General features: G+C 51.0%; 6 protein-coding genes across 13 annotated transcripts; 3 read left to right on the forward strand and 3 right to left on the reverse strand.

Moving 5' to 3' along the window:
• Positions 1 to 26123: 26123 nt before the first annotated feature.
• On the forward strand, positions 26124 to 27674 carry LOC131397849 (interferon lambda-1-like). The gene is made up of 5 exons (XM_058530957.1): positions 26124 to 26294; positions 26498 to 26569; positions 27150 to 27293; positions 27395 to 27478; positions 27576 to 27674. Exons 1-5 carry the CDS (start codon positions 26124 to 26126, stop codon positions 27672 to 27674), a joined length of 570 nt encoding a protein of 189 aa, XP_058386940.1.
• Positions 27675 to 34370: 6696 nt separating this feature from the next.
• LRFN1 (leucine rich repeat and fibronectin type III domain containing 1) lies at positions 34371 to 48769 on the reverse strand. Of its 5 annotated transcripts, none has more exons than XM_058529298.1 (5): positions 48604 to 48769; positions 43697 to 43729; positions 41424 to 41478; positions 39589 to 41031; positions 34371 to 35997 (listed from the first exon to the last, which is right to left on the reverse strand). In XM_058529298.1, the coding sequence occupies exons 4-5, from the start codon at positions 40992 to 40994 to the stop codon at positions 35088 to 35090; spliced, it is 2316 nt and encodes a 771-aa protein (XP_058385281.1). In that variant the 5' UTR covers positions 40995 to 41031; positions 41424 to 41478; positions 43697 to 43729; positions 48604 to 48769; the 3' UTR covers positions 34371 to 35087. The 5 variants fall into 5 exon arrangements, with proteins under 5 accessions (XP_058385281.1, XP_058385278.1, XP_058385279.1 ...); XM_058529295.1 differs by lacking the exon at positions 48604 to 48769 and adding an exon at positions 46205 to 46244; XM_058529296.1 differs by lacking the exon at positions 48604 to 48769 and adding an exon at positions 44167 to 45549.
• Positions 48770 to 51910: 3141 nt separating this feature from the next.
• Positions 51911 to 56360, reverse strand: GMFG (glia maturation factor gamma). Its single transcript, XM_058529307.1, has 7 exons — positions 56274 to 56360; positions 55766 to 55862; positions 55610 to 55659; positions 54745 to 54794; positions 53010 to 53092; positions 52425 to 52498; positions 51911 to 52097 (listed from the first exon to the last, which is right to left on the reverse strand). The coding sequence occupies exons 1-7, from the start codon at positions 56274 to 56276 to the stop codon at positions 52026 to 52028; spliced, it is 429 nt and encodes a 142-aa protein (XP_058385290.1). The 5' UTR covers positions 56277 to 56360; the 3' UTR covers positions 51911 to 52025.
• Positions 56361 to 60828: 4468 nt separating this feature from the next.
• On the forward strand, positions 60829 to 98156 carry SAMD4B (sterile alpha motif domain containing 4B). Of its 4 annotated transcripts, none has more exons than XM_058529303.1 (14): positions 60829 to 60893; positions 71754 to 71814; positions 74370 to 74773; positions 84015 to 84485; positions 88988 to 89227; positions 89780 to 89889; positions 90049 to 90135; positions 90862 to 91204; positions 91931 to 92016; positions 92545 to 92663; positions 93224 to 93422; positions 93612 to 93735; positions 95633 to 95716; positions 96134 to 98156. In XM_058529303.1, exons 3-14 carry the CDS (start codon positions 74578 to 74580, stop codon positions 96154 to 96156), a joined length of 2082 nt encoding a protein of 693 aa, XP_058385286.1. In that variant the 5' UTR covers positions 60829 to 60893; positions 71754 to 71814; positions 74370 to 74577; the 3' UTR covers positions 96157 to 98156. The 4 variants fall into 4 exon arrangements, with proteins under 4 accessions (XP_058385286.1, XP_058385283.1, XP_058385284.1 ...); XM_058529300.1 differs by having other exon boundaries at positions 60830 to 60893; positions 95925 to 98156; XM_058529301.1 differs by lacking the exon at positions 60829 to 60893 and adding an exon at positions 64524 to 66689 and having other exon boundaries at positions 95925 to 98156.
• Positions 98157 to 98263: 107 nt separating this feature from the next.
• Positions 98264 to 103263, reverse strand: PAF1 (PAF1 homolog, Paf1/RNA polymerase II complex component). The gene is made up of 14 exons (XM_058529304.1): positions 102977 to 103263; positions 102364 to 102393; positions 102184 to 102276; positions 101739 to 101860; positions 101579 to 101645; positions 101398 to 101499; positions 101210 to 101315; positions 101051 to 101119; positions 100863 to 100966; positions 100660 to 100776; positions 100432 to 100560; positions 99099 to 99204; positions 98898 to 98988; positions 98264 to 98818 (listed from the first exon to the last, which is right to left on the reverse strand). The coding sequence occupies exons 1-14, from the start codon at positions 103021 to 103023 to the stop codon at positions 98409 to 98411; spliced, it is 1593 nt and encodes a 530-aa protein (XP_058385287.1). The 5' UTR covers positions 103024 to 103263; the 3' UTR covers positions 98264 to 98408.
• Positions 103264 to 103404: 141 nt separating this feature from the next.
• On the forward strand, positions 103405 to 106405 carry MED29 (mediator complex subunit 29). Its single transcript, XM_058529306.1, has 4 exons — positions 103405 to 103776; positions 104284 to 104342; positions 104645 to 104729; positions 106081 to 106405. Exons 1-4 carry the CDS (start codon positions 103561 to 103563, stop codon positions 106321 to 106323), a joined length of 603 nt encoding a protein of 200 aa, XP_058385289.1. The 5' UTR covers positions 103405 to 103560; the 3' UTR covers positions 106324 to 106405.
• Positions 106406 to 110911: the final 4506 nt, after the last annotated feature.

The following is a 110911-nucleotide window of genomic DNA, read 5'->3' on the forward strand; positions in this document are numbered from 1 at the left end:
CTTGGCACTTTTTGTGAAAATCAATTGACGGTATCTGTGTGAGTCTGTTTCTGGACTCTATGGTGGTCCACTGATCTGTACATCTATCTTTTGCCAATGCTACACAATTGTCTTGATATCTCTAGCTTTATCGTAAGTTTCGAAATCAAATGGTGTGGGTCTTCCAATTTTTCTCTTGTTCAAAATTGTTTTTATTGCTTTTCCATATAAATTTAGGTATCTGCTTATCAGTTTCTTAAATTGAAAAAAATCTCCTGTGATTTTGATTGGGATTTCATTGAATCTATAAGTTGATTTAGTAAGAATTTATACTTAACAATTTTGAGTCTTCGAATCCATGAAAATGGTCTCTCTCTATATTTTTCAGGTCTTTGATTTCCTTATTAATATTTCTTAGTTTTCAGCGTACAAATTCTACACATATTTTGTTCAACTTATTTCAAGTATTTCATATTTTTGATGCTATTGTTTGTAGGACTTTAAATTTTCAATGTTTAATTGTTCATTGGTAGCATATAGAAATACAGTTGATTTTTAAACAATGACCTTGTTTCCTGTGACATTGATCACCAGTGCTAAAGTTTGGGGAGCCTTTTATTTGATGAGATAAGGACGGATAATCAGTGAAATGGCACCTTTCCAAGCTCCTTCTACTGTGTCATCCTGAACTGCAGAAGCTGGAATACTATGGACGTTTCCCCAACTCCTTTTCAGTTAAGTTCTGGATGCAAATTAGGTTCTGCCAACCAAGTACATTCATAGAGATTTCAGAGAGAGAAGCAAAATGTAGACCTTCCTCCTGCTGTTTTGATTTTGTTCTCCAGCAGCATTCCAGATTTCAAGGGTCACAGGTGTCAAGAATGGGGGAGACAACTTTATAGTCACTGAGTCTCAACTCCAGGGTGTGTTCCTGATGTCAGTTCCAGTGATAAACTCCTGATCCCCCGTCTTCTCTTCATTGTGGCAGAGGTGTACTCAGGGTCCAGTCAGGAAACGGAAGCACCCGAGGTATTTCAAGCAACAGGGTTTTAATTCAGAGATTTGGTCGCACTGGTGTTTGGAAGGCTGAGTGAGCACAAAAGGGGATATCAGAGTAACCCGAAGATTTGTAATGGAATAAATCACCTCTAGGATGAAGGAACAAAAGACAACAGGTGGTATTCCCAGAATCCAGGAACTTAGAGATGAGGCTTCACTTGTGGGTTCTCAGACTACCAAGAGCTGGTGCTGGAACCTCCAAGGAGGCACCACGGGAGTTTATGTTCCGACCTCTGATGGGAGTTCCCAGCAGCGGCTGCCCAGGCTCCAAGTGGAGAACCGTGAGGCTGATTCTCTGATCACCAAAGGCAGGTTCCCTGCAGCTAGTTCTCTGACCATCCAGGGTGCATGACATACTGGCCTCCTGGTGTATTTTAGGGGGTACACAGCAGCTAGTACTGGGAATAATGCAGTGTTCCAGCTGGAGCCAGAGCCATCCATTGTGTGGTGGATGCTGCAATAAATGACCCAGATCCCCAATCAGGATGGAGAACTGGCTTCTCCAAGTGCTGGGGGTGCTTAGCTGTCAGCTCTCTTTGGGATTTGCCTGAGCTGATGAAAACTTCTTTGCCTAAATTCACACCTCCCTCCAGGTCAGCCTGCATCCAATGACTGATAAACGTGGGGGTATAAAGACCCAGATCCCTCACCCCAACTCAAGGCAATTCTGAAGGGCCATCCAGAGCTCCCACAGGGTCCGGAGAGGTCTTTATTGGGAATATATCACAGCTCAACCTCCCTCTGCCCAATCCTACTTCATTTAATTGCCTTCCACAGGTGTTGATCCCAAGAGCCCTCCCTCATCTTCTCTCTGGAAACCCCAGCTCTGACACACTGCTACTGGAAGGATGCCCATCTGAGCTGGAAGCAGAAAGAAAGTTCCTACCCCCTTCTTCTCTCATTGGCAGAACTTAACCAGAAGATGGCACAGGAGTCTAGGAATATGTGGTTTGTAGGCTTTCAGCCCTATAATCCAGAGAAGAGTACAGATAAATGAGCCTGGGGCTGAGACTATAGACAATCAGTCTTCCCGATTTGCTCTTGAATTCAACAGTCCCACAAGAGTCTCCTGAGTTCCCATCTCCTTGTTGTGGCAGAAATAGCAGCTCTTGTGGGAAAGTTCTGCAGCATTGTTTGAGAGTCATTTCTGGAGGCCATGCCTACAGCTTTCTCCTCTGAGCCTTTAAATGACTTTATAAGTGTATTAGTCAGGGTTCTCCAGAGAAAGAGAACCAATAAGAGATCTATAGAGATAGAGATAGAGGTATCAGTGCGTGTGTGTGTGTGTGTGTGTGTGTTTGTGTGTGAGAGAGAGAGAGAGAGACAGAGAGAGACAGACAGACAGACAGAGATTGATTTTAAGGAATGATTATGGAAGCTGGCAAGTCCAAAATCTGCCAAGTGGACTGGGAAGCTGGATGCCCTGGGAAGAGGCAATGTTACAGTTCAAGTCCAAAGACTATCTTCTGGCAGAATTTCTTCTTGCTCAGGAGAAGTCAGTCTTTTGTTCTATTCAGGCCTTCAACTGATTAGATGAGGCTCACCCACATCATGGAGGACCATATGCTTTACTCAAAGTCCACTGATTTAAATGTTAATCTCATCCAAAAACACCCTCACAGAAGTATCCAGAATAATGTTTGACCAAATATCTGGGCACCATGGCCCAGCCAAGTTGACACATAAAATTAACCACCACTGTGAGAACATAATGCCTGCTATTAAACCCCTTTCTGTTTAGAATAGCTGGAGTGGTTTATTTCTCCTACAAATGAACCCTGACTGATATAAACAGCAGTATTTTTACTAGACATCTGTTAGCCACTTCAAAGTCTTCCTCTTTGCAAAGCCTCTTTGCTAAAGTTGAGGGGAATCAGACTGATAACCCGGGATGAGATCCCTGGGTTCAGGCCCAGATCTGCCACTCACTAGGTATGTGACTTTGACCAAATCATCTAACCTCTCTGTACCTCATTTTCCTCTGAAATAAGGCTAAAAATAGCACCTAGCTCATAAGGTTATTGAAAATATAGTTATTTAATACGTATAAATTACTTAGGATAATTCTTGGCACATCATCAGTGCTCAATAAATGTTAGCTATATCATCAGCATTATTATCATCAGCACCACAATCAGAATCATCAGCATCAGCATCATCACCTATCTGTGGTTCCGAAGCTTCATCGCCCGCTTGAGTTTAACGATTGCTCCAAACATTAGGATACAGGACTCTTGGCCAGTATTTCCAAGGCATTTTGAACCAGGAGAGAGAAAAGCCAATAGGAATAAGGAAGGGAACAGGCAGACAGACAAATAGATTCAGGCTGTGGAGGAATCTAGCTACAAAAAGATTTCAAGAAAAAAGCAAGAGAAAGTTATTTCTACATTGTAGGCAAAGAACACCAGAGTGCTGAAAATTTTGCTATCTGAATGGAAAGCCTGGGCTGTTTACATTAAAATCATAATTGATATTTCAAAATCTTCAAAACATTCTGTAACCATCAACGGAATCATTGATTCAGATAAGGATTATCAATCCTTATCTGATGCTAAAATCTTTGGATGAAAAGTTATTGGGGAACAGAATACTCACAGTCTCCAGTATCATCCCACAGATGACTTATTAACTAGAAGAAAAGAAAGAAATCTTCAGAATGGAGGACTCTGACAGACGCCACCTTAACCCAATCATAAGGGAGATAAACTCACACCATGTTCCTCGTGATGTGATGCACCGAGCACAAAACATCATCTCTGAATTACTCTTGGCAAAATCATTTGACCAGAATTTAAATCATGAATAAAGAATCAGACAAATCCAAGCCAAAATATTCTACAGAACAACGAGCTTGTACTCTTCAAAAATGTCAGTGTCATGAAAGAATAAAACAAAAAAATCCCCAATTTCAAACTATATTACAAAGCTATTGTAATCAAACCAGTATGGTATTGCCGTAAAAACAGACACATAGATCAATGGAACAGAATAGACAGCCCAGAAATCAACCCACGCATATACGGTCAATTAATTTATGACAAAGGAGCCAAGAATATACCATGGGGAAAGGATGGTCTGTTCAACAAAAGTGTTTGGAAAATTGGACAGCCACATGCAAAAGAATGAAACTGGACCGCTCTCTTACACCATACACAAAAATCAACTCATAACGGATTAAAGACTGAATGTAAGATCTGAAACCGTAAAACTTACAGAAGAAAACATAGATGGAAATCTCCTTGACATTGGTCTTGGCGGTGAATTTTTGGATTTGACACCAAAAGCAAAGGCAACAAAAGCAAAAATAAACAAGCGAGACTACATCAAACTAAAAACTTCTGCACAGCAAAGGAAACCATCAACAAAATGGAAAGGGAACCTACTGAATGGGAGAAAATATTTGCAAGTCATATATCTGATAAGGAGTTAATATCCAAAATATATAAACAACACATACAACTCAATTGCCAAAAGACAAACAATCCAGTTAAAAAATGGGCAGAGGGTCTGAATAGACATTTTTCCAAAGAAGACACACACATGGCCAACGCGTCTGTGAAAAGATGTTCAACATCACTAATCATCAGGGAAATGCAAATCAAAACCACAATGAGATATCATCTCACACCTATTAGAATGGCTATTATCAAAAAGAAAAGGGCCGGCCCCGTGGCTTAGCGGTTAAGCGTGCACGCTCCGCTGCTGGCGGCCCGGGTTCGGATCCCGGGCGCGCACCGATGCACCGCATCTCCGGCCATGCTGGGGCCGCGTCCCGCATACAGCAACTAGAAGGATGTGCAGCTATGACATACAACTATCTACTGGGGCTTTGGGGGGAAAATAAACAAATAAATAAAATCTTTTAAAAAAAAAGAAAAGAAATAACAAGTGTTGGCGAGGCTGTGGAGAAAAGGGAACACTTATGCACTGTTGGTGAGAATGCAAATTGGTGCAAACACTGTGGAGAACAGTATGGAGGTTCCTCAGAAAATTCAAAACAGAAATACCATATGATCCAGCAATTTCATTTCTGGGTATTTATCGGAAGAAAACAAAAATACTAACTTGAAAAGATATCTGTACTCCTATGTTTATTGCAGCGTTATTTACAACAGCTAAGATATGGAAACAACCTAAGTGTCCATCAACAGATGAATGGATAAAGAAAATATGGTATATATAGATAGATAGATATACAATGGAATACTATTCAGCCGTAGAAAGAATACAATCCTGCCATTTGTGACAACACGAATGGACCTTGAGAACATTATGCTGAGTGAAATGTCAGACAGAGAAAGACAAATACTGTATGACCTCCCTTACATGCAGAATCTGAAAAACAAAACCAAAAACAGATACAAAACCAAGCTCATAGATACAGAGAACAGACTGGCGGTTGCCAGAGGTGGGGGGGGTGGTGAAATGCGTGGAGGGAGTCAAAGGGTACAAACTTCCAGTTATAAGGTAAATAAGTCCTGGGGATGTAATGTACAGCATGGCAACTACAGTTAATACTGTATTGCATATTTGCAAGTCGCTAAGATAGTAATACTATTTTAAAAGTTCTCATCACAAGAAAAAGCGTTCTGTAACTATACATGGTGACCAATGTCAAGTAGACTTATGGCGGTGATCATCTTGCAATATACACAAATATTGAATCATTATGTTGTATACCTGAGACTAACATAACGTTATACAAAACAAAAAGGCTGAGGAACTGCTCCAGATCAAAGGACAGAGAGAGACAAGACATTGACATCTAAATGCAATGCACAGTCCTTGCTTGGATTGGAGCCTGGATTTGTATTTCTAAAGAACAAAGCTATTATTGCTATAACTGGATAAATTTTAATATGGAGTGCATATTAGATAATATAGCTCCTGTTACAATGATGCTAAAATTTTGGAGTACTGTGATTTGTGTAGGAGTATGTCCTTGTTTTTAGGAGATTCACAGGAAGTATTCAGGTGTGAAGTGTTGTCATGTCTGGAACTCACTTTCAAGTGAGAGAGAGAAAGGGAGGCAAAATGTTAACAGGGGTAAATCAGGGTGAAGGGTGTATAGTGTTCATTGTGTGACTATTATAACCTTTCTGGAAGAATGAAAGTTTTCAAAATAAAAAATTGGGGGCAAATCAACAAGTATTTCTTTTGAAAACTTCTACCATGTTCCAAAGAATCATAAAGCTTTTTTCTGCTCCTTGGAGTGTTAGTCAGACGTACATTCATTCCACACTCATTGAGTACCTATTTAGGCGTTGTTCTAGGCGCTGGGTAAGCAGTGGTGAACAAAACACAAAATCCTTGTCCTCATAGAACTGACATTCTAGTGGGAAATACTTCTCAGCCTGACATTTCTGTTATTCTCCACACCGGCACCCTCACTATCTGGCTATAGGTGTGTGGCAAAGACTGCTAGTGGCCTAGGCTATATCCATTCTCCACTTCTGTACTAACAGAATCCTGATTTAATTGCAGGTGGCAATGCACCCAGCTAAAAGATATTTTCCAGCCTCCCTTACAGCTAGGATAAGACAAAAAAAGCTTAAGTCATTGGGTGGGGCTTCCAGAAAAGTTTCTTAAAGGGAATAGGCATCTGGCAGGTGCCCTTTATGCCCTTTACTCCTTCCATGCGATTTCTGCTTTGAATATGGTTTGGGCTCAGCAGCCACAGTGAACCGAGAGATGATCCTGACAATGGAATCCATGTGCGGAGATCGGCAAAGCAGAAGGCTAAAAGGAGCCTGGGTCCCTGGTATACTAGCCCTTCCTGTGGATTTGTTTTATGTGGGAGAGAAATAAGCCTCTGTCTTGCAGCTGGTCTCCGTTCTAACAGTCAAATACAATTCACGACGCACACAAGAGCACTCAGGAACACCAGCAAGCCAGCCAGAGGTGATGGGGAAACGATAATGATGAAATTATTTATTGAGTGCTATCTACAGGCCAGGCTTCAATTTACGTATTTTGCATGCATTAACTTATCTGGTCCTCACAACAACCCTATGAAATAGATGAATATTAACCCATTTTACAGGTGAGGACGCTGAGGCACAGAGCAGTTGAGTCACTTGGCCAAGTCACACAGCTAGGAAGTGGTGGAGCCAGGCTGTGAACCAGGCGATCTGGCTCCTGAGCCTATTCTCTTACAGCAAACTACACTGTCTCACAAACAAGGGGGAAGAAGGGAATCAGAATGCCGGAGGGATCAGACAGTCCCTGCCCTCAAGGAGCCGACATTCTCTGGTGCCTGAAGAACCCTTCCCATGGGAGCTGGTGTAGTTTGGTTACTGGACTTAGGAGCCTGCAGATGTGGGTTTGGATCTGGGCGTCACCAACTGCCTAGCTGTGTGACCTTTGGCCAGTTATTTCATTTCACTGTGTGTTATCCGTTCATCCACAAACGCCTGTCACGAAGCCTAGAAAATGCAGACTGATCTGTAATGGCAGAAAGTACATCTCTTGACACCTGGAGAAGGGAATATACAGGTGTGTACAGACGTCAGCACTCATCAATGGAACATTTTAAATGTGCGCAGTTTTGTTTTTACATTTTTATTTATTTATTTTTCCCCCAAAGCCCCAGTAGATAGCTGTATGTCATAGCTGCACATCCTTCTAGTTGCTGTATGTGGGACGCGGCCTCAGCATGGCCGGAGAAGCAGTGTGTTGGTGCGCGCCCGGGATCTGAACCCAGGCCGCCAGCATCGGAGAGCGCGCACTTAACCGCTAAGCCACGGGGCCAGCCCAGTGCGCAGTTTGTTGTATGTAACTTATACCTGGATGTGATGGTTGTTTTTATGTGTCAACTTGGCTAGACTACCGTTCCCAGTTATTCAGTTAAACCCTGATCAAGGTGTTTCTGTGAACGCATTTAGTAGATGTGGTTAAAGTCTACAATCAGTTGATTTAGGAAATTATCCTTGATAATCTGGGTGAGCCTCATCTGATCAGTTGAAAGGCCTTAAGAGCCAAACTAAGGCCGAAGACATTCTTCTCTGAGGGAAAAGAAATTCTGCCTATGGACTGCAGCCTCACCGCCTGCATAAGCCAATGACTTGTAATACATCCCTGTGTGTGTGTGTGTGTGTGTGTGTGTATACAAATATAGATATATATCCTACTTATTATATATATAGAGATTTTATATATAGAGAGAGATTTTATTTATAGAGAGATTTTTTTAAGTATGTTTCCATTTATTTATTTATTTATTTATTTAATTTTTATTTATTTATTTATTTTTCCCCAAAGCCCCAGTAGATAGTTGTATGTCGTAGCTGCACATCCTTCTAGTTGCTGTATGTGGGACGCGGCCTCAGCATGGCCAGAGAAGTGGTGTGTCAGTGCGCGCCCAGGATCCGAACCCAGGCCGCCAGCAGTGGAGCTCACGCACTTAACTGCTAAGCCATGGGGCCGGCCCTATAGAGAGATTTTATATAGAGAGATTTTATATATACATTGATTTTATATATATTATATATATATATTATTTATATATATATCCTGTTGATTCAGTTTTTCTGGTAGAACCCTGCCTGACACACTTGATAAAGTTGTAAGAAAAAGTTTTAAAAATCTACATGACAGTATGAAAAAATAGCTACTAGTCTCTGTTGACATAAAATTTGGCATTATGAACAAAAAAACTTCTTAAGCAATTACTATATGCCAGGTACGGTTTTAGGTCCTGGGGATTCCACACAGACCAAGACGAACAGAGTCTCTACCTTCACAGAGCTCACAGGCTCACAGGCGGGGGTATAAATAGACATACAAATACATACATAATGTCCAGTAGTGCATACTGCCACACAGAAAACATGAAGCGGGGAAAAGGGACAGAATGGGGGAGGCACTAGGCTAGACAGGGTGACATTTGAGCAGAGGATGAAGTGAGGAAGCAAGTCATGCAAACCTCCGGGGAAGGAGCATTTCAGGTAGCAGGAATTGCAAGTGCAAAGGCCCTGAGGTGGCACAGAGGACTTGTGTCCTCTGTGTCTGCCCAAGCTGTATTGATTGCTGCGTCAGTCTGGGTCCAAACAGCAGATGGAGACCAGACAGTAAGCTAAGCAGGGGAAGTTGAATATAAAGAATTATTGAGCAATGGTAGGAGAGTAACTATACAGATGGGAAGGGAACTCTGAAAGGTACCCTCAGGCTGAGGAGGAGGACCCCAGGGAGCACAAACTTGGAAAGGGGGCTCAGACCCCCACCACTGGATGGCAGGGAAGTTCTCTGGGTCGCCAGGGCCAGAGCTGGTCAACAACCGTCAGGTGAGCAGAAACAACACTTGGTGCAGGCATGCCAAGGCTGATGGGCGGGACACAGAGGGAGTCGGGGGGCTGTGAGGGTGCTGATGGAACTGGAGCTAAAGAGGACGTCCTCTTAGGGGTCTAGTATACTTCTGTGTGCAGCTGGGCCAAGGCAGCTCCAGGCCAGGTGTATGGGATGAGGACTGGGTCACTGGCTCACTGGAAGCCAGCCCCACGTCCCCCACCCCATCAACTCCACTCCCCAGCATGCACCTGCTTGGGGCTGAGGAGAGGGTGTGAAAGCAGCGACCCGTCAGGGCACAGCCCACGCTGCCTGATGCTCCCGGACACCCTACTGCCACCCAAGTCAGGAGAGAAAGCTGTCCCTGCAGTCACATGGCCCCTGCGGTGGAGAGAAAAGGAACCCGACAAGCCACACCAGAACCGGGAAGGAGAGCCCCCTTCTCCTCCAGTGTCCCTCCAGCTCCCTCTACTGGCCAGGCGGAACACCGTCCTGGCCGGCCAAGGAGAAATACTCACGAGGCCTAGCTCCATCATAAAGGAGCGGGCAAAAAGAGTGAACCTGGAGCCAAGAATCAATAAATTCCAAAACCTGTGCAAATGCCCTCCCCCACGTTACCACATTATGAGACCCAGCCTTCCTCAGGTAGAAGCCAAAACACTCACATTCCCAGACTCCCTTTCTCCTAGGAAGTATTTCTGTATCATGTGACCTGGCCTCCACCAATCAGATGTATCCACATAAGCTTGGGTTCAAAAGTGAGCCACAATACCCAAGAGAAAGAAAGACATGTCCACATAAAAACTTGTACACCAATGTTCATAGCAGCATTATCACAATAGCCAAAGAGTGGAAACAACTCAAATGCCCACCAACTGATAAATGGATAAATGAAATGTGGTATATCCATACAATGGAACATTATTCAGCCGTAAAAAGGAATGAAGTACTGACCCATGCTACCACATGGATGAACCTTGAAAACATTATGCTCAGTGAAATAAGCCAGACACAAAAGACCACATACTGTATGATCCAATTTGTGTGAAATGTCTAGAATAGGCAAATCCATAGAGATAGAAAGTAAATTAGTGGTTGCCTTGGGCTGGGTGGGGGGAGGGGGTTGAGAAGAAATGAGAAATGATGGCTAAAGCATATGGATTTCTTTTTGGGGTGATGAAAATGTTCTGAAATTGATTGTGGTGGAGGTGGCTTCGCAACGCTGTGACTATATTAAATCCATTGAATTGTACACTTTCAATGGGTGAATTATATGTCATGTGAATTATACCTCGATAAAGCTGTTATCGAAAAACACGTACTATAATATCAGGTAAGGATAAGGAGAATGAAATACAAAAGACAGAGTGGCGCGTGAAGCCTGGCTTTGCCACTTACAAATCATTTGACCTTGAGTAGGTTGCTTTGCCTTGTTGATCCTCAGTTTTCTTATCTATAAAATTGGGATAAAAATACTACCTACTTCATGGAGTGGCAGTGAGAATTAAATGAAGTGAATAACCGTAGCTGGGAGATAATAAGTTCTCAATAAATATTGGGTTTTGTTGTTAAAAAAAATTAATAAGTGAGCCACGAGAGGGGATGGCCACAAAAGTAGTGAGCATTCGTCTGGTGGCCTCTGCTACAGAAGACTGTGGTTCTTTGGGGAGGCTGTGAAGGAGGCTTCTGGAGTCCAGTCCCGACCATCAGAGGTTCTGGGCAGCTGGTACAGGGTTTTTCCCCCCAGAGAGGCCCTTGTGGTGTTGTTGGGGGTTATTCCAGATTATTAGCTTCGTAATCTGCCTCTCTGTCCTCTCTGATAATCTCTGAGCTTCCCAATGTCTTTAACTGGATGTCTTTACTGCTCAAACTGGATTCTGTTGTCTGCAACTAAGAGCCCTGATGGACACAGGCAGGAAGGGGCATGCAACGAAGCCATGCGGAGGGGGAGTGAAGAGAGAGACAAGGTTAGAAGGCTAGAGGGTCAAGCCCTCAAAGAGCTTTGCAAGGCATGGCAAGGAGTTTGGATTTTATTCTGAGTCAAACAGGAGCCACGAGAGGGATTTGAATAGAGGAGGGACAATCTCTGACTGTCTGTGGGAAACAGACTGCAGAGAGTGTGTGTGAGAGAGACAGACAGACAGAAGAAGACAGAGAGAGAGGGAGAAAGAGAGAGAGAGGGGTCAAGGATGACTTGATGGTTACAATGAAGCCTCAATTTCATCAACAGGCAAAGGAGAACAGTATTTCTGGCACAGGGTCCTCATGGGGAGTCTGCATAATCTTGGGTATAAAGCACGTAGCACACTTCCTGTGCCACTGTCATCATTGTTTATTACAGGGTGTGTTTGAATCACTCATCCAACCCTGTCGTCTTTGTTCTGGCACCCGCAAAACCTTACTTGTCCCCTAAGATTCCTAGAAAGGCCTCCACCATGCCCAATTTCTTCAAAAACATCTGCCCCCTAGTTTGTGCCCCTCACAAGGAAAATAGGGGTGACTCAAGGCAACTTCCTCCCCTCCCACCACTCAACGGGTTCTAAGGATTTGCCAGTCCAGAGGTCTCTTTCCAGTAGAATTCCAGGATCCCTGCTCTAGCCTTCTTTCTGTTTCTCTTTCATGTTCCATCTCCCATTTCTTGGCCATCACCCACCTGGGCTTCCCCAGGCCTGCCCAAACCCTGACGGCAAATTCCAAATTCAGGTGGTGTACTTGCTTTGCTGACACAAACTGGGATTGTCCCTCCAGCCAATCCAGTGGTTCACGGCCTTTGCTTGCTTTGCAATCACCTGGCAAACTCTAGAGATATCAGTGTCTGCGCTGCAGTCCCAGAGATTTGATTGGTCTTAATTATTACACTCTATCCGTGGTTCTCAAACTTTAATGTGCATCAGAATCAGCTGGAGGTCTTGCTAAAACACAGATTGCTGGATCCCATACCCAGAATTTCTGATTCGGTAGCTCAGAGAATTGGCATTTCTAACAAGTTCCCAGGGGCAGCTGATGCTGCTGGTCCAGGGACCACACATTGAGAACTGCTGCTCTATACCAAGAAGAGGTAACGTGTAATGGTTAAAACTCTTGTTTCCCAAGGTGTGAGCCACAGACCATTGGCATCACCATGGGAGACAGTTAGAAATGCAGAATCTCAGGCCCTACCTCCAAACTACTGAATCAGAAATCTGCATTTTAACAATAACCCCAGGTGATTCGTACCCATGTTAAAGTTTAAGGAGCTCTGGGTTCAATCTCAGTTCTGCCTATTATTAACTGTGGGATTTGGAAGTCTCTTCTTGAGGTCTCAGTTTCCTTATCTGTAAAATGGATGTAATAGTAATACCTACCTCATAAGGTCCCAGTCAGGATTCAATGAGTTAGCATAGATATAACAGTGCCTGGCATAAGAAATGCACCAAATAAATGTTTGCTAATTTGTTGTATTATTATCAGCTCCCCAGGTCTTTCTCACGTGTGGCCAAGGCTGAGAGACACTGAGTAAGGCTAAAACTTGCCCCCTGGAGCCCCAGGAGCCATGAAGATGTCAATAAAAGTGTTGAAACAGATCAAAATGGAGATGCAGACACCAAGACAGAGGCTGGAGCCAGCAAAACAGACAGTGGCAAAGCACCAGAGACTGGGACCCAAGAAGTCTAAAGCTGAACCCAGTCACCCAACAGGGGAGATGGAGACTCCAAGAGAAATGCCCCCACAGAGAAGAAGCATCAACCCTTTCCACAGCCAGAAGTTAGAGGCAGAGCTGGGTGAGGCCAACCTCCCTCCCCTGATCAACATACGTCCATCCATCTGTCCGTCCATCCATCCATCCATCCATCCTTCCATCCTTCCATCCTTCCATCCATCCATCCACGCACCCACCCCAATCTGTGGCCCAGCCCTGACACTCTCTTCTCCCTGCCGTGTCCTTATCCCCTCAGTATGTCCATCCAACAGGTAGGACCACATGTCCAGCCCTGGTCCTGGTGGCACCCTCAGGGATCCACCACCTGAAAGACTCTGCTGCCTTGTGAGTTCTAGTCACCAGGCATCCAAGAGAGCAGAGGCCACCATATTTGTGAGTCTCTCCCATGGGGGTTAAGAAGGCAAGCCCTGGAGTCAGGTAGACCCAGATATGACTCTGACTCCCCCACCTACCAGCTGTGTGGCCCGGGACAGATTACTTTACTTCTCTGTGCCTCAGTTTCCTCATCTGGAAAATGGGAAACAAAAAATATCTGACTTCCTAAGATTACTCTGAGGATTTAGGGGGATCACACAAATGACACACTTAGAACAGTGCCTAGTATAGGGTAAGCATTCAAATGTAGCCTCCGTGGTTTATGGTTTCCCACTTGTCCTTCTGCTAAAGGCTCACCTCCAGCACCCGCACTCCGGGCATGCCTCTCTCTGGTCCTCGTGGACTCACTCTCTCTCTCTTTGGGAGCTAACAGTGGTAGCTCTGACTATTGAGGTCTACCCTCCACCCCTCATGCTGTGGGCTGAGGCCCCCTCCTGCCCTGCCACTGTCCTCAGACCCATTCCACCCTGAGGGACCAAGACAGTAAACACCTGGTCATGGGGCACACAGTGGAGGCTCATTAATATTTGATGCGAGAATGCACTGGGACTTCTTGGGCCGTGGCTCCCGCCCCTCCACAGGAGCTGAAACCTGGGACATGCTGCCACAAGTGAGGGGTTGGAAGGGAGGGGCTTAAAGGATGGGTACATGTGAGGGGCAAAGCTGAGCAGGACACTGGGGTCGGGTGAATGGGGACAGGTATTAGTGAGAAGGAGACCCACAAGGTCAAGTATGTGAGGAGACATACTTGAGTGGCACAGGTGGTGGGCACAGGTGAAGAGCAAGTCAGAGAGAAGGAGAGCCGAATTGGGAGTCCTAACTCTCCTGCCTCACCTGGCCGCCTCACCTGGCCCTTTCATCTGGCCCCCTCATCTGGCTTTCCTCCCCAGCCTCTCTAACCTGTCTCCCATCACCTCTCTCCATCCTCTAACTTCCCCTCAACTCTGTCATCTCCTGTCCCGACACCCCGCCCCCCACATAACCATCTCAATTCTCCTTATCCCTGGTGCCCCCCCTCACCTGCCTTCCTACCTGTCCCCTCCTCAGTCACTCCTCACAGATCCCCCCCTTCATGTCTAATCCTCCACCTCTGTCTTTCTCATCCGTCCCCCTTCACTTATTCTCCCCTGGTCCCCTCTTCCGTATCCTTTTTGCTAGCAGGGGCTTCCTGTTTCCCACCCAGGGCCCCTCAATGGCCCTCAGGGTGAGGAAGGGATGTGGGGGCAGTGGGCTGTCTCAGACCTACATGAGAGGGACAGGTAAGAGATGGGGTGGGGATGCTGCAGAGAAGGCTGCATACGAGATGGGGGTCCCCTGGGGGTGGGAGCTGGGGGTGGGATCCGAGGTTCTGCAGGGCAAGCCCGTGGAGCCAGTCCACCTCCTCTACCCCCAGCTGAGCTGAAGAGCCCCTTTCTGCCCGTCTCCCACCCTCTGCCCTTGAGGATGCGCCCCTGTGTTTGCCCCTAGGATCTCCCCTGCTGCAGTGTGTCGTGAGAGACACACCAGAGAATTCAAGGTGGCCCGGCAGGCACCGTGGGAGGGGTGGGCAGTGGAAGGGGGCTGAGACCCCACTCAGGGTCCCCTGACTAGCTCCTCCCACCCCCACCTGGGAACCTGTGCCCTGTATTCCTTCCCTCAGACCTACCCCGACCCCGAGGACAAGTTCCAGGAGCATTGCAAAGTGAGAAAAGCAAATTGCAGAAAAATGTACTCCGTATAATCGACACGGCTTTTGTAAAACCAACAACAAAAATATGTGCTGTGAATCTGCGTTGGATATAAGTATACAGAGAAGCTGTGAGTTACCAATGGCTGTCTAACGAGATTGGAGTGGAAAGGGAAGGGTGGCGAGGGAGGTAAGAAAGAAAGGGAAAAAAGAGTATAAGCCAAATGGAAAAATACACATGGAATCAGGTTTTTTCTTTTAGTACATTTTTATCAACTTTAACTTAAAAAATTTTTATTTATAATTCGACAGACTTACAAGAAGTTGCAAAAATACTACAGAGGTGTTCCCTGTATCCATCATTACATAACTATAGCACATTCTCAAAACTAGGAAATTGACATTGTCACAATACGATTAACTAGTTTACAGACCTGACTAGGACTTCACCAGCTTTCAGATACACTCATTCTGTTTGTATGTTTTTATGTTTAATTTGGTGACATTTTGTCACATGTATAAATACCACAATCCAGATACAGAATTGTCTCCTCACCACAAAGAAACGCCCAAATGCCACCCCTTTGCAGTCACACCTCCCTCTTCTTCCGTTACCCTTGACAACTACTAATCTGTTCTCCATTTCTATACTTTTGTCACTTCAGGCGTGTTATATAAATGGAATCAGATAGGATGTAACCTTTTGAGACTGGCTTTTTTCATTCAGCACAATGCCCTTAAAATCCACCCAAGTTGTGTGTATCACTAGTTCCTTCCTTTTTATTGCTGAGTACTAGTCCATTGAATGGATGTGCCAACAATGGAATATTTAACCATTCACCTGTTGAAAGACATGTGGATTGTTTCTAGCTTTGGGCTACTATGAACTATTAATATTAAATAGCTTAGTATTAAATAGTTTAATGGGCTATTAAAGCTGCTATGAACATTTGTATCAGATTTTTGTGTGAACGCACATTTTTATTTCTCTAGGATTAATGCCCAGGAGTGTGCTTGCTGAGTCATGGGGTTTAAGTGTACATTTAACTTTAAGAAACTGCCAAATGTTTTCTAGAGTGGCTGCACCAGTGTACATTCCTACCAGCAACGTATGAGAGTTCCTGTTTCTTCGAATCCTTACCAGCATTTGGTCCTATCAGCATTATTACTATTAGCCATGGGAATAGGTGTGTGGTGGTATTTCATCACGATTTTAATTTGCATTTCTCTAATGGCAAGCGATACTGACATCTTTTCTTGTGATCATTTGCCACCTGAATATTCCCTTTGGTGAAATGTCAATGTCTTCTGCCCATTTTCTAATTGGATTTTTGGAATTTTTTTATCAATGAGTTTTGACAGTTTTTAAATATACTCTAGATACTAGTCTTTGTCTGATACGTGGTTTGCAAATATTTTCTTCCAGTCAGTTTCTTTTTTTTTTTATAATTTTATTTATTTATTTTTCCCTCAAAGGCCCAGTAGATATTTGTATGTCATAGCTGCACATCCTTCCAGTTGCTGTATGTGGGACGCGGCCTCAGCATGGCCGGAGAAGCAGTGCGTTGGTGCGCACCCAGGATCCGAACCGGGGCTGCCAGTAGCAGAGCGCGCGCACTTAACCGCTAAGCCATGGGGCCGGCCCTCCAGTCAGTTTCTTATTTTTTCATCCTCTTAACAGAATCTTTCAGAGAGTAAAAGTTTTTAATTTGATGAAGTCCAGTTGATCTTGTTTGTTTTTTTAAAGAGTTGAACTTTTGGTGTCAAGTCTAAGAATTCTGCCTAACCCCAGGTCATATAGATTTTCTCCTATGTTCTCCTCTAAAAGTTTACAGTTTTACATTTTACATGAAGATCTATGTCCCATTTTGAGTTAATTTTTGTTTAAGGTGTGAGGTTTAAGTAAAGGTTCATATATATTTTTTTTTTGGTGAGGAAGATTAGCTCTGAGCTAATATCTGTTGCGAATCTTCCTCTTTTTTTTCTTGAGGAAGATTAGCCCTGTGCTAACATCTGTGCCAATATTCCTCTATTTTGTGTGTGGGTTGCCGCCACAGCACGGCTTGACAAGTGGTGTAGGTCTGCACCTCGGATCTGAACCCACGAATCCAGGCCACCGAAGTGGAGTGCACCAGACTTAACCACCACACCACAGGGCCGGCCCTTGCAGGTTCATATTTTTGCCTGTTGATGTCCAATTGTTCCAGCACCATTTGTTGAAAAGATTACCCTTTCTTTATTGAATTGCTTTCAATCTTTGTCCACATTCATTTGGGCATACTTTTGTGGCTCCATTTTTGGGTTACCTATTCTGTTCCGTCAATTTATGTGTCTGTGCTTCCTCCAATCCCACACTGTCTTGATTACCGTCACCATCCAATAAGCCTTGAAATCAGGTGTGTGATTTTTCTAACATAATTCTTCTTTAATATTATTTTAGCTGTTCTGGTTCATTTTCTTTTCCATGTAAATTTTAAGATAAGCTTATGTATATATACTAAAAAAACCTTGTTTGGATTTTGATAGGAGTTGCATTGAATTATAGATCAGTTTGGGGAGAACTGACATCTTCACTACACTGAGCATTCTGGTCCATTAACACCATGTGTCTCCACCTTTATTTAGAGCTCCTTTGACATCTTTCATCAGGATTTTGTAGTTTTTGACACACAGATCCTATTCAAATTTTGTTAATTTATACCTAAGTGGGGATTGTTTAGCAATTGTAAAGGGTATTGTATTTTTAATTTTGGTTTTCAATCGTTTACTGTTGGTAAAAAGAAATATAATTGATTTTGTGTGTTCACCTTGTATCTTGCGTCCTTGCTAAACTCATTTATTAGTTCTAGGAGTTTTTGTAGTTTCCTGGTGGCTTTGTACATAAACATTCATGCCATCAACAGCAGAGAGTTTTACTTCTTCCCTTCCAATCTTCATGCCTTTTATTTGTTTATTTAGCCTTATTGCACTGCCGAGGAATTCCAGTACTATATTAAGTAAGAGTGGTGAAACCTCACATCCATTAGAATGGCTGCTATTAAAAAAGAAAAGAACATAACAAGTGATGGTGAGAATGTGGAGAAATTGGAACCCTTGTGCACTATTGGGGAGAATGAAAAATGGTGCAGCCACAATGGAAAACAGTATGGGGGGGTCTTCAAAAAATTAAAAATGCCATACAATTCAACAATTCCACTCTGGGTATATACCGAACAGAATTGAAAGCAGGGATTCAAACATATATTTGTACACCCGGGTTCATAATAGCTTTATTCACAGTAGCCAAAAGATGCAAGGAGCCCAAGTGTTCATTGACTGATGAATGGATAAACACAGTGTGATATATACGTGCAATGGAATATTATTCAGCCTTAAAAAGGAAGAAAATTCTGACACATATACAACATGGATGAACCCTGAACATATTATGCTAAGTGAAATAAGCCAGTCACAGAAGGACAAATGCTGTATGATTCCACTTATGTGAGGTACCCAGAGTAGTCAAATTCATAGAGACAGAAAGAATGGTGGCTGCCAGGGGCTGGGAGGAAAGGTGGATGGGGAGTTATGGTTTATTAGATATAGAAGTTTCAGTTTTGCAAGATGAAAAGTGTTCTGTGGGTGGATGGTGGTGATGGTAGTGCAACAAGGTGAATATACTTAATGCTAGTGAGCTATACACTTAAAGTGGTTAAGATAGAAAATTTTATGTTATGGGTACTTTACCACAATAAAAATAACAAGAAGAATAATGAGAGTTGGCATCCTTATTTTGTTCCTGACTTTCGGGTGAAAAGCATTCAGTATTTCACCACTATAAGGTTGGCTGAAGGTTTTTCATAGATTCTCTTTATCAAGTTGAAGATATTTCCTTTTATTTTTAGTTTGCTGAGAGTTTTTAATCAGGAATAGATGTTAGATTTTGTCAAATGCCTTTTCTGCATTGATCGATATAATCACGTGATTTTTCTTCTTTAGCCTTTTAATATGGTGGATTCCACTGATAAATTTTCAAATATTGAACCAGTATTACATTCATGGAATAAATCTCCATTTGGTGATCGTGTATGATTTTTAAAAAAATATAAAACATCTTTATTTGCTTTGGACTACCATTCTTCCAGTAAGGTACCCCTTCCCCCTGAGTTGCAGTAAAATAGAAATAAAGTGAAATTTGCCATTTTAACCATTTTTTAAGTGTACAATTCAGTGGCATTAAGTACATTCACAATACTGTACAACCATCACCACTCAATTTTTCAACATCCCAAACAGTAACTCTGTACACATTAAGCAATAATTCCTCCTTCTCCCATGCTCCCAGCCCTGGGCAACCTCTAATCTACTTTCTGTCTCTATGAACATAGGCATACAAGTATCTTTTTGTGTCCCTGTTTTCAATTCTTCTGGGTATATACTGACTTTTGCTAATATTTTAGGGTTTTTTTTTTGTCTATGTTTATGAGGAATATTCATTGACAGTTTCCTTTTCTTTGTTCTTTTCTTTATTTTTGTTCTGTCTTTGTCTGGTTTTGGAATGAGGGTAATGCTGGCCTCATAAAATGAATTAGAAGTGTTGCCTCCTCTTTTATTTTCTGGAAGAGGTAAAAAATTGGTGTTAATTCTTCCTTAAATTAACGTTTGGTAGAAATCTACAGTGAACCATCTGGACCCGGAGATTTCTTTCTTGGAAGCTTTTTAATTACAGATTAATTTTCTTTAATAATTAATAAGATTATTCATATTATTTATTTCATCTTAGGTGAGATTTGGTAGTTCGTGGTATTTGAAGAATTTGTCCATTTTGTCTATGTTCTTGAATGTATATACATAAAATTGCTTGTAGTATTCCTTATTTCCGTTTCAACGTCTGTGAGGTCTGTAGTGATAGCTCCTCTTTCATTCATGATAGTGGTCATTTGTGTCTTCTCTCTTTTTTAATTCTTCACTCTTGCTAAAAGTTTATCAATTTTATCGATATGTTCAAAGAACCAGCTTTTGATTTTATTAATTTCTTTATTGACTTTCTGGTTGTTTCATTGATTTGTGCTCTTACCTTTCTTATTTCTTTCCTTCTATTTGCTTTGGGTTTATTCTGCTTTTCTTGTACTAGTTTCTTGAGGTGGATGCTTAGATTGTTGATTTGAGAACTTTTTTCTTTTTCAATATAAGCATTCAATGCTACAAATTTCTCTCTAAGCACTGCTTTCCTGTTTCTCACAAATTTTTATATGGTGTATTTTTGTTTTCATTATAGGTCAGTGTATTTTTTATTTGCCTTGAGATTTCTTCTTTGACTCATGGATTGTTCAGGAGTACATTGTTTAATTTCCTAGTGTTTGGAGATTTTCTGGTTGTCTTTCTGTATTGATTTCTAGTTTGGTTCCATTGTGGTCAGAGATATTCTATATTAATTCTTCTAAATTTGTCGAGGTTGGTTTTGTAACCCAGGATATGGTCTATCTTGCTGAATGTTCCATGTGCACTTGAAAAGAATGTATATTCAAGTGTTGTTGGGTGGAATGTTCTGCAAATGTCAATTAGATCCTGTTGGTTGATAGTATTGTTCAGTCTACTATATCCTTGCTGATTTTTTGTCTAGTCATTCTGAAAGAGGGACATTAAAGTACCCAACTAGTACATTTTTCTATTGCTCTTCTCTGTTTTGTTGGGTTTCTCTTAATGTATAGTGAAGCTCTCCTATTTGGTGCATATACTTTTTTTTTTTTTTTTTTTTTTTTTTTTTTTTTGGTGAGGAACATCAGCCCTGAGCTAACACCCATGCCAATCCTCCTCTTTTTGCTGAGGAAGACTGGCTCTGAACTAACATCTATTGCCAATCCTCCTCCTTTTCTTTCCCCCGCTTTTCTCCCCAAAGCCTCAGTAGATAGTTGTACGTCATAGTTGCACATCCCTCTAGTTGCTGTATGTGGGACTCTGCCTCAGCATGGCCAGACAAGCAGTGTGCCGGTGTGCGCCTGGGATCCAAACCCAGGCCGCCAGTAGCAGAGCACCAGCACTTAACCACTAAGCCACGGGGCCGGCCCCTGGTGCATATACATTTAAGATTGTTTTGTCTCCTTGGTACATTGATCTTTTATCCTTATGTAGTGTCCTTGTCTGTCTCTGATAATTTTCTTTAGTAATTTCCTAAAGCCTATTTTATCTAGTATTTGTATAGCCAAATACTCCAACTTTCTGCCAATTGTTATATTGTTTTCCATCCATTTACTTTTTTTTTTTTTTTTGGTGAGGAAGATCAGCCCTGAGTTAACATCCACGGCAATCTTCCTCTTTTTTTTTTTTGCTGAGGAAGACTGGCTCTGGGCTAACATCTGTGCCCATCTTCCTCCACTTCATATGGGACACCACCACAGCATGGCCTGACAAGCAGTGCATCAGTGCATGCCCAGGATCCGAACCAGGGCCACCAGCAGTGGAGCACACAAACTTAACCGCTACACCACAGGGCCAGCCCCATCCATTTACTTTTAACTTACCTATGTCCTTATATTTGAATGAATTTTCTGTAGACAGCATATCATTTTTAAAAACAAATTCTGCCATTCTCTGTCCACATATAGACCATTTACATTTAATGTAATTATTGACATGTTAGCACTTGTCTGCCATCTTTCTTTTTTGTTCCTTTTATTTTTCAGTTTTCCGTTTCCTTTTTCCTGCCTTCCTGTGGATTACCTGAACATTTTTTAGTGCTCTGTTTGCTTTATCTATAGTGTTTTTGAGTAATCTCCTTGTATAGTTGCTCTAGAATTTCAATATATGTATAACTTCTCACAGTGTAATAGTCTTAACATTTTACCACCTCAAATGAAATGTAGGAACATAGTGCTATTTAGATCCCTTTACCCTCTCTGCTTTATAAATACAGAAATATCTTTTTAAATACATTGAGAATAACATCAGACAGTAGTATAATTTGTTTTCAAACATCTAACATTATTTTTAAAACTTGAGGAGGGATTGTCTATTGTATTTACCTACATATTTACTCATTCCATAAGCCTTACTTCATTCCTGCTGTTCTAAGTTTCCTTCAGTTTTCATTTTCTTTCTGTTTGAAGAACTTCAGCAATTCTTTTCATACAGGTCTGCTGGTTACAAATTCTCTTAGTTTTCTTCATTTAAAAGTGTCTTTATTTCACCTTCTTTCCTGAAGACTATTTTCACTTGATAAAGAAGTCTGGTTGACAGTTCTTTTCTTTCAGCACTTGAAAATGTGCCACTTCCTCCTGGCCTCCGTGATTTCTGAAGGGAAATCCACTGTCAATCAAATTATTGTCCCCCTATAAAATGTAACGTGTCATTTCTCTCTGGTTTCTTTCAAGATTCTCTCTTTGTCCTTAGTTTGATCTATGTCTGGACTTTATTGTGTGCCTGAATGTGGATTTATTTGCATTTGTCCTGTTTGGAGTTCACACAGCTTCTTGAATCTGTAAGCTTATATAGTTTGCCAAATATGGGATATTTTCAGCCATTATTTCTTCAAATACTTTTTCAGACCCAGTTTTTTCCTGTTTTTCCTCTAGAACTTCAATGATGTGAACGTTAGATATTTTGTTATTGTCCTAAAGGTTCCTGAGGCTCCTTTTGTCCCAAAAGGTCTCTATTAATTTTTTAAAATCTGCTTCTCTTTTGTTCAAACTTCAATCTATATACCCTCTATTCTTTGGGATGGATAATTTCTGTTGGTCTATTATCAAGATCACTGATTCTTTCCCCTCTCATCTCCTTTCTTTTATTTAGCCATTCCAGTGAGTTTTATTTCAGTTACTGTATTTTCAGTTCTAAAATTTCCATTCAGTTCTTTATGTCTTCTATTTCTTTGCTGAGACTTTCTATTTTTTAATTTGTTTCAAGAGTGTCAATGAGTGCTCCTTAAAGCATTTTTACAATTGTTACTTTAAAATTCTTATCAGATAATTCCAATATCTGTGTCATCTTGGTGTTGGCATCTATTTATTGGCTTTTCCTATTCTATTTAAAATTTTCCTCATTCTGGAGATATCGAGTATAAAGGAATTATTTTCTCTTGTATCCTGGACATTTCGGGTGTTATGAGACTCTTATTCCTTTTTTAAAATGTTACTCCCAGGGCAATATTCAGAGCTCTGTTTACACATTCCCAGTGTTGCTGGAAGGGGCCGCATGGAAAGCATGAGAAGGAATGTGGGCAGCCTCCAGGAGCAAAGGCCACCCCTACCTGACACCCAGGAAGGAGATGGAGACTCCAGTCCTACCACTGTAAGGAGAACTCAGCCAAAAACCTGGACGAACTGAGAGGCGGACTCTTCCCAGAGCCTCCAGTAAGGAAGGCAGCTCTGACAACACCTTGATTTTCACCTTGGGAGACCCTAAGCAGAGGACCCAGTTGAACCCATCCACTTTTCTGCTCTACAGAAACTGCACAATAATAAATTTGTGTTGTTTTAAACTGCTAAATTTGGGGTAATTTGTTAGGGCAGCAATAGAAAACTAATAAAATAAGAGAAAAATAGGCATTTCCCCTGCCCGGTGATCTCCATTTATGTCACCATCAACCTGCAGAGGAAGGATCAGCTCAGCCTGAGTGGTTTCTGGGGCCAGGGTGGGCCAACCTGGGACATGCCCTGGCAGTCTGACCTGACCTCTGTCCCTATTGTTCTGCCTTTTCCAGAATGTTCTATAAATGGAGTCCTACAGTATATGGCCTTTTCCTGGCCTACTTTGGGAGTGGGTTAATAAGCAAGGAAGGGCAGGAGAAAAGAATGACAAAGTAGCATGAGGACGCTTTAGGGGCTGATGGATATGTTTATTATCTTGATTATGCTGATGGTTTACATATGTATTCATATGTCAAAATTGATCCTATTGTAAACTTAAATATGTGCAGTTTATCTTATGTGAATTATACCTCAATACAGCTATGTATAAAAAATAGACAAAGTTAAGACATGAAAGACAAGCCACAGACGGGGAGAAAATATTTACAAAACAATTATCCGATAAAGGCCTTTCCTCCAGAATATATATCTTAAAACTTGCAATTCAATAATAAGACAAAGATCCCAATAAAAATGGGCAAAACTTTTGAACAGACACTTCACCAAAGTGGATAAGTGGATTTCAAATAAGAATGTGAAACCATGCTCATCGTCATTAGTCATCAAGGAAATGCAAATTAAAATCACAGTGAGATACCATGACTCACCCACTTGGATGGCTAGAATTAGAAAGATTAAAACTAGCAAGTACCGGCGCCAGCTCTGATGGCCTAGTGGTTAAAGTTCTGCGCTCTGTGCTTTGGCGGCCCGGGTTCGGTTCCCGGATGTGGATCCACACCACCTGTCTTGTCAGTTGTCATGCTGTGGCAGTAGCTCACAGAAAAGAACTGGAAGGACTTACAACTATGATATACAACTATGTACTGGGGCTTTGGGGAGGGGGAAAACAAAGAGGAAAGATTGGCAACAGATGTGAGCTCAGGGCGAACCTTCCCTGCAAAAAAAAAACAATAAATAACAAGTGCTGGAGATATATATCCTACAGATTATACATAGAGATTTTATATATAGAAAGAGTTTGTATATGGATAGATAGAGTTTATGTATAGATAGGTAGAGTTTACAGATAAATGGAGGTTATGTACGGAGACAGAGTTTACAGGTAGATGGTGTTTATACAAAGATAGAGTTTATGGATAGATGGAGGTATGTACAGAAAGAGAGTTCACAGGTAGATGGAGCTTATGTACAGATAGACGGAGTTCATAGATAGAGTTTATATATAGATAGAGTTTATATATAGATAGAGTTTATATATAGATAGAGTTTATATATAGATAGAGTTTATATAGATAGATTTTATTAGATATATATATCTCCTAGTGATTCTGATTCCCTGGTAGAACCCTGATTCATACAGTTGAGAAAGTTATAAAAAAAAAGTTTTAAAAATCTACATGAAAGTAGAAAAAAATAGCTACTAGTCACTGTTGAACTAAAATTTGAAATTGTAAATAAAAATACTTATTAAGCAATTACTATATGCCCGGCACGGTTTTAGTTCCTGGGGATTCAACATAGACCAAGATGAACTGAGTCTCTGACCTGTTAGTGGGGGTGGAGGGGGGATAAACAGAAAAAAATAAAGGAATGAAATACGAGAAGTGCCTGCTCGTCAGAGCCCTTCCCTACCTGCTGCACAGTTGTTATTACCGTGGGGGGTGATGATGGCAAAGCCGCCAGACTCCGCCTCCTTCTGGAAGCCCTCCTCCAGCCTTCTCCGCAGGCAGCCCCTCCAGTCCCCAGCAGGGCTCTTGCCCCCCAGTGAGCAAGGATTGCCCTACTCTTTCATGCTCCCTAGAGGGAGAGAAAGGAGAGCTGGTGTCTGTCACTCCCAGAGGTCCCTGTCTTCTACTCTGGCTGTATACAGAAGCACATGGGACTCTGTTCAAACCCCAGCTCTGCCGTTAACCAGAGGGACCTTAGCCAAGTCACTTGGGCTTCTGTGCCTCAGTTTCCTCACTGGTAAAATGGGGATGATCAGAAAAATAGCTACTCACGGGAATGTTCAGAGCGTAAAATGAGTGAGTTCATGGAACATGCTTCAATCAATGGAAGAGGCTCCCTCTCTGCCACTCAGGCAGCCTCGCCCACAGCCCTGCCGTGACATCGTCCCATTGCTCTACGGGCCTCGTGACATCGTCCCATCGCTCTACGGGCCTCGTGACATCGTCCGATCGCTCTATGGGCCTCAGCCTCAGTCTGGGGCTTTCCAAAATCGCAAGGGCTCCTATCCTACGCTCTGCGATTCCTCAGGCTCCCTCCTGCGGTTGAATTTCAGTTTCTTTCCTTCTCGGCAGAGCCCTGGGCTCACTTGGCCCCACCCACACCTGTGAGCTCACCTGGCTCAGCGGCGGGCCCCACCCACTCATGCCTTTTGAGTCTGAGTGGAGATTGCAATTTCCACTTGCCTTTTCTGTTGACAAACACAAGATTGCTCATTCAGCCTGCTTCAAAAGCAGAGCCATGCAACCGGGGAAGCAGTCGAGATCTGGCCATGGCTGGAGTACAGATCCTGGTGTTGGTGACCGTAGGCCTGGGCTCGGCCAGAGCAGGACCCGTCCCCACCTCCAAGCCTGCCACAGCCAGGAGGAGCTGCGACATGGGCAGGTTCAAATCTCTGTTGCCAAGCGAGCTGGGGGCCTTCAAGAAGGCCAAAGATGCCTTGGTGAGTCCCTCTTGTTGTGGGCTAAGCTGTACCCCTCCTACTGTAGCCAAGGTGCCGCCCTGCTACTGTGGGCTACCCTCTACCCTCCTGCTATGAGCTAGCCTCTAGCTTTCCCACTATGACTAACCTCTATCCTTTCTCAAACCTTCCTGCTAGACCTTCATCGTTGCTGCTGTGGGCTAACCTCTGCTCTTGCTCTCTAGGAAAATTCACTGAAAAACTGGACCTGCAGCACCCCCGTCTTCCCCAGAGCCCGGGACCTGAGACAGCTGCAGGTGAGTTGGAAATTACGCCCCCCTCACCGGCCCCTCTGTGTGTCTCATTAAGTGGCCCCTCACCTCCTTTATCTCACCTGTCCTTCTCTCTCTCTGGTCTCTCCTCACCTGTCCTGTGCCCCTGTCCCTCCCCTGCATCCCTTTTTATCATCTCCCTGCCTGTCCCCACTTCCCTATCTCCCTCACCTGTCCCTCTCACCTCCAGGCTTACCTAGTTCCTTCTCATTTCTCTCTTCTTTTCCCTCCCGGGTCTGTCCCCTACCCACGCACCTTGCCCTGCCCAGCTTGTCACTGTCTGCTCTCGACACTGGCCCCCTTGTCCCCTCACCACAGACTCTCGCCTCTGTCCCTCATCATCCTCCTCGCACAGATCTTTTCCCAGCATACGCTCCTCCCTCATCGCCGTCCTCACCTGCGCATCCAACTGTCCCCTCTCACCTGCCTGCTAACTTGTTCTCTTCTCCTGGAGCCCCTGTCTCTTCAAACCTCTGTGACCCCCATGATTCACCTTTCACTTGCTCCCTCACCTGTCTCTTCCCTGGTCTTTCCGCTTCACCTGTTCCTTCTCACCTCTCCTCAGGTGTGGGAGCGCCCCGTGGCCTTGGAGGCGGAGCTGGCCCTGACTCTGAAGGTCCTGGGGACCATGGCCGACTTGTCCCTGGGGGACGTCCTGGACCAGCCCCTTCACACGCTGAGCCTCATTCACTCTCAACTCCAGGCCTGTGTGAGTGTTGGGGCGCCCAGGCCGTGTCTGTAGGCTCTGACCACCCACATGTCCCCCCGGTCCCAGGCCCTGCCTCACTCTCCCCCCTCCTCTGCCCACAGGTCCCCGCTCAGCCCACAGCGGGCCCCAGGCCCCGGGGCCGCCTCCACCACTGGCTGCACCGGCTCCACGAGGCCCCGAGGAAGGTGAGTGACCGGGGAGGAGGCTGGATGCCAGGGCCCTGGGTAAGGGAGGAGGCTGATGCCCGAGCAGTGGAGAACCACTTTCTTGTCTGTCTTACAGGAGTCTCAGGCCTGCCTCGAGGCCTCTGTCATGTTCAATCTCTTCCGCCTCCTCACCCGGGACCTGAATTGTGTTGCCGGTGGCGACCTGTGCATCTGAGAACCTGGACCCACCCCCAGCCTGTCTGGGACCCCAGACCTTATTTATGCACTAAGCCCCACCCCCATCGTAAGTTATTTCCTCTCACCCCTTATTTATGGAGCTGCAGTCCTGACTCAGACCCCAAAGAAATGGGTTTTTTTCTACTTTTGTACAATATGCACAAATAAACAGTAAGGAATTGGAACCTTCTATGATAAGTGATTCCTTGAGTGTGTGTGTGACTGCGGGTCTGTGACTGAGTGTGGATGTCTGTATGGTGCAGGCAAATTTGGTGACTGGTTGTGTATATTTGGGTGTGCCTGACTTCTTTGAGTCTGTGTGTATACCTGCCTGAACCTGAGGCTAACTGAAGATGCATCACGGTATATTCATGCCCTCGTGTGTGCAAATGTGTGTGCATTTATGCACATGTTTATATGTCTCTATGTCTCTCCCTGTCTGTGTGAATTCTTTTCCACGTGTTCCTAGGACAGATGGAGGTCTATATTAATCAGGATGACTTATCCTATAACAAGTATCAGAAACCCAACTTAAATGGGTAAAACAAAAATGAGTTTATTATCATACATAACAAAAAGTTGGTTGACAGGGCAGTTCTAGGACTGATTCATTCATTCATTCAGTAATGTCATCGGGGAAACAAATTCTTTCCATTTGTCTTGGCTGAATCTTACTCTGGCTACCTCATGATCTCAAGATGGCAGCCACAGCTCCAGCTATCACACACAAACAGTATCCTCCAAATCAGAACAAGCCACCCCAAACTTAATGGAGTAAAACAACAATAATCTTATTATGCTCTCAGAGTCTGTGGGTCACAAATTTGGACAAGGCCCATTGTGGATAGCTTGCCTCTGCTCCACAATGTCCGGGGCCTTGGTTCTTTTTCCACAGTTCTTAAAAGCAAGGCAAACCTTTCAGAGAAACTCTCTATTGGATGTGCATGCTTGTCTCATTGGCTAGAATTTAGTCAGTCAGTTGCTAGGGAGAAGCCCTTTACCTGGAAACATGCCCCAGGGAGAGCGAATAACTGAACAAACTGAGTCCTACCAGAAGGGAGAAGGTGGGAGATGTACCTCAGTAGCAGCCTTGGATGGTACATGGGGGTTCCAAGGTTGTGAATCTCTTGTAGGACTGATATCCAGTGGGTCCCCGAAGGTAGCACTACTTCTATTATTAAAATATTGCAATACCTTCATACTAGTTGGCACATAGCTATTTCCCCAAGATCCCCCGAAGCAAACCCGCCCCACCCATGCTGTCCCAGCCCTCCTCCTGGACCCCCTAGACCTTCCCACAATTCAGAAACAAAAGAATTAGTACCCGATACAGGGGGAGCGCGTTGTTCCAGGATCTGCCCCAGTGTGTGGCCAGAGTGCATTCTGATTCCAACAACAATGCCAGTTGTTAAATCATTGCTGGCATCGCCAGCTCACACATGGTATATGTTGTGGTTTTTAAAAAATGGTCACTGAGTCAAAATGAATAGACAACCCACCAGCTAGGAGAAAATATTTACAAACCATATATCTGACAAAGGGTTAATTTCCATAATACATAAAGAACTCACACAACTGAACAACAAATAAACAAACAACCCAATTAAAAAATGGGCAGAGGATATGCACAGACACTTCTCCAAAGAAGATATACAGATGGCCAATAGGCACATGAAAAGATGCTCAACATCACTAGTCATCAGGGAAATGCAAATCAAAACCACACTAAGATATCACCTTACACCCGTTAGAATGGCTATAATCAACAAGACAAAAAGCAACAAATGCTGGAGAGGCTGTGGAGAAATGGGAACCCTAATCCACTGCTGGTGGGAATGCAAACTGGTGCAGCCTCTATGGAAAACAGTATGGAGATTCCTCAAAAAATTAAAAATAGAAATACCCCATGATCCAGCTATCCCACTGCTGGGAATCTCTCCAACGAACCTGAAATCAACAATCCAAAGAGGCTTATGCACCCCTGTGTTCATTGCAGCATTATTCACTATAGCCAAGACATGGAAGCAACCCAAGTGTCCCTCGACTGATGATTGGATAAAGAAGATGTGGTATATATATACAATGGAATACTACTCAGCCATAAAGAAAGACAAAATTGCCCCATTTGCAACAACATGGATGGACCTGGAGGGTATTATGTTAAGTGAAATAAGCCAGAGAGAGAAAGACAAACACGGCGTGATCTCACTCATATGTGGAATATAAACTAACACACAGACAGAGAAAACTGTATAGTGGTCACCGGGGGCAAGAGGGTTGGGGGGTGGGCACAAGGGGTAAAGGGCGGCATTTATATGGTGACCAAAAAACAACCATGTACAACCAAAATTTCACAATGTTATAAACTATTAAGATATTAATTTAAAAAATGGTCACTGGGGCCAGCCTGGTGGCATAGTGGTCAAGTTCTGTGCGTTCTGCTTCTGCGGCCTGGATTCAAGGGTTCGGATCCTGGGCGCGGACCTACACCACTCATCAAGCCACACTGTGGCAGCGACCCACATACAAAATAGAGGAAAGATGGGCATGGATGTTAGCTCAGGGCTAATCCTCCTCACCAAAAAAAAAAAAAAAAAAATGGCCACAAATTCTTCAAGGTTCCTCCCGTCGAAGGATGGGGGCAATGTTCCCCTCTCCTTGAACTTGGACTTGTGACTTCTTCCACCAAGAGTGCTGTGGAAGTCAAGCACTATGACTTCCAATGCCAAGTCCTCCTGGCTCTCTCAGAACACACATTCTCAAACTCTCTTTCTTGGAACCCAACTGTCACATCGCAAGAAGCCCAAACCACGTGGAGAGGCCGCACGTACATACTCCAGGTGACAATCCCAGCTGAGCTCAGCTTTGCAGTCCTCCCAACTCAGCATCCAGATGTGTGAGCAAAGGAGTGTCCAGATGATCCAGCTCCCAGCTGGGGCAGAGACAGGCTGTCCCCCATCCCCACTGTGCCATGATCAAATTCCTGAGCCACAGAATCTGGGAGCATAACAAAATAATTTTTGTTTTATGCCACTACGTTTGGTTTCTTAGGAGGCAGTAGATCATTGGAACAGCATGAAAGCCACCAGCCCATCACAATCCATTGTGAGGTACGTCCCAAGAAACAAATCACTGAAGAGGAACCCACCGAAGTTTCTGAATGGTTGAGTTTTTGTCACATTACACACGATCATTCCAGAATCATCCCCATAATCCTATAATGCTCACTCTTTTGCATTCTCCACTGTTTTCTCAATTAGGAGACAAAGGGCTGGAATACAGCCATACACTAGAAATCACACACAACCCCACAGCCACTCCCACTGCATTAAATGGTTTCTGAGTGACAGAACCCGAGTTTGGGTGGGGGCAGCAAGGTGCCCAGCCCAGGGCATGAATTTCTTTCCCCCTTGCCTGACACCTGCTTCCCCAGACTCCCCTACAGTTTGGAGTGGCCATACGACTACAGGGTTTCTTAAATGAAGTAATTTATATAAAGAATTTAAAACAGTTCTTGGCACAGGTTAAGCCCAATATGTATGTTTACTGCTATTTCTCTTATTATTTTATAATTTTTTTCTTCTCTGACACAAAGAAAACTCTTCCATTTGTTGCCTGCCTTCCTGTTTAGTTCATTGGTATGAGGAAGTGAGACCTGGAGCTGTGGCAGCCATTTTGTGACCATGAGGCAACAAGCCTAGACTATGAAGCTATCCTTCTAAGGAAAGTAGAACAAAAGGGTAGGAAACTGGGTCATTGGAGATATCAATAAGCCATTGCACCAAACTCCCAAACCCCCTATCTCTAGACTTTTATCAAATGAGACAATCAAATGTCTCAAGTCATGTTAATTGGGTTTTCTGTTTCTTGCAGCCAAATGTATCCTCACAAAGCCACCTCTGTATGCCCAGCACAGAACCCAGAGAAGGTGGTCAATTAATATTTGATAATAAAACCTTGCATCCTATAGGAAATGTCTGAGCTCAGGCATATGACCCTCTTCAATAGGAGTGCTGTGATGGAAATATGGTTGCAAATCTCTGCTTGGAGACGCCAAGGCTTGATCAAGAATGTCTTGGTGGAGTGGGGTGTGTGTTCTGGTCTCTGAGGTCACGTTCCTTGTGACTTTTCCTTGTCTTCTTTCCAGCTACATGAGCCAGCAAAAGCGAGCTTTTTGTGCCTAGTTAAGCTGGGTTCTGTCACTTGCTACCAAGACTTTGACTAACACGTGTCCCTGAAGCTCTGGGCAGTCAGGCAGCTCCTCTGGCCTCCACAGTCTCCTGTGCTTCTCCCATCACAGCCCTATTGCCATCTGTCTCTCTGAGCTCCAAGAGGGCAGGGGTTGGGTCTGTCCTGGTCACTGCTGGCTACCCAGTGCCTGGCACAGGCCAGGCAGAGAGCAGATGCTCCAACACTCCCCTTGGAAGATACCATGCCGTCTCTCACCCAGTGTGCCTGTTCCTTGGGTTTAACGCTCTCGATTTTGAAAAAGACAAGCATGTCATTGGCATTGATGTATACTTCTCTATTAAATGAAGGACCAGGGGGTTACGGGGGAAAGAGGATGGTGGGTGTCATCCAAACGGCTGACCCAGGGACCATGTGGTCCCCACATATGAGGGGTGGATGCCAAGTTTCGAGATGGCCGTTCCTGATTTTGTTTTGAAGGCACACCCTGTTCCGAAGTTGGGGTCTCCACGGAAATCAGACCATATACCACCCCTTCTGAAAACCCTCCACTGGCTTCCCATTGCTCTGAGAATAAAATCTTGACTCTTGACTACAGTCCACAAGGCTCTGCAGAATCTGCTCCCTGCTTGCCTCTCCCACCTGCTCTCCTCTCACTCTCCCCCTCACTCCAGGCCAGACACACTGCCTCCAACACACCAAGCACACTCCTGTCTCAGGGCCTTTGCACATGCTAGTCTCTTTGCCAGGAATGCTTTTCCCTGGCTCTTCCCACAATGCATTTCTCCAGCTCCAAGCTTCCTTGACCCCCTAATCTAAAGTAGGCCTCGCAGTCATGCCCTGTCCCATCACCCTGTTTTCATTCTTTACATGGCTCATTTGCCACCAGATACTCATTATCTACTTGCTTTTTCAGTGTCTCCCTCTCTAGAATATAAGCTCCACGGGGCAGGGGTTTTTTACTTTGTTTTGTTTATTTGTCTATTCGTTTACTGATGTATTCCTTGCACAGGGCCAGGTACACAGAACATGCTCGGTAAAGCTTTTTCAGGCGAAGCAGAGATGATATAGTCAGATGGTTAGGTGTGCAGGATTTGGAGGCAATAAACTTTCCAATCGTGGCTCTGCCCTTTACTGGCTGTCTGATTTGGGGCTAGCTCCTTAACCTCTCTGAACTTCAGTTTCTTCCTCTAGAAGAGTGGGTGCACACACTACACGTCTGTTGCAGAGTATAAATGGGATCACGCTTACTATCCGAGTAACTCCATCTTGTGAGCATTAGGTGCCAGGCGCTGGGCTGCACGATCTCTACTCACGCATCAGGGAGGGTTGGTGAGCACAGTGCCCGGCATGTGGGAAGCCCTCCATACCCCAGAGTCGTGAGGCCCGAGATGCATACGCGTGGCTGGGCCACCGAGGGAGGAAGCCTCCCGGCCTGCGATTCTCTGGTGCCTCTGTCATTGCGCCTCCCACCCTGTCTGCCCGGATCCATCCCCCTCCCTCCTGCTCTGCTTCTATTTCTGTCTTTCTCTCCTCCTCCCCAGGCCTCAGGGGGCCCCTGGCTGGCAAGAAGCCTCCTTCCTTCTTCCCCAGGATCAGGAAGAAGTGTTCATTGCAGGGCCCCCTCTGCAAAGGGCTGGGGTGCCCCCCGCCACCAACTTCCCTTCCTCAGCCACAGCCCTCAGCCTCACCTGAGAAACTCCCCTCCCCAAATCATCCTCTGCACCGCCCCCCAACTCCTTCCTCACTAGGATCCCTCAGATTCCAGACAGAGGGACCAATGAGCTCTTTCCTCGTTCCCTCCTCCACCAGCCTGCCCTTGGATACCAGTGCCCAGCTAAGTAAGGTCACTGGGGCCACTCCCCAGCCTCCAGACACAAACACTAGGGGCAACATAGTGTAGGGGTGAGGAACCATTCTGAGGTCAAACTGCCAGCTCCCCTAGTCCTTCCCAGGGGGGGCCTTGGGCCAGTGACTTGGCTTCTCCCTGGTTCAGATTCCTGTCTGTAAAATGAGACCCAAGTTGTCCAGCCTCAGAGGTGAGCTGTGCTTAGCACCACCTGTGTGTGGAACCAACATCTGCTAACTGCTCCCCAGTAGAGGTAAGTTCTGTGGTTACGATTACAGACTCAGAAGGCAGGCGGCCTGCCTTTTAAATGCCCATTTTGCCACCTTCTGGTTATGTGATTTTGGGCAAGTGACTTAACTTTTCTGTGTCTCTATTTTCCTCATCTGCAAAACAGGATAAGAGTACTAAGGTCCTAGGGTGGTCGTGAGGATTAAATGACTTATGTGCCTAGCACATAGGAACCACTCACTAGAGGTTAGCTATTATCATTTTATTTGTATTATTCCCCACCTCTAAGTCTCTCCCATAGGAAACTGCAAGTCTTCCTGGGCCCAGTCGGTCACCCGTCTTTCAGTCTCACTTAGTCCTTATGCTGTGATCTGGGTCACCCCCCGCCCCCGAGACACAGGGACACACACAGAGGTCAGCAGAGCGGCCTCAGACACAGAAAAAAGTTTAATTCTGCTGCGGCGGAGGGTCCCGGCTCCGCGAGGGAGGAGGATTTGGTTTTGGATTTTGTTCTTGTGAGGATTTATTTGGGGAAGAGGATGGAATAGGGGAGTCTGGTCCTTCCAGTGGCACCTGCCCGGGAGAATGTGTAGGGGGGAGAGACAGGGAGACTGGACAAAATAGGGGAGGGCAGAGGGAGAGACGACAGGAGAAAGGAGAGACAAATAGGGAAGGACAGACACGGAAGACACGGATGACAGAGTGGGGGACAGAGACAAACGAGAACAGAGAAAGGGGGACCCCAAGCCAGGCCCGACGGGACCTGGTAGGTGAGTGGGGCGGGGCTGGGGGCTTTGGAGGCCGCCGCGGGACAGAACAGGATCTAGTCCAGCCAGATACAAGAAATGGGCCCCTCGCCCCTGCCCCGGGTCCGGGCGGGGGGAGGGGGCTCGTGTCTCAGTGCTGCAGTGTCGGGGGGCCCTGCCCCTCCCCGCGCTTCGCTGTGTAAGGCACCGGCTCCAGCGAGGTCCGCGAGCGCGCGGGGGGAGGGGCAGGAGGGGCGGGGGTCCGCGGGGGAGGGGAGCCGGCGCCCCCATCCCCCGGGCGCGGGGCGCGGCCTCGGGCCGCAGCCGGAGGCAGCCCCGCCCCTCCAGGAGGAGCCGTCCGCCGTCCGGGCGCTGCGCTCTGCCCCTCGTCCGCCCGGCGTCACACGGTGCTCTCCAGCATCCACTCGGTGCTGGTGAAGGCCAGGCGCGCCCTGGCGGAGCCCAGCCCCAGGTCTCCGTCCTCCCCGGCCGCGCCCCCGCCGGCCCCGTCCAGATGCGGCGTGGACCGGTGGCGCTTTGTCCGCCGGGCGCGGCGCGGGTAACTGTGGCTCTGGAAGAGCGCCCCGTAGTCCCCGTCGAACGAATAGCGCTGCTGCGGCCTCGGCCGGGCCGGCGCCCCCCCGGGAACCAGAGCTAGCGTGGGGGGCGCCGAAGCTGGCGGCCCTGCCAGGGCCCCGGATCGGCTCCTCCGAGGGCCCGCCGCGCCCCAAGACTCCTCCCCCGAGGTCTCCTCGGACGGCAGCAGGCACAGCGAGGTGGCCGAGCCGCCCAGCGAGCGTCCCAGGACCGCCTCCGGCTCCGCGGAATCCGTCTCGGCCGCCGCGGCATTGGCCTCGACGGCCGCCGCCGCAGCAGCCGCGGGCGCCGCCTCGCGCAGCGCCTCGTAGCGGTCCTGCGCCGGCGGGGGCGGGGCCTGCGGCGCGCCTGCGCCGTTGGTCTGCGAGCACACGTGGCTGACCCGCGGCGCCGACCGGGAGGTGCCCTTGCCGCGGCGGCCGTCGCCGTCCCCGTAGACCTTGTAGCGGATCATGAGCAGGACGATGAAGACGAGGACCGAGGCGACGATGACGCCCCCGATGGCGATGATCATGGTGCCGCCCAGGAAATGGGCCCTCAGCGGGCGGCAGGGCGCCGGGTCCCCAGCCGTGGTAAACTGCACGCAGCCCACCACCCGCGTGGCCGGCAGCGCCGTGGCCCCGTCGTCGTAGACAGCCAGCACGCACAGGTCGTAGGCGCGGCCCGCCGCCAGATCATTCACCAGGAAGGTCTGGCTGGTGGATGGGATCATCCTGCGGGAGGGGGCGGGGTTAGCTCCACTCTGAACCACGCAGCTTCACTTGCGTATCCCACCCGTGGTGACCAGTGGGGACCACACCATGCCTCCCTACCGGTATCTCATCCACTACTGGGACAACAGCAGCCCTTCAAGCAACAAGTTCCCACTCTCTCGGGAATTGCTACAGGCCACGCCCTTCATCTGCATGCCCCGCCCTCAGGCCCACCTCCAGCCTGTGACAGGATCTGCCATTCATGTTCCTTCATCTATATAGCATGGCCCCGGTATGGGAGGAGTGCACGTTTTTAGGCCCCACCCTCAGAGGACAGGACACGCCCCCTAGCAGTGTCTCACTCCCACTAGGACAACTGCCATTCAAGCTCTCTTATCTACATAGTCCCACCCTTTAAAGGGACCATGCTACAGGCCACGCCCCTTTGCCTGCATGCCCCACCCTCACTCAAGTGGACACTGAGGTCAACTCACACCCCTCCTTACTTCTACTGGGACAATGGATGCTCTTCTAGTTCCTATTTTCTATATATCCCTGCTCTTTAGGGGAAACCATGATACAGGCCACTCCCCCTCATCTTGGTCTCACTTTGGGGTAAACAACCTCCTAGCTGTGTCTACCTTTCCGGACAATTTCCAAGCCCCTCAACTACATATTCCTGCCCACTAAGGGGCCAGGGCTACAGGCCACTCCCCTTCTGATTGACCAGTGGCTTCCAAGCCACACCCCACGATAGCCCTCTGGGGATGGTTCCTCTGCTGTGCCTAGGACCATGTCCACTCTTTGCATGTCCTCCTCCCTCTCCAGATATCAGAGGCAACCACTTTATGTGCATGCGCTACGCTATACCACCAGAAGTCACCAAATCACGCCCCAGGTAAGTTTCACCCATAACTGTGTCAAAGGCAGCCAAGCAGGCATGCCCCTCTCTTGCTGCAGGCCCCTGCCCTCAAATGGGGGGCAGTGTAGAGAAGTGATTAAGCTGACAGAGTCTGGGAGCCAGACTGCCTGGGTGTGAGTTTCTCCTCTGCTGCTTGTTAGCTCTGTGACCTTAGGCAAGTTTCTTAACCTCCCTGTGTCTCATTTCCCCCACATGGGGATATTAAGAATTCCTACATCATAGAGATGGGTTGAAGTATGACTGAGTTAACATACCCAAAGCCTGGCACTTAATTTCATCATTAGCTCGCATCCCCCCAGTGTTGGTCAGTAACCCTTGCTGGGACTCACACTCTACTGCCCGTTGCACCCTTCCCGTCTGTAAGACCATTCCTAGTAGGCCTTGCCCCTCTTCTATGGGGCACATCGCTTCCATGCTGTTGGCCATGTCTAGCCTTGGCTAACCCAGGACTGCCACATCCCCGTGGATTTGCATTTCAAGCTCACAAGCTCTCCTCTCCTGCAAATCTCTTAGTGGGTCACTGGAGACAAGGACCGTCTCCTCATCTGCGGAGGAGCACGCAGCAGGAGCCCCACCTCTTCTGAAGGCCACGCCCCATCTCCACAGGCCTCCTACCTCTCAGACACTCCACCTCCTCTCCAGCCAGGCCACCTTGCAGTCCTGGAGCCCACCTCAGTTTCCCACCTCCAGGAGGTTCCCCCACCACCAAGAGCCACCCTCCAACCAAGAGACTTCAAGTAAGAGCCCCACCCCCTCATCAAGGCCCACCCACTTCTCCAGCTCTCCCCCTGCCTGCCATTTCACAGTCCGCTGCCCCCACCCCATCCAGCCTTGGGTCCCTGGCTGCAAGCCTTCCTCTTCCTCTCATCTCCCCTCTCAGAGCCCCAAAATAACCAGTTGCTAGGGACTCCCCCCTTTTCAAGGACAGAGGCTGGCTCCTTAAGAAAGCTTGAGCCCATGTGTCTCTAATTGGCTGCCAGACCCAAGCAAGCAGCAGAGCAGGCTCCTGGTTGGATGTGGTCTCTGCCCACGGCAGCACTGAGGAAGTTAACTCCTGCAGTGCCATAGCACAGGCGTCTGCAATGGGGGACGGAGGACTGGAGCTGTGGCCCTAAGGGGAAGGGAAGAATACCCAGCTGGGGACAGAAGGCCATCAACATCTGCACACATGCAGGGTCTGGGGGCCTGTGGGCCTCCCCCCACCCCACCATGAAGTGGCCGTGTGTTAGAGAGAGAAGGAAAGGGAGAAAGAGAGAGGTGGAGAGTCACAGAAACCAGAATTATTTCCAGAAAGGTATTATCTAGCTCCCCTCCATCCCTGCCTGGCAAACAGTAGGTGCTCAATAAATGTGTGTTCAACATAAAAAGGGCAGGATTAGGAGTCAGAAGGGTCAGGGCTGGAATCCTGGTTCTGCCACTTTCTGTGTGACCTTGGGCAAGTAACTGCCCCCCGCTGAGCCTCAGTTTTCCTATCTATAAAATGGGAGGGGGGCTCCTCGCTGCCCCACAGCAGAGTTGGGAAGATTGAATGAGGTAGCATCCTTGGAAGTACCTTATAAAGGTTTTGTTTGGTTTGCCTTAATGTTCGTAACATGGGCCAGTGTCTGATGCCCTAATGTTCATAACATGGGCCAGTGTCTGATCCATCTCGGAAGGCCCAGGGCCCAGCATGGAATCTGGCATACAGTAGGCATTTACTCAGTGTTTGGCGACCAGGTTCAAAAAGTCAAACCTGAAGTCAAAAAGCCAAAAGCCTGAAGTCAAACCTAGGCCTAAGCATTCAGCAGGCGCTCTATGAAGTGCACCAGGGAGGCAGAGCCAGGGAGAAGGAACATTGTCCACAGAGCCAGCAATGCCTTCTCAAGTGCCCACTGTGTGCCAGGTCTGTGGCCGTGAGTCATACTCAAAAAACTGCTGAGATGGAGCGACACTGCAAGGCCAAGGCAATAATTCATTGTGTACTATCTGCCTCCCGCTGGGCTGTGAGCTCCCTGAGGGCAGGGACTGGTCTCTTGGTCTCCTTGTGTCCCCAGTGCCCCCCTCAGGGCCTAGCACAGAGCAGGGGCCCAGTGCCTAAGGAGGGCAGGAGGGAGAGAAGGTACAGTCAGGGACACAGGCCAGAGCAAGAGAATAAGAGATGATGGGAGAAAGGAACTCTTTCATGTCTGTCTACACCATACAGGCCTGTCCACACTAGGGCAGTGGTTTCTAACCCAGTGGAGGGTGGAAATAACTTATATATTTTTCTCATAATTTCTGTTTTCTGTTTCTATAATGTACCGAATGTGTTGATACAATAGCACTGGTATATTTATAAAGATAAGTGTAACTGTAAATATATGTTTGTGTATTTCATGTTCCAAAATGTTTATCTGACAAGGTACACGATCTAGCACCTTTGGTGAGCAGTGACGTAGACCCTGAGGCCCCTGGGAGCAGGGATCATGTGGGCACATTCACTGTTGTAACTCCAGTGCCCAGCCCTGGGCTGGGTCAGGTGGGTGCTCAACAAAGATTTGCTAAATGCATGAAAAACAGGAAGCAATAGTGAGACAGAGAGAGAGAGAGAGGACATAGGGTAAATGAGAGCCCAAGAGGACTCTGCATGCCCATCCAGAACTCCAGCTGAGCAAGAAGGCCAAGGGAGTGGGCAGATGGGAGGGAGGAGGGCCTGGGACAGCAGCACCCACCTGTAGACGAGGGAGTCATCGGCGGAGCTGTTGTACTGGACCTGGTACATGCGGATGCCAGGCACGGGCCTCTGGGCTGGCCAGCGGATGAGCACGGAGTTTGAGGTGAGCTCGGCTGCCACGAGCCTCCGCTCAGCGGCCGATTCGTTGGCACCAGGTCGGCCGGGCGTGGCGATGTCGGAGGAGCCAGGCTCGGTGAGAGGCGGCGGGGCGGCCGGCGGGGGCGCCATCAGCGGCAGAGGCACCACGCACACCTCCACGGGTGCCGTGGCTTCCCCGGCGGCATTGGAGGCAATGCAAGTGAACGTGCCGCTGTCCCGCAAGGTGGTGATAGTTACATCCAGCGTCCCATCCCCCCGGACCCGGGTCCGGCTCGAGTTCCCCAGCAGCCGCCCGTCAGGGGCCACCCAATGCACCACCGGCTCGGGGTCACCCACCGCGCGGCACCGCAGGCTGACCGCCTGGCCCTCCACCACCAGCGCCCGGCCCCCCGCCTGCCGCGTGATCAGCGGGGGTTCACACAGGAACTCCTCCTCGGGGATGGACCAGAAGTAGCGATCAGTGAGGTGCTCGGGGGTGGCGCACGTCTCCAGGTCATCTTCTCTGGTCAGCCGCCGCAGCCAGAGCAGCTCGCAGTTGCAATGCAGCGGGTTGCCGCCAAAGCTGACCGTGAGCGGCGTGGGCGGTTTTGGCCCGGTGCCCTGCGACCTCAGGAAGAGCCCATCAGGGGGCAGTTTATGGAGGCGATTGGAGGTCATGTCCAGGCGGACCAGTTTGTGAAGCTGCACGAAGGTCCCTTCGGCGATGTGGTCGATGAGATTGTGGTCCAGCGTGAGGGTGTTGAGGTTCACCATCTGGCCTACGGCCTCCCACGGCAGGGCCTCGAGGTTGTTGTAGGACAGGTCCAGGTCCTCCACCGTGGACAAGAAGGCGTCGAAGGCCGCCGACTCCACCCGGCGGATCTGGTTGTTGCCAAGGATCAGGTGGCGGAGGTTGCCCAAGCCGCGGAGCTGGTCGCCGCGCACTTCGGCCAGGCGGTTGCTGTCCAGGTGCAGTGCGCGCAGGGCGCGGAGGTCGGCGAAGGCGCCGGCTGCCACCTGGCCAATGGTGTTCCGGGAGAGGGTCAGGTGCACCAGGCTGGTCATGTTGGCGAAGTCCCGGCGGCGGACGGCCGCGATGAAGTTGTCGGTGAGGCGCAGCTCCACCACGCGCCGGTCGATGGCCGGCGGCACGAAGAGCAAGCCGGTCTTGGCGCACAGCATGGTCAGCGTGGGCGCCACATTCTGGCAGATGCAGCGGCCGGGGCAGGGCTGGCCATGAGATGTCCCCGCCCAGAGGAGCAGCAGAAAGGGCAGGGCAGCGGGCGGTGGCGAGAGGAGCGCGGAGGAGAAGGGGCCCGGAGCCATGGTGCAGGGGGAAGGCGGGAGTAGGGGGAGGTGAGATCTGCAAGGAAGGAGAAGGGTTACCCAGGCATAGGGCTTGACCGCCAGCCTGGCCGCCCTGGGATGTCCTGCTAGGAGTCTGACCCAGATCCCACTCTTCCTGACAACCAGGTCTTATGGGACAGAGACAGGACTGATCACTAGCTGGCATGCATGTGGTTAATAGATAATATTTCCAAGCTGGTTGGTAAATTACCACTGCCCCACCTCCCAGTGCCCTTCTCTACCTCTGCCCCTCCTCTAGGAGATCCCAGACCAGAGGGGTGACACCTAGCCCAGCCTGGGCCTTCCAGTACCCACTAAATATTTTTAAAAATCACTGCCGACTAGAGTTTAAGGTCATGAATTTCAAAGCCATACTCCCTGGGTTCAAATTCCAGCTCTGACACTTACTAGCTGTGTGACCTCCGGCAAATGTCTGAACCTCTCTGAATCTCGGTTTCTTCATCTGTAAAATGGAGATAAAAACAGGCCTTACCTCTGTGAGGATTCAATGAATTAATGAGCATAGTGTACTTAGAACAGTGCCTGGCACGTAAAATGTGTTCAATACACGTTAGTAATTATCATCATCATTGAGTGTCCACTATGTGCCAGGCATAGAAGTGTACACTGCTATTAAGAGCCAGGGCTTTGAAATCAAACAGACTCAGGTTCAAGTCCTGGGTCCCCCACTTGCTAGCTCCATGACCCCAAACCAATGATTTCCCCTAACAAGGACATAATTTCCTGATTTGTAAACTGGGATGATAATTGTGCCATCTTCACTGGGTTGTTGCAAGGGTTCAGTGAGCTCATTCATGGGGCCACTGAGCACAGGGCCTGGTACACAGTCAATATGCAGTAAACATCACGGGTAACAACCCCCCCCCCTTGGCAGGGGCAGAGGGAGTCTGAAGGTAGGAGGGGCTGGAAAAACACATGAGTCTCCCTGCTCAGCCTTGGGAAGTCCTTCTTGGAGCCTGGTTTCATCCTGGGCTCTGCTGAGCTCCCAAGCAGGGGGCAGACTTTCATGCTCACATTAGTGGGCACACACAAGGCCCCATATATGCCTACACACACACATACTCACACACTCACGCTATGCCTCTGCTCCAGGCAAAACCTTCCAGCAGGGATTCCCCCGAGGCGGCTGCAGCCCACGACATGTCAGCTCCCATCACAACACGGGGTGGGTGGGGGGTGAAGAGGAAACGATGGGAAGGGGGTGCCCTGGAACTGTCTTCACCCCACCCCGCACCCCAGTCCCCGCTGGCCCACCTCCCGGGAATCTGCAGTTTGAGGCTGTGACCTGATGCAGCCCTGATCCTTCAGCACATGGGGAAGGGGGGACACAGAGGAGGGGCCAAGAGAGTCAGAGAGAGAGGTGAAGAGACAGGGAGAGACAAGGGGGAGGGAGAGATGGACTGGCAGAAACAGAGAGACAAATTCAGAGAGAGAGAGACAAAGAGATGAAAAGACAAAGACTGAAAGAAAGGTGAAGAGACAGGGAGCGAGGCTGAAGCAAAGAGAGAAAAACTGAGAACAGAGGGGAGACACAGAAAAGAGATGCTGAGACATAGAGACGGAGAGGGGACGAGCGAGAGGGAGAGACAGGAAGAGAGAACAAGAGTGTTAGAGAGACAAAGACGAGGAAGAAAGAGATCGAGGGAGACAGTGGTTGGGCTGGAGAGAGAAAAAGGCAGAGGCAGGGCGCCCACCCCCTCTGAGCCCCCCCAGCACACACACACACTGATTTGTCCTGCACCCGTTCTGGGACACTGCTCTGTGTGGACAGAACACCCTGGCCTGGAAGGCGGAACTCCTGAGTTAAGAGGCCCAGCTCTGCACCTGCTCAGCTGTGGGGTCTCTAGGGCTCAGCATCTTGATCTATGAAACGGAAGTACAGAGTTTCCCCTGCCACAGCTGGGGTGGGATTCAAGTCGAAAGAATGATAATAGCAATGAAAATAGTTAACATTTATGGATAGGCACTGCAGCACTGCAGGACACAATCTGGACCCGACTGTCCGGGTTCACACTCCAATTCCCTGCTGCATGACTTCCCCTCTTTTTGCCTCAGTGTGCTCATCCATAAAATAGGGATAATGATAGCACTTACTTCATAGGGTCGTTGGGAGGATTAAATGAGATGCTACACTGTTACACGCTTAGAATAGTTCCTGACAGAGCAAAGGCTACATAAATGTTAGCTGCTATTATTATTAATTTATCATTTTCTCTGGCTCTCTCTCATCCAGCAGCAGGTTGGAATATCAGGAGATCTTCCCACATGCAGGCACATACACACACAAAATAACAAACCATGTCCATGCCACTCTCCAAATGCAGGGGTCATGTCATGTCATGTCCTGAAACTCCTGCACCCTTACTGAGATCGTAAGAAAACCCCCACTTCCCTACCATCTTACCCGTCCTGAGAGGGGATGCCTCCTGGCCTGAGACCCCCACCTGCCACCCACGCCCTGGCTGCACCACGAGCCCTTACCCGAACATGATGCTCCTTGACTTTGTCACCACCCCCAGCCTGGGGGGCACCTGGCCCCTCAGGATGCTGCCATACCCTGCACTGAAATTCACATGAGGCAGGGCTCCAGGCCTCCAGCCGGCTCAGAACAAGCCCACTCACTCCACATCTCTCTCCCCAGCCTGAGGGACCCCACTCACCTCTCTGCAGGGAGTCAGGGCCTGGGCCAGTACCTGCAAAGGAACACAACGACCCTGTTAGCATCCTCCTGGCTCCTCTCCTGGGAGACCAGCTCAGCCAAGGAAGTCCCCGGTGTGACCACTCTCTCGGCCCTCCTGCTTCAGGCTCTGCATAGTATCAGATGGACCCAGGATGTCATCTCTGGAAGACGAGGAGTCTGGGCCTCAGGGCTGTTCACTCTCCAAAACCCAAGAGTCCAGGACTTTAGCCCTTTGTCCTCTGGGAGCTCAAGAGGCCAGGGACCCCAGCCTCCTCCTCCTCAAGACCCTAGAGTCTGAGACCCCAGCCTCCTCCTCCCTCAGACTCAAGAGTCCAGCTCTCAGGCCCTTCCTTTCTCAAGACCCAGCCCCCTTCTCCTTCAGTTCTAGGAGTCTAGGCTCCCAGCCTCCTCATTGCCGAGTTCACATCCCAGGTCCCCAACTTCAAACACCTGAGTGGTACTAGGAGCTGGGGAAGAGCCAAGCGGTCCCATCCTCGCCATCACACGATTGTCACACCAACACGTGTGGTCATGCCAAAACCCTTACGGGCCCACGACCCAATCTCTGCATCTGGACTTCCATGGACACGCCAGCAAGATCTGCGTGCCACCCGTCCTCCATGGGCTCTTGGCCTGGGACGTGAACACACTTGTGTCCATGGACCCCAGCACACCACATGTCATGCCACAGGTCTGGGCCTCAATCTCACTGGGCCCAGAAGCGGGGTCAGCCTTGTGCTGGGAACACAGACATGTGTGGGCATATCACCCTGCTCATCTATGTTTGAACATACCCAACCCCACTCCTGAGAGACCAACACTGACACCTAAATGGACTCACAACATGGACAGACACATGCCCTCCAGGTCGACACACCTGCACACAACCACACATGTACAACACTGACTTTCCCTTGCACATTCACACACACAGATGCACACATACAACAGAGAAACCCATGTGCCCCCTTGCAGACAACTAGGGACATGCACCTGTAACAGACATACCCTTGCACACTCACCAACAGAGGGCACACACATATAACAGATACTCACTTGCACAATCAAAGGTACACAGGTGCACACTCTTAAATGCCCAAACACACTCATACAACTTCACATATCCCTGTGATGCACGGTCACAAAGCTGATACATTCCTATACCAACAGATGCTCCAATGCACACACTAGCTGATACACACCTCACACACGTACACAGAACCACAAGCGTACACAGACACTGACAAGGCTGATACATACTCAAACGAGCACACAGGCACAAAAAGATTCACCTTTGCACAGACACTCTAAGATGTTCACTCATAATAGACACATGCTCACACAACAGCCCTAGAAGGGATTTACACACTTACAAATGCACACAAAATATTGACCCATAGTGGCAGAGTCTACAGATAGGCACAGATTCACACACACAGCCGTGGACACACATTCCTCCCAGCCCTGAGGCACCCTCACCCCTCCTACTTCCCAGGCCAAAGAAATGCTAACATCCCCCCCTCCCACCAACCAGGGCAAAAGGCAGTGCCACAGGTCAGAGTTCAGCAGGTCGAATCTCAGAGGGTTGGGGGGCTGAGTCCTACAGCACCAGTCCTAGATCCTCCCACCAGCAGCCCAAAGGTCCCCCAGCCTGGCCATCTGGATGCAGGCAACTCTGGCCCCATCTGCGGAGATCTGGCAGGTAGGGGGGATTGGGGTGGGGTTGGTGGAGAAAGGCCGGGTCTATGTTCCTCCCCTCGGGCCCATCTGTCCATCCCTCGGCCTCTCATCCCTCCATCTGTCCACCTACCGGCGGCCCATCCCCCCCACCCAGCCACCGGGAAGGGGAAGACATGGCCGTCTCCCCCAAGGACCGCTGAGGACCCCTCCAGTTGACATGGACCAAGGGAGCGGCACGTTCCCTCCCCCAAACCCACACAGAGGCCTGGACCCACAAGGCGCCAAGCCCCAGTCCCCGGCCCGGAACCTGAGGCGGACACACAGACACACAACCTCGGAGACATCCAACCCGCGGACACACATACAAATGCACAACCGAGCGGGCACACCCGGCTACACAGACTCTCGGATGGACATCGAACCCAGACACAAACACCCAACGCAGCTGGCCGCGCGCACACACTCGCTGGGGGGGACCCACACCTGGGCACACAACCCACGCACACACACCTGCACACAGCCCTCCGATGGGCGCGCGACAGCCCCCCAGACACACAGCCGGAGGGGCAGCCACTCGGGGGACACGCACGCACGGCCGGACACAGCACCTCGGCTCGACACCCAGCACACACCGATGGCCACACGAGCGGGGCGCCGCACACGCCGGCGCCGGGCACACACAGGGCCGCGGGCGCACGCCGGGCCCGCCGCAGCGCCGCGGACACACACTCACACGCTCGCACGCTCGCACCGCGCTCACACCGGCGCCCCCGCCCGCCGCCTCCCGGGCCGTGCGGGCCGCGCTCACCCAGCCCGGGGGGGCCCCGGGCCCGGCCCCGCCGCCGCCGCCGCCGCCGCCGCGCTGCGCGCCATGGTGGGGGGAGGGCCGGGGGAGGGGGCGCGGTGCCGCGGGGCCGCCTCCCTCCCGCCTCCCGCCCTCCCTCCCTCCCGAGCCGCCGCCGAGCTCCGCCCTCCGCGCCGCCGCCGCCACCGCCGCAAGGGGGGAGGGGGCGCCGGCCGGAGGGGGCGGGCGGGGCGGCTGCACGCCTCCGACCCCCGCCCGGGGGCCGCGACAGACCCCTCTCCACTGCGGAGCTGCCGGCCCGCCCCCGACCTCTCCCCGGCCCCACCTCCAGCCCTGCCGGCTTCCCTCGAGACCCCCCAGACCACGCCCCGACTGGCGTGGGGACCCCGGCTCTCCCAACGCGGACGTCGGATCCTGTCCCCATACCCAGGGGGTCCTCAGACCATGCCTTACCTCCTTTGAGGATCCAGACCATTTTCTACAGCCACCCAGGACCACAAACCATGTCCTACTCTCCTTGGTGACCTCAGACTCTGCCCCACACCCCATCAGGGACCCCAGCCCATGCCCCCAAATCCAGGGGGACCCCATATCAAATTCCAGCATCCAAGAGGATCCAGGGCACCTCCATCCGGGACCCTAAATCATACCCCAACATTCAGGTGGGCCCCAGACCACAACCCATCCCTCAGGGACCCCAGATCATACTCCAACATCCAGAGAAGACCCAGACCACATGTCAACATACAGGGAGACCCCAGAGCATGCCTTACTCCCTTTGGGGACCCAGACCATGTTCTACAGCCACCCAGGACCACAAACCATATCCCACTCCTTCTTAGGGACCCCCCAGCCATGTCCTCTATTCTCTAGGACCTCAACCCATTCCCTGACCCCCAATAGGGACTCCAGACCATGTCTAACTTTTAGAGAGCTCAAATATGTCTCTTGTCCCCATGGGAGACCCTAAACTTTCCCCATTACCCCCATTAGACCCCAGACCATCCTCCCCTCCAAGGCATCCCTTGGTTTCCAGAACCACAGATTTGTCCCAGATTCTTTCCTATCCTCCCCGTCAGTCCTACTCTCACGAGGACCCTGCCTCCTCCTTCCTCCTATTCTCTGTCTTGGACCCTGCAGACCCTGCCCCTCTCCCTGTGACTTTCGTGGAGCGCAGGATTCCTTGCTCCTTCCTTGTTCAGACCCCTTTGCCAACCCCTACCCAATAGCTGACCCCCGGCCCCTCCCCCAAATCCCACTGAGTATTCAGGCCATTCTCCACCTCTTTCTTTTTTTTTTTTTTTTAATAAGTAATGGCATTTTATTTTATTTATTTATTTATTCATTTTGTGAGGAAGATTAGCCCTGAGCTAACATCTGTTGCCAATCTTCCTCTTTTTGCTGAGGAAGATTAGCCCTGGGCTAACATCCGTGCCCATCTTCCTCTACTTTATATGTGGGACGCCGCCACAGCATGGCTTGATGAGCAGTGCATAGGTCCAGGCTCAGCATCTGAACCTGTGAATGTGGGCCGTGGAAGTGGAGCTCGTGAACTTCACCACTGCACCACCGGGCCAGCCCCCTACACCTCTTTCTGAGATGCTCTCCAGGTCCCCAAACCCTGCAAGTCCTCCCCTCCAAATCTGTCTTGTTGCAGTCCCCCAGATCTCTGGAGACCCAAACTCTTCCCATTTTGGATCCCACTGTATCAAGGTCCTCCCCCAGACCCCTTCGCTAAATTCTTCCTTGCCATATCATCACAGGAAGGCTGCCCTGCCCCCCAGATCAAGGGCACCCCTACAGAGCGTCCTCTAGTGAACCTTGACCCCACTCACAACCATTAGATGCCTCCCTGGGGACATTCGCAATCCCTCCAGTCTCTAGATTCCACCGTCACCACCGCCACCCAGGCACCATTCTCCCCTCCCCCCTGGTTCCTGCTGCTCCTTGCCCGGGCGTGGAGGTCCAAGGCCAGGGGGACAGAGATGGCAGAAGGAATACTGATAGCAACAAGCGTGAACACACATCCAGCGCTACTGTGTAGGAGGAATGAATCTAAGGGCTTCTCATTTATGGCTTCCCGCACTCTTCACAGGAGCCAGATGAGCGGTCCCATTACTATCCCCATTTTACAGATGAGGAATATTGAGCCACAATTGAGAGGTTCAGTCACTTGCCTAAGGTCACACAGATAGTAAGCGACAGAACAGGGTGGAGATGAAGGGGAAAAGGGGGAGGGCAGGCCTGGGATGGACAGGAGTGGAAACAGAGAGGGTGAGAAAAAAAATAATAATAAGAGAGACGGAGATACACAGAGATGGGGAAACAAGAGCCTGGGCCCAGGCAGAGGCGGCCTCACTCCCAGAGCGCATCTGGCCCCCAGAGCTCTGGCCCCTGCTGACCTCATGACCTCATCCCCGGCCACTCTTGTCTTCCAGCCTCAGTGATGACTTTTGTATTCCTCCAACACATCAATTCATCCCAGCCCCTGGGCCTTTGCACGCTTCTCCCCGTCCACGGCTGATTCCTTCTTCTCATTCAAGTCTAATTCAAATGCGGTCTCTTCAGAGAGTCCTTCCTTTCCCACCTCCAGTTGCCATGATATCTGCAAATTACTTTGAAATACATAAAAAATAAGATGGAGAGATGGACAGATATGTGATAAAGTAAGCACAGTAAAAGGTTAATGGTAGATCTAGGGGGTGATATACGAGTGTTCACTGGAAAATTACTTCGACTTTGCTGCATGTCTGAAATTTTTCATAATAAACATTGTCAGGGGGGAGCAGGAGGACCCTTCTAGAGACTAAAGAGGGGACAAAAAATTAGCCCCAACAGGTCCACCACTTCTATCTATTACGTCACCTCGTTTTATTTCCCTCAAAGCAGTTATCATTCTTGGCAACGATCTGGTTTGCTGTTGTTTACCTATTTATTGTTATTACTTATTTATTTGTTTATTGCTTGTTGTCCAGTCATTGACATGTAACATCCCGAGGGCCGTGGCATGAGCACCAATTTTCTCCAGGGTCCAGAACAGCGATCGGCGCCCATAGGTGTTCAGGAAGCATGTGCTCCTTGAAGGCCTCTGGGGAGAGGGCCTGAGAGCTGGGTCCCAAGCAGACTCACTGCAGGGGCCACACTCAGGAATAAACATGATCTCCCAGCCTGGGGTCACTGGAAGGGAGGGGTATACCCCGGCGGCCGTGTGTGCCGGATGAGGTCAGGGAAGGTGAGTTGGCCTGAAAAAGAGGGCAACAGGTGGAAGTAGATAGTGTGATGGTTCCCCCCAGGCCCTAATTCCTGCCCCAGATCTGCTAATAGGGCCTCTTCACCCATCTCATTTTTCCACAATTTAGGCCCCGCCCCCAAGCCTAGGCCCCACCCCTCTACCTTAGGACCGCCCCAAAGCACAGTATATAATAGACTTCTTCAGCCTAGGCCCCGCCCCCAAGTCTAAGCCCCACCCCTCAGCCCGAGTCCCACCTCTCCACCTTAGGCTCCACCTCAAAAGCGTCTAGCTTTCAGCCTAAGCGCTGGCCCCTCCTGCCGAGCCTTGGTCCTGCATTCTCAGCTCCGCCCTGAAGTCCATTTTCCGCCTCTCAATATAAATTCTGCTCGCATTCAAGGTTAGCAGGGAGAAGCGCCCCTGAGAAAAACCTAGGACCTGGATTCAAAGATTAGGGAACCTGGATCTGTGGGAGCCTAGAATTGAGGCTTGTGGAAAGAGAGGAGGTGGTCCCCAGTTTGTACCACCCCAAAAGAGTGACCTCGAACCTAAGGCCACACCCCCTCGTGCTGACTCTTCATTGGATAGTGTATTCTGTTCTGGCCTCTCTGATTGGTCCCTCCACAATCCCTCTAGCCAAACCTACTCTGCATTGGGCTGCCCCTCAGAGTGGCCCATCTGATTGGTCCCTGCTTTCCAAACTCCCTGCTCCTGACTGGGCAAGTCTTTGTACATGCCTTTTTCTGATTGGATTGTTTGCAATCATGAGCCTGGATGCAGACAGAAGTTCAACTATGGGGGAGGGGAGGAAGAGGGGTAAGGAGAAGGAGGGCGAAGGGGGAGGGCGGAGGGGGAGAAGGAGGAGGGATGGGGAGGAGGAGGATGAGTGGACTCCCTAAATCCCCTGCCTAAGAGAGGGAGTGGCCATTGACCACAGGATAGCCTTGGGTGTACAGGCCACTAGCTGTGTAGCTTTGGGCAAGTGTTTTTGGCTTCTGTGCCTCAGTTTCTCCATCTGTGAATTGGGGATAATAACGGTACCTTCTTCATGGGGTATTGTAAGGATTAAATGAGTTAATACCTGTGAAGTGCTTATAGAAGTACCTGGCACACAGGAAGCCCTCAATCAGGGTTAGCTACTATTCATTTGATCACGTAAGTGCATGACCTTGGGCAAGTCCTTTTGCTTCTCTGACCTCTGCAGTCCAGGAGTTGCTTGACCTCTTAAGTGAGTGACCTCTCTTATCCCCAGCCCTCCCCCTTTTCCATCTCTAGCCACCAGGGACTGAGGTGTGATCAGAGGGAGGGGTAGAGACGTGCCTGGCAGAGGGATGGGGGGGCAGGCACCAGGACAGGGGTCCAGAGAGAAGCTCAACCCCACTCCCCCCAGAAAAGAGGGCAGAGGGAATTTCTTTATGGCCCGGTGCAGAGTGATTCTATCCTGACTGAAGACAAGGGGGCAAGAGTTGGGGCAGAGTGGATTGGTGAGGGGGTGGTGTGCTCTGGCTGGGAGGGCTGGGGAAGGTTCCACAAGCCCACCTCCAACCCTTCCCCAGCCATGACAGGGCTGGGGGAGGGGCAGCCCTGGCCCAAGGTCACTGTGTCATTGTTACCATGGCAACGGCCACCTCTCTACAGGGAACCTGGAAAGGGGTGAGGGGAGGGAGCTCCCAGGTCCCTGAATCTGGGGGCAGAGAAAGGAACAATCAGAGACACGGAGGAGAAACAGAGAGAGAGACAGAAAGTGATTCATCTCTGTGAAGACCTGCCCATCTCAGAATCCTCAGACCCTGGTACACTGTCGGTGCTCAATAAATGCCTCTCAGACAGAGACGGAAAGCCTGAGTCAAATGCCCAGAGATGGCAGAAGAAAAAAGAATCTCCAGACAGGGGCTGGTAGGTGTCCCTTTCCTGCCTCGCCAACCTCATACCCCTCGGGGTTCCACTGAGAGTCCTGGATCCTCTTCGCCTTCCCCAGCCCTGGGCCCTCAGGCCAACCCAACCACACAAACTACCACCCCAGCCACTGCGGAGCCCCTGAAGCTATTCTGTTTGATTCTTCAACAACTTCCCTGCCTTTCAAACCTTCCCGCCTGGGGGCTCACAGAGAAAAGGAGCATTCAGTGCAAGCTAATGCCTGCCAGCTCCTAGAGCTAGGTGGGAAGGGGAGAGAGGGGAGACAGGCACGCCACCTCCTCTACTCTCAGGGACCCAGGTGGCCTTGTTCCCCTTGGAAGTGGCCCCTCTACAGATTCAGACAGTCCCCCAATTCCTCCAGGAGACCAGGCCTCCCCCATTTCCCTCTAGGAAACCCTACAGGCTCCTCCCTTTCTTTCCTAGAGACAGGTCCCCTCCTTTCCTCCCGGGACTCCGCGGGCATCCTCTTGGTCTGCCTGCCCTCTGCTGGCCTGAGCCTGGTACTGCAGGGACTGTCGGCTAGCGCCCACAAGGAGGAACAGAAACAGCCAGAACCCAGGGTCTTCGAGTTTCTGCATTTTAATTTCTTTACAGTCTCGGATGTTCAGGTCCTAGAGTTCCGAGTCCCCAGTTCCTCTGGGACTCAGACATCAGGAATTCAGGTCCCCAGCCCAGAGGTCAACGAAAGAAAGACAACTTCTCTCGGAGCCAGGCCTCGGTGAGGTCATCAGTGGTTCGGATTTCAAACACCTAGGCAGGGGGGTGCGCGGCGTTATGATCCACTCAGGAACTGAGACAGCGGGGACTCCAGCCCCCTCCTCCCTCAGACCCAGGAGTCCAGCCCCCCAGCCCCTCCTCCCTCAGACCCAAGAGTCCAGCCCCCCAGCCCCTCCTCCCTCAGACCCAGGAGTCCAGCCCCCCAGCCCCTCCTCCCTCAGACCCAGGAGTCCAGCCCCCCAGCCCCTCCTCCCTCAGACCAGGAGTCCAGCCCCCCAGCCCCTCCTCCCTCAGACCAAGAATCCAGCCCCCCAAACCCCTCCTCCCTAACACTTGGGAGCCCCGGCCACAGGCCCAGACCTTTGTGAGCTCTGCCGTCTGCACCAGCCTGTTTTTACTCCCCGCATACATCATCTGTTGTTCGGGCTTGCAGCCTGCACGGAAAAGAGAAGAAGGGAGCATAACTGGGGGACCCAGAGGTGTTCTCTAAGGCCCTAGTCATGTCCTGCAGGCCCTGGAGTTTTCCAAGGGCCTTAGGAGTTGTTCTAAGGAGGTCCCTAGAGGCTATACTCCGAGTCTCCAGGTTTCTTTGGGGGCTTGAAGTTCTAGGGTCCCTGGAGGTGGTTTAGGGGCCAGACAGGGAGTTCTAGGTAAAAGGAAGAGGTGAGTGTGCTTATGCGCCTGGGGACTGGGGAGGATGGGTGGGCTCTGCAGGAATCTGAGCCCCCACCTCCGCCCCACTGCCCTCCCAGCACTCACACACCACACACACCGCACGTGCCACACACTCACGTACTCACCAAGTCACACACGCCCTCACACTGGCACCTGCACTCGTTCACACACTCACCAGTCACACACACCTGCACTCACGTACACACTCTCACACACCCCACACAGCGAATCTAAGACCCTCTCCTGGGGACAGGCAGAAGTGCGTCTCACCAACGGGGCTGGAGAAGATGAAACACAAGGGGTAGGACACGCGGCCATCCTCGTGCACGTACTTGTAGCTGTACACCACGAACCTGCACCAGTGGAAGGGGACAGCTCAGGACTGCAGCCTGGAGCCCAGGCCCAGCGCCCAAAACCTGAGGCCACAGCCCCAGGGCTAACAACTGAGAGCCAGGATACTGGCCTCAAACACAATAAACGATCAAAAATAATAATTGGGGCCGGCCCGGTGGCGCAAGCGGTTAAGTGCGCGCGCGCTGGGCTGCGGCGGCCTGGGGTTCGTCGGTTGGGATCCCGGGCGTGCACCGATGCACCGCTTGTCAGGCCATGCTGTGGCGGCGTCCCATATAAAGTGGAGGAAGATGGGCACGGATGGTAGCCCAGGGCCAGTCTTCCTCAGCAAAAAGAGGAGGATTGGCAGATGTTAGCACAGGGCTGATCATTCTCACACACACACACACAAAATAATAATAATAATAATAATGATAGGAAGTGCTTACTTGACTCACAACCCCCCTCTGACGTAGGTGCTATATTATCCTCATACTACAGATGGCAAAACTGAGGCCCAGAGAGGTGAAGGCACTTGCCCAAGGCTCTATGGATACAGGAAAGATTTGAACAGAGGAAATTCAGTGCTAGAGGCTATGTCCTCAAGCACCATGCAATACTGTCCAGGCTCTAGGTCTCTGGGCGGAGACCAGGGCCAGCTACATAATTTGCCATGCCCACTGCAAACTGAAAACATGGGGCTTGTTCCAAAGGCAGGAGAAAAGTTTTTCCTTTCTTCTGCAGTGTCTCTCCAGACTGATCACGGTCTTTTTAAAGTTGCTATTTAAAGTCACGCTGTCTTGGGCACGGGGACACTTGAAGGGGGAGGGCAGATGTGCATAGGCCCACCCGGGAACTTGTCATGCAGGGGGCGTGTGCTGACATTGACCCTGACCCTGACCCTGCCTGGGGCAGAGGGCAGCAGCCATCACTGGGCGGTGCAGGCAGTGGGTCCTGGACCACGGGGGAGGGAGGCTCCAAGCCCCCAACGCTTGCGCCATTGTCCCACCTCTTCACACAAAACGCAAATTCGAAGATAAAACTATAAAGAATTTTAAGACATCAGGCAGTCACAGAGCATTAACCCCAATGTTGAAGGCTCCCTCCTGGGTGTGGGACCCCATGTGACCACACTTGTCAGACGCCTGGGAAGCTGGTCCTGGCTGAGATGGAGAGCCTGGGATGACTGAGGCTCAGAATCCTAGGGCACCCCAAATTCACCCCAGTCGAGATGAAAAATCTAAACAGACCGGTTTTCATACAAGGGTCAAAGAGCTCCTTCATACACACACAAAAAAGGCTCACGTGACTTCACGCGGGATTCTCCCCAATAAAGATCAAATAATTCCTTTACTACCCGAAGCGTTCTCGAGCATTGAAAAAGAAGGAAAATTTCATTTTTTTATAAATGAAGCAAGTACAATGCTGAGACCCAAACCTGACAAAGTTTGTACAAAAAAAGCAAACTCTAATATCACATATGACTATGAGGGTAAAATTCTGCAATAAAATATTAGTCTATAAACAAAAAGTCCTAGGGTATGAGCTCTTGGCCTCACACACAGAGATTCCACGCCTGTGAATAGGAGTGGAACCCAGGCAATCTCTCAGTCTGTACCTCCATTATCACCCGTGTCCCCATGGCGCAACCCTCCTCTTCCTTCCCCCCGGATACCTGGGCTGTCTTTCCGGTAACTCCATTTTTAGTTCCTCTGGAGAGATGTTCTGGGGAAAAAAAAAAAAGAGAAGAAAAGACTGCCATTGAGCAAGCCATTACTGCGTGCTAAGGCACTGGTCTAAGAAACACACATGGATTAACTCATTGACTTCTCCCATAACCCTATGGGGTAGGTCCTATTATTATCCCCACTTTACAGGTGAGCAAACTGAGGCCCAGAGGTGTTAAGAAATTTGCCCAAGGTTGCACAGACAGTGAGCAGCAGAGTTCAGAGTCGAATCCGGGTTCAAATCATAGCCACTTCTCGACGCTTCCTTACAGAGGACCTGAGGGGGCCCAGCTCCCGGCTGATCCCCCTCCCCAGTCAAACAGCCCTAGCCTCAGTCTCCATGGACTCCCTCTAAATCCTTACCACAACACTATGAAGTAAACCTTATTATCATCCCCATGTTACTGATAAAGGCTGAGGCCAAGGGAGGGCGAGTTCTACCCTTTTATAAAAGATTTCCGCTAGCTCTTTGTTAATTCATCTGGAAACTCCTCATTTAAGTGCCAATAAAATATCATCATCATTAGCATCATCATGATTTTATTGAGCATATACTGTGTGCCGGGCCTTCTACTGAACCCACTGCAAGGACTAAATAGTGGAATCCACAGATAACCCTAAGAGGTCGGTGCTGTTATTCACACTTCACAGAGGAAGAAACAGAGGCCCAGACAGGCCAGTCCCTTGCCCAGGGCCATAGCTGAACTGACTTGACTTCCAGGTCTTTCTGGCCTCCAATGCCAGGCTCTTAGTCCTGGGGTCTCCCAGTCCCACCCTCCCCTCTTGAGAGTCCCATCCCCCGCAGCCCCTCACCTGAAATTCCTCCTCCAGCACCACCATCTGCCGGTCCTTGTCCACCTTCACTGGGGAGGGATGGCACACAGGGGTTAGGCGCCCCCCTTCACCCGTGACACCAGCCCGGCCCTGCCCTCCTGTCCCCACCCCTCCACAGGGGAAGAGGACACTCACTTATTATGGCCGCATTGTCCGTCTCTTTTCGGAAGCGGAATTTCCTCAGCTTTTCCTTCAGCTCTGGGTCCACCTCGCACACCACCAGGGAGTCGGACTGCCAGAGGAGGCCAGGAAGAGCTGAGCTGGCTCGGCCTCGGCCCCTGCCCCCTTTCCCAGCCTCAGTTTCCCCGTGGCCTAGTGAAGATGAGGGCCCCAAGAGCCCCTATGAAGCCTTCGTACACACGAGGAAAAGGCCCCCCTTCCTCAGGGCAGCAGCTGCCCCTTGCAGAGCAGAGGCTGGACCCCAGCCCTCTCGCCAGGTGCCCTTGGGTGACACTCAAGGAGACGCAGGGATCTGCCCGCCTGGGGGAAACCCGGAACCACCATCTCTCTTCCCCCAGCCAGGCCCCTTGCCGCAGTGGGGTCCCCTTCCCAGCCCCTGAGCCTGACCTTCACCCAGGCACCCGCCCAGCCCAGCCCAACCCCAGCCCTTGGCCCTTCCCACCATGCCCCCTGGCCCCCTGACCATGACTTTTCTGTCCACAGGCCTCTTCTCTTCCCAGTTCCGCTGTCTTCTAGGGGTGGGGACCAGGGCTGTGGGGGGCGGAGTGTGGGGTAGGGGAAAGGTTTCATCCAACACCACATCCTGTTTATGCCCATTCTGAGACAACTGTCATAGAAGGCTCCTCCCCCTCCTTCCTTCCCCTCATCTGCCAGGACCTCCCAGCTTTGCAAATGCTGGGGTTCAAATGCTACCTTGCTGTGTGACCCTAGCAAAGCAACTTTACCCCTCTGATTCAGGATTATTGTGAGGAGAAAATAGCTTCACATGTCTCCCAGCATGGTGGATATGCTCAATACACACTAGATGATAATGAGTTCTTTAGCTCCTCCCCTCCTCCAGGAAGCCTTCCTGGATTTCCCCTGATCTGGACTATTTTAATTCCAGAGCTGAAAAGGGGATCTTAGAGACGTTTGCTAGTCCAACTGCCACCTATTAGGTTGATGGGGAAATGGAGACAAGAGAGGAGCCTCCACAGCACCCAGGTAACGGCAAATTTTTCCCTGCTGTTATTCAATCCCATGGGCCTTAGAATGGGCCCTACAACAGTGGTGTTCAAGCCTGTCGGACCAGTACCCCCTTTTTTATTAAGAGCCTTTTGCATTGCCCTTTTTCTCATTCTGAAATGAAATTCCTAGATAATGTAACCCACTTGTACACATAAATTCCAAAAAAAATCAATATAATGTCCTAACTGTCATATAAAAGAGAAATAAAATGGAAGTAATTTATGGGAAAACACGGTACATTTCGGTAAGAAAATGTAACCAAACAAAAGAGAATTTTCACAGGTCCCAGCCCCACAATGACTGGCCTGCTGTGCCGGATTCTCGGCTTCTCTCCATAGTCTTTCCTGTCCCCCCTCTACTCGGGCACTCTCCCCCTCTGCTCCCCCCCATCACCTACTCAACCACATTGCTGCAGCTGCGCCCCCTTTCCCTGCATCATCGATGTTCCCGTCTCTACTAGATCTTTCCCCTCAGGCTACGTGTGGTGTTTTTTCTTCCATCTTAAAAACTAAAAACTCTTATCTCCCGTCCAGCCGCTGTCCATTCATTCCTTTCCCTTTCCAGCAAAACTTCTTGAAAGAATCATCTACACTCACTGCCTTCTATTTCTCCTCCCCATGTTCTCTTTTTTATTTTTTTTAATTTTTATTGATTTATTTTTCCCCCCAAAGCCCCAGTAGATAGTTGTATGTCATTGTTGCACATCCTTCTAGTTGCTGCATGTGGGACACGGCCTCAGCATGGCCGGAGAAGCGGTGCGTCGGTGCGCGCCCGGGATCCGAACCCGGGCCGCCAGCAGCGGAGCGCGCGCACTCAACCGCTAAGCCACGGGGCCGGCCCACCCCCATTTTCTCCTCAACTTTCTCACAGCAGACTGTCACCCCTGTCCCTCTTCACTAACACACCCTCAGCGGGGCCACTAACGACCTCGAGGGTGCTGGACCTAATGGTCAATTCTGAGTCTTCATCTGACCTGCCTGCCAGCCGCGTCTGACACCGTCTGTCACTTCCTGTGCCCTGAAACCCTTTCTTCACCTGGCTCTTAGGACAGCACCCCGGCCTGGTTTTCCTCCGACTCCTCTGGCTGCTCCTTCTCAGCCTCTCTTGCTGATTCTTCCTTTTAACAGTGGGGTGTCCCAGGGCTCAGTCCTTGGCCGCTTCTCTTTTCCATCAACCTTCCTCTCCTCCTGACCCCATCAGTCTTTCAAAGGGGACACCCTAATTATTTCTCCAGCTTGGGCCTCTCCGTGAACTCTAGACTCTTATATCCAATAACCAACGTGACATCGCCACCTGGGGGTGTCTTAGAGTTGTCCTCCACCCTTCTCTCTCCTGTCACAATGTACATCAGGACATGTCCTCTCTGAACCTCAAAATATAACCAGAACTTGCCCACCTCTCACCCTCCACAGCCCACACCCTGGTCCTGCCACCTCCGTCTCCCACCTGAACTCTCGCAGCAGCCTCCTCACTGTCCCCCTGCTCCTGCCGCCCGCCACGCGCACACACACACGCACACACACACACACGCACACACACACACACACGCACACACACACACGCACACACACACACGCACACACACACACACACGCACACACACACACGCACACACACACACGCACACACACACACACACACACACGCACACACACACACGCACACACACACACACACACACACACAGTCTGTTCTTCATAGGACTGCCAGAGGGATCCTAAGAAAACTCAAGTCAGATGACATACCTCCTGTCTCAAAACCCTCCCATGGCTCCGGCATTATTTGGGTAAAAGCAAAAGTCCTTACAGTGGCCTTTACAACTCTCAATTATCTGCCACCGCCCCTCCTCCATCACCTCTTGGACCTTGTCTTCCACTACCATCCTCTTTGCTTACTCCACTCCAGCCATGCTAGCCTCTTTGTGGTTCTGTGAATGATCCTGCCACTGGACCTTTGCACTTGCTGTTCCCTCTTTCTAGAACCTTCTTTCCCTCATGGTTCACCCCTTCATTTCTTCCAGTTTTTGTTCAACTCTCCCCTGATCAAAGAGGCCTTCCCCCATCTGAAATAGTGCTGACCCATCTCTCCATCCCCTTAGCTTGCTTCATTTTTCTCCATAGCACTTATGACCAAGTTACATTGTAAGTATTTATTGTTTGTTTGTTTGTGCCCCTCCAACTAGAATGTAAGCTTCATGGAGGCAGGGATTTTTGTCGGCCTTGTTCCTTGTTGAGTTTCTAGTACTTTGAGCAGTGCCTGCCACATATTAGGTACTCAAGAAATATTACTGAATGAATAAATGAGCCAGCATCTATGGAGCACAACCATTCTCTGTAGTGTGAAAGTTGTTGCTTAAATGTAGGGCGTAGTGGGTGGATTTGTGATATCCCCTCACCTTGGCTTAAAATGGCCTTTCCTCACAGCATCTGTGATGCCATGTTTTCCTGGCTTTCCTCCTCTCTCTCTGGCTGCTGCTTCTCAATCTTTGTTGAGAGTGTCGATTCCTTTGCTGAAAGCTTACGTGTTGCCTTTTCTTGGGGTTCTGGAGGATCCTTGTCTCCATTCATCCTACATTATCTCCCCAGGCTAGGTTACTCACTCCCATAGCTTCAATTACCATCTTTGATAATCCTCAAATCTTGGTCTCCAGCCCCAATTTCTCGTAAGCTCCAGACTCAGGGGATGTGCAGCCTCCTGTGCCCCGTGGCTAGGTGGCCCAGGCTTCTGAACCAGCTTTTCCTCTGGGTCTCCTTCTCAGGGATGCCCACCAACCCCCAATCTCCCAGCCAGAGGGCCTCCTTTTGGATTTCTCCTTCTCTCCCCCTCTGCGGCCAGCTAGTCCCTGGGCCACTTCACTCGACCTCCTGCGCATCTCTCCCACCTGCACCTCCTGCCCTTCCTACAGTCCCGTCCTGGTGCAGACGCCCCTCTCCCATCCCAGCTGCCTCCCTGGACTCCTCACCACCAATTCTAATCCCTCCAATCTATCCTCCATATGGAAGCCAGAGACATCTTTCCAAACCCCCAACTCACGGAGACTCCCCTGCTTGAAGCCCTTCCATGGTGCCCCAGTGCCCAAGAGACAACTTCAAACTCCCTCAAGCAGCCAGACAGCCGTCTGCAGCTCACTTCTCACCCCTCCCTGCCTTGAATTCTACACTCCACTCGACTGCAATTCCTTGAGTTCCTCTAACAAGCCACGTCGCTGCCCCGCTAGAGCCTTCTAAGTGGGGGCCCCTTATCTGCTTAGTTCCCCCGGATTCAGGAAAGTTTGTGGAATGAACAGATGACAACAACAGTGATAGCCACAACTCCCATTGATTGACGGCTTCCTTTGTGCCCAGCGCTTTACAGGCGTCGTCTCTTCTGATCCTATTCCCATTGCAGAGACGAAGCCACAGGGTCAGAGAGGGATGCGCGGAGAAAGCGACTCCAGACCCGCGACGCCACTCAGGACCTGGACGGTCGGCAGCACCGGGGGGCCCACGCTTTAGGCGGGGCGGGCAGGGAGACCTTGACCGCCAGAATCCGGAATTGTGACTGCGCCGCTGAGGTAGACGGCGCGAGACTGCCCCCTGCGGGCCCGGAGGCCCAATCGCGGGCTGCGCCGGGCCCGTCGCCCGTGGCAACGCCGCGCGCGCCCCGCCCCTCCCCCGCCCGGCGGCCCGCGAGCCCCGGCCGCGCCGACTGTCCGTCAGCCCAGGGCCGACCAATCCCACCGAGCAGGGGGCGGGGCTCCCGGGCCTCGCTCGACCCCCGCCGCTGCCCTGGCCGCCGGGACCCCGCCTGGCTCCGCGCGCCCCTCCCGCCCTTCGCGCTGCCCTCGCCGCCCGTTGGCGGGCGCGCCGCTCGTCACCGCGCCCTGAGCTAATGCCGGCGCGCGGCGGCCCCGCCGGGGCGGGGCCAGGGGCGGTGACGCACGGCGCGGTGACGCAGCGCGACGGCGGCGGTGGCGGCGGCGGCGGTGGTCGGTGCGGGAGGAGGGAGGGGAGCTCGCGGGCCGGAGAGGGGGCGACGGCGGCGGCGGGGGCCCGCGGAGGCCCGGGCGGCGGCGGCGGCGGCGGCGGCCGAGGCGGTGAGTGGCGGGCAGGGCCGGGCGGCCGCGGGGCGGCGGCGGGTCGGGGCGCGCGGGGCTCACCTCGGGGCGCCCCAGGCCGCGCGGGCGGCCCCGCCCCCTCAGGGACCCCGAGCCGCGGGGCGCCCGGCCATCGCGAGGCTCCCCAGCCCCGTGCCCCGGGTCGCCCTCGCAGGCCGCCTCGGAGGCTGCCCTCCGAGGGCCTCCTCGCGCCTGGGGGTCGCGCGGGGCCCGCTCGTGACCCCCTCAGCCTACCTCAGACACCTCCCCGGGGGGCACCCCCACCGCCCCCCAGAATTACCGCAGAGACCCGCTGACACCCCGTCCCCCTCCCGCCGCCCGAGAGCCCCCCCCTCCCGCTTCCCCAGACCCCGTCATGTCTCGGAGAGCCTCCTCAGAGAAGCCCTCTGGCCCAAACCCCCGTCCTCCTCCTCCGTCCAAAAATATTTCCCGGAGGCCGCTCCTCTCCTCCAGCGGCTGTGTCACATCGCCTCTCGGGGAGCCTCCCTGCTAAGCCTCACAAGTCGGCGGCGTCTCCCTGAAATCCCCTCAGTCTCTGCATTCCGGAATTCTCCCCCGGAGACCCGCTCCGCGCATCCCGACCGTCCCCCCCCCACAGACTCCCCTCCCACCTCCCCCCACGCCAGAAATCGCCTTGGAGATTTTGCCCTCGAGCCCCCAGGTCTCAGAGCCCCTTCCCCTCCGCCTTCAGAATGCCCCGATGTGCCCCGAAGATCCTCCCAGAGGTCCTCTGGAGTGGCCCCAGATCCCAGAAACTCACCTGGCGGTCCCCCCGGCCGTCTCTCACGCCCTCCCCCTTCACACGTCCCGGAGGGCGTCCCTTTGGACCCTGCCACGGATCTCAGATCTCTCCCACAGACGTCCTCGAGGCCCCTGAATCTCGCCACCCTGAAATGCCCTAGAGATCACTCTCACATGCCCCAGAATCTTCCCCCAAGACCTCCCCCACTCATCCCAAAAATCTCCTCCAGAGATTCCCTGAACTCTGTGGAGAACTCTCCCACTTCCCAAAAGCCTCTTCCGAAATCGCTTTTATATATCCCAAATCTTTCCCGATAACCCACACATGTTCCAAAAATTTCTTTAGAATTCCAAAGAGTTCCCTCATGGTTTCTCTCTGGTATTTTCTAGAACTGCCCTTAGATAACCCTCCAAAATACCCCCTTCTGGATCTACCTGGAGATGTTTGCTAAAGCTCTTCCCCACAACCCCTGTAAACCCTAAGACCGTTTCTATGCTCCCTCTGAGAGGGGTCTTTCAAGACCTCCGCATGTCTTCTCAGAGACCTCGGCAGTCCCTTCAAGGCCTCCTGAGATGTGCCCTTAAAATCCCTCCCCGAGACCCGTCCAGCACCCCCCAGAGCCCCTTGAATCGCCCCTCAGAGGTCTCCTGCCTTACTAAGACTTTTCCCCGAGATCCCCCACCCTGAAGTCTCCCTCACAGGTTCCCTCAGATCCTCCAGAACCCTCTGTAAAAGACATCCCCCCACCCCGTCTTCCCTCAAAATAACTCTCTGGGCTCCTGCTCTTAGAAAGGCCCAGAATTCTTTCTGAAAAACCATCTGCTCTGGCATCCCACTTTCCCCTCGGAAGACCCACCTTCCCCTATACCCTTTTGAAGACTTTGCTCGGAGGATTCTCCTCATCTGAGCTCTCTGGGGAGTTGTTCCTAAAGAGACCTCTATCATCCTGCTGCAGGACATCCAAGACCTCTCAGAAGACCACACCCTCCCCCAGACACCCCTTAGAGAATTTTCTCCAAAATTGCCCTGCATCAACAACCCAGCCCCCAGCACGTCCTGAGACTGCTTCAGAACTCTCCCTCGGATTCCCCCTCTGACATCTCCAAGAAACCTCCTTCAGGACCCTGTCAGATTTACCCCATTAGGACCCCTGTTTGCACCCTCTCATCTTCTCCATTCTCTTTCCTCTGAAATCAGCTGAGAGCGCCTTCTTAGATCTGAGCCTCCTTTCCCATTCTCCCTTCAGAGGCCCCCAACATCCTCCAGACTCCCCCCACCAAGAGCCTCCATGTCTCCTTTTAATAAAAGATCCTCGAGAGACACCCTCACACCCTGAAATCCAGCCTGTCTGAGACCTTTCTCTCAGACCGTTTTTCTTAGGTTCCATCCTTATAGACCCCTCCTCCCTTCAGAGATCGAGAGACCCTTAACAACCTCCTCAGAGACTTCTTGAGGGCTCCACACATTTTCCCTTCAGAAGCCATCTCCCTCCTTTTCCCTTTGAGGGCCTCCTCACTAAAGAATCCATTCCCCTATAGCAGTGGTTCTCAAAGTGTGGTCCCTGGACCAACAGCATCAGCATCACCTGGGAACATGTTAGAAATGCAAATTCTTAGGTCCCAGCCCAGACCTACTGAGTCAGAAAACCTGGGATTAGGGCCCAGCAATCTGTTTTTAGGAACCCTCCGAGTGATTCTGATGCATGCTCAAGTTTGAAAACCATTGTCCTCTGGAGGATTTCCCTTTCCCCACAGAAAGCCCCAGAAAGATACTTCAGGGTATGCCTCTGTGCCCCACTGCCCACCCCCATTTTCCTGGGAGTCCCCTTTGTGAAATATCCAGGCTTCAGAAAGACTCACCCTCCTTGAAGGGATTCTGGGTTCTCCACAGTGTTACCCCACTCTCTGAGCATTTACTTCAGATTCTACCTTTGAATGGTTCCCTTTCAGGTCTTTGTCAGCACTTTCTCCTTCTGGCTTCCCCTCTACCCCTCCACACCATACCCCCCATCCCCTCCAGCCTTTGGTACTTTTGCTTCAAATTGCTACCTCCTTGAACACACATGTTCATCTCTTCTCATCTATCCCTCTTCACATGCGCACCCTCCCCATAAGGCACCCTCAAAGTCTTTTCATTCTCTGTGTCTTACTGCCCAGAGCCCTGCATTGTACTTCTTAGAGCACCACTCACCTTCTCCCTTGTGGTTTTTTTATGCTTACCCACTCACCTTCACTGGACTGGGAGTTCGGAAAGTACTGTGATGTGTCTTACTCTTTTCTGAATCCCACGGGGTGAGATCTACTCTCTGTAAATTATTGGGAATCATTGGAGAATGGGCAGCTCTTCGTTTTGCATTTAGCCAGAAATCTCTAAGTTCCTCTAATCTCACTCAGCATTCAGGTTCAACACACGTTCCCTGCCCCCTCATGTCCTCTCAGCTCCTTTCTTCTCCCTACCTGGCCCCTTTGTCTCTCCTCCTAGGAAAGGCTGTCTGCCCCACCTGCTCCTATCTGTGGGACTTTGTGCTGTCTCCTGATTCTGAGCTACCCCATGTGCTATTGGTGACCTGCCTCACCCCATCCTGGTTGGCTTCTCAGCCCCCCTCAGCCTTTATAAGTCTGGGGCGTCTACAGGGCTCACAACTTTCTCCAAGGGATTCTGTTTCTCTCTAGGGTTGAGAAAAGGAAACAGAGATTACAGGATAAATGTTGGGGCTTGCCTTCAGGGAGCCTCACAGTACAGTAGAGGAGTTGGGCTGGTACACGGGGCAGAACATGAGGTACAGATTATATGCTGTGGAAATTTGGCAATGAGAGAAAGAGCCGTTTATCTGGAAAGACTTCATGGAAAAGGTGGGTATTTGGGCTAGGTGGTGTTCCACAGGAGTTGGGACAACGGTAAGTAGCCTTCCAGGAAGAGGTAACAGCTTTTGCAATGGGTCAAAGGCAAGCAAGCCTCCTCGTCTCTCACACATGGCATCTCTTCATCTGAAGAACAGAGGTGAAAGAAAACATCTCTTCTATGTGCACTGTATTTGCCAGCTGCACTTTAGTGACCCATAGAGTAATAATAATAATGACTACTGTTTATTGAGTAATTATTATCTGCCCGTCAGCGTTTAAGTGTTTCACATGTATTGTCTCATCTCATAGTCACAGGAACCCTGTGACGTAGGTAAACTGCGATTATCCTCATTTTACAAATGACAAAATGAGAATAGGTGGCACAAATGGAAGGTCTCTGGGCCCTGTCCATCCCAAGATGATTGTACCTTGAGTCAGAGAGTTGAATTTTCTGTTCAGATAGGGTTGAGTGCAACGGAACATTATAGTGTGGTGGTGAAGTATGCAGACTCTGGGACCAGACAGGATTTTTATCCCATGTTGTCACTTACCAGTTTCATGACCTGGGACAAGTTACTTAACTTCTCCGGTCCTTAGTATCCACAGCTAAAAAAGGAAGGTAATAATGATATCCTACATCATATAATTATAAGGATTAAATAAGTTAATACGTATAAAATACCTAGAACAATGCCCTGCACATAAGTGCTCAGTGTTAGCAAAACAACAACAAAAAAGCTCAAATCAGCCAGAACTCTAAAGACATAAGTGACAGAACCTTAGTTCAAACTGGTTTAATCAAAAAAGAGAATTGGCTCATGTTACTGGAAAGTCCAGAGCTAGGATGGCTTCAGAGCTAGCTGCATCAAGAAGTGCAAACAGTCTTCTCAGTAATCTCTCCCCATTTCTCCACTGAGTTGGCTTCGTCCTCAACAGGTTTCTGCTTTGTGGCGACAAAGATGGCCCTCGGCGACCTCAGGCTTAAATCCTGTTTCCTGAGCAGTGTCAGTGGAAAGAGAACTCTTTCTTGAGAGACCCAGTTTGAAAACAGTTTCTTCCCTGAATAAGTGTGAGATGATGTCAGAAGATCCTTAGAGACATGTTTTGGTTCTATACCCTGGAACTTGGTCTTGCTTGCTGAGCCAGAAAGGACTGTAATCCCATCCCATGACCTTTCTGAGCATTGAGAACAGTTCCCCTCCTCACTATTCCCCAGCCCCCACCACTCTCCACTCTGGGATTGTTTGGATCCAGAGAGAGTTTTTGGCTAGTCTGACCCAACCAGGCTTTCCTTTGGGGTGTCACTGGGAGAGACTGGAATGAGATGACTGGCCTGGTTTGGTGGTAGCCTCAGAGTAGTGGAATCCCGGAGTACTGGTGTGCAACCCCATACCTCAGCTTTGGGTTTCCGAGGCTCAGAACTTTGGAAGAGGGTTAAGTAGATTACCATGAGTAGAGTTTTGTTTTTTTAGTGTAAATTTGTTGAATAGAGTCTGGTTGAGGGCAAGTTACAGAACAGCAGTGTATAGAGTGTGCAAGTCTCAAGTGTCTCCAGCAATTAAACACTTTATGGAGGCACTTAGGTCCTGGAGATACAGCAGTGCATGAAACAGTCAGGGTCTTGGAACTCATGGAGCTTATATTCTGAGGGAGGAAATATCAACAAACAAATAAAAGAATCAGATAGTAATATGTGCTGTGAAGGAATTAAAGCAGCAGTGTGAGAGAGGGCAGGGTGGCCGCTGTACGCAGGGGGGTCAGATTTGGCCTCGTTGAGGAGGTGGCAGTTGAGCCTGATAACCTGCCAGATGAGAAGGCACCAGCTGTGGGAAGATTTGGGAGTGGGGCATTCTAATGTCAGCACTGTTATATGTGGAGAAAGAACTGCTGCGAGGTGGGGAAGTTTTTTTACAGATGTTTCTTGAGAGTCTGCTATGCGCCAGGTGCTATGCTAGCAATTGAAAATGTAGCAGTGACTAACACAGCCACAGTCTTCCCTTCCCTCATGGATCTTACAGTCTAGGCGATTCTGGAAGAGCTGCAGCCTTTGAAGAAACACCTTTTGATGATGCCCTCAGACCAAAGGCTCTTTCTTACTAGGGAAATGAGGAAGATTGGGACACACGTGAACCCAGATCTGATTGATGAGAAGGAACCAGCCATGTGATGATCTGGGCAAGAGCATTTCAGGTAGAGGGGTCAGCAGGTGCAAAAGCCTTGAGATATGTTCAGGGAGCAGCAAGAAGACCAGTGTGGCTGGAGCATAAGAGAGAGAGAGGGCTCGGGGGGTTGGAGAGGTTGACAGAGGCCAGATCATGTAGGGCCTTGTGGGCCATGGGAAGGAGTTTACATTTCCATTTAAGAGGATTGGGGGGGCCGGCCCGGTGGCGCAAGCAGTTAAGCGTGCGCACTCCACTGTGGCAGCCCGGGGTTCGCCGGTTCGGATCCCAGGCACGCACTAACGCACCACTTGTCAGGCCATGCTGTGGCAGCGTCCCATATAAAGTGGAGGAAGATGGGCACGGATGTTAGCCCAGGGCCAGTCTTCCTCAGCAAAAAAAAAAAAAAAAAAAAGAGGAGGATTGGCAGATGTTAGCACAGGGCTGATCTCCTCACAAAAAAAAAAAAAAAAAGAGGATTGGGAAACTATTAGAGGGTTTTTAAAGCAAGACAGTGACATCATCTGGCTTTTAGCTTTTTTTTTTTTTTTTTTTTTTTAAGAAAGTTCACTGATTTCTGCAAAGAAATCGGGGGCAAGAATGGAAGCAGGAGGCGAGTTAGGAGGCAATACATTTGTCCAGATGAGAAGGGATGGTGACTTGAATATGGTGTTGGAAGTAAAGATAGAGAGAAGCAGATATATTCGGGGTATAGAGAAAACAGGACTTCATGATGCAATTAGAGAAAGAGAGGAATCCAGGATGGTGACAGTAGCCAACAACCTTATGAGAGTATTTATGCCTCACAACTCTGTGAGAGTAGGTACTGTTATTAAACCCATTTTACAGATGAGAAAACAGGCACAGCAAGGCAAAATCACTTGCCCAAAATTATGCAGGTAGTGAGTGGTAGGGTTCTATTTCCAACCTAGGCAGTCTGGTCCCAGAGCCACTTGAGTTTTGGGAAAGAAAAGAGAGGGCATGATTAGCTGACATTAAGAAAAAAAGACTTATCAAGACCAGATGGCTAGATCTTATGGAAGAGGAAGGAGTCAAAGATGACTTAAGAAATTCTGAGTTGTCCACAGAGAGGTGATAGTTGAATCTGTAGGAGTTGATTACAATTCCAAATGAGAGGAATGAGTATAGAGAAGGGAAAGAGAGCCCAAGATAGAGTTTTAGAGGGGGGGGGTCAACACATTTAGGTGTGGGAGGATTAAAGAGCAAATACACAGGGGGTGGGAACACCGGGGAGGAACACCAGCTTCCTCTCTTGTCCAGGGTTTCCCGATGCTCCCCGGCCTATGCTTATCTTCCAGGAGGCCCTGCCTGGCTTCTCTCCTCCTCTCCCTCCCTTCCCCACGACAATTCATACAAAAGCTCCTTCTTGGCTGAGGCAATAACATACATATTTTGTGTACATATTTCAAGAGTTTCTGAAAATAATAGTTGGTTTTTACAAGAGTGGAGTTGGGCTTTCTTGGCATCTGACATTCTCCTGTTCTTCTCAGGTCACGATAGTGAGTTAACCTTAGGTAGCTAGCCTGTTACCTTGTTCCTCCAGTAGGAGTTCTTCAAAGGCCTAGGTGGGTGCTGTAGAAGGGCTAGGAATGTGTAGGAAGGCTAATAGGACCCCCTTATTTATCCAAAGATGTTAGCATTAGAGGGTGTACCTTCAGCCCACGTTTGTAGGCAGTGGAAGAGAACTTACAGGAGGCTGTAACATTATTCTCAGGAGCAAGCAAGAACCCTAAAGCCAGACTGCCTGGCCTTGAAAATCTCAACTTAGCTGTGTGCTATCTTGGGCAAATGACTTAACCTTCTCTGCCTCAGTTTCTCCATCTGTAAAATGAAGATAATAATATGTACATATATATGAGATAGGTATAGAATATAGGTATATAGTTTTTAGGATAAATGAGCTCATCCATGGAAAGCTGTTAGCATAGGACCTGGCACATGACACTTAATATATGATGTATGAAGACATGCTAAGCATCATGCTAGGTATTTTTATATACATTGTTTCGTTTCATTCTTACAACAAGCTTTACTGAGGAAGAAACTGAGTTACTTGCCAAAGGTCAACACAGCAAGTAAGTATCAGCAGGAGAGCCCAGGTTTCAGCCAGGTCTGACTGACTCCACAGTGCTGCTTCTGAATGAGGAGAGCCGACCTCCAGAGGCGCCTCCTGTCTGTGGACCACTTCTAAGTTTGGATCTAAGGAAGGAGCCTACTGGGCAGTTTTCCCTGGAACCTCTTAGCCAATTTTTGGCTCCATTTCTCACCCTGCAAGGTGGGTAGATGCTTCCCAAGAAGGTTACTGGTCCCTAAGAGACCAAATATGGCAGCAGTATTGTTGGGCTGTTTGAGATACTTTTGCAATAGCGATTCACTTCTAATGTGTTTCCTCAAAGGCGAGGCATCATTTTTGGTCACATGAGGACAAAGAGACCAGAGCAGTGGTGAATTGTGTTTTGTATGGGAGCAGTCAAGGCTCTTTCAGCTTTAAGTAATAGAAACCCAACTCAGACTGGCCTCAGCCAAAAAGAAATTTATTGGTCCATGTAACTGAAAAGTCTAGGGTTGGGGGGAGTAGTGGGGGGGAGGCTTTAGGCTAACTAGATCCAGGTCTTCAAATGATGTGAACAGGTCTCCCTTTGTCTCCCCTCATCTCTTGACTCTGCTTTTGTCTGTGTTGGCTTCATTCTGAGGCAGGATCTCACTGTGAGGTAGCAGAAGTGGCAACCAGTAGCATTAGGAGATGTTGTATAGTGTGAGCAACCCTAACTGAGAACTTCTTTTCCCCAATAGTTCCAGCAACAGTCCAGTGATTACTTTCCTTGGCCAGGCTTTCCTCCATGTCTACTCCTGGAGACAAGAAAGACAGTTAATTCTCCAAAGGGAACTCAGAGGGCTGGTACCAGAAGATGGGAATGGATGTTTGGCAGGCAGATCCACCAGAATTCATCACAGTAATATGCTACCACAGTAGGATGCCTTGGAATAGTCAGTGCTGATGCGTATTCCCTGGCCAATCTCACCCAGCCAGGTCTTCCTTTCTCACTGCTGCTAAGCACCCAGGATAGGAGGTAGCTGGGGGTCTCTGGCCCTTCAATAGAAGAAGGCCATCCAGTCCTCCTCTCCAGTCACCATCCAGACCAAATACCCAGCATCCTTCTCCTGCCCAGAAGACATAAGAATCCTTCCTTTAGGGGTCATTTTTAACAGTGCATTGTTAAAAGTAACTGTTTGTTTCCCTAAATCCCACAGTGTTGACTGAAGACTGTCTGAGCTGTCTTCGGACGCTAGATCCTCTCTGCCAGTCATGTTCCCTGTGCAGTGGGGTGGCTTGGAGGTGTAAAACCAGAGAGGCCCAAGGGAGGGATAATTAGCAGACTTCTGGTCTTTTCCCAGTTTATGTCCATCTGGTCCAAGGACCACAGGCCACAGGCTTTGTTTGTCCTATATAGTGGTTCATTGTTGCTCTTTTAATGTGAATTAATTTCCAATGTTTAAAAATAGGGGATGGGCCGGCCCCGTGGCTTAGTGGTTAAGTACGCGCACTCCGCTACTGGCGGCCCGGGCTCGGGGCCCAGGTTCGGATCCCGGGTGCGCACCGACGCACCGCTTCTCCGGCAATGCTGAGGCCGCGTCCCACATCAACTAGAAGGATGTACAACTATGACATACAACTATCTACTGGGGCTTTGGGAAAGAAAAAAAGGAGGAGGATTGGCAATAGATGTTAGCTCAGAGCCGGTCTTCCTCAGCAAAAAAGAGAAGGATTAGCGCGGACGTTAGCTCAGGGCTGATCTCCCTCACAAAAAAATAAAAAATAGGGGGATTTTATTTAAAAATCTAGATTTCTGCCTCCTCTTTAAAAAAATCTAAGACCTAACAGTACTGGACCCACATTCCCACATGGCAGCAGTTGATGAGAGCTAAATAGTGACTTCTCCCTTTAAGGGTGTGCTTTCCGACTCACCATAGTCCTCACTAGCCTGCTTTGTTCAAAACCTGGCCTTGTAAGCGTCATGTTTGAGACCCTGCTCTGTCTCAAGGCTTTGCTTCTAGTAGTTGGCTTGGGGGAGAAGCTGGATTAGTTTAGTCAGCAGCGTATTTGGGGGGCACAGTGCTGTTGCTTAGGAAAAGTAACAACTCAGTAAAAGTTTATGGGAAAGAATGTGCACAACTTTGGTCTGTTTGTGGATTTGGTCATCTTTTTGCCGTAAATGCTGTTGGCATATCAAAGCTCTCGACACAGACGTTCTCTCTGAAATAGTAACATGCCCTTTCTATCTTATGAGTTGCCACCCAGTCAAGGAATCCCTCCCACTCCCAAGGGATGTTCATCCCGCCTTTGCTTGACCACTTCCAGCAACCAGGGAGCTTATTACCTCCTCACATGGCCGCCAGTTCCATTCTTGGACAGATACGTTATTTTAAAATTCTTCCTTATGTTCAGGCAGCTGCTGTCTCCTTGGGGCTGAAAGCCACAAAATGCTGGAGCTGGGAAGGGAAACTGATTTTTTTCAGGCACGTGAGCTACCATTCATCCATCCTGCATCCAGGGCAAACATTGATAATCAATCACAGTACTCTTTCTCACTGAGCCAGAAAGTACAATGCAGCCTTAAAATTTTTTAAAAATTAAATTCCTCTTTAAAAATTACAAAAGTAATATATGTTCACTTGCCGCTAGTGAAATAGTACAAAGTTATATAAAGAGAGTGTAAATAATTCCTCCTCTCCAGGGTAGCCAGTGTGAACTCCTTAGGGTGTATCCTTCTACACATTTCTCTGTACACATACATGCATAGATATTCATATATAAGGTATATAAGGGTTCTTGTATATAGCTTTTTTTTTTTCTTTTTACAAAAATGGCATTATATTGTACATATTACTATGCAGCTTATGGACATCCCCCCAGGTCGGTAAAGATCAAACACTAGATATAGATTTCATTTTGTATTCTGCTATCAAGATCAAGCATGTTTTTAATAGCTACATAATATCCCATTGGATGAAGTGTGCCCCAATTTATTAATCATTTATCATTGATGGATATTCCCATTCTTCATTTCTTCAGGATCCTTCTCATCACAGAGCTCCAGGCAGCCACTACCAATCGATTGGAGTTAGCCTGTGAGGTAAAACCCATTTGTCATGTCTGAACCAGTCTAGCTCCTTATCTCGCACGTTTTAAAGAAGAGAAGCAGACTAGCTCAAAGAACAAAGTGAATCAGTGACTAGGGCAAGACCAGAACTGAATTTTCTTAACTTTCAACATTTCCTATATCCCATGTTGCCTCTCACTTAGAGCTGTCTACGCTGTGGAATAAAAGAACAAATCTAATTCCTCTTCTGTGTGCTACCCGTTCAGACATTCGAAGTTAGTTATGCCACTCCTCCTGAGGCTTCTCTTCCCCAGGGGAAATTTCCTCAGTGCCTTCAACTTTTTTTTCTCTTAGGACAAGGTTTCTGAATCCCGTTACCATCCTGTAGGCCATTTCTTCTATCATCTTCTCCCCTAGGGCTGTAGAAATCCCAAGTGTGGCTTCCATGCTTACCTTCTTTGTTCATTCATTCAACAAATATATATTGAGCACCTTGTACATGCCAGTCACTTTTCTGGGTACTTGGTGACTGTATAGCTTGCGTTTTGGTGGGAAGAGAGAAACAACAAACATAAATAAGATGATATCTTGAGGGTGCCAAAATATGTAGAAGAAATGAAATAGCATAATAGAGTGACAGAGATTCCTTAGATTGGATGGGCAGGAAAGATCTCTCTAAGGAAGTGACATTGAGCTGAGACCTGAGTGACGAGTAGGAGCCAGCCATAGATAGGTCTGGGGGAAGAGAGGATTTCAGTGAACAAGAAAGAACTTGGCACAAGACGAGGTTTGAGAGGCCACGGGAGTCTTGGGGGCCCTGTAGGCGAAAATAAGTTCAGGTTTAGTTTATTTATTTTATTTATTTATTTATTTTTGTGAGGAAGATCGGCCCTGAGCTAACATCTGCCAATCCTCCTCTTTTTGCTGAGGAAGACTGGCCCTGGGATAACATCTGTGCCCATCTTCCTCCACTTATGTGGGACGCTGCCACAGCATGGCTTGACAAGTGGTGCATTGGTGCGCGCCCAGGATCCGAACCGGAGAACCCTGGGCCACCGCAGCGGAGAGCGTGCACTTAACCGCTTGCGCCACTAGGCCGGCCCCTCAGGTTTAGTTTAGATTTTATTTAAGTATGATGGGAAGTCATTGGAGAATTTTAAGCCAGGGAGGCAACATTTGATTGCCCTTTTAAAAAGGTTTCTTGGAGGCCTGTTTAACTTGGAGCATGGTTTCATTTTCTCCCACACTTTTCCTTGCTTCTTACATCCAAAGGGATTGACATCCAGGCCAGTTTGCTCTGTTCAGGTGTCCCACAGAGGACCTGTGAGGTGAGTCACAGCCACTGTAAGATGCACCTCGCAGCCCTTCTCAGCAGGAGCATGGAAGTTCAGGGAGATGGCAGTAGTGCCCTGAGACTGGGGCCCAGCAGGTTCAATGGGTCTTTGTATGGAGTACTCAGTCCTTTTAGCAGCCAGAGGGGGATGGAGCCAAATGTGGTTTGGGGATGGAGCCAAGGGCACTGGTCTCAAGAGAGACTGGGGAAATGTGAGTGGAGACCTGGAGCTCGAGACACTTAACCAGTCAACTGAAGAATAGACCTGTTGTCTGCCCAGTTGACACAGCTCCTGTGTAGTTCCTGCCTAAAAGAGGAATTTGGACACTTTGTTGCTTGGAAGTTTTTGACTTTTGATGTGTCCCCTTCTCTTCAGCATGGCATCCTCCTGGCTGTTAGGAGTCTAAATGATAGGCTGGCATCTCTGTGAGCCAAGGGGACTTCACAACCCAGAGGGCTTGGGACCAGGAGTAGCCTTCAGGGAATGAAAAAGAAGGCTAGGAGAGATTCACCTCAGAGTAGAGATAGGTGGGATCTTAGAGATCAGAGCTGTGCCTTTTCCAGAATGGGAGATCTGGGTTAGAGCAGGCAAGATCACTCAGCCTGTTGGAGATCTTTGAAAAGGCCTCTGTCCATCTCCCTACCCTTAGGCACCCAGACAGTTACTGATCAGGTAGCTATCTGCATACCTGAGATCTCCACCAGGGTCACCACCCCACTGCCCCACCCACATCCTAGCTTTGTGGGTTTTAGCTTGAAATAATGTAGAGTCCATAGGGTCCTTTTAGCAGGTGAACAGTCACTCTGTTACACTCTCACAGGAGGTGGCTGGAGACCAGCAAGGTCAGGGCATGTGCTGGGGATCACATGTCTGTTTAGTCATGTCACCTGGGGCCAGGTCTCCATTGAGATCTTTTCCCACAGCGTGTAGCCTCTCCTATTTCGCATTTCTGGAAAATTTGACCAACTTAGTCTCTGCTTTAAATCTTTCTTTGGCCCCATGGCCTGGGGGGCAGCATCATCTTCTTAGTCTCAAGGATAGGTTTCTGAGTCCCAATCAAGCCTGTTTTCTGGATCTAGAGATTAGAGGGGAAGTTGATTTAGTATCCTCTTGGCTTCATCTTTCTCCCTGGAGCTCAGCAGAGCAGGTTCCCCAAAAGAGGAAGGCGTAAAGCCTCCTTACCCCCTCAACCCACACTCACCAGGCCAATTCCAGCCCCTTCATTCTGTCTGACCCCCTTGCTTCCTTTTCCAGGAGCCTGGAGAGGTGTGGCTGGACCAGGACCTCCCCCGATGTGAGCAGGTTTCCTCCTCCCCACACCACCCATTGCCACCACGCCAGGGAACGTCCTCAAGCCCTGGCCCTCAGGGGAGAGGTAACAGGAGCCCGGAGCCGAGACCATGTGACGGCGCTGGCCCTCGCCACCGCCGTCACCCCCCACCCTGGCCCCAGGCCCGGCACCATGATGTTCCGAGACCAGGTGGGCATCCTTGCTGGCTGGTTCAAGGGCTGGAATGAGTGTGAGCAGACGGTGGCCCTGCTGTCGCTTCTGAAGCGGGTCACCCGCACCCAGGCCCGCTTCCTGCAGCTCTGCCTGGAGCACTCACTGGCGGATTGCAATGACATCCACCTGCTGGAGTCGGAGGCCAACAGTGCTGGTGAGTCTCTACCCCCAGAGATGGGAGCACAGCAGGAGGGAGACCTGGAACAGGAACAGATGTCAGCTCACTGAGGAAGTACACCCACTAATGGTGCTAAGAAATGTGGGTTCTAGGCTTGGTGGTGGGTGAGGAGTCCCTGGCCTCCCAAGTCATTATCATGGGTCTCCTGGGGCGTTGTTGCCAGATATGCTCAGGCATGGAATGGGGCCTCCTGGGGGAGCGCAGTGCAAACTGGAAGCTACCCGTAGCAGAGGAAGGATCACATAGGGTGGCTGAAAGGAAGAGAGTAAAGTCATTGCCTATGAAAAGGAGTTGGAAGGTGAGCATTAATTCATTTCTCAAGCTTCAGGACATCAGAGCTAGGAGGGAATTTTAGAACTCTTCCAAAATTCACATGTCATCTTATACTTTACATCCAAAGATAGGTTGGACTTAAGGCATAAACAGCTTCAAGAGAGTTTTGAATTTACATATAGTCCATATCAGTTCCGTGAGCACTCAGTAGAGAGGCGCTCTGTGTCTCGTGAGGTTGGCACTGGGATGGGTGAGCCAGGCTTCTCTAGAACCTCTCACTAGGGCCCCAGTCATAGACAGGAGTCAGGCCAGAGAACCATCTCGAGGGGCACTGATGAAGCCATTCTGGCCTCTGGGCCTCCACAGGGCTGGGTGGAAAAAGCTGTTGACCTCAGTGATGGGTGGGAGAGATGGAGGCCAGAGAAGAGGGGGAGTCGTGTGCACCTGAAAGCAAGCTGGGGAGGGGACCTGGGGCTCCATGTAGAGTGTGTCCAAACCCTTCCCACTTCTTCCCCAGAGTAATGAAGCCCTTAGAACAAGCCAAGTACTGGCTTTACTTGTATAGTAGCTTTGAAAGCAGCTCTAGAGTCAGACTGTCTAGGTTTAAATTTCAGTTCTGTCACTTATCATATAACCAAGTAACTTAACCTTTCTGAGCCTTGGTTTCCTCATCTTTAAAATGAAGATGATAACTATGCTTATCTTCTAGGGTAGTTGTGAACTCTGAGAACAGTGCCTGGCATGTACTAAACACTCCATAAATGTCATTTGTTTTTATTGTCAATAACTCATTTAGTCCTCACAACAACCCAGTGAAATAGGTAATGTTATTATCCCCATTTTATAGGTAAGGAGATCAGCAGGGGCTGCTAGGATTGGGATTTGGGGAGCCACAGAGCTGCCTGGCTTCCCTCATCTCCCTAGGCCCACCTGCCTTAGCAGCAATCACCTTTATTTTACCGAGTTTTTGTGTACAAGTCACGGAAGTACCATAGTTGCAGGGGAAGATAGTTCAGGCCAGGAGTCACACCAGCTTAAGTCCCAGTCTGGCAGACATAGAGCAGCAAGAACCCAGCTGGGCTGCAGCAGGCTCAGAGCTCAGCCACTTCACACCCCTCCCACCCTCCCCACCAGAGAGGGCTCCCTCTGTGCTAGCACCAGGGCCGGGAGTTCTGTGGTTGTGGTATGGCTCTGCCCCCAGAGTGGGGGCTCCTTTGCAGCAGGCCAATGTCTTATGCAGCTTTGTCGCACTTCCCCACCACTCCACCTGAATAGCGATTGGATAGGCACAGGGTGCCAATCTTGGCTGTGTATCAGGATCACCAGTTGTGCTTATTGCTGTTTATTTATTAGAACATTTTTAATTTTTTGCTTTTGTTTTCAGAACTTGTAGTAGAATCAGACCATATGAAAGGTGAAAAGTGAGATCTCCTCCCTTCCATACTTCCAAGTTCCCAATTTGTGTATGTTTTGTGAGATATCCTTTGCATGTATGAGCACATACATATTCTCCCTCCAACTTTTTCATTGTTTTCGTTGTTTTAATGCATGGAGCAGAACACCATACATATTAACCAATTTGCTTTTTTCACTTAACAATATAACTTGAAGATCCTTGCGTATTCAGCACATACATATATACCTCGTTTTTAATGGCTGCATGATAGGAAGAATTGGTAACATTTATAGAGCCCTGTGTATCAAGCAGTGCTTTACCTTTATTACTCATTTAACCTTCACAACAGCTCTGTAAGGTAGGTCTTATTATTCTCCCCATTTGAGGAGACTGAGGTCAGGAGAGGTTTAGTGACCTGCCCTGGGTTGTACAGTGGTCAGAGCTGGAGCTGGAATTTGACTTTACTGCTCTTGCTCTTGACCAGTAGGCTCTACCTCATGGTATGTTTGGTCTTGCTCTTATAAACAGTGCTGTAAGAGTACCCTTTAAACATCTCTAGGATAAATACTAGAATTTTGTGGAACTGCTAGTTTAAAGTGATGTATATTTAAAATATTTGTTGTCACCACATTGCCCTTGAAAGACATGGTACACTTTATACCAAGAACCTGAGGCCCACCCCAAATTCTTTGCATTGGGATGTTGGGGGTAATGCCTAGCCAGGGTTGAGAACTGCTGTGGAATGAATTGACTGATGAATGAATATATGAATGAAGGTCTTTATCCATGGTCCCTTGTCAGATGGTGAAAATATAACAAGCTGGTACTTAGGTGGATGGAAAGGTAGGGAAAACTTAGAATGAAGGAAGAGAAGGAGGGCCGTGGTGTATTCCAGTCGGCAGGAAGACTGCTAGAACTAGAGCAAAGCAGGACTGGAGAGAGAAGTGATCACAGAGGTAAATTCTGTAGAACCTTGAATACCTCTTTCCTAATAGACACGGAGGCTCCAAGACTAAGGAGGCCCGTGTCTCCTGTCTCACTCTCTTAAGTAGAACAGCCCCCCTGCCTTATTTGTGAAGGAAGGAGTTACTTCCTGGGCTTAAAAGCCTGCCTTGTGGGAGGAGCTGTGCGTCTTCTGTTTCTCCTCCTCTGTTCATTATGGCCTTCCCATTTCCTTGTGTTTCTGAGACTTCTATCATTGTCAGAATCACCTGGTGGGGGAAGAGGTAACTGTTAAAATCCAGATTCCTGGGCCCACCCAAACCCACTAAATCAGAATCCTGTGGGGATGAGCCTGAGAACGAGTACCCAGGTTCTTCTGCTGACCAGGCAGTTTGAGAGATGATGCTCTGCTGGCTGATTCATGTTTCATGGGACATGAGAATAGGAATCGTGACACTGAGGAGTTTTAGATCCAGCACTGCCACTAGCGCCTTTTGTGAGCTGAGCCAGCTCCACTCCTCTCGGGCCTGAGGATCCGCATCTGGACAGTGAGAGGGCTTTTCTATAATTGTATTTATTTATTTTTTTCCCTGAAAGCCCCCGTAGATAGTTGTATGTCATAGCTGCACATCCTTCTAGTTGCTGTATGTGGGACGCCGCCTCAGCATGGCCGGAGAAGCGGTGTGTCGGTGCACGCCCAGGATCCTAACCCGGGCCGCCAGCAGCGGAGCGCGCGCACTTAACCACTAAGCCACGGGGCCGGCCCGAGAGGGCTTTTCTAGATACTCTCCAAGCACCTCTTGAGCTCTGAAATAATGCACCAAAGAAGGCAGCGCCACATCCAGGCATATTACTTCTTTGTTTGGGGGCCTAGCACATTCTTCTAAAGCAAGAGTTCTTAATATTTTATGAGATAGACCCCTCAGAGAATCTGTACCCAGCGCCCCAGAAGATGCACACTTAGTCCACAAACCGAATCTTGAGTTCAGTCGGTCCACCGACCCCTGGATAAGAGTTGCAATTATAGAGTCTAAGGCTCTTCTTCAGCTTTTCAGATGCCTTCAGCGAGGAGGGCTGAATAGTGAGGCAGATCTGCTGCCGTTTTCTGGGTTTGTACTCCATGTCCTACCCACCCAACCCTGCTACTTCCTCCAGTCTCCCAGAGAGACCCTGCCCATCTCCTCCTCAGAAAGGGCAGGCAGTGCGGGGGGCTCGATCTAGGTGAGTGGGTCCGAACCCTGGCTTTACATCAGAATCACCCAGGGACTTTGTAGAAATAATATGAGGCCTGGGTCCTATCCCCAGAGAGTCTGGTATTTAACGATATATATAATACATATATAAAATTATATTTAAGCTTCCTAGTTGGCTCCTGTGTGCATCCAGTGGAGAACCACTTGTCTTGATACTGACACTGATTCTGGGTGGGCCCAGGAAGGTGGTGAGGGTACTGTCATTTGACCTAGTGGGAGTGGGGAGTGGGGGCAGTGGGAGGGGACTCTGGTCTGGGCTGTCCCTTTCTCTCAAGCAGCTGGGAGACTGTAGGGAAGTCCCCCAGCCCAGGCAGCCAGTGCTGGTTTCATGGAGGTAGAATCTGAGACAACACCCAGGAACAGGAAGGCAATACCTCAAGGGTCTTTCAAACAGGGAACGAGAGGCCCCAGGTTTCCCCTTGTCATCATCCCTGTTGCTTCTCCCAGTGCTATCTCCCCTGCCTGTCTGGAGCTGTAACAGTAATCCTGGCCCTCTCTTTCCCCTTAATGCTGACTTGGACCAGAAGGGTGGAGCCAGGGAAGCTGAAATCCCCTTCCCACCCTGGTCCTATAGCTTCCTAGGCCACATTTCCTGCATTTCTTCCCTCTTGTCCTCTGAGTCAGAGTCCCCATATCCAGCAGGTTTAAGCCTCTCCCTCTCTGGCTCACTGAATCTGGGTGGGGAAACTGAGGTCAGGAGGGGGCCGTGGCTGAGTGAGTCACCAGAGCTCAACTCGGATGCCTCCACCCTCCCCTTTCAAGCTCTACTAACACAGTTCATCAAACAAAAATGTGAGCCCCCCGGCCCTCCCCCGTGTTTGTGTGAGCTCTAGTGAGGCAGAGAAGGGCATGTTTGGATCCAAACCCCAGCCCCTCTGACTGGTGCCCGAGGCTGCCATGATTGTTGCAAAAGCCCAGCACGTAAAATGGGTTTGCTCTTATGGCTGACTCCAAGATATATGTCACTTGTGATTTACCAGGACCCAGGGTCATGACCTACTTCGCTCTGGTCACCTGGCCAAGGAGGGCACTCATGCACAGTCTCTCTCGTTCTCTCCATGCCTGCGGAGTCCAGGTTTGCAGCTTGGTGAGAAGCAGCCGTTGGTGTTAAGACATTCCCCAGCCCCCTCCCCCATCCGCCCACCTCCAGAATTTCATCACTGCTTGTTGTGCCTCTAGCTCAGAGAAACCAGAGACTTGTCTGTTTTTGGTAAATAACTGCATGAAATTCCCCACCCCTGTCAGGAATCTTAAGGGGGAGGCCCAGATGCGTCCTCCTACATGAATTGTTCTCCTCAGCCCCAAAACAGCGTGGGCTCTAGATCTTCAACCAGGAACAATGACAATAATAGTTAAAATGCGTGGAGCACTTAACACACGTCAGATGCTTTGCATGATTGTCTCATTGAATCTTTACAACAATCCTGTGACGTAGGGGCTTCTACTACCCCCATTGTACAGAAGAGGAGACCAAGGCTCAGAGAGGTTAAAGGACTGGCCCACAATTATGTTGACCTACATCACGGAGGCAGAGCTGGAGTTCAAATCCAGGCTAGTTTGTCTGTGGAACTTGTGTTCTTACTCAGTATACTCTGCTAAAACACGAGACGGTGATCTGAGGTCAGGGGATCCTGGAGAGGGCACATTACACATACATAGACACCGCTACCTTCCAGGGGACCATCTGGGTTCAATTGTGCAGGTATTCATTGGGCCCCTGCTGTGCCTCAACTCTGGGCCAGACTTTTCTGATCTGGGCAGGAAACTAGAAGTTCCATCCCCACCCGTCATCTGCAGCCCCAGCTGGGCTCACCCCAAGGGGCCTGAGGCTGCACAAATTCCTTGGACCAGTTCCAGTGCTCACTGATGCTTCCCAGTCATGGGAGGCCCGCCCTCCCCACCACATCGCCGCACAGACACATGAACACACATTTCCCCAGAGTCAGCCTCCATTCGTCCAAAACCACTCTACCCTTTCTCTGCAGTAGAACAAGGTCTTTCATTGAGCCCTACCCTTGGGGCTGTTCTGTCACGTCCCCTGGCAGTACCAGAGGAGAAGCTGTGTCCCTTAGCCCTGGGGTCCTGGCAGTACTCTGGGGTGGGGGAGGGACTAGACAAGGCTTCTCTCTGTCCCAGATGCTTCTGGCTACCCTGCAAGGACTAAACAACAGCAACTGAGAACATCAGGGTAGGGCTGAAGGGGTAGGCTAACCCTGCTGGAGGAGAAGGGAGAAAAGTACCCATCATTGAGTTACATACTAAATGCTCCCTATGGGCAGACTCTGTCAGGTGCCTTACGTGCATTGTCTCCCTAAATCCGCTCAGCAGCCGTGTAATCCCTCTTTTGCAGAGGAGGAAGCATGTAGCCCAGGCAGCTGCATGACACAGCTGGGATGCAAGTCCTTGACTTTCTGTCGTTCATCTTAATCGCTGTATTTCTTCTTCCTTCTTATCAAGAACTAAAAACTCAGGGACTAAGTCAGGGAAATGAGGTACCAGAGAGTTCCTTCCCATGTGATCCAGTGCCAGATGAAGGTGGGAGGGTGGGAAAGGTGAAGGCTCCCTGAAGTCAGGAAGTCCTATCCCACTTTGGAAAGATCTTTCAATATGGAGATGACCTAAGAGAAAGCTTTGTGGTTATGGGGAGCTGGTTCAAGAGAAGACAGATGGAGGGGATGAGATTTCCTAACCTTGAGTGACAGGTCCTGAAGGGGATCTAGAAGCCAGGGACAGGGGAAAGAAGAAGAGACTTGGCATTGGAGAGATAATAGAGGGATATGGTTAAAAGTTCCTTCCAGCTCTGGAGGCTGACAGACCTGGGTTCAGATCTTGTCTCTGTCACTTTGTGAAGTGACTTCACCTTCCCAAATCTATTTCCTCATCTACAAGATGGGGATGTTAAAACAGGGTTGAGGTGAGGATGAAAAACCATCACATTCTTAGCATAGTGTCTGGTACATAGTAAATGCTCAATAAATACTATCCGTTATTACTGTTATTGTGTAGTATTACTGTTAAGTTCTATTTTGGCCAGTACTGTGGGCATAGCGTGAATTGATGACTCAATAGATGGATGAATCCCTGGGCACTTTAACGGGCGTTCTCTAGGAAGCTTGGAACATAGAGGCCCAGGCCAAGAAAATGTGCATTTATATTGCCAGGTGTTGGGAGTTATGTATGATGCATTTTCTTGAAGCTACAAATTTAAGCAGAATTAGAAATCTATGTGAATTCCCAAGCCATAGATTTCCATACAGGTCATTAAGAGAAAAAAAGATGCGAAAGGGGCATTTCTCAGGTTTTTATGCAAGGCTGCCAGTGGCCAGGTGTTCAGCCTGTAGTATGGAGAGAGGAGACCGGAGGTCCTTAGAATCTTAAGCCCTAAGGAAATTGGGTTGAGACGCGGTCAGCTGCAGAGGGATCTAGATCGAGGCTCACTCGAAATCCAGATGCCTGGAATTCTGAGGCTCTCCTTATATATATGCCCATTCCCAGCCTCTCTGTTTCCTGGCCTGGGAGTTGGCTTGTGCCTTTAGAATCTCTCTCTGGGTATTTGAAAGGAGGAGCCTTGGTAAGATATAATAAACATGATGTTAGAAATAGCAGCTAATGTTTACTGAGGACTTACTTTGTGCCACACGTTATGCTGTGGTCTCACTTAATTCATAGCAGCCATGCCAGGTAGGAATGGCTCTGAGCCCCACTTTACCGATAGAGAAAATAGAGCTCAGTGAAGTCATCACATTTCCCCAGAGTAACATGGTCAGTAAGTGGGAGAGGAGGGACATAAGCCACATCTCTGCCTGTTTTTTCATCACCCACCTTCTGGGGTCCTGGCTTTGTCTGGTTAGAGCCAGCTCCTTTGCCCCTTTCCGGGACCTCAGCAATAGCCCAGTAGCTCATCTTTCAGAATTCCCTTGTTAGATGTTTGCAAATCGTCCCCTTGGCTACAGATATGAGCTCAGTTGCCCAAGAGTGAGGGCAGAGTTGGCCGCAGTCCTTGATCACTGTCTCTTTTTCTCAAGTATTGGCATTCTTTATCCCTTTCCTTTGCCCTGTCAGCATTATCCCCCATCCTCCACTCCATTGAGCTAGTCATGGAAGTGATAAGAAGGTTTTCAAGGAGGACAGGTCTGACTGTCCTCCTTGACAGTCCTCCGGGACTCTTCCTTCCCAAGGCCTCGTTTATGTGACCAGCCTGAGGCCTTATTCTTGGGAGCTCCATTCTGAGCCAAGAGGGGAAACCTGGCTCGTCTCCATAGGACAGACTCAGCCCCTTAGACCATGGGATGGGAAGGAGATGTTACCAGATCACCATGGCATGGAGTAGCCAAGGGAGGCTTCCTGGAGGAGGTTTAGGCAGTCCATAAAAGACAGAATTTGGATAGGAGGAAGGAGACTATTACAGGCTAAAGCCTTCAATCTCAGCCTGAGTGTGGAACTTGGATGAATGGGGCATGGAGAAAGCCCCAGGGAAGATGGGGGTATCCTGAGCTGAGTCTTGATCTGGAGGAATAGGAAGCGGGGAGTGCCCTGCAATGAAGGTGATAATTGGGAGTTCTTGAACTTGAGTCTGTTGATGCTGATTGCCATTGTAAGCTCCTGGTCAGGAACGTGACATCTTGATGTGCTTTAGGAAGATAAATCCATCGGGTGTATGGGACAGATTGGAGGGGGAGAATATAGAGGCAGAGAGACTAGTTAAAAAACAACAGTGAGCATATATTAATTATGTTCTATATGACAGCCACTTTCATATAGAAAGTGAAAATATGGAAAGCCACTTTCCATTCTTTATTAGCTCATTGAATCTCAAAACCACACTGTGAATTGGGTACTGTAATTAGCTCCAGATTTTTTCAGGTGAGGAGATCAGTGCACGGTCAGGTTCAAGGTGACTTGCCCAAGGTCCAGCTAGTAAGCTGGGGAGTCCAGACCCATCTGATTGCAGAGCCCAGGTTTTAACCACTGTATACCATGGTCCTCCCTGGTGAGGAAGGAGGCTGTTTTGGTAGGGGAAGGGGGGTAGAGGCCGTGAAGATGAAGAGCAGGGATACAGCAAGAAGAGCAGGCCTGGGGGCAGTAGGAGGAGCTCAGATTCCAGAGTAGCAAGTTTGGCTGATTGGGAGCCACAGCAGGTTTTTGAGAGTAGGAGTGATGGAACCAGGAAGAATTGCTCTGGAAGCAGAGTGAGTGTGTTTGATCTCGCCTATGTGAGGGACAAGGTCGGGAGTCATGAAAGGAGAAAGGAGAGGAAGTTGGAGCTGAGGGAGCAGGCTATACACAGCTCTCCTGGGTTTATAGGAGACCCCCACCCCAGCTCTCCTGACATTCTCTCTTGTCCCCTGTACAGCCATCGTCAGCCAGTGGCAGCAGGAGTCCAAAGAGAAGGTGGTGTCCCTCCTGCTGTCCCACCTGCCCCTGCTTCAGCCAGGCAACACGGAGGCCAAGTCGGAATACATGAGGCTGCTGCAGAAAGTGCTGGCCTACTCAATCGAGAGCAATGCCTTCATCGAGGAGAGCCGCCAGCTACTCTCCTATGCCCTCATCCACCCGGCCACCACACTGGAGGACCGCAATGCGCTGGCCCTCTGGCTGAGCCACCTGGAAGAGCGGCTGGCTAGCGGCTTCCGCACCCGGCCTGAGCCCACCTACCACTCGCGCCAGGGCTCAGATGAGTGGGGGGGTCCCGCAGAGCTGGGCCCCGGGGATGCAGGGCCAGGCTGGCAGGACAAGCCACCCCGGGAAAATGGACATGTGCCCTTCCACCCACCCAGCTCAGTGCCGCCGGCCGTCAACAGTATTGGGAGCAACGCAAATGCAGGTGAGGGGATGGGGGTCCCAGGAGGCCATTCCTACTTGAGAAGGTTCAGACTGGGCTCTCCACTTGGTTTATGGCCCTGAGCAAGTCACGTAACCTCTCTGGGCCTCAGCTTTATGAGGCAGTGCAGAGGTTATGGACTGGCATTCCCAGAGCCATATGTGACCTACAGACAGGTTTTATTGAGCCCAGACTCGACAAAACTTTGGTTTTATTTTGTTATTTTTAAATAAATTTGGTGATATAAAGAACCGGGGATTTTCCCCTAAAAATCCAGATTTCAGCTTCTGTTAAAAAGTCAAAATATCTGGCAACTCAAGACCTGTATTCCTGGTAGCAATAACAAGATGGAATTGAATGTTGTCTACCCTCTTAAAACTCTGTACATATGTTCCAGTCGGCCTCTGTCCCCACCACCTCCCTTTGGGCATGTCTGATACCTGCCTGGCCTCTGAAGGCTTCGAGTTAATAATGACCATAATCTGAGATGCCTTCCAGTTCAGACATTCTGGATTTTTGTATCTGGCCTCAGCTTACAGCATTGTTTCTGAGAAATCTGTTAGTAAACCTGTTCATGTAACACGTGACTCATGCTACAAGGCATTAGTAATAGTAGGTAACGTTGCTGAGCATTGACTGTGCTGGGTACTCTTTTATAAGCACTTTTCAGACGTGATCTCATTTAATCCTCATCACAGCCATATCATTAGCCCCACTATCAGATGAGGGCACTGAGAGTCAAAGAGGTGAAGTCATGTAGTCAAGGTCACACACGGAATAAGTGGTAGAACTGGCCAAGGTTCAGATGGAGGCAGTCTGACGCCAGAGCCTGCTTCTGACCATTACGTCATCCTCCAACTAATCAGTCTTTTTTTTTTTTTTTTTGGTGAGGAAGATTGGCCCTGAGCTAGCATCTGTTGCCAATCCTCCTCTTTTTGCTGAGGAAGGTTGGCCCTGGGCTAACATCCGTGCCCATCTTCCTCTACTTTATATGGGATGCCTGCCACAGCATGGCTTGATAAGCGGTGCATAGGTCCGCACCTGGGATCCGAACCTGCAAACTCCAGGCCACCAAAGCGGAGCACACAAACTTAACCACTATGACACCGGGCCGCTCCCCCAACTAATCGGTCTGGAAGGGCTCTCTTAGTGTGCGCCCCAGAGGCTGGGGTGAGCCGGAGGAGCTGATATTCCAGTGAGCTTTTGAAATGTTAGTTGAAATGAATGGGATAAGGGAGAGTGGCGTTTCCAAGGCGTGGTGAGGTGACATGACGTGATTCAAGGCAAGAGGTTTCCAAGATTTAACCTCACGGCGGCCAGTTCCCTTTGGCTGGCTGTGATTAAAGCAGGCCAGGAGGGAGTGGCAGTAAAATGTCGTTTGTGCCAACAGGTCTCTGGTGCCCAGCTGTGTGACACCTGTTACACATCAGTAACCCCCTGAGCCTCTTTCTTCCCCAGTTAAATATAGATATCCTGGTCACCTGCTTCCCTCCCAGGTGCTGGCAAGAATCAGGGAAGATAGAGGGGTAGGAGGGCATTTCCAGGAACTTGAGCAAGCCAAGGTCTCTTGGACCTTGTTTTATAGTCTCAAAGCATCACAGTCTCTGGGTCCAGGTTGGGAGGATATATTAATAATGATAATTCCAGCTAAAATATATTGAGTGTTTAGTCTTTGCCAAGAGCTGCTCTGAGAACTTTATACATATAAATTCATTGGCTGAGTCACAGAAAAGTCACTTGCCCAAGGTGGCTTAGCCAGAATTTAAATCCAGGCAGTCTGGCTCCACAGCTCATACTCGTAACTGCTATGCTACATTGCCTCCTGCTAAAAGTGACCCTCCCAAAGATGCTCAGACCTCATCACAGGGAGGGGTCACCCATGCAGGGTGCCCGTCCATTTCTTCCTCCCCACGGTGGCGACAGCAGATGTTAAAGGACAGGCTGGAACAGTGTTGGAGAGGGGGTTTGAACCAGGGCAGAGGAAGGAATTGGACGTTCCAGGTAGAGGGCACAGTGTAAATTGAAGGCACAGAGGTGACAAATTGGAGTATGGTCTGGCTGGAATGGAGAGGTGCAAGGATTTAAATGAGTAACAACAGTAGCAAATAATTCCTGTTGACCGTGTGCTTGCCTCCGTGCCAAGGATTTCACGTGGAAATGGGGGCAGAGGAGGCAAATGAAGTGACTTGCCCAGGGTCATACAGTTAATTGGTGGCAGAGACAGCATTTAAACTCAGGTCTGTCTTGACTCCCAGATCTCAGTATGTTAGGGCCACGTTCTTGGGGGGGCCTTGAAGGATAGGATGAAGCTTTTCAATTTCAAGTAGTTGCAGGAAACAGGAAACCATTAAAATATTTTTGAGTGAGAAGCAAGGACTGGCCTGTGAGGGCAGGCAGGGTGGGTTTGGGGTGTTGCCAAGGACAGACCAGGGTTTCTTGGAGAGTGTGAGGCCCCGGAGCTCCAGCCGGCATTCCTCTTTTTATAGTTCTCATTCTGTGGCCAGCCTCCACCCCACTGCAGGGCCAAGCAGGGCTCCTCAGGAACTGCACAATCGTTCCAATCAGGATAATTTCCTGCCCTCTCAGCCTCGCCTGCTCCCTTCTTGGCTGAGAAGGGAGGAAGGAGGAGGCCAGAGGCACAGGGCAGTCAAAAAGCCCAGTGTTGAGAGTTCTCCAGCCCCCCCCCCGGGCCCAGAGTCTGCCACCTTCTGGGAGTCCAGAGGTTCAGAAGGAGCCTGAGCAGAGGACTCCAGAGGTCACGGGCAGGGCTGGAGGCTGGCCTTAGGGAGTAGGTCAGTGCACTGCCCTCCCTCAGGTGACATCCTGGCTAGGAGCGTAAATATTGTCACAGATTAGGGACGGTGCTTTGGGGCCTTTTCCAGGCTGGTTGTCCTTCCTGGGCTGGGTGTCAGTGGACACTGGCAGGAATCCCAGCCTTTCCATCAGAAACAAGGTTGGAGTTCTTCTGTCTCTGCCTCCAAACTCCCTGTGGGAACTGGGGCAAAGGGCTTCTGTTCCCTGGGCCTTGATGTTCTCACCTACCCAGAGTGAGGCTTTTTGGCTTTGTTTCCTTTCCTTTTCTTTTGTGTTTTTTTGGACTTAAGGTACTTCTGGATTTCCTGTGTCAAGCTCAGAGGCCCCCTTAGCACCTTTAGGACTGTGGTGCCCTCCTTTTGGTGGGAAATATCCCATGGAGGAGGGACTGGATTCACCCTGAGCACTGGGCCTCATGGGTGGCTGATTTGGGCTCAGTACTTGAAAAATCTGTGGGAGGCGGTGAGGACAAGTGACGGGGATGTTGAGGGAGCAGTTTATGTACTTCGTTCATTTACTTTACAAGGACAATGAGGCAGCTCCTCTGGGCCAGGCCCCGCTGAGGAGACAATGGTGTTTAAGACAGGTCAGGTCCCTGCTGTCACAGGTTGTGTTTTTTTTTTTTGGTGAGGAAGATCAGCCCTGAGCTAACATCCGATGCCAATCCTCCTCTTTTTGCTGAGGAAGACTGGCCCTGGGCTAACATCCGTGCCTGTCTTCCTCTACTTTATGTGGGACGCTGCCACAGCATGGCTTGACAAGTAGTGCATCGGTGCGCACCCGGGATCCAAACCTGCGAACCCCAGGCCACCATAGCGGAGCATGCGCCCTTAACCGCTGCACCACCGGCCAGCCCCTGTCACAGGTCTTCTGTTGTAGCAGGGGTGTACAGTTAGTAAGCAAGTAAACAAATAACTAGATGAGATTAGTTCAGGTTGTGATAGGTGCTATAAGAAAAATAAGACGGAGTAATACAATAGAGTAAGCAAGATTCTGGGGGGCAGCTACTCGGGGAAGACCTCGGAAGAGGTGACGCTTGCTTGCGATAAGGCCTGAGGGAACCAACTGCTGAGATCAAGAGGAGGAAAAGAACAAGCAAGTGCGGGAGTCCTGAGGCTGGAACAAGCTTGCGTGTTCCAGGAGCAAACGCGGGGGTGGGGGGCAAGGCTAGAAAGGCTTGAAGCAAAGGGTGAGTTGTGGGAGATGAGAGGTTGGAGATGAGCAGGGCCCAGGTCCTGCAGGGCCTTGTAGGTGTGTAGAAGAGTTTGTATTTTATTCTCACTGTAAAGGTGGGATTTAAGCAGAGACTGACTTGGTCAGATTTTTATTTTTAGAAGGATCAGTGTGGCTTCTGTGAGGTGAATGGACTGTAGGAAGCAAGAATGAAGACAAGAAACCAGTGAGGAGGCTGTGGCAGCAATTCCAGCAAGGGACACCAGTGACTCCGACCAGGGTGCTAGCAGAGGAAGCAGAGAGGTTCAGAGAGGTGGCCGACAGCTTGCTGATGGGTTGGGTGTGGGGGATGAGGAAATGAGCAGTATCTGGTAGGCAGTTCCCCTCAGACCCCAGGGTCCCTTCCCTTGTTGAATTCTGGGGCTGAGCCGACTTCCATGCCACTGACTAGGGGCATGGTCTCCTGTGGTCAGATCTCCAAGGCTGATCTCTTCTTGCCTCTCTCTGTCTCCGGCCAGGTCTCCCCTGCCAAATTCACCCCAGCCCGCTGAAGCGCTCCATGTCGCTCATCCCCACGAGCCCCCAGGCCCCTGGTGAGTGGCCGAGTCCGGAGGAGCTCGGGGCCCGGGCTGCTTTCACCACGCCCGACCACGCACCCCTCTCGCCCCAGAGCAGCGTGGCCTCCTCTGGCAGTGAGCAGACGGAGGAGCAGGGCTCCAGCCGGAACACTTTCCAGGAGGACGGCAGTGGCATGAAAGGTACGTGGGGAGGTGGGGGGCGGCACTGGGACCCTCTGGAGAGAGGCTTCTGCAGAGCTTAGAGGACAGAAGGGAGCTGGTAGCTTCCACCCTGCTTGTCTCATCCCACCCTTCCCCCAGCGGGGACAGGTCTGAGGGGAGTAGACAGTCCTGCCCTTAGGACTCAAGACTGAGCAGAGAGACCCCTACAGGCCCTGGTCTGATAGGAGCCCCTGCCCTCAGACTCCCTAGTCTGACAAGGAAGCCGGGACACAGTGGTAACGGATGGAACAGAGGTTCCAGGATGACTTTTAGAGACATCAGTGAGGTCATCCTGCTACACTTCCAGTCAAGCAGCTCAGCAGGGTCAGCTGTCCTGATCAGGGAAAGCCGCCTAGAAGGACCTGGCTGTGCAGAGGTAGCTGCGGACCCCTGGCTTCCCCTACCCCTCCCAGCTTTCTGCAGCTTTTTAGGCTGCCTCTCGTTTACGCCTGGTCCCTCCCCACCACCCTCCCTCTGCCCTGCTCATAAGGGCCGGACTCCTGACCTTATACCCTCCGTCCTTTTCCACAGATGTGCCCTCGTGGCTCAAGAGCCTCCGCTTGCACAAGTACGCAGCCCTCTTCTCACAGATGAGCTACGAGGAGATGATGACACTGACTGAGCAGCACCTGGAGTCTCAGGTGAGGCCAGGGGGACCGTCAGGGAGATGTTGGGGGCAGCATCCTTTTGACATTACCCATGCAGCCTGAGCTTCCTCTGTCTCTTGGGGCCTTTTTGGGGCACCCCAAATACCTCAACCTCACATTTCCAACTTCCTGTCCCCTCTACCCCTACCACAGAATGTCACCAAAGGTGCCCGCCACAAGATAGCCCTGAGCATCCAGAAACTGCGTGAGAGGCAGAGCGTCCTCAAGTCCCTGGAGAAGGTAAGGACCTGGTATCCCCATCTCCAAGGCCAGCTGGCTGCCCAGTGGCACCAGTAGACTCAAGGCTCCGGGTCCCCTTTGCTGCCTGAGTGGCCTCCCCTTGGGGCCTCCAGAGTCCTCATGTCTGAGCTCCAGTGGCCTCAGCCCTAGGGAGCCAGGCTCCGGGGACCAAGTGCAGGTCAGATCACAGGGCTCACTTGCCTATGACTAAGAGGCTCCCTCCCTGTGTGTCCTGGTCTGTGTCTCCAGACTCTCTCTCTCTCTGTTGACTCAACCCCTTCTCTCCCCTTTCACTTTTCCGTTTCTGACTGGTCTTTCTGGTAGATCCAAGTGTCTCCCTATGTGCGTGATGTCTCTTCTCATTTGGTTGTTTCTCATCCACTCACTATCCTCCATATTGTTACCCCCCCCCACCCCTCATCCTCCCCAGTGGCTTGGTCTGAATCTGGTTCCATCGTTGGTGGGACCCTGAGGCCCCAGCATTAAACTACCTTCTCCTGACCTCCGTGGGCCTCCGCCTTGAAGGGGAGAAGAGAGAATGTGTGTGTACAAATGTGTACATGTATATGTATATATGGGCCTGTGGTGCCCTTACCTGCCTTCTGTATGTGCTGGAACCCGGGGTCCTGCTAGCCCTCTCCCAGCCCTGTGCGACCCCACTTGTGTAGTCATTCTCCATGGCTCTGGGGCTCAGCCCGTGATTCTGGCTGTGTCCTCCCCACCCAGGATGTGCTGGAAGGCGGGAATCTGCGAAATGCTCTGCAGGAACTGCAGCAGATCATCATCACCCCTATCAAGGCCTACAGTGTCCTCCAGGCCACTGTGGCCGCCGCCGCTGCCGCCAGCCCTGCTGCCAAGGATGGGGGCCGGGGGGAGCCCCTGCCGCCAGGTGCTGAGCCTCCACTGGCTCACCCCGGCACAGACAAGGGCACTGAGGCCAAGGACCCTCCCGCTGCAGAGAGCTACCCTCCTCCAGCAGCTCCGGCTCCCCCTGATGGCAGTGAGCCAGCCCCGGCGCCCGTTGCTGACGGAGACATCCCCAGCCAGTTTACACGGGTGATGGGCAAAGGTGAGACCACCCAGGGCCCACTAGGAAGTTCAGGGGCAGAGAGCCAAGTGACCCCAGGCATCAGGGATCCATTCCAAGATAGATGGTGGGAGCAGCGCTCTTTAAAGCTCCCCGGAAACTTGAGCACTGCAGAGAATGGCTGACACTGAGGGTGGCAAGGCCTCTGCCCTCGGGTGTGCCCAGACTGATGGTAGGAGACAGCCCTTACCCTCAAAGCATTTCCATCCTGAGCAGAAGACGGGACAGTGTGTCAGTGGAAACTGCATACAGTAAAGGGTGAACAGCTAAGGCGAATCTGTTGGTTCTCTCAGAGGGGACTGAAGTCCACAGGATGGATGTGGTGAAGCTAATCATGGGCTCAGCCTTTCCTAAGGCAGCATGGCATAGCAGACTTTACCCTTGGGTCTAGATCCTTTTAGCTGTGTGACCTGGAGCAAGTGATTCAACGTCTCTGAGCCTCAGTTTCCTCAGGCTAAATATGCCCACATTGATGAGATTGTTGCAAGAGTTAAGAGGAGAAAAGGTGTCATTGAGTGCATATCTGCCTTATGCCAGGCACTATGGTGGACACTGTGTGTCCTCATGATAAGCTTGGCACATAGCTGGTACTCATCCAGCCTGAGTTTCCTGTTGCTCCTTTTGTGCCAGCCAGCCGGGGCTGGGGAAGCTGGAGCATGGCAGAGGTCATGCTGGGGGCTAACCTCCTGCCTTTCCTGTGTCCCCCAGTGTGCACCCAACTGCTGGTGTCCCGTCCAGATGAGGAGAATATCACCAGTTACCTCCAGCTCATCGAAAAGTGCCTGACTCATGAGGTGAGGCCTTCCCTAGGGCCCCCAAGAGGGGAAAGGGTGCTGCGTCACTCCCAGGACTCTTGTCACTCTCAGAACCAGCAGTCCTCTTGTGGCCAACAGGGCCCTGCCTGGCTGGCACCGCCCGCTCTGCAGCCCTCATCTCACCAGTGCTGAGGTTCAGTGGCTGCTCTAAGCCCTTATTCCCAGGGCCTTAGTACATATTCCTTCTCTAGAGAACGAGTTCCCCTCCCTCTTCTGGCCCCTCAGCTCTCAGTTCACACGTTTGTACCTCAGGGACACCTTCACCTGCTCCTCGTGACACGTGAGGTTTCTTATGCCTCCTGTGCTTCTCCCTCAGCGCTCAGCACAGTTACGATCGCACGTGTGTCTTCTCCGCAGCTAACCCGCCAGCTCTGTGTGCACAGGTCACCTCCGTGTCCCAGCACTGCCTGGCACAGAGCAGGCAGTCGATAGATATTTGAGCGAATGAGTGGAAGGCAAATCTGAAAGAAGCATGTCCCCCCGCCTCACCCTCCTGCTTCTACCTAGGCTTTCACGGAGACGCAGAAGAAACGGCTGCTGTCCTGGAAACAGCAAGTACTGAAGCTCCTCCGGACCTTCCCTCGCAAAGCCGCGCTAGAGATGCAGAACTACCGGCAGCAGAAAGGGTAGGCAGGCGGCCGGGGCGCAGGCCTTCCCTCCCCAGGCCCTGGTTGGTTGACAGATAGTGCTTAGAGGGGAGATTACATTCTGCGCTGAGAATCCACTTGTACTCATTGAGTCACCGGGTGACTGTCACCCAGTGGAGACTTTCCCAGAGGAAAATCAGGATGGTCTTACCACTAGAATAGGGTGCTGAGTTGGCAGAACCAGCACGTGTCCCCATAGCAGGCCCCTTGCCTGTCCCTTGTTCCCACCTGTGTGCAGAGGGCTCTGAAGTCCCTTCTCACCCCAAGCACAGACCAGAAATGTCACACTTGAGACACAGTTGAAGTTAGGATAACTGCCTTGAGCGGCCACGAGGAAACCTTTGTACACTCCCATCTCCGTCTGGGGGTTCCCTTGGGGCAGGAGGAGACAGAATGTGTGATGCAGGGACTTGGACAGGGAAAGCTTGCTCAGAGCAGGTCTGTGTTCCGTCCTACCCATGGGGACTAGGGGGGTGAGGAGGGGTGGACAGGTGGGCCCATCCACCTAAACTGACACCCTGTCTTCTGCTGTCTCACAGCTGGGCATTTGGCTCCAACTCACTCCCCATAGCTGGTTCTGTGGGGATGGGGGTAGCCCGGCGGACCCAGCGGCAGTTCCCAATGCCTCCCCGGGCCCTCCCACCTGGCAGGATGGGCCTTCTGAGCCCCTCAGGCATTGGGGGTATCTCCCCACGACATGCCCTCACCAGCCCCAGCCTTGGGGGCCAGGGCCGACAGGTGAGCCAGCTGGAAGCAGGGGGCCTAGCGCTTCTGGGGTTGGGGTGGTGGTGCCTGGGACATGCATGCCTATCTTTGCGTCTTGGCCCAGCTTAAAGGGGAGGGGCTCCGCTGCCAGCTCCACCATTCCTGGGCCTGGGCCTCTTCCCCATTCCTTCACTGCTTTCTCGCTTCCCATGCCCTGTGCAGAACCTGTGGTTTGCCAACCCCGGAGGCAGCAACAGCATGCCCAGCCAGAGCCGCAGCTCTGTGCAGCGCACCCACTCTCTCCCAGTCCACTCGTCGCCCCAGGCCATTCTCATGTTCCCTCCAGGTAAGGTGCCCCCACCCTCGGGTCCGCCTCGACAACACCCTTAGCCGGTTCTTCTCTTCTCTTCTGGGTCTCGTGCCCACTGTCCCTTCTCAGCTGCCTGAGCTCCTCTCTCCATACCTCCCACCACTCTGCACCCACCTCCCCACAGCGTGGGTTTTCTTGCACCCCCTCCCCGACCCGTGTTTCGCTTTTACATTTTAGATCCTGCCTACTTTCTCTCTCCCTCTCAATCTTCTCTCACCCTTTACTCCCACCCCACATCTCCACATCTCTCCCTCCTATATCATAACCTTAGTGTCCCTGTTGGTCTCTGTCGCCTTGTCTTTGGAGGATGGTTGAGTACTCAGTTTGGAAGGTGTGGAGGGGATGAGACAGTCAAAGTATCAAGGTTTCTGTGGGGGGGAGTCCTGCTTATCTGTTCAGTGGCATTCTTTCAGAAGCCAGGTGACGAGACAGGACCCAGTAGACCTCAGGTCTTAGATCAGGTCCTACTCTAAGGAGTGTTTGAGGTAAGAGGGCTGTTTTCCCTCTTCACAGACCAGCCTAGAGATGGGAGATCAGAGGGTGAAGTAGGCAGAAGGGAGGTTAGAGCCCGGCCCTGTTCAGTGAGTGGGGATTGATTCCTCCTCGCTGAGCTGGGCCCGCTGCTGGGCACTAAGGCCGCAGAGGCCGATAAGGCTGATCTGGAAAGGGCTACCTCTGGAGAAATCTTAGATTTGCAGGTGATCCTAAACTCTTCATGTCATAAACTGCCAAATCAGTAGGGAGGAGTCTTAATTTATGAGACTGTGTGGACTGCCATCTGTCAAAGGCAGAGGACCTTGTCCGTTGTGTTCGTCCTAGCACAGGGCTTGATATACATGGGAGGCATCTATAAATGATGTTAAATGACCGGATGGCTGAACTGCGTGAGCGAAAAAGAAGAACGGTTCTTTTTACTGATAGGCTGTGTGCCGGGCTGGGGGTCAGACAGCTTTCCTGCAGTGTCAGATCAGATCCTCCCAGCTGTACACGTGGGGGCACTGCCGTTATTCCTGTCTTATCAGTCGTAAATCTGAGACTCAGAGAGGTGACTTGCCCAAGGTCAGAAACAATTTTTATTAGGGAGAGACAATTACATGGTCTGACATGGCCTGACCTCAGGATGCAGAGGCGACATGATGAGAAGTGAGATTAGAGATGGGAGCAGGGTCTTCTAAACCCAGGTAACTTCCTCCCAAAGGCAGTGAAGGGTTTTAAGCAGTGTGGGGTGGAGTCAGGTCAGGTTTGCGCAGGGAGGTGGGCTGTTTCCCAGACACCAGAACAGGAGGCCCTTTTGAGAGGCAGTTTGAGGACAAGCCCCATGGCTGCTATCCTGATTTGCCCCACCTGCCGGGCCTGCCCAGAGGAGCAAGTCCAAGTGGGGGCGAGAAGGGTTCTAATTAAGCTTCTTCACCAAGTACAGAGCAGCTCATCAGTCACAGAGCACAGGGCTGCCCAGTGCCCAGCACAGAAGCCCAGACTGTGCCTAAGGCAGCGTGCAGTGTGTGTCCAAAATAGTAAGTTGCCTATGTGTGGCCTCCAGGAAGCTCCCTCAGCTTCACATCACTTCCTCTGTCTGCAAGTCAGGCTTTCTCTGCATTGCTAAACCTCTGCCCTTGCCATTGTCAGCTCTGCCTGCTTTGTGATACACCCAGGCCTGTCTCTGTCCTTCAGCTCTGCCCAGTCATACCTTCCATCCGAGGGGGCGGGTGTTCTCACGTGCTCTGTTTCTCTGTCTCTCGCCTCTCCCTCTCCCTCCCTCCCTTTCCCTCTCGTCCCTCTCCGCCATGCCATCCCATCCAGTCCTTTGTCTTCCCAGCTCTGCTCTCTGCCCCAGTCCAGCCTCACTGCCTCCGGTCTCCTCTCTCCCATCCAGACTGCCCGGTCCCTGGGCCTGACCTGGAGATCAATCCCACTCTGGAGTCTCTGTGTCTGAGCATGACAGAACACGCCTTGGGTGGTGAGCATTTCCTCTTTCCCTGACCCAGCTCCCACCTGCCCAGCAGCGTCTCCATCTCTGAACTGAGCAACTCAGAGTCATCCTGAGGGGTCCCTAGGGGAGGCCGGACTCCAGGGAGGGCCTGACTGGGATGACAGCTACCGGAGCGCCTTTTCTCAGGCCTCCCCCAGCTCCTGATCTTCCTCCCTTCCTCCCTCTCTTACCACAGATGGGACAGACAAAACCTCCACCATCTGACAGGACCCACAGCCCAGCGCACCTATAGGCTCCCTGGGCGGCGGGCGGGGGCCAACCCCCAACGGGCTTCTCTGCAACAGCGAGAGGGTGGGCTGGCTCAGCTATACATTCTAATATTTTTCTACTCTCTCACCCTTTTAACTTTTGTTTAACATTGGCACACGCCTTGCTCACTCCCAGGCCCGTCGAAGGATCTCTGCTGAGGCCCAGGGAGATAGAGGGCAGCCAGGATGAAGGGGGCAGGGACTGGCCAGCCTGCCTGCCCCCTCCTTCCCTCATCCTCTACCTGGCCCTGTCCCACCCCTGCCTCCTCCAGACCGCCAGCCACCTGCCCCTCCCCAGGGAGCAGCCTCCCCCTATCCTATGGGGACTGCTCAGAACCACCTGACATTTGGGGAGACAGCGAGGTAGATCACCTGCTCTCCTGAATGTTATCTGAGAGGAGCTGAGGAGAAGGGAGGGTGAGGAGAGGAGCCCCCCCCTTCTTGCCACGTTCTTTGCCTTCCCCGTTCCCATCGTGCCCCAAGGACAGGAGCCACCCTCCTCTCACTCACTTCCTTTTGCCCTGTTATCAGAGGTTCTCTACAATTAATTTCTTAGGCCTATTTAAGATACATATTTATATAGTTCTTAACGGTTTTTCTCTCTGATCATTCCCTCTCATTTTTAGAATCCCTAGGCCTCTCTCTGAGCCAAGAAAGTGGCAGGGGGAGCCTGAATTTTATGAGGAGAGAGGGCAGAGCCCCCTCCTGCAGACCCCCCAGCCCTTCCCCCCTTCCCCCAGCCCTGGCTCCCCAGATGCAGAGGTTGAAGGCGGGGGGCCGGGGAAGCCAATGAGGTCAGGAAGTCTGTTGCCTTAACGTCCCCTTCCCCCACCGACACACACCCTTCTCCACTCCCAGTCTGGTTGCTGGAAGACTTGGGGGTAAGGAATAAGGGAAAGGGGATTGTTTGGTTTTTGGTTTCTTTCCCCAGCCCCTCTTTTCTTTCAGCCTTCCCCCACCCCCCATTCTGTCATGACCTCACTTAAGTGGAACACTATATCATAACCCAGAGAGTCGTCCCAGCCCCGCAGTCTACAGATCCTCTGGTCCCTGTTCCTACTGAGGGGTTGTGCTGGGGCCCAGGTGGAGGGAGGGGATTTGGGGGTCCAGGCTGTGGGGAAGCCAGGGTCCCCTATTCGAACCCCCTCTTCCCCCTCAACCCACCCCTCTCACTGGGACATTCTCAAGCTTTTCACACCGAAAAGGAAAAAAAAATGTTATTTTTAGATACATTTTATGAATAACTTTTGTTATGAATATGGCTGGTAACCATTGTGTATGTTATTAAAGATACAAAATGTTGGGAAAAAACAAAAAACCAAAAAAAATTTTAAAACCACCGCCCTCCCCGCACTCTCACCCTATTCCCCACCTTCTTGCTGCTGCCCTCCTGGTCTGGACCTCCCTCAGCTCTGAGCCCAGGGAGGGGGAGGAAGCCAGGGGGTGGGGTGGCCCTGGGAACCTGCTACAGGTCCCCACCTCCTCTCCCAGTGCCGGGCTGGGTGGGGTGTCAGGTTTATTTATGTACCTCTTGCACACTCATCAACCTATGCAAGTCCCCCACCCCGGCCCCTCCATGTTTCTGTGCCTTTGCTCATTCCCCTCAAACTCCCAGGGCTTCTCCAGTCCCCCTCCCACTAGCCCCAGGAAGTGGGATGGACAGGGGCCACCTCATTTGGAATCAGCAGGGTGTTCCTCTTACAGGACCCTCACCTCCTCCCAGCCAGTCCTGTCTTGTTCACTTGTTCAGGGCGAGCTGGCTCTGCCTGGCCCTGGGAGGGGGCAAGGGACACCTCCCCACACACAATGGGAGGCAAGAGCTGCCCCCCTCCTCCCACCTGACAGCAGAGTGTGCAGGACGCAGGCGGCCCCACTCTGATGGGCAGGACCCTGATCCTCTCCTGCTCTGCCCCTCCCCACCCAGGCCCCTCCACCATGATTTCACCCTCCCTCCTATCTCCAGCCCCACTGGCAGAATCAGCTTTGAGTAACTGTACAGTGTTTCTCGCTGTTGGAGAAGACTTATTTGTTGGAGTTTCACTTGTTTAATGGTCTGGGCTTATTTTGGAAAAAAAAAAAAAACAAAAAAAAACAAAAAAGGATTCTGACCTTTGTTATGCTACATTTCACGGAAAACCTAGTGACCCTGTCTCTGTGGCCTTTGCTTCCATCCCTTAAGCTGGGGCCACTGAGCACCTGGGGTAGGTTTGGGGAGGGGGGAGGAGGGTTGTAGCCGGAATAAGACCATAGGGCCTGGGAGGGGAAGTAAAGAGAAGTTGGCTTTATTAACAGCAAAGGTTTGGAGGAGGGGAAGGAAACAAACAAAGCGAAGGGCTTGCGAAGAGAACGCTGGGAAAGTGCCTTCCTGCGCATAATAATCTCGTCTGCGCCAGTCCTGGAGGCCCTGGGACTCAGTCACTGTCGCTGTCGGCTTCACTGGAATCAGAAGCTGCCGCTTCACTGCCATCCTCCTGGGCCGAGTGCTCACTGCCACTGGGGAAGGGACTGGCGCTGCGGCTTCGGCTGTGGCTGCGGCTCCGGTGGCCACCCCCATCACTGCCGCTGTCCGAATCGTCACTGCCACGGGCCCTGCCTCTGTCCTCATCATCGGAGTCAGCGTCGTCCTCTGAATCCGCGTCACTCCCGAAGATCTCCTCTTTGTCCCGGGCAGCCCGGGCCTCGTCCTCGCTGCTCTCGTCCTCGCCGCTGCCACTCTTGTCACTCGCCTCGTCCCTGTCACCCTCGCGTTCACTCTCACTGCCTGAGCGCTCGTCCTCACTGCCTTCCTTCTCGCTGCTGCTGTCCTTCTCTCTCTCCTCATCTGTAGAGGAGCGAGGAGAAGTGAGACCCCGGTTTCCCACCCGCACGGCGCTCCCAGGATTTGGCCTGTCCAGCTGTACCTGAGCCCCCAGCTTCTTTCTCTTCTGTTTCCATCTCCTCTTCCTCTTCCTCCTCGGGTTCATGGTTCTCCAGCTGGGCCTTCCGTGCCTCCTGGAAGCAGCAGGGTTGAGGGGAAGGAGGGTGTTCTCTCAGGCTCCTGTCCCTCTCCTCACCCACCACCACCCTCGCTACAGGTGCCCTGGGCCAATGGTGCTTGTTACCTGGGCTTCTAATTCCTTCTCATTCATGTCCCGATGTTTGACCACAAGCAGGGCGTTGGTACCTGACTGAACCCCAGCTTTGGCCCGGCGCTTACTCAGGCGGACCCTGCAGTGGGCAAGTTGTGGGGGTGGCATGGAAGATGCGGTTAAAGACCCTCAGTGGGGGACCTGGTCTGACTCCGTTCTTACTTTTTCACCAAGGCTTAGCCCAGAACAGACCAGAATAAATGCAAATTGAATAAGGTGAGGGGAGGGGAAGGACGATAGTTCCAAGATACCAGTTTGGTTGCCCTGCACTTCATAAAGTGTATATATACACACACACACACATATGCACATACATATACACTATAATGTAAATTAATACTTAAAAACACAAAATCTAGGCTTCTCGATTTCTAGCTTTTGGAAAATATGAATCTATGGCCCCAATGGGCCTTTTTGCCCCCCAAAGCATAGCAACAATGGGTTGGAGCCCTTTGCTGGGCTGGGTCATGGTGCCCCTTTGAGGTTGCCAGGAGCTTCAGGTCACATACACCCCACGAGCCCACTGTGCCTTTTACATTTCCTGCCTGGCTTATGGGATCAGAACTTGTGATCTCAGGGGCTGGCCCAGAGGTGTAGTGGTTAAGTTCCCTCGCTCCGCTTTGGCGGCCTAGGGTTCACAGGTTCGAATCCTAGGCACAGACCGATGCACTGCTCATCAAGCCATGCTGTGGCAGCATCCCACATACAAAATGGAGGAAGATGGGCACGGATGTTAGCTCAGAGCCAATCTTCCTCAGCAAAAAGAGGAGGATTGGCAACAGATGTTAGCTCAGGGCCAATCTTCCTCACAAAAAAAAAAAAATTTATGATCTCCACTTTAAATAGAAACTCAAGGCCACACTTTCTTTCCCAACCCTTATACCAAGTGCCCCATCACAGCAGTAAACTTTTAGCTATTAGGGAAAAGTTCTAGGGGGGCTCACGTTTTTGAACTTGGATTTCCAGCATCTCATTTAAAATAGTTCATGCTAATTTTATGTATTGCTCCATACTTTGGCTATGTTACTTTCATGTGAAGTCTCTTAATACCAGGGGAAACTTGGCTGTCTACCTTATACAAAAGCTCTAAATATCTCCAGTGTCATGTAAAGATTTTCTTTCTTGGTTCTTGTGTTAAAACCAGGTTCAGCCCACTTGCATGAGCAAGCTTCTGCTGCTCTTGCTTAGAAACGCACGTGACAAATCCTTAGGTAGAAGTGACCTCCAAGGTGGCCCTTGCATACCCTATGGTCTCGATTCTGTAACACAGGCCCAGGCTAATCTGAGATAGGAGCGTGCTGAGTACCTGGTCTCCAATTCATTGTAGTAAACCCCATCACCCTCTCGGAAGATGAAAAAGTAGTTTTCCTCGTAGCCCTTGCTAGCCTTGTTCTTCACGTTCCAGTTGTACTCCCGAGCAATCTTGTAGTCATACCTGAGGATGAGGGGAACAGGGTCAGCCCCATTTCCTCCCTCAGAGAGAGAAAAGGAGACACACTTCTCAGTCTCCAAAACCTAACCCCGGCCCACGCACAGATCATCCGGTGCATAGTCCATCTCCTCTTCCTGGTCCCGCTTTCGTTTCTTCAGCGTCTCTTCCACAGGCAGGAAGTAGGCCACAAACTGGTTCCCTTCCTCATCCATCATGCCTCTGGTTAGGGGAAGAGAAGGAGCAGTAAAGAGTGAGGACAAAGGGGCAATGAGGAGCAGCCCAAGGTGGGTGGCAGGGCCACTTACCTGATCATGGCCTGCGACATCATCTCCAACGCAGCTGCACCACTGGTGTCCTTGGGGGCTGGGTCTGAGTCAAAGATCACCTGAGCACATGGGTTGATCCACATCTGGGGGATGGAGGGCATTGGGGTTAGACTGAGATGGGCAGAGATGGCAAGCTATCCCTCTCTGCCTCCCGCTCTGAATCTGACCTTAAAATCTGGGAAGACAGGCATGACCTCCACTGGTGTCACTCGGGGCTTGCTGTAATGCTGGGAGATCTGGCAGAGGCAAAATCAGGGTGAGGAGGAGGACAAAGAGCTCTGGAGCCACACCTTGGTCTGCCTCCCCCATCCCATTCCCTCAATTACCGACTTCTGCGCATCCTCAAAAGTCTTCTCAATGGCTGTGATCTGGCTGTCCCTGTCTTTGTATATTTCCTCCTCAGTGAACTGCTGCTTCACAGAAACTCCAATCCTAGGGGTGAAGAGAGAGGCCTTTAGGGACCACTGGACACACCTTAAGTCTCTACTTTCCCTCTCTACCCACTACAACTTACTTGACCTCAGGCTTCTCATTGGAGATGCCGTAACGGTTGAACTCAGTAGAGATGTACTCTGTCTTCCGCATCCACGGCACCACCTTCGCATGCTGCTGGGATCTGGGGTGGAGGATCATGCACCTCAGGACCCCATCACCCTCCTCCCATCAGAACCAGTCCCCACTCAGCACCCCCTCACCTCTTGGAGCTCGTGGGGGCCTGAATCTCCTCTTCCAAAAGCTTCTCATCAGCTGGGTCTAGGAGTACTAGGGGAGAGCAAGGGGGCAGGAGGACCATGAGGGAGGCCCAGGCCCGGCCTCTGCTGCCCTAGAGCAGGCCCTCCCTGCCTCCCCACATACCATTGGGGTCAATGCGGTAGGTATCAGGATTGATGAGGTCGATGGTGACCCCCAGGTCTGGCTCAGTCAGGAGGTCATGTTTGTGCTGTTTTTCCAAGGAAGTAGCTTTGTACTGGACGAACCTGGTGTGGAAACATGCCCATTATGGTTTCCTGATTCTAGCTTTATCCCTCACATCCCTGCTTCCCAGAGGCTAAGCTTCTCCAGGGAGGACCTCAGAATGGAGTATCCTCCATGGTGGAGTCAGAGGCTGGCTCTCCAGGAGGAAGAGACTTGGACGCTGCTTGTCTGATTCATGAACAGGTATTTATGGCACCCCTACTACTATGTGCTGGGGACTATTCCAGGCCCTGAGGAGAGAGCAGTCAACCAGAGCAGCAGTCCTTGCCCTCAAGGGACTCACATTCTAAGGGACTTGTTTCCCCATCCCCTGTCTGAGTCTCACCTGTTCTGGTCGAAGGGGTAGGTGATGAACTTGGGGTCGAAGGGGATGTCAGGGAGGCTGTTGCAGTACTTGACTCGGCAGACCACTCCAGACCTGGGAACACAGAGGCTCAAAACCTGGCTCCTGCTGCCCCACCTCTGCTCCCAGCCCCCACTCCTGGAAAAACACAGGGGGGCTCACCTCTCAGGCAGAGTCCGGTGGGAATTGGGCCTGGTGGGTAAGAGAGAGAGACACTGATAGATAAATGGAAAGAACGGGACTGACGGGAGAGTGCAGGGGGCTTCTCCAAGCTTCTAAGACAAGGAGGGAGTGACAAATGCTAACCCCTTTTGGTAGGAGTGTTTCAAGTGCTTTAATGGAGGGCGCTAAATATTCAATTCCTTTTACATGAAGTGTCCGTAAATGCTTTAGCGAATAAAGCCAAGGGCTCAATCTTTTTTGAAGGGGGTGTCTTCCAAGCGCTTTAATAAAAAGAACCACATACTCAATTGTTTTTGGGAAAAAGGGTCTCCAAACGCTTCACTCAGTCCTTTCTGGATAGTCTCCAAGAGCTCAATCCCTGAACTCTACAGCAGGGGAGAAGGGGGCAACACCCCGTCCTCGAAGGAACCCGCCCCTCTCCGTCAGGTGAGCCCTCCGTGACGTCACGGCGTTTGCTACAACGGTTTGACGTCACAGGCAGACCTGCGGGGCTGGTGACGTTGGAGGCGGACACCCGCAGCCGACCCCCCGCCTCGGCGAAACCTGGAGAGACCTAGAGGAAAGCAGTACAGCCGGGCGGCGGGGCGTCTACCTGTGGCCGTCCTCCCGCTGGGTCTGGGTCTGGATGGTGGGCGCCATGGCGACGAGGCGACAGCAGCCCGGACGCGGTCCTTGCTGAGCCGCGGGGAGACGCGGAGGGGCGTTCCGACTTCAGCGGACGCCTAATCCGAGGCAGCGCTCGGGTTGGCGCCGCTCTCCGCCGGGACTGGGTCAGGATGAGGTGGGCTGGTGAGAAGAGTTCCAGTGGAGACTGAGGTAAACGCGCAGGCAGCGCCGAGGACAGACTCGCAGCTCCAGCTCCACCAACTGCCGCCAAGACGCTGAGGACCCGACAGGTCGCCTCAGGCCTCGAGGCCTTCTGGGAAATAGAGTCCGGATAGGACCCACAATCGGATTGGGAAGCGGCAGGGCGAAGGGCGGGGCGAGGGAGGAAGAGCCTCTTGTGATTGGTGAAGTCGGTATTTCAGTCTGGACTTCGGTGCCTTCTTTCCTCCCATTGGCTGAGTTGCTTGGGAGGCGGAGCTAACTAGCAAACGGGGGCCTAGAGACGAAGACGCTAAAAAGAAACCCGGAGAGACGCACTTGTGACGCACTTCCGGGGCACTAAGCGAGAAAATGGCCGCGTCCCAGCAGCAGGCTTCCGCAGCTTCCTCTGCTGCTGGTGTGTCGGGTCCTGGATCGGCGGGTGGCCCGGGTCCCCAGCAGCAGCCGCAACCACCGGCACAGCTGGTGGGGCCTGCCCAGAGCGGGCTTTTGCAGCAACAGCAACAGGACTTCGATCCTGTGCAGCGCTATAAGATGCTCATCCCGCAGCTGAAGGAGAGTCTGCAGGTGCTTGGCCGGGAGCTGCGAGAAGCAAGCGGGGTTTGGCTCTCGGATTCCAAGGGGGCGGGTGGAGGAGCTGTTTAGCCAGGAAGAGAGCAAAAGGAGCGTTAGGCAGGGAAAAGGAGTGAGACTTGGTCCTCTTGGTGAGGCCAAAGCGAAGCTCTGCGGCTCGACAGTCTGAGGTGGGGTCACCGCGATGTTGAGCCTGGGACTGGCCGGGACTCGAGTGGGAGGGAGTTCAAAGGAGAAACGAGGCTCTGATTGTGAAAGCCTGACGAAAGGCCTGGCCTGTGCAGAGATTCTGCCCGTGATTGGTGGGTGAGGGAGGAGTCTAAGGTATGTCCGGAGATGATTGGTGAGAGCGGGCCTCTGGGAAGATACGGGGGGTTATTACTATAGAGGAACGGAAGCGGGAGTTCTCTGGAGTGACGGGAGGAGAGATGCCAAGTGAAGAGGGTGTCCCCTTCTGTTTCTCCATCTCCCGCATCTTTTTTGTTTTTTTTTTTTAACTAGACTTTGATGAAGGTTGCAGCCCAGAATTTGATTCAGAACACTAACATTGACAATGGACAGTGAGTGTAGTCCCCTTTTCCCAGGACGTTCTCCTGTCTCCACCCCAGTCGTAGAAACTCATCCCCTGAGCCCCGCCCCCCCGCCTCCCCCCCCCCCCCCGCCTTTCTTTCTATTTTCAAGCCCAGCTCCATAGCGCCCAGCCTTGTTCTTTTTGCCTCTTCTACGACTAACGGTCCCCTAGGCCCTGCCTTGGGACTCCTGAGCCTATACCTACTTTCCTGATGATGCTTGGTTGGGTAGACACTGATGTCCCAGAGATGGGCAATACATTCCCCAGTCAGCTTCTTCTCCTGGGCTATAGAAAGAGCAGCGACGGACCCATACAGCGCTTTGACAAGTGTCTGGAGGAGTTCTACGCCCTCTGTGACCAGCTGGAGCTCTGCCTGGTAAGACACTGGGTGGCCACAACTCTGCCTCAGTCCTCGGGGTCTTCAGGAACCCTCATTCGGTCAGTCAGCACACACTCACTGGATGGAAGGGGGGCAGGAGTTGCAAGGAGGGCAAGCGGCTAAGAGCACAGCCTCTGGAATGGGACCACCACTCTCTCTCTGAGCCTTGGGTTCCTCCTTTGGGAAATGGATTTTCAGGAAAGTCTCAGCAAGATCATGCATGCAAAGTACTTAACATGATACTAAGCATGGCAAACATTTCCTGTAATATCATCATCTTTATTTTGAATTGGGTTTGAAGGAAAAGTCAGAGTTTGAGAAGGCTGGTAGAAAGGTTTTCCAACCAGAAGGAGCAGGTTCTGCTTTAAGTTCCCTTTAGGAACATCACAAAATTCAGTCTGGCTCAGGTGTATTGGGCCTTGTTGAATTTTGAAAATAGCCCTGAGGGCACTGGGGAGCCATGGAGGATTTCAGTCAGAGAAGAACATGGACCCATTTGCTTTTTCAGGAATGTGCCTCTGGCTGCCAAATGAGGGATGGGTTAGAGGGGCCAAGAGTGGAGGCTGGGAGCCCCAGGAGGCAGCCATGGCAGCATTCCAGTGGGCTAGGCCTCACCAGGGCAGGGCCCTGAGGAAGTGAGGGAGGGCAGATGAGACAGATGCTCAGAAGGTGTTGTGGACAGGCCATGGTTCTGACAGGCTGTGGGAGATTTGAGGCCCAGGGCTCTAGTTGGAATGGTAGGGCCATCCCTGGGACAGAGACCCAGGAGGAGGAGCGGTTTGGGGGGGAAAGTATGAGAGCTCTGGAATTTCAGGGGAGGCTTGGGACACAGATGTGGTGTCATCAGCGCAGCAGTGGGAAGTGAGTGACGTGTGTGGGTGAGACGGCCTGGAGAGGGCATGAGACTGAGAGGAGGAGCCGGGACCTGGGAACTGCTGCATTGAAGGCTTGGGTAGAGTAGGAAGTCTCTAGAAGGAGCAGCCAGACAGAGGAGTAGGAGGAAAAGCAGGAGCAGGTGCCATCAGAGAACCCACGGCTGATTCCCTGCCTGCGGTTAGGACAGTCACAGTAACGGTAGCTGACATTCATTAGCCAGGATCCGTGTCTGTGTCTCATGCGCTGTTCCCACCTTACGAGGTCGCAGAGGCAGTTATTAAACCCATCTTCCTAAGGAGGACACAGGCTCAAAGAGGCGCAGCCGCATGCCTGAGGCCACCTAGCAAGTGACTGGCAGGGCCAGGCTTTGACCCTAAGACCTGGGAGTCCAGAGGCCAAGCAGGCTACCCCCGGGGTGGGGTTGGGAGGACCTGGAATGAGACTGATCCGTACCTTGCCTGCCTGTCCACAGCGCCTGGCACATGAGTGCCTGTCACAGAGCTGCGACAGTGCCAAGCACTCTCCCACGCTAGTGCCCACAGCCACCAAGCCGGACGCGGTCCAGCCTGACAGCCTGCCCTACCCACAGTACCTGGCCGTCATCAAAGCCCAGATCGCCTGTGCCAAGGACATTCACACGGCTCTGCTGGACTGCGCCAACAAGGTCACGGGCAAGACGCCTGCACCACCTACGGGCCCCGGGGGCACGCTGTGAGCTGGCCAGGAGTGGGGCAGGCCTTGGGGGAGGGGGACTGGGAGGGAATGAAGAGTGGCCTCAAAGCAGCCTTGTCTCTGCCTTTTCTCCCCCCCCCCCCCCCCCCCCCCCGCCTGAGCACTGCGGCCAGAGCCAGCAGGGGGCAGCAGCGGCCAGCAGGCGACGAGCAGGGCCAGGCCTTGCCTTGTCTGGCCGCCTGCGTGCTCTCCTCCCTGGCAGAGTGGACTTTGGCCTGTGCCTGTCGATGACCTCTTTCAGTGGCTCTCCCCGACCTGGCCTGGGTGTGGGGCCCTATCTGGGCCCCCTCCCTCCATCCTTCTTGATTCCATCCCACTTTGGGGGTGGTCTCTGTGTCTAACCGTTCCTCTGTGTGTCTCTACTGCATGTGGCTGTCACCTCTCTCGTTCGATCTCTTTTTCTCTCTCTCTCTGCCTCTGTGGTTTCGTGTCTCCCTGTCTCTTACCATCCCTCTCTCCCAGGCCCCTTTGCTATCTTCTGCCCCCAACTCCTAACTGGGGTTCTGTGCCTATGAAGGGGGCCAGATTCTGGGACCCAGAACCCTTGGGTTCCCTGGGGCTGAGGAAGGGGCTACATTTTCTGGGGCCACAGCCAAACCCAGGGATCCCCAGCACCTCCCATGTCAGCCCAGCCCCCAGGGTCCTTGGCCCAGAAAAGGGGAAGTAGAGGGGGTCTGGGCCCTGACCTCAGCACGCCTGGTCGGGGAGCAATTCGTACCCCCACCCGAACCCGGGGCCTGCGTCAGCAGCATTCAACTAGGGGCATTGTGCAATCCGTGGTGAAGCCTGGCCCAGCTGGATGCCTGGGTCCCTGTATTTTTAGCCCCAAAGCAGAAGTGAAAAGGCCCCAGTAGGGGTGAATCATCAGTCCTGGGGAAGAACCCAGGTGCCTGGGCCGCAGCTCCGGGAAGCGGGCCTTGGGGAGGGGGCTTCAGGGAGGGCGTGCCCCACCAGGCTCCCCACTTCACTCAGAGCGGGCTTTGGGGAGCTCAGCCATGGCCGTCAGGCCTGGGCAAGTGCAGGGCGGAGCTCCCAGCCCCTGCCCAGCTGGTGGGGTGTGAGAGGCTCCAGTGACTCAGCCTGGTTGCCGGGCCGCCCCACCCAGCACCTTCTGTGCCATGGTTCCCATGTCGCTGCCCAGGAGCCTTCTGTCCTGGACCCCACATCTGTCAGGAAACCCGGGACACGGAGGCATGTGATTCACCCAGAGCCCAGGTCCCCACACTGGAGTCCTGGGAACGGCGAGCCGTGTGTGTGTGTGTGTGTGTCTGTCTGTCTGTCTGTGTGTGTGTCTGTGTGTGTGTGTGTGTGTGTGTCTGTCTGTGTGTGTCTGTGTGTACGTACACGTACACATCCCGGGAAGTTCCTTCCCCTTCTCCCTGTCCTTGAAGTGCCAGGCACGTAGGGCAGGCCCTACAAGGGGCAGCAGGCCTCTCGGGCACTAGCCAAAGTTGCTGTCCCTGGGGAGGATTTCTTCAGGGAAGCCACAGCTCTGCCCATTTATCCGACTGAATGAGGCCCCCACCTGAATCCCCAGATCTTCTAGGATAATCTCCTTCACTTAAAAGTCAACTGATTATGGACTTGAATCACATCTACAAAATACCTTCACAGCAACATCCAGATTAGTGTTTGATCGAATCCCTGGGCACTGTAGCCGAGTCAGGCGGGCCCATACAACTAACCATCATAATCTATTCCTTGTCAACTTGGCACCCGTACACATCTGCTTAACCATACTTAATTTCCAAATACATACAAGAGCAAGGCCTCATTTCCAGCTAACATGATACAACTATCTGTGTACAACCAAAAACGCACTCTTCCCCCAGAAGAGCCCACCACCTTCCAGCCTAGGGGCACACACCACGTACTGGTGGAGATGTGGCACTCCCGGGCGCACAAACTCAGAAGACAGGTCCAGCTGGCCCTGTGAGGTGGCATCCACAACATCACAGGTGGGGGCGTGATGCAGAGCCCAGCAGTGCCTGTACCACACCCAGGGGACGACCGAGACAGCCAGTGGGCGGGATGATGGATGCACAGTTCAGCAGCCACACACAGGCTGCAAACTGCGCGCCGGGAAGCTGAGTTCACTGAACAAACGTTTACTGAGCATCTCATGTGGGCAAGCCCCGTACAGTGTGAACCAAAGACCCTGCCTTCCTGGAGCCGCGATTCCAGTGAGAGACAGTTAGGTGTGATCGAATCAAACAGTCTATCAGGTGGTGAGAAGTTCCCAGAAGAAACAGAAAGCAGAGACGTGAGATCAGAAGCGGAGAGAGATTTATAATAGCAAAAAAAAAAAATGGCGCTTGGAAATAAATCTACACAAATGCAAGATTTGCATATGGAGAATTATGTTACTTTATTGAAAAGCATTAAAGTTTGAGAGCTTAGGTTGGGTAGTGGTTCAGGGGTATTTATTATTATGGGCTGTAAATACATGTATTATTTGTTAAATAGATGACAAAATTATTAAAAAATTTTTTTTTTAATTCTTAACTGAGGTCATGAAGACCTCACTGAAAAGGTGGTACTGGAGCAGACTTGGAAGAGAGGGAATAAGTCATGTGGACATCCGAGGCAAGAGCATTGCAGGGAGAAGGAACAAGGGCAAGTGCAAAGGCCCTGAGGCAGGAATGTGCTGGTTTGTATGGAACAATGTGGAGGTCTGCACTACAGTGCAGGGACAGAGGAAGTCAAGGCAGGTCATGGAGGACCTTGGTGAAGACTTACTAGATTGTTAGATCCAGACGGAGATTGTACAGGCTGGTGCACAACCACACACCCCAGGGAAGGGTGTATATGAGATGCACAGCCAGACAGGGCAAAACAAACCATGGGGACACAGGCACATGGGGTCCCCAGGGTCTCTGGCCCAGTGACAGTCCCACAAACAGACTCAAAGGAACAATCCAACCACGTGAATAACAAACAACCGTCTAACCACCACTTAACCCACTATCTCTCACCCCATCTCAGACTTTGCCCATCACAGGCTGACTCAGCCCTGCCTTTAGCTTAACATTATCTAAAGCAGGGAGAGATAAGGCTTCTCAGGTGTGAGTGTGTGCCTCTGCCCTACCCTGCCCTGCCCAGCCCAGCCCAGCCCAGCCCAGCCCACAGAGGCCAGCACGGATAGTGACAGCAGCAGGGACCGGGGTGCGCACCGGCCACCCTCATCATGCGCTCCGTAGACGTCAGGAACCAAAGTTCACCAGTTTCACTGCCTTGTGACTGGGCCACAGAGGAACCGCATCCAGACGGTGGCCTCCCACATTCTCAGCGACACCCCCAAATAAGGACACAGGCCTATGGGAACACTGTTCACTACACACACCCAGGACGGGGGCCCTGCACGCAGCCACGGCTGCCTACAGCCACACACAGGCTTACACACACTGGGCTTCCAAGCAGTGTGTGCACAGATCCTCGTCACACCAGAGGACACCCTCAAGGAGTTACACACACTTAGTCACTTCAGATCCCACAGTGGTTCAGAGCTACACAAAGAAGTGTAGGTAGGTATGTAGGTCACACGTTCTCATGAAAGCCACCTCAAAGACAGCTACAGTGGAGTACACGCTCCCACAGCCAGAGGAGGTTAAAGTAAACAGTGCAGGCAATCACTCGGGCCCAGGCGGTTTCACACATTTGTCCACACGGCCATGTCATGCAGGACCGTGAGTACACAGCCCTCACACAGGAAACACTCGTGCCCCACACCTATGTCCCCACTGCACACCCAGGCACGCCAGGGCACGCGCCCTCGCCCCTGCAGTGCCCACGCTATTCCCACGTGTACACACACTGGTGGGCACACTCGGCTGGGCCGCACCCGCTCCCGCCCCGTCGATCACGCCAGCGCGCACACGGCCGGGCACACGTGCCGCGTACACGCTCCCCGCCCGCGCGCTCGGCCCGCTCTCACACCCCCGCGTTTCCCGTCCCCGCTTGTTTTTCTGGAAACTCTGCGCTCCGTTCCCCTCCCCCTTGGCCGGAAGTGCTCGCCGTATTTTTAGCCTCTCTGGTTTCCGCCCCTTTCCCCCTCGCTCTGCCAGCCCAAGCCCGGCCCCCCTGCGCCCCGCGGGGGGACCCGGCCATCCCCTTCCCCACCGTCATTCCAGAGGGGATTCCCGGCCGCCGCCGGGGCCACGGATTTTCCCGCTGGCGACGTGGGGAGCGGGGAGGAGTCTGCCCGAACTTCCTCCTGGGCTGGGACGCCCGAGGCCTGGAGCGGGCGGGAGGGGGATGGGAGGCAGACTCTCAGGGCGGAGGGAGGAGGGGTGGGGGCTCGGACTGCCGGGTTTGAGCGAGGAGGGGCTGGGGGCCCGGACCCCTGGGTCTGGCGAAGGAGGGGGCTGCGGGCCGTGTCTCCTGGGTCTGAGCGAGCGGGGGGCTTGGAGACCCGGACCCCTAGATCTGAGCAAGGAGACCGGGGCTCCTGGGGCCCACCCGTCTGGGCTTGGATGGGTCGGCAGTCCTTCCCGGCGCAAAGCCCCCCCTCCGGCCTCTCCGAGCGTCACCCAATCCCTAGAGTCCCAGCTCTCGGGCCGATGACTCAGCAG

The sequence above is a fragment of the Diceros bicornis genome, chromosome 34 (assembly GCF_020826845.1).
Source record: "Diceros bicornis minor isolate mBicDic1 chromosome 34, mDicBic1.mat.cur, whole genome shotgun sequence".
Lineage (NCBI taxonomy): Eukaryota > Metazoa > Chordata > Mammalia > Perissodactyla > Rhinocerotidae > Diceros > Diceros bicornis.

Coding starts and splice junctions, on each gene's coding strand:
- LOC131397849 (XM_058530957.1), top strand. CDS start 26,124: ATGGCTGGAGTACAGATCCTGGTGTTGGTGACCGTAGGCCTGGGCTCG. Junction 27,294..27,394: donor ACTCTCAACTCCAGGCCTGT/GTGAGTGTTGGG, acceptor CTCTGCCCACAG/GTCCCCGCTCAGCCCACAGC. Junction 27,479..27,575: donor TCCACGAGGCCCCGAGGAAG/GTGAGTGACCGG, acceptor TCTGTCTTACAG/GAGTCTCAGGCCTGCCTCGA.
- LRFN1 (XM_058529298.1), bottom strand. CDS start 40,994: ATGGCTCCGGGCCCCTTCTCCTCCGCGCTCCTCTCGCCACCGCCCGCT. Junction 35,998..39,588: donor GATGACTCCCTCGTCTACAG/GTGGGTGCTGCT, acceptor CCCCTCCCGCAG/GATGATCCCATCCACCAGCC.
- GMFG (XM_058529307.1), bottom strand. Junction 55,660..55,765: donor GGACAATGCGGCCATAATAA/GTGAGTGTCCTC, acceptor ATCCCTCCCCAG/TGAAGGTGGACAAGGACCGG. Junction 54,795..55,609: donor TGCTGGAGGAGGAATTTCAG/GTGAGGGGCTGC, acceptor TTTTTTCCCCAG/AACATCTCTCCAGAGGAACT.
- SAMD4B (XM_058529300.1), top strand. CDS start 74,578: ATGATGTTCCGAGACCAGGTGGGCATCCTTGCTGGCTGGTTCAAGGGC. Junction 84,486..88,987: donor TGGGAGCAACGCAAATGCAG/GTGAGGGGATGG, acceptor GTCTCCGGCCAG/GTCTCCCCTGCCAAATTCAC. Junction 89,228..89,779: donor GGACGGCAGTGGCATGAAAG/GTACGTGGGGAG, acceptor CCTTTTCCACAG/ATGTGCCCTCGTGGCTCAAG.
- PAF1 (XM_058529304.1), bottom strand. CDS start 103,023: ATGGCGCCCACCATCCAGACCCAGACCCAGCGGGAGGACGGCCACAG. Junction 102,394..102,976: donor CAGCGGGAGGACGGCCACAG/GTAGACGCCCCG, acceptor CTTACCCACCAG/GCCCAATTCCCACCGGACTC. Junction 100,561..100,659: donor GACTATGCACCGGATGATCT/GTGCGTGGGCCG, acceptor CCTCATCCTCAG/GTATGACTACAAGATTGCTC.
- MED29 (XM_058529306.1), top strand. CDS start 103,561: ATGGCCGCGTCCCAGCAGCAGGCTTCCGCAGCTTCCTCTGCTGCTGGT. Junction 104,343..104,644: donor ACTAACATTGACAATGGACA/GTGAGTGTAGTC, acceptor CCTGGGCTATAG/AAAGAGCAGCGACGGACCCA. Junction 104,730..106,080: donor ACCAGCTGGAGCTCTGCCTG/GTAAGACACTGG, acceptor GCCTGTCCACAG/CGCCTGGCACATGAGTGCCT.